This window comes from Aulostomus chinensis, chromosome 10, assembly GCF_037954235.1.
Source record: "Aulostomus chinensis isolate RoL2024-O1b breed Wild chromosome 10, RoL_Achi_v1.0, whole genome shotgun sequence".
Lineage (NCBI taxonomy): Eukaryota > Metazoa > Chordata > Actinopteri > Syngnathiformes > Aulostomidae > Aulostomus > Aulostomus chinensis.
In genome coordinates, this window is record NC_141329.1 from 11,355,934 (window position 1) to 11,490,637 (window position 134,704).

Here is a 134,704-nt window from a genome sequence, read left to right on the forward strand (position 1 = left end):
GAGTGCAAAATGAGGGGATAGATTTCCAAGAGAAAACCTCAATTGATCCGACCTTGAAAAATAAATACATTGCCATCAATGAAGCTGATTGTTAATGCTTTTGTTGGCGAGGTGGAGGCGTGATTCCTTTCCAAACTGTTGGCATCAATCGCCGCGCTATTAAGAGAAACTTCTGTCATTACCCAGAGAGGGTTATCAATTCCAGGTTTCTGACTCAACACAGCAGTCAATACAGTGAAAGAGTGTTTGTAAGTATTTCATTCGAAGTCGAAGGCAGATGAGCATATTCATGAAAAATAGCCAACGTCCACTGAGAAGGTTGATCTTTAAGGCTTTTTAACTGCACTTTGCAAACTAATATTGGGTTTCCTGTGCTCTGTTGTTGGGCGGCCCCTCCTTCTTTATTGGGAAAAGGCCATGATGATTATTCAAACGTCTTATTGAGCTGCCAGAACAAGCAGCAGAGCAGACTGTTTAAAAGTTATAGCGGCTTTCATGCTGTGAAAAAAAAAGGAAGGAGGGGCCCAGCTGTCTCCTGGGGACCCCGTCACCGATAATTAGCAATCAATCACCTATTAGTTGAAGAGCTCCAAAAGAACAGGGAGAGCACTATTAGACTGCAAAGATTCACTGCTGTCCAATAATTGCTTCCTTCTGTTTGTTTATCTCACTGCCATAAACTAGAGCTGAGGAGGATCCTGAGGAAAAGATACTCTTAAATGTTTGCTCTGAACATTTAACAAGCGAGATCGAAAAGTAGAGCTTGAACGTTCATTTGTTTGATCAGCCAGCTTAGCTAAATACAAAATTACAACTCTCCTGTACACTGTCAAATTTCTTGAAGCCAATTTTACTTAAAATACAACAAACTCGTAATGAAACAGGTATAAAAGATCAAAATGCACAATAAAAACCAAGTTCATAACTGGGAAAATTTGACCCAACGATAAGAGTCATAGTCTTTGGAAGGAAAAAAAAATTATTAGAAAGTAAAATAATTTGTATTTGTAATAATTAGTATTACCTGTATTTTATATGTTGATTGTGCCTGGGCTTGTCTCAGAGCTTTTATTACACCAGTGATGGGAACGTTTACATTTGGAGACGGCTGTCCAACCTACCTCAGCCCCCTCAGTGTTGGTCCTCAACACAGTAGAGAGAGAATGAATAGGGAATGTTCTCTTTTCTTTTTGTTGGAAAGCACCAGAGAGGAAGAAATTGAACAAACCCTCTGGCCTCGATGGGGGGGGGGAGGAAGATGTTAGACAAGTTGTCCACCATCGTGTAGCCCAGGGGTGGGCAACCATGTGCCATGGAGGGCTGTGTGTATGCAGGTTTTCCTTCCAACCAAACACTTTCACAGCTGATTCCACTGATTAACACTCTTCTGTGGCTGAAGGTGTGTTAATCAGTGGAATCACCTGTGAAAGTGTTTGGTTGGAAGCAAAACCTGCATACACACGGCCCTCCATGGCACATGGTTGCCCACCCCTGGTGTAGCCTGTCTCCTAACCCAAGCAGGACACTGTAGGTGTGTCCCAAATCGCATACTTCCATACTGCATACTTCAAATTTTCATATTGAGTATACTAAGCATACTATGTACTCAATCGTGCAGTGTGTGAGTTTCGAGGGTGCACTGCTGTCCCAAATCACATACTGCCGCGCGGTGCACTCACCGGAAATGACGACGCGATGTCTTCTTCTTCTAGCCGATTTGTGACCGGCTAGCAGCCCATCAGCATCAGCTAATTACCGCCACCTTTTGCCTGCGCTTGTTTGTCGATTTTTGAAGCAGTAAAATTAGATCAGTAAAAAGAAAAGTACTGTAAATCAGTAAAACAGCAAAATGAACGGTCATCGCGCATTGTTACGCCACAATCAGCGCTGACAATGCAATGTCCTCCTTCTATTGGCTGAAGATGCAACGGTATGTATCGTTTATTTGTGGGATCTATTTAGTAAAATTTTTGGTGACAAGTCATTTTATTTTTTCAAACCCGTGTCCACACAGAACTTCAAACTAGTCCCCATTATTTAATGTAAAGGAGACTCTGTACAAGTCAGTGTCGACCGACTCTCACCACAGCTGTCCGCCATTTTTATCGATGAAATGAGTGCAGCGAGTGTCCACAGTCGCATACTCAAAATCTTGACCGATTTGAGCACGTCATCCGGGTACTTTTGCATACTCAATTTTCACATACTATCCAGACTTTTTTCCCATTTTGAGTTGAGTATAGTCAAAATTTTAAGTATGTAGTAAGGAAGTATGCCATTTGGGAGACACCATGTGTCAATGCCTTCACCCCAAATGTGTAAAAAGATGTCCAGGAAGTCCTTCCTTCCTGCTGCTGTCAAATTGTACAACCACTACTGCTCTCAATAGATATCCCCATCCCACCTCCCCACACACACACACACACACACACACACACACACACACCTTTGTGTACATATTGAACAATATAAACAACTTGTGCAGTATTTACATACCATACCTCCATGGACGTTAATTTCAATGCTTTCCCTGGTGTCCTACGGGTTCCACACTATAAAGTGTTATTTTAACACTTAGTAAGAGTTGGCATTTTAGCACTGTGTTTGGGTTTAAGTATTGACTCTGTGGGGAGTTGGGATTTGACACCTATGGATGCTTACTTTGCACCTGCCAGGGTGTCATATTTTCTCAACACCAATGCAGTGTCACTTTATAACTCTCAAGCAGTGGTTAGCTGATGACTTCTTGATGACCAACTAGGTGTTGGCTCCTAGCAGAATAAAATTGAAATCAGTTTATGAGTTTAGTAATTTTTATTTACAAAAAAAAAAGCATTAACAAAATAAAGCGCACCACAACACATTGAGATAAGAATAAGACAAGACTCAATTAGGCTGTATCACACCACCGTCACCGTTATTGTCCTTGCATTCAAGATCCAACGGAATTGGAGAGACTCCTCCAGCGGTGGACATAAAACAGATACTATAGCTAACCCCCCAACACATTTTGAAGCCAATGGAACAAACTGCAAGAGCAGTCTAGCTAACGTTCATTTTTTAATGTTCTTTTATTAATGTAAATAAGCAGAGAGGCAATTACAATAACATCATCAATACAAAACCCTGAGTTTAGCAAAGTTTACCTGAACAGTTTAATCCCAAATTTAGGTCTATGTCAGCCTGCAGTGCTGACGTCAGAAAATAATATTAGCTAGCTAGCTAACGTTAACTAGTTAATGAAAGCAAGCTGGCAATTCTTAGCACCATCAAATAGTTAAAACAAGATCATTAGCTATTATTAAGATTGTCACATGATTTAAAAGAGTAAAATACAACTATCTGTATCAGTGTGAGATAGTGTTACAGTGTAAATGTATATAACATTACTCACCTACTGAAAATTGAAAAAGCACCATGTCTTTGGTCACGAGCTAGACTCTAATGTTACTTGACCGTTCTTGCGTGACCCATTATGTCTGCCAGCAGTACTTTTGTAAGCAACACTGTCAGAGTTGATTTGCAGGAAATAACACTCACACATTCGACACCCAATTTTAAAAACCCTGTTGACAAGAGTGACATTAAAAATATTAGACTCTATATACAGTTAAATTAACTCCAATGAGTAACACTTTATACTCCCAACACTTGAACACAGAGAAATGAACTCTGCTGATTTTCAGTTAAGTGTTGGATTTAAGCCAATTAACACAACAAAATACACCAATGTTTGTTCTAGATTAAGTGAGGAAGATCGTAAACAACCAAAGTAATGGATTGTGTGCAAAAGTGTAACAATTTATTCAAAGGGAATAGACAAAAGTGAAATGGATCGGATGTATAGAATATCTTTTTTGTAAGAGAAAAAAGTAATTTGTTTCAGAGTTCCAAATTCCCAGGGAGTTTATGTAAACCAAAACAGCGTCCTCAGGTTCACCTCTTCAAGTGTGCTTTGATTTGTACTCATAGAAAAAGGTTTAATTGAGTCATGGAAAGTTGTTTTGGTTTTTTTTTCAACAACAAAGTTCATTTTCATCAAGTCAGAAAAAGAATAGTCAAAGCCAGTTCATCAGTTAGAGACACATTCAAATAGCTAAGGGGCCATTTTCTTGTTTGTCTCATCTGCAGAGGCGATTCTAGAGTCTGTGGGGGCCCCAAGAAAAAATAGCCCAGCAGCAGTTTTTTTTCAGGGGGTGTTTTACACACACATTTGGGTTTTTTTGTTTTGTTTTGTTTTTTGTGCCTGTAACAGTGTTTTCTCTATGTCGTGTGTCCAACCCCCTACCTGGAAGACCAGTGGGTTGCACTTTGTCAGGCCTCAGCCCTTCGACCTGTTCGACTGGTGTCTTACTCGGAGACTACGCTCCTGCCTCTATAGCTCCTGGGGTCACTGAGGCACACAAACCCCCCTGACCTCAACAAGGTGGCAATCCCTCAAGGGGAAAACTGAAAAACAATCAGTTCCATAAGACATATCTCAATTGGATGAGTCTAAAGCTCAAGTAAAATTTTTAACTAAGAGTAAGACTTTTCACCATATCCAATATTTACAAGTCTTCTGTGAGTTTCTATTACAACAGTATCCTGTTTCCCTTGGCAAAAAAGGTCTGCATCTAAAGCCCCTTTCACACTGCACCAAAAATGTGGGTCAACACGGGTTTTTGGGGACTCTGAAACGGTTGACTCGGCATTTTGACCTGCGTCGACTGACTCGCCAAGCGACCCAGGTTTTTAGCGGCTCGGCTCGGCTCGGCTCGCCTGCAGTGTGAAAATGGCAACCCGCGTCGTCTCAGGTTTCAGGCGACCTTCCTGTTGCATCCTGATTTTGTCTCTTAGCCGCCTGTCAGGCTTTGCCTGTACCTTCTTCGGCTCCCTTCCAGACGAGCCAAAAACTCCATCCTCCTTCACTGCATTAGCGCTCGGACATTTTCTAATCTACGCCAAGTTTGTATGCTTTGCAAAAGAGACAACATTGCAATGCACACAACGACAACGCTAACATTTGACTCTGAGATGTCCACGTTGTCGTTTGTTTTCCTCTCAGTGTTCCGGCGCACGTTTATGTGAAATTATGATGTTGTCAGTGCGATTGACGTACGACGGAGAAAAATACTGGCACGCAGCCCTCACAGCAAGAGTCCAGACCCGGGTCTTCTGGAAGCTCGAATGCGCCCTAATGCTGAGCAAATGCGAGTCCAAAAACCCGCGTTGACACACATTTTTCAGTGTGAAAAGGGTATAACAGACAAGTCATTGTTCCTCGGTCTGCCCTCTGCACCTACTTTGCTCGGCCTCATTTCTGTGCTTGTGTGACTGACAGACGCTCTTGTCCCACAGGCACACAGTGGGAGAAGAGCAGAACCCTAATTGGCTTAACAAAAATATATTTAAATGTATTTTATATGTAATTTTGATTTTATTGTTGATCTTATTTCGACTGATTTGTAAGAAGATTTTGTTTCACTGTCTCCTCAAAGTCTTCCCATTAAACTCCATTTAGTTGTGTTCTCTCCTGGGGTCTGTGAAATCTGACTCCAGTGTTAGGCTACAACGACATTGGGTCTTTTGCATACTAACAGTGATTGGATATTTACAGACAGGGTGAGGGGAGGGGGTTTCAGAGGAGCACATCATGTGAAACTACATGGATACACATGGACACGGAGGGAGAGAGATGAGGGAGAGAGATGAGGAAATGCCGAACTTGTGTCTTTTTTGGCAGCCGTCGCAACAACTGCGGTTAAATGCATTACTTTTTAATGCATTCATTTTGTGGGTAATCTATTTAAAAAACATCCTAAATTCTTAAATTTTCATCTGAGGGGGCACTACGCTCTTTTGGGGGGGGCAGTAATCCATCATTCAATCTCTATGGACGAAATTCTTGCTTGGTTTGTTCCACCGGCAAGCGATTTGAGACCAGCTATCAGGGGTCCCCTAGCAGCTCGGGGCCCCAAGCAGTTGCCTGCCTTGCCGGTTGTCAAGCTGCCCCCCTGCTCATCTGTAATCCAAAGGAAAAAATCCAGATGGAGGATCGAACACATCCAGTTCCTTGGTGTGGGTCGATGGCCTCCAATGGAATGGCAGCAGAGGAAGTCGAACACCTTCCTACTCTTGGAACACAGTCACCAACTCTCCCTTGCAGAGATCTGCCATAAAAAATAATTAAAAAGAACTGCATATGCACTGCACAATGTTCAATAAATGTCCATTACTTTACGGCATGTATGCAATGACCAGTATCTTGCAGTTATGTTATTTTCTTTACAACACAATGCTTAGCTAATTGTATTTACAGGTGAAACACAAAGCATAAAAGACACAGCAACAGCCTGGAACAGCTTTATTACATTGAAAGTGTGATCTTCAAGTTTTTAATCTACACCACATTTTGTTTTGTTTTATTTTTGTTCCAGACATTTACGGTCACTAAGCCCCCTCTTGTGGATTTAAGGAAAAGATGTTAGTATTATGAGGTGGCACAGTGGTGCAGTGGTTAGCACTGTTGCCTCACAGCAAGAAGGTTCCAGGTCTGGGGCACAGAATCTTTCTGTGTGGAGTCTGCATGTTCTCCCTGTTCCTGTGTGGGTTCTCTCTGGTACTCCAGCTTCCTCCCACAGTCCAAAGACATCAAGAGAGGACGAGGCTGATTGATACTCTAAATTGACTGTAGGTGTGGCTGTGAGTGTGAATGGTTGTCTCTCTCTATGTTTTGGCCCTATGATGGACTGGTGACCTGTCCAGGGTGAACCCCGCCTCTCGCCCGAAGGCAGCTGGGATAGGCTCCAGCCCCTCCACAACCCTTAACATGATAGGTGGTAGAAAATGGATGGATGGATGGATGGATGGAGAAGTTGGATTGAATATCCATGAAAATGGAGCCCATCTCTTATACCAGTAGTCCATATGTGTTGGCCCTGCGATGGACTGGCGACCTGTCCGAAAGCCACTGGGATTGGCTCCAACCCCCCGCGACCCTCAACAGGACAGCGAAAGAAAATGGATGGATGGATATTAGTATTATACCTTTGACATTTCCATCAGTAAACTATAATGTTATGTTGGTTATATGTGAAATACTGAACACTTCATATATTCAAAGCAGTGAAAATGTACAAATTTATACGTCTATATACGACAATATTTTTGCATCTTTCTTCTTGTATCGTAACATCATTACTAGAAATGCTGACATCCCATGACGGTTTGAAAATATGGTCAGCCTGTCACAATTTGTTTCTTGTGCTGCTCTTTTGAAACCAATCAATGGTGAGTGCTGACTGTTTTGTTTTACTTGCTCTGACCACAGCAGCAAACCATCTGTATTGCATGTCATGAAAGCAGTCACATTGGGCAACCATCCATGTCAAAGTCCACAAAATCTGTTTTCAGTGTTTGTGCCACTGACAGCTGCATGTTGCTATTTTCAGTGACAACCTCTTTCCTCAGACCTTTATTCTGCTTAAAAAAAAATACCCAATATTTATCAAAAAAGTTGTCCCATGGCAAATCTTAAAACAATGTTTTTCTTCGTTTCCACCAGACAGAAGTGAGACATCCGGGTGTGAAGGGAAAGGAGACTGGGTACAGTAGGAGTGTTCTTTCTTGCATCCCCAGCAGTTGACTGACATGTGATGATAACAGATGTCCTAGATGTGTGACTTAGACATGCCTACACCTGGTTTGATCTAATATGATGGAAACATGTTCAAAAATCTTATCTTGCCTGTGGTCACACCTGATATTTTTAGTACATCCTTGTTCTCCTCGTTGGGTTTCAGCTCTGCCCAACAAAGCAATGTCGGTGATGTAGACGTCACACACGTACCACGGCATAGTGGTGTGCAATAATGACAGTAATAGATCCTGAAGGATTAGAAAGTGTCCACCGTCTGCTGCCACTGCAAGAGAGATGCTTCAATCACGCCGGAGTTCTCTTTCTTGCATCTGTAGTTCTATGCTCATGCACAATTACGCTTGCTCATACACTCACCTCTGGGTTGAAGCTGCTGAAGTTAGAAAAGACACGCTTAAAGATGTTTTGGTCATAGAAGTAGCAAAATGCCAGTCATAAAAAAGAACTTTGAACTTAAAAGTCAGGTTTTTTTTTCTCCCCTTTCTTCATTTAAGGCTGTATCTTTGAAATAAGGAAACTTGTTTGGTAATGGCCCTTTGATGGACTGGCGACCCGACCAGGGTGAACCCCACCGCTTGCCTGGAGGCAGCTGGGATAGGCTCCAGCTGCCCCATGACCCTTAACAGGATAAAGGGTAGGAAAAGGATGGTTGGACTGGCGACCCATCCAGTGGGTGTTTTCATGTCACCTTGTGTGGTTATCTAAAGTACTAAAGCCTATGGCCTTCTTCACCATGAAAGGTGTCAGATGTCTTCTTTTCTCATCACCTCTGCCTGTAACAAAATGTTTTTTTATTCATCTGTTTGCTTGTCTTGTTTCCTGTGAAGATAAGAATTGTGAAACGGCCAATTTTGATGATAGGATACATGCAGATAGGAACACATTCATTGACAGTCTTGATCAATATCCCATCATCTTTTCCAGCTAACAAGGCCTGATATGGAGGTACAAACAGGGTCTTAGTATTTTGAAAATGTCAACATAGGTGAATGATATATTCCCTTTGATTTAGCAATTCATTTGTAGAGTAATGGCACACGTATTATGGTCAACTAGTCAGTCACTTGTCCAAACAGTTGCATAGGTAAGTTGTGACATTGGTTTATTCTACCTAGCAGTGTTAGACTAGGACGGACAGGGGGATTGAACCTGGATGAAAAACAATTTTAGCTCCAGTGCCATTCGGCTAGTTTTTACATGTAACTTATAAGAGCGATTAATTATTTTAAATGAACAGATACATTCAAAGTTACACATTGACTCAGTTACAATTTTCTCCCATATCAAGTCTTTCTTGATTCCTTGCCTGCGCATTACTTTTTCCGCTATAATTCTGTTCATACCGGCCATATGTACGCACGATAACTTCTAACTCCAGAGAGGTCAAGAATGTGCCCTTCTTTTTGGTAGTTGTTGCCACGGTACTATCGGGGCTTTGTTAGGTCATGGTGGACACATTCGGAGTTGATTAATTTAACTCAAATCAGTTGTTCGAAAACCAAACACTGTGTTTCCTATCACATTTCAGGGTTACACTCAGTTTGTTGAACTGCCTTTCTGATAAAGGCCCCTGACCTCGAAGATAAATGACCAGCATTCTCTCTATAATGAGTTTATAATACTCCGTTGTCCCACGTTTTAATTGGTCTCTTCAAACTGTGCATCTGACTCTGAAGCGCCTCTGTGACAGATTACTTTGATTTCTTTTACCTCAGGTTCGAAAGCTGCTGTGCGCTTTCAGTTGTTGCGTACAGTTCCTGTTTTGTAATAATTTACTAACAGTAAATTCGCCTCAGTTTGAGATCTTTATCAGCTCACAAAGGTTTACTCAGTGGTGGAAGAAAAAAAAAACCTTTACTTTGGCCCTTAAAGTAAGGTAAAGAACTGTTTGCATGACAAAACCAAACATCCCACACTGGTTAAAGTACAATGTTGCAGAACTCCCCAAACTGTAACAAAGATATTGCCAGCTGATCTTCAATACATCCCAGCATTGTTTGCACAGAGAGCAAACTGACAACAAAGATCAAAGAAGAAGAAAAAAAATCACAGCTATCACAACAGCGTTACTGGCAATGAAATATAACAATGTGAGCACATTCAGATTATTATTAATCAGCTGTGCAGCACATTGAACAATATAAAGCTTAGCATGTCGTTGAGAATTGCTATCATGCGCAACCATCATGGTAGCTAGTCTAGTGATACTCCAGAAGCTCAATCAAGTAGGAGTTGGACCAATTATCCATCAGCAAACCATTGTTTCATGGTATCAGAGGTTTTGCAGAGTTTTCATGCCTTGCCTTTGAAGTTGCTAAAAATTCATTTCTTCACTTTGCAGCTGGAGAGGCATAGACACTTTGATGATTAAAGGCTTATGATTGTAGTCTATGATGTCCATGAAGTCTACAAATGATTGACACATTGGATCCTTGAAAATGATTCGTCATCAAACAGTGAGGTTACCTTGAGAGGTCAGCATGTGTGGGTGAGATGGGGGCGGGTTTCTGTACCAGAGGCTATTTAACAGATGCTGAATTCCCGGATCATCCCAGTTGGTCATGGGTCGCCTCGGGATTCAGTCATGGACGTTGGCGCTGTGTGTCATCTTGAGCTGGACATCTGTGGCTCAGACAGAGACGGGACCGTGAGTGTACCTCTATACAAACTGACATAACGCCATCAAATTTTAATCTTAATTTTCACACAGATTCAGTGAGTGTTTTTGTATGTTTCTTTGAATGTAGACAGTACATGGTAGCCATTCCTGCAGCTATGGAAGCTGGAAGTGAGGCCAAATTCTGTGCGAGTCTCCTGAAGCCCAACGAGACTCTGGTTATGACCGTCACTTTGATGTCTAATGAGAAGAACACAACCCTGTTACAAGAGACCTCCAGCAAAGAGTTTCACTCCTGTGTTCAGTTTAAGGTCAGCTCTCAAAATAGGCTTTGGTGCATTTGTTAATTTCAACGTCAATTTTTGCAAATGTGTGAATATGTAACGTCACATTTCCTAACACAGACTCCATCAGTGGTGAAGGAAGAGGTGCAGAAACTAGAGGTTGTGGTGCAAGGTGAAACGTTTTACTCAAGAGAAGTCAGAAGAGTCATGTTCAAAGCCTATCAATCACTGACCTTCGTCCAAACAGATAAACCAATCTACCTCCCTGGACAAACAGGTAAGTTTGAGTTAAAACATTAGCATACAGTATATCAAAAAAATATGTTCATGCAAGGCGGCAAAGAGGTACAGTGGTTAGCACTGTCGCCTCATAGCAAGAAGGTTCCGGGTACGGGATCTTTCTGTGTGGAGTCTCCATGTTCTCCCTGTGCCTGCGTGGGTTCTCTCTGGTACTCCAGCTTCCTCCCACAGTCCAAAGACATGCAAAATGGAGACTAGGCTGATGGATACTCTAAATTGACCGTAGGTGTGACTGTGAGTGTGAATGGTTGTCTGTCTCTATGTGCTGGCCCAGCGATGGACTGGCAACCTGACCCCGCCTCATGCCTGAAAGCGACCCATAACAGGATAAGCAGAAGACAATGGATGGATGGATGCTCATGGAATGTTTAAATATCTGTATACGCATACTGCATGAATTTGTCAAAAATCAGCATCAAACACTCTCTAGGAATATGTATTACTATCTTTTTTCATCACATCACACATTGATGAACTAAAATGGCTTTTAGCTACAGCGTGGTAGCATGAGACACTCATTTCAAAGAGTAAACATCAGATATTTGTAGTAATAACACTAACTCAGAACTCACCACACTTAGGGTTAAAAGCACTGAAGCAACGTGGGCCAAAATATCCCTTTATGTGAAACACGTTACACTGTCAGAAGTCTCTGGCTGCAGCTGCAATAGTACAGCTGTCTGTAGTTAGCCTGATGAGGAGCGGCGGCAAGTTGTGATTGGACGGTGGCAGGACCAATCAGCTCCTGGACATGGCGCACTCTGATTTAAATGGGCACACATAGAGTGAAGGGCAAGCATTGCAGAGGCTCAGGCCTATAATAAAGAACAATAATGTTGATCAGCATCACAGTTTAAGAAAATATATCAATCCGATAGTTTTTGCACTGTTAGTCAGGCTGAAATACAGTTAGAATTATTATGTAATAATGAAAATGTGGAAACCAGTAATAATATAGCTAGCTGTTGTACTACATTAATTTCCGAGCTGTGACTCGAAGCTCAAACAGCTGTAGTGTGAAATAGGGCTTTCCAAAAATTGGACATTTCATCTGCTTATTATTAAAAATCCAGCAATATTTAAGGATTATATTTATTTCCATCCCCTTTTGGTGGGGATGCACCATATTTGTTTTAATGTTGTGTGGTTTAGTTCTGTAGAAAATGCATTGAAGAAGTTAGCAAATTTTAAAAAAATACACTTGTAAATAACCTGATACCCGCAGTACAATTGTAGTGAAATAATAATGTTACTTAAGGCACATTTGGTGCTGAACCATTTTATATATTTATGTAATCTCTTCTTTCAGTGCATTTCAGAGTTGTTTCAATGGACAGCAAGTTCAGACCTGCTAATGTGATGGTGAGTGTTTCAGCAGTTTAAACTGCACCCCAATGGACTGGAATACACACACAGTGTAAACACACATGAGAGCAACCTTTTACTGGAGCTCTGGATCAATCGGCCCCTGATGAAGGTTCAATAGTACAAGCAGGGCCCCTCTAAGTAAACCTGCCTGTGCTGAGTTGTACGTTTTTGTTGATGCTTTGACCCTTAAAAACAAGGTTCCCATTTTTTTAACAGTGGCCATAAAAGAAAATGAACTATTTGAGGTTAGATAATGTTTATTTTGGATCAAAATGTTATGAAAGCTATCCAAACAAATAAAATACATATCCTTTAACAATTCTCTTTTTTTTTTCGCAGTACAGCGTCGTTGAGCTCGAGGTAAGCCCAAGTTAATGTATGTTAATATGGATCAACAATTTGAAACACTCAGGATATCTCGTTAAATTTTGCTTCAACATTAACGCATGTGGGTAAAACTTTTAAATAATGGGACGCACATCTTGTGTCTACCTCTGTGTCACTGACATCTCTTTTTTGTAAAGAACCAAAATTTTAAACGAAGGAATTCTTAAAACAAACTTATTTTCAAGAGATTTAATTTCAAAGCCACACCGAATGCGTGCGCCTCGCGGAAGAACATCAGCCCGCCACCTGAGCGCATATTGGGTTGCAGCAGATTTCCATCTGACATGCATTTCCGGCATGGAGTGTGGCTGCACTAATCTGTTTGAATGGGCACAGAAAAAAATAAGTGGACGCCCGTCCAATGCAAAGGCCAGATGTGTGTCCTGGTGTCTTTATCTCAAGTTGTAGTTTGGGCTTTTATATGTATTTTGTCATGCTTTTTTTTTTCGGTGTTCATAAAAGGCCAGTCGCACTTAACTCTGATCTGTTGTGCAAAAAACTTCAGCGTTAACCTCTTAACTGATTCAACTCTACATTCTCCAAATGGTTAACTGGTTAAATGGTCACTTAAACTCAGGTATTCCTTTTGTGTTTCTTTGCTTTTTTTCAGCAAAATTTCAAATCCAGAGTGTCTACAGAAGGGAATCACTATGTCTTTGTATTTTTACCTATATTTCCTCCAAATCTATCAAAATCCCTCTGTTCAGTTTTGCGATCTCCTGCTAATAAACAAACGGGTTTTGGTAGTCAGTGTATCTCCTTGACAGAGGTAACATTCATTCAGTCTTTATTCCAGACTCTCAGAAGGTCCATAGCAAAGAATAACTAGAATGAGAACAAAACTAAGAGACAAAACAAGACAGTTTATAGAACCACAGCAATACTTCTTTTTAAGCAGTTCATTTGTAGGCTATCATGCCAATGTTTCCTGAGCCTGGCTGAGTAACAAGTGCAGCTCTTCATAGGGTTGGTTAAAGCTATGATGCTGGTATCTGACGCATCTAAGTGGCACATAAAATTGTACATCAGATGTCTTACTCGTACCTCACATGCAGGAACGCCACACAACGCATACATTTGACTGGTGAGGTGCCATCTTTGAACCTGAAGCAGCGGCCTCATTGCATCGTTGTAGGTCACAGTCAGCCTCCGACTGATGCTTTTCGTGTAACTACACCGAAGATGAGCTGTGTACATAAGTGTTCAAAAAGCTCTGAGTAATGGACATTTTACATCAACAGAAAACACACTGAACTTGTGAGGCAAACTGTTGGCCTGTGCGTTGAATTTAGAACTCTGTCTGTTGGTATTTTTGTCATCATTCAGGTCATCAGTGATATAATATTTAACTTCTCTACATGTTGGGACAGGAGCATCACACAAGTGGAACACAGGAAAAACACACTTTTTGTCCCCTGCTTCTAACAATCATGACATTGCTCTTTTTGGTATTAAATTTAATGTCATAGTCTTTACCATAGTGTGATCACAGCTTTAATAACTGCTGCAGCCCAGCACAATGTGGACTAAAAATGGTAACATCATGTCAAAAACTACAGTTTTAGATGAAAACAGAAAAAAATAGTCAAATGTTTATTGAAACATGGTTTGCACTGTATTTCAGTGCTGAGCATACAAGGGGCTAATTTATGTTAATCATCTGCTTGCTTTCTTTGATTTGACAGGATGCTAACCGGAACCGTATAGGACAGTGGCTGAACAAGACCTCGGATGGTAAAATATTGCAGCTTTCTCACGCCTTGAACTCTGAGGCACGTGTGGGATTCTACAACATCAGAGTGTCAATCGATGAACACAAAATATCTCACAGATTCAAGGTGGAGAAGTATGGTAAGTTGTAATATTTACCCTTTTTTATTTAGATCCTATTTTTAATGGAATTCTAACAATCGTATTTTGTCCCCAGTTTTGCCTAAGTTTGACGCAAAATTAACTGCACCAGAAGAAGTGTGTGTTGTGCAAGAAGACTTCTCGGTTGAAGTGTGTGCAAAGTAAGTATGAGTCCTATATATTGATTTTTAAAGAAAAAAACAGTTTGGTGTGCAAATGTGTCCTTAAGCGCAACACACTGATGACGTGCTTTTTAAATTCTTTGACATCTAATTAGGTATACATATGGACAGCCTGTGCCAGGCAGTGCTAAAATTAAGGTGTGCCGACCTTTTCAGCAATACGGTTACTCAGTCACCCATGAATTCCTTGAGGGGTTAGCTGCCCCATGCTACGAGGAAACAAAACAGGTACTAATTCTAAGGAAACTGCTTCTTCTCTGCTCCAACAAGATCGTTTTCCCACTGCACACACCTGCGAATAAAGGCCAACTGATCCTGTTCCCATTGCGAGTTGTTTTCAAAATGGCACTTGAGTATCTTTGACTTGTGGTCTTGTTGAATTGAAGGCTTATACAACATAAAGTCAAAAGGTCACCAATGTATATCAACATCTACTCACTGTTTTATCTTTAGCATTGTAGCCGCTAGGTTCGTGTATGTGTTGGCAGTTACATCCTGTTTTCATGGCAACTGTTTAGCTGAAATAAAATATGCATCGTTTTTTACATGTCAAAGAAAAAGAGCATAATGTTAGTAATTCTTAAGAATGTTAGGGTGGCCCAAATGGGACGACGAGATCTGTTGAAAACACAGGAAAGGCAAAGGCACCGAAGAAAACAAGGAGTACACAAGCAAAAAAAAACCAAACAAACACAAAAGTCAAAACAAAGGCATTCATAATACAACCTTGAAAGTTCAAAACTGAAAATACTCAACTAAAATCCAACAGAACAAAAGGGACAGTCACAGCTGCCGAAGTTTACTTTAAAGTGACTACATGAATGAATACAGGAGCAGAAATTAAGTGTGAATAACTTCCATTTAATGAAATTTCATTATCTATTTATCATACTTTTTAGACTGATAAAACGGGCTGCAGCACTTTTACCATCAAGATGTCAGATTTCAAGAAATTTGACATAAAGGTGGTGCAAGACCATCTCCAAATCAGCGCTGAAGTGGAAGAGGAGGGGACAGGCAAGTCTTTTTTTCATTACGTTGTGTTCGTTTTTCTGAAAGGGACTATAATATTGTGTAATCATCCAGTATGGCATGTTTTTCTAACATGGATGCTGCTTCCACAGGTGTTTCATACCAACAAGAGGCCAGAGTACAGATTACATATGTAATTGGAAAGTTCTCATTTGAGGACACACCCAAGATTTATCAGCAAGGATCGAATATCGAAGGAAAAGTAAATAATCCCTCCCATCTTCCACATGCGTGTGCAACTGACATGATCATTCTCAGTAATCCAAATTTGTGCTTCCAACAGGTTAAAGCTGTTCACCACAATGATACGCCCATTGCCGACATTCCGTTGTACTTGTTTGAGGGCGACAGGTGGTCATCTTCACGTCTACTGCAGAACCTCACAACTGACAGTGATGGTACGGCTACTTTCTCCATAAGCACCACAGGTAGCTCAAAGGACTATAACCTCTACGTAAGTAAGCCACAGCATTAAAATCATTATTTTTCCTTAACACTAGAACCCTCCTGAACCAATTTTAATCAGAATACAGTGAGAACATGTTGAAAAATGGGGGAGAGGATCTAATATACTGAAAGAAGTGACAATAACCATGAGGGTTCATGTAAAGTGATTGTTTTGTCCCCTCTAGATCTCTGAACAAACAAGACTGGAAAACCATTATTACAGAACTCCACACTATGAAATTGGAGAACACACAGTGTCTCTGGCCCAAACCTCTACTCCTGATGTAAAGTCAGTCAGCTCCCTGAATGTGGAGGAAATAAAGGAACCTCTCCCCTGTGACAAAGAGGTGGACATCTCCATCCAGTATGCTGTAGTTGGTGAGGCTGCAGGCACTGCCGATGTGATGTATCTGGTGAGTGGGGTGAACGCTTTCTCAGCTTATCATGGCTTCTTCTGGCAAAGATAACGTAGGAAAGATGATTGTAAAATGGCCTTCACAGCATATTACTGCCATCTCATGCAAAGAACTACGTGTTTAAATGGTATATGATGTGTGTTTTGTGCCCGCTTTTTACATTTGGTTGTTTTCCTAATTGGCCCGTTTATCTTTTCGTCACCATCATGAGGAAATAAGAAATACATCGTCGGCAAAATGTTAATTATTTGCATCGTTCGCCAAGTTTGGACGTACAACTGTTTGTGCATATTCGCCCTTCGTGACAGTCTGACATAATAAGAGTCTGCAGGTACATTCTGCCGCACAGGGAAAGGGAATACTGCTGCTGTTAAACTGTCCCTGTTTATGTACAGTTTAAGCATAATTTAAGTGGGAAAGTAAGAGTCTAGACATTTAACATTGTTTTTTATCTATATGATCCTTACGATTTGCATAATATAGATAAAGAAATAAAAATATGCTTATCTGTATGATATAATTTGCAGACTTTACATGGGCAGTGAAAAGTGCACTCTATGTTGAAGCATGCCATATAGCTTAGCTGTCCCCTCTCAGAGGAGCTTAAATCTCTGATAACAAATCAGGTTTATTCATGTCCACATGGACGAGACAGCAGCAGCTCTCAGTGTGATTTCCCCCATGTGATTCTCTTCCGCCCACCATCAGCAATGACCCTCCCACTGCACACAGCAAAATGTTTCACCTGATGGAAACAGATGCAAATTTGCCCCATCGGATTGTCTACTTTGCTTCGGTGAGAAACGCCATTAGACCCGTGTCACTGCTGTCGACAAAATGTGCTGTTGTAGTTACTTTCAACCAAAGTTTCCGCTCAATGATATCATCATTATCATCCTTATGTCACAATGAGGTGAGATGATGCCTCTCCATACCTTGTGGTGAAGTAAAGATATGGGTTTTTTTCCTGAGAGAGCCAACAATATCAGTGGGCATTTCATTCTACTTTTGTATCATACAACGCCCTGGCACTTCATTGATTACACTGTTTTGTCCAGGTCTTAGGCAAAGGAGTCATCATCATGCAGGGAGTTAAACAGGTTGAAGTTAAAGATCAATCAGGTGGGTAATTGTAATTTAAAGAGGCATGGAAATGATTTCTTTTAACACAAAGTTGATTGTTCCTGACAGTTGTTTTGCTGTTTCAGTGACCGAGGGTGAGCTGTCCTTCAAGCTGACGGTTTCTCCAGAGATGGCACCAGATATCCAGGTTGTGGCGTATGCTGTCCTCCCCAGTGAGACTGTGGTAGCCCACAGCAGAGACTTCCCCACTGAGAAGTGCTTCAGTAACAAGGTCAGCAGTAGGGGGAGCTTGGTGACAATAATCTAGCTCTTACTGACTGACAAGACTCAGTGGAGAGCAAATGTGATTTCCACTCAGTGACTTTCAGGATGGCGTTGGCATTTGCCAATACTATTATGTTCACCTTGTAAAAACTTGAATGAAAACCACTCTAAAAAAATGTTTGTTTTTTTTTAAATCTCCAGTGGGAAGACTTTTAGCATTTGTTAGAAAGAAGTTAAGATGGAATATAAACATGCAGTCTCTATTTTTTGTATTCATCAGGTCTCGCTGGAGTTTTCTCCATCTTCAGCTGTCCCAGGAGAGCTTAGCTCACTGCAGATGACGGCTGAGCCTAACTCTCTGTGTGGAGTGAGTGCTGTTGACCAGAGTGTCCTTATCAAAGAGCCAGGGAAGACCTTGGAGGCAGAAAAGGTATCTGCTGCTATCACGATAGAAAGATGACTAGTGAAGAGTATCTTAATAGGGTCTCCATCAGTCATATTTTGATAGAGTATCCCATTAGAAAATTGATGGAAACATAAGACATGTAAAAAAAAAAAAATCTTTTTTATCGTTTTTTTTTCCATTTTTTCAGAAAAGAGTATGGGTAGAAAAGTGGATAGCAATGTGATGGTGCAAAACTGTTTCAGTGTCTTACACAAGAAGCTTCGAGCAAGTAGATTCACAAAGTCAGTTCTCCCTCCTGGGCTGTGAGTAGTCAAACTAAAGCAGAGAAACACTGTAACGTTGGATGATAGAATTAACTAGATTGTTTGATTGGGAGATCCCCGCCGAGCAGAGTCAGGGGTTCAACACTAATACAGAGTTGCTGGCCACTGTGTAAAGTCTCTCCTACGGTCACTTTTTTTTTTGCATTAAAAAAAAATGAAAATTGAAAAAGAGAACTCTGCCTACGACTTCACCTGGACTCATTGCCCAGTTTATCAATTCAGAATAAAATAAAGGATGCAGAAATGGCCTTGGGACAGTCATTTGCGCACATTAACATACACAAAAGACTGGATAAGGCCTACAGTGAAATTTGTTCCTATAGTATTCTTTTTTTATTTCTAATTGGTGAGACCTCCGAACCGGTGTCATTCTTTGCAGGTATTCCAGTTGTTGTCTTTCACAAAAGGAACCCATATTCCATATGAGGTTCAAGACCCTGTCGAGTGCTTGTATGTGAGGCCCAGAAGATATGTCCTGCCATACCCTGGACGCGGCGATAAAGATGATGCTTTTACAGTTTTCCAGGTAATTTTCACAACGTAATTACATGCAGCAAATCACTGCTATTGTACAATTGCGCTCTGTAAAATCTTTTATTTTGGTGTTTGGTTTATACAGAATGTAGGGTTGAAGATGGCAACAAATATAGTCATCCGAGTTCCTACATGCCTCAAATTTAAAGGAAGAGAATACCACCAAGGTTATGGTGAGTCTCTTTTGTCCTTTATGACATGATATGTACAAGACTTTTTTTTTTTTCCCCCCAGCATTACAGCAGCTCATTGTGTTATGGTAGTGTTATCCTTCTGCAAGAAAACTTTACTATGTATCAACATTAGCACTTGCTAAAAGCGCAGTCCAGCACACAAACAGCACAATCATACACAGACACAACAGCCAAACGTATTAGCGCATCAACATTTAGGACAATACAGTAAGAAAATGAAAAAATATTGATATTCTGCATCGAGTCGGGCTTATAAGAGTGCTTTCATCCAAACTAGACACCTAATGATGGAGAGACTGATAGAAATAGATGGAGAGTTACTTACCACCTTACTTGATTTTCCTTGTAGTCCACAAGTAATTCCATCACAGTTCTTGAGGTATTTGTAGGTACAACACAAGTATAACAAGTATACAAAACTTGGAAACGATCTTAAGAATTAGCTGGAGCAACAGGAATTGGCATTGAATTATTCGAGCTCAAGTTTGTTACTTGTCACCCATTTTACCACTAACTTTAACTCCTTATTTAACACATTATTAAGCTAGTTTATTGATGATTCTCCTGCCTATAGTGTTGAGTCCTCAGTGGAAACGGAATTGGAGCTTTTTTTAACGCACTTACATTTTCTTTTCAGGCATTAGTTTAAGATACCACAGTACTCCTGGTATCGCCAGAATGGACACACACATGGTGGGAATGGCCGGTCCTGGAGGGAGTTATCCACCTCCACCTCCACCAATGGAAACAGTCCGCACTTTCTTCCCGGAGACTTGGATTTGGGATCTGGTGGAAGTTGGGTGAGCCTTTGTTACAAGGAATTTTGATGAATAGGACACAGAAAATTTTGTTTTGAAAACTGATTCACGATCACCCACCATTGCTATAAAATACAAGTTGGTCACTGGGCATGTAAAACATTTTAAGGCTTCGTCATGTGTCCGGGTATTAATGCAGACTATTGTCAGAAATCAGCCAGAGATTCAAATGGTGGACTTGGCCATCTTGAGATCCAGAGGTTTAAGGTTATACACATGAGCAGATAAACCGCATCATATTAAAATAATAGCAACACAATCACACAGTTAGGAAAAAAAAAAAAAAAGAATGGTGTGTTTGCTGACATTGAAGTGGATGAGGCAGGTTACAATTCTAGTTTTGAAAATCTATTTTCAATGGCTCATTTTTAATATAACTATTCTCAATAATGCAAGTAGAAAGGTCCCCAAAGACCAAGATCCAGGCCTTTTTTGTTCTCTTTTTTTTTTGTGCTGTGTCCGCCCCAAAGTTATGCTGTGATTGCATTTATAGTAATTATTAATATATGTAATTTCTTATACATTTTATTTCACTAATTTTGAAATTCAAACTCTGCCTGTGTATCTGTTGATCCAGAGCGTCTGGAACAAAGGACATGTCCCTCACTGTCCCAGACACCATCACCACCTGGGAGACGGAGGCTTTCTGTATGTCTCCTCAGGGTTTCGGCTTGGCACCTCGTAAAAAGCTCACCGTCTTCCAGCCTTTCTTCCTGGAGCTAACCCTGCCTTACTCAATCATTCGAGGCGAGCACTTTGAGCTGAAGGCAACTGTCTTCAACTACCAGTCCAGCTGCTTCATGGTAACTTACACACACACATGAAAGCCTGATCATATTCTATCACACGCCGTGCAGTTATCAACGTGTTTGTTCTCTTTGTTAACTAGATGAATAGGGGCTCTGGGAGGTTGAGCATTGAAACAGGAGAGCTTTACATGCTAAAATGCTGAAATTGGGACACAGGCCAGGAATCATAGACAGGTTGTGAATGACTAATACACGGGAACATGGATTTCCCTGTCAGAGAGAAATAAAGAAAGAAATATGACCAAGAAAGACAGGACCAGCAGCCCCTAACAATCAGTAGGATTCTCTAGAGGACCCGCAAGTACCCCTGAGCTAATGTACCAGCTACAGTTAGCAAACATCTCCAGGTTTAAAATGAATGTTTGTCTCTGTTGAACAGGTTTCTGTGACCCCAACACCCAGCTTAGATTATACCCTCGTGCCCCTCAATGGACAACAGTACACGTCTTGTCTCTGCGGAAATGAGCGAAAGACCCACCGATGGACAATGAAACCCTCAATGTTGGGTGAGTAACAACCTTTTATCCAGAGGGATAAGGGCTCACTAGCACAACCAGTTTATTCTCTCATTCAAAGCACTATCTACCAATTTAAGGATTAAATGTTTGGAAATTCAAGGAGCTCTGGATTTGCCTCCATTCAAATGCCGTTTTCAATGTTTTCTAGGGGTTGTGAATGTGACGGTGAGCGCTGAGGCTGTGGCTTCCCATGCTTCATGTGACAATGAGATTGTGAATGTGCCTGCCAGAGGTCGCATCGACGTGGTCACACGATCTCTCATTGTAAAGGTTAGTACTTTAAGATAATAAAGTCTTATTTTGGTAATAGAACTGGAGGTCATATTATTCCCTGTTTCCATTCTCCTCAGCCTGAAGGAACAGAGAAAACAAAGACCTACAACTGGCTGCTCTGCCCTAAAGGTCAGTATGGTTCACATCAAGCATTTCGGGAAAGTTTAGAGGGATTGCACAGAAACCATGGAAGTAATGTACTAAAGACATTCATCCGGTGAAACAAAGTCGCTGTTTTCATCATGTTGATGATTTGCCAGTACTGTTTGAACTCATATATGAATCAGAATATTTTTACAAAGTCAGTCATTTTTTAATCTTATATAAAACATTTACCATGATCCATTATTACCAATGACACACCAATGTTACTAAGTATCTCTAATCATAAAGCATCCTCAAGTGTTGGCGTTGGTCAAATATATGATGACTTTGGCCTTTTGTTGTGTTGATGCAAGCATTTGATGTTTTATCTTTCTAATGGGAGAGAAGATCTCAACTCAGTCACCCCCAGTCTTGTGATGGTGTTGTTGTTGTTGTTGTTGTTGTTAAAAAAAAATGCTGCATCGATTGCCTTTGAGATCGAAATGATAACTTTTATTTTTAGGATTGGCTTCTCTCTCAGCTTGACTTTTGTCTGTGCACAGGGGAGACACTGACAGAGGAGACAGAAATCCAACTCCCTGCAGACATGATTGCCGGATCTGCTGTAGCTTCGCTATCTGTTCTGGGTAAAGTCATTTAAATTTGTGCAGATTGATCTCCCTCAATCTCTCGTGAAGGACATGGTTAGTAAAACTTGCTATTGCCAGTAGATTGTCATCATATCAAACTGAAAGCAGATTTATAATGTCTAAAATGTGCACAAATGTATGAAAGCACAGAATTTATTGCAGTACATATATAATCTGCATGTAAGAATCCAATAAGGCTGAAGGAAAAAAATACCAAAAAAATCATTTTGTGCTCTTTGTGAAGCTTGTATGACACCATCCCATACCTGCACTGCCTTGAAAATGAAGCACAGTATTAGATTGATAAAAGTAGTGTTTTTTCTTCCAAAGAGAGCGAACTTTTCTGACATTCATTTCTTTTGAAATTTACATAACATTTGTTGATCATAAGAGCTATGTGGGCTGCACGGTGGTGCAGTGGTTAGCACTGTCACCTCACAGCAAGAAGGTTCCAGGTTCGAGTCACAGCTCGGGCGTGGGATCTTTCTGTGTGGAGTCTGCATGTTCTCCCTGTTCCTGTGTGGGTTCTCTCTGGTACTCCAGCTTCCTCCCACAGTCCAAGGACGAGGCTGATTGATACTCTAAATTGACTGTAGGTGTGGCTGTGAGTGTGAATGGTTGTCTGTCTCTATGTGTTGGTCCTGTGATGGACTGGTGACCTGTCCAGGGTGCTGGGATAGGCTCCAGCCCCCCGTGACCCTTAACAGGATAAGCGGAAGAAAATACAGTACAACAGCTGCTACAGAGAACATGTCACTACACATGGATAATGGGAGTTTATCAGTTTATCTGTTTGTTTGACCAGTGTGTGAAGAGTATGACTATCAATAGCAGCTAGATTTGGTGATCAGACAGCAAAGTTTTGGTTTTGGAACCTCAGAATAAAATTCATCCGAGCATATAATCAGGAAGCATGGCTCAGAGTTTGTGTAAACCAAGAATTGCTGGTTCAATCCTTGCTTCCTCCCTTATCCTGACCCCTTAATTCCTCCTGATGAGTGGGTCGGCATGCTGCATGAAGAGTGGGTGAATGAAACAACATTGCAAAGCACTTTGAGTGCCCCCTAAAGTAAAAGGGTGCAATATAGATAAAGTCCATTAAACATTTAAAGGTCAGGTTAGTTATAAGTTTGGGGTTAATAAGCCAATGCTTTTGTGCAGGTGACATCCTGGGCCGGGCCTTGAAGAACCTGAATGGATTACTACAGATGCCGTATGGATGTGGAGAACAGAACATGGCTCTCCTGGCCCCCAATATTTACATTCTACAGTACCTGAAAAACACAGAACAGCTGACACCAGCCATCATGGAGAAGGCTACCAGATTCCTGACCAGTGGTGAGTTTTTCATAAAGACTTTCAGACACTTTCATCATGGCACCCTTTGCTGACATTATTTCATGAATTGACTTGAGTTTATCTGGGTTGTGTCTGAAATTACATGAGCCAAGAAAATAGAAATGCGTTGCTGATTTTGTTACTGTAACACAAGATGATGCTGTACACAAAGATACCAGAAAGCTTCATCTAAGAAAAATGTAGGTGTCAACACACTTAAACTGTTCATAACTGATTGGTCTAGAAACCCTGTCCAGATTAGATTTTCTTTATCTTGGTTTTGTTATTGTAACTATCCCTAAACACACGCTATCAAATTTATAGAAGCATCATGAACAAATACACCTCAGATGAATACAAAATCTGTCAAATCTTTGTCCTTAAAACCTTTAAAAAGTGTTGAATAATTTTATTATTACAGGCTATCAGAGACAGTTGAATTACAAACATTCTGATGGAGCATACAGCACATTTGGAACAGGAACGGGAAACACTTGGTGAGAACATGAAGGAGTCAGATCCTCACAAAGAAAAACTAATGTGATTTGTGGGCAAAATAACAAATAAATCAATTCTTCAGAGTCGTGTAACCTTTAAGCTTTACTATTCAGCTGAACCATATGTTTCGATGTCTGTGGTGACCATCGTGACACCATAAATTTTCTCACCTCAATTCTTCAGGTTGACTGCTTTTGTGTTGAGATCCTTTGCCAAGGCTCAGGCTTTCATCTACATTGATCCTGCAAAGATTGATGAGTCAAAGGCTTTTCTGATACAGAAACAGAGAAACAGCGGCTGTTTTGAAAAGTTGGGAAAACTCTTTAATAACAGAATGAAGGTAATGGAAATTTCCATTCATGTTAGAACAGATGAGCTTCATTTTCAACCAGTGGCAGTATAATAGCATTTGGTGTATCCTCTTCACAGGGTGGTGTGTCCGATGAAGTGACTCTCAGCGCTTACATCACTGCTGCTTTCTTGGAGATGGGTACGCCCGTAGATGTGAGTCCACTCCATATTTGCCTCGCTAGGGGCAAAATGTACCACTGTGGCTAAAATTTTTTTTTTTTTAAATCCTGTTTAATTGTGCTATTATGATAATTATAATTTGTGACACATTCTACCTTCAAACTCTGACAGGATCCTACAGTGATGAAGAGCCTGTCTTGCCTAAAGGAGTCCATCAGTGACCGCAGCAACACCTACACTACAGCTCTGTTGGCCTACGTCTTCACGCTGGCAGGAGACATGGACGCCCGTGATCAGCTTCTCCAGCATTTAGACAAGGTTTCAATACAACAGGGTGAGTCATCCTCTCAAATGAAACCTCTCCTGCTCCCAGTTATTTGACCAAGTCTGCAGATTCATGTGTTGACTCATATCTTAAAAGTCTACTTTTAGGTGGAAAAAAAATCACAATATATCAAATTTTCCAAAGAATATGTAAACGTGCTGATTCCTCCCACTGCGGCTGCCTCAGTTTTGCATGTTCTCTGAAATTAAAACCAGTGAGATTTTGTTGGTGGCTGTTTCCAGGGGGTTTCCGTTACTGGTCTCAAGAGGCAAAAGACAGTGCAGCCTCTCTCTCAGTGGAGATCACCTCCTACGTGCTGCTGGCCAAACTCAGTTCTTCTCCTACCACTGAAGACCTGGGATATGCTGCACGCATCATCAGATGGCTTACGGGACAGCAAAACTACTACGGAGGGTTCTCCTCTACTCAGGTACACGGCTGTTCAACATACAGGGATAGATTTACTAAGAACATGGCCTTTCCAAAATGAATCACATCTGAAAAGTAGGAGCTAAATCTGGAGCACACCACTGACACAAATATGAGAAAACAGCAAGGTCTTTTGTCCTTTAACTCAAACATGTTGCTCTTGGATAAGTCAGTGTTATAGGCCATTAATTATAAATTGTATCTTGAGTGTTAACATGAGCTTTCATTTAGCCTTTAATACCAATACAAGTAAAACAAATTCTGTCTCCCTTTATTTTAATTTTCAAAATTGCAATGTGATTGGAATTACTCTTTAAGAGGCGATGCATTTGAAAGGTTTGCCACAATAACATGTACATTTCTAACACACTTGCGTGTGGGCTGTAGGACACGGTGGTGGCTCTCCAGGCCCTGGCTCTATATTCTACTCTGGTGTTCAGTCCAGAAGGTTCCAGCACAGTAACAGTCCAGTCTCCCAGTGGCCCAGTGGTATTTGATGTGAACCAGGACAACAAATTGCTCTATCAGGAGAAGCTGCTGCAGGACATTACAGGAAAGTACAAGCTGGAGGTGAAGGGCACTGCATGTGCTTCCATGCAGGTCAGTGAATCCTGAAGCTCTCACTATTAAACCTAACATGTATGACTAAGCTGCCACAAATAGAACAGAGGACCTGTATTAGCCACTAATAGTGCTTTTTTCTTAAGAATTAATTTCATTTACTTCAAAAATAGAAAAAAAACACAATTTCGAGTATATATTTAGAAAACATTTCTTTATTCAGAGTAGCAGAAAATGCTAAGTAGTGGTTGTTAACAGAACACAGGCTATTGAGACTTAATGTGATGCACTTCCCTTGGTATTACTTTTTTTTATCATTTTATCTGAATATTTTAGTCATTTACCGGGGATGATTTTAATGAGCATTGAAACAGCTGCACTTTATTTCTAGCACAAATTCACTTCTTTAAGAATTGGCAGGTATTTTTATATGCAGTTTGCGAAACTTTTATGGGTCAAATCAAATTATTATAAATAAGATGTCAACATAAAGTGAAAGTTTAAGCAATAAAACTACATACTGCATATATTTTTCTTTGTTACGCATTCTCATTTTTCTGGAAAAAAAAAATGAATTCAACGTGCAGATTTTTTTTTTCAAACATTGGTTGGCTATAAACAACTAATAGAGTCTGCCTTGGAGTAAGTCGTTTGCCTGGAAAAAAAAAAGAAAGTACCATGTATCTGAAAATGTGATGCTTCCTCTCGATGAGAAACTTGCCCAAAAAATATCATTGACGTGCTTTCTTTACTGAATGTTAACACCTGTGTGTCTCTCAGATTTCCCTTCGCTATAACATCCCGACTCCCACTGAAGTCACCACTCTCAGAATCAGTGCAAAATCAGAAACATCCTGCAGCAGCACATCTCAGAGACCTAAAGTCCTCCTGAAGATGGAAGCGCTGTGAGTTATCAACAAATACATCTGTGTTTACAACAATGACAGTTGCGTGTTGCCATGTTTGATGAAGCATCCAAAAAAAATACAAAATCGATGGATGGACGGTTGAAATGTATGGATTATATTAAAAAATACGATGTAAAATGTATGCCTGTTAACTAAAAGGAACATGCCAGCTGTCTAGGAAATATGCCTCACCCAAGCAGCAGATGGAGCTGAGGGGACACTGGTCTCCCTTGAAGGAATTTCTTCAAATATCATACAAATGTTCAGTTGGACTTAAAGGAGGGCTCTTGGGAAGTTGGCGCGTTCCTTTTTAAAATGTGTCCACTCCAGTATCTTAGATTAAAACATTAAATATTTATGGTTCCGTTACAGATACAGTGGGAAGGAGAACATTACAAACATGATGATTCTGGATATCAAAGTGCTCTCTGGGTTTGCCCCATCACCAAGGTCTTTGGAAATTGTGAGTCATTAGAACAGCCCAAGGGCAACATTTATGTCCATCGTTGTTGTCGTTATGATGACCGAGATGTATTGCATCTCATCACAGCTCAAAGACGCTGGCATGATGGTGGATCGAGTTGAGAAAAAGGACGATCACATTCTAGTTTACTTGGAACAGGTGAGACACGGTGGATTAAATGCTACTTCATGGTCGCCAGATTTCTAAATATTCATCTCTCTCTTCAATTTCTTCAATTAGTTGGTAAAGGACTTGCCAGTTTCCTACAGCTTAGAGTTTGTACAGGAGGTCCCGGTGCAGGACCTGAAGCCAGCTGTGGTCAGGCTCTACGACTACTACGATCCAAGTAAAAACAAATACTCAAATATTTATGAACGCTGTTAAGTGTCTGAAGTGCATCGGACGTGTGAAATCTGTTGTTTTTCAACCTGTCTTTTTCTACTCGTTCCTTTCAGGTGACCAGGCTGAGACAGAGTACTCCTTCCCTTGCGTCTCAGGTAACAATACATTATAAGTAAAATAAAGGAACACTACATTTTTACAATAATTCCTTCAGTAACCAAAAAAAAACGACGTTAATCAGTTTTTCAATTTGCGTAGAATACTGACAATCGCATACAGTATTTCAAAATAAATAATTCAAGCAATAAAGATGTGTAGATTTTTTTTTTAAATTGTAAATGTTGTAAGCAGAAATAAAATAAAGTCACTAACTAATGAGGACAATATTATTCTTTTTTTTTTTGCAGCTTGAGGAGAAAGTTTTGGCCAGTTTCTGGCTCATGACTGATTCTATAATTTAAAAGGGACCTGCATTTTATTGAGGATACATTTTATGTACTTCGTGTAACTCCAGCATGTGGCTGCTGATATGCCACCACTTTGTGTCTGATGTTGACAATAAAATAAGGTTATCCCCTTGTCCCATTCACCACGAGTCCTGTCCTTAATTCTTTCACTTTGTAAACTATTCATGATGTTACATGGGCAGACCTGGTGTTTTTCTGCCGCTATAATGTGATGGGGTGAAAGTGAAGTTTACAAGGACACATTTAGGACATTGGTAAAGTACTGGATATCAAATCAAACCTATCAAATTCTGATGGTGGAACAACTCATGTAACGACGGAGCAGACTACAGCGAAGCCTATGACAAAAGCAAGTATCAAGAATGTGTTCAACACTATTACTTTAATGTACATAATCACAAAGTGTTGGTTGATATACAACAATTGAGATGACAATGAGGGGCGGTGCAGTGGTCAGCACTGTGGCCTCACAGCAAGCAGGTTCCTGGTTCGAGTCCCGGCTCCATCACAGGATCCTTCTGTGTGGAGTCTCCATGTTCTCCCTGTTCCTGTGTGGGTTCTCTCTGGTACTCCAGCTTCCTCCCACAGTCCAAAGACATGCAAAAGGGGTTAGGTTAATCTGAGACTTTAAACTCTACAGTATACGTATTGGCCCTGTCCAGGGTGAACCCCGCTTCTCGCCAAATGTCAGCTGGGATAGGCTCCAGCCCCCCCCCCACCAACGTGACCCTCAACAGGGTAAGTGGTACAAAATGGTTGGATGGATAAATATGAGTATTAAGAACAGTATGCAGTCTTTCAAGGAATAACACTGGGATCGGTAGTTAATAGAAAAAACAGACACAGTAGCAGAGCTCAATTGCATTGCTAAATTCAGAGTTGAAAAAATTAGCTCATTGGCTACTGTTCGTCATTCAATCTGTGTAAAGCTAGCCATTAGTAACACGCGTTTCAACACATACAACTGCTGTGGAACATGGATTGTGGATGTCAATACATAGATATGAGGTGCATGTTGGGTGTGTGAAAGGTCGTCAAGTCAATACAAATGTATACAAATCACAACAAAAGTTCTCCCATGACCCTTCACAATTAGAGCAGGTCCAGTACCACACTCCTTCAATCAATCTACACCCAACAGTTCTCCATCAGCAGCACATCCTGCAACAGCAGCGATGAAAACCTTCCTCTTAACAGGCAGGAACGTCGAGCAGATCCAGGCTCAATGGGGACGGCCTTCTGCTTTGACCGGTTGGGGGGAAAGAGAGCAGGAGAGCAGGGCAGAGACAAAGACAGATCATGGAGGAAGACATTCATGCAGAAGGAAAGAGAGGGACAGAGATAAAGACAGATCATGGAGGAAGACAGATATACAGAAGGAGAGAGAGGGACAGAGATAAAGAGAGAGAGAAAGGGAAGAGACTGATGGACAGACAAGGATGTGAGCAGGTGGAGCTACGGGTGGCAGCTTGTGCCTCGTCAGGTCTGTAGCCTCCTCCAGCAGCACCTGGGATCTGGGATGAGGGGAGCCTGAAGGCTCTGGAGAAGAAGATGAGTTAGTAACATGTATGAGTATGATTTATGGATGACAAATATAGGAGGACAGAGAGGAGGAGAGAGAAGCCCAGTGCACCATGGGAGATCCCCCAGCAGTCTAAGCCTATAGCAGCATATCTAAGGGCCAGCCTAAGCAGCCCAACTATAAGCCTGATCAAAAGGGAAGGTCTAAAGTCTGCTTTTAAATGTAAAGAGGGGGTCTGCATCCTGGACCGGAGCTTGATAGTTGAAGGCTCTGACTCCCATTCTACTTTTAGAGAACTGAGGAACCACAATGAACCCTGCATCCTGGGAGTGAAGGGTTCTAGCTGGGTAGTAAGGGACTATGAGCTCAGTCAAATATGAAGGATTGTTGAGGACTTTGTCTGTTGGAAGGAGAATTTTAAATTCTATTCTGAATTTGACAGGCAGCAAATACAGAGAAGCCAGTGCAGGAGAGATATCAGAATCTCTACTTCAGTAATATCTACAGACCAACACTTAATCTCATTCTTTGTTTAAGTTATCTTGTTAAATTGAAATTTTAAAAGCAAAATAAGTGGTTCTAATTTGGAATGACAAACGATCACCAGCAGATGGCGATGGTACAAAAAGTGATAAGGATTGGGGGTCCATAAAGTTACATGCAAGTAGGGGTGTCTGTAAAAACTGAGCCACAGCCCCTCTAAATGCCTATATCTGGAGGTGTGTGTTAGTGGGGAGCAGGGGTGAAAGTGAGCCGGAACAGGCCGGAACGCAGTTCCGGTAAAATATTCATGGCCGGAACGGAGTTGCGTTAAAAAAAAAAAAAAAAGGAGGAGAAGGGAGCTGTCAAAATCCCATATTAAATAAAGAAAACGACGTCTGAAGGCGGTTTCACTCTGAACACAGCAGACGCGGCATGCTGCGCAGAGTGGGGCGTAAGCACGCGCAGCGCTACCAAGTTGCTGGCCTTGCTCTGCGCTCATGTGACGTCACAGCGCGCCCACATACACAATGAATGGACTTCCCCCGCGCAGCCTGCGTCTTGCGCGTTCAGTGTGAAACCGCCTTGACACGGAGTCGTGCCCATGAGCACATCTCCGCATTGTGGTTGGCTGACAGACGGACACGTGGGTCACGTTACCAGCATTGTTAGTTTTGATTGGTTAAAACCACACGTTCTGCTTTCACGGAACGAAAAAAAAAGAAAACAAAACAGAGGGCAAGACCTATATGTAAAGAGAGAGAGAGAGAGAAAGACAGAGAAAGAGATTTTTTAGCAATTTTGAGTTAATTATTCTATTCAAGATTATTTATTTCTTACTGCACTGCTTTTTATAGAATAACCAAGCACCGTAAATGGATGAATGAGAGCCATCGCAGAAGCAAAGAGTTTAGAATTAATAAATTCAATATTTTGAATTCATTTAAAAAAAAAACATGTATTTCAAAGTCCTTTTAATACCTCTGTAAGTGACGAAGGGTTCATTCTCCAAAACATTTGTTTACACATACGAATGACTCAAAAGTGAACATAAAATTTTAGTTAAATTTTATACTTTTATTGGAAGCTTATTGGGAGGAATATTTCCAAAACTTTTCCAGGACTGGAGATTCTCATTCTCAACTTTCCAGTTGAGGAAAGATCATTAAGAAAACATAAAACCATCCAAATCCCAAGCCTACGGTATGAAATAAAATGTGGCTTCGAGAAAAATTCTTTTGGTTTATTAATAATTTACTGTAATATCCATTTATCGACTACTGACCAACAAGGCTTCAGATAAATTTAAGTAAAAATTAATGTTCACTTTAATGTGAAACAGATGTTGCAGTGAATGACCCAGTCATTGGCAAAGGTATAAAAAAGACTTTTTCATAAATCATTTTCTGTTACATGGATTTTTAATATAAATTTTAATTTTTAATTTATTAATGCTATTTATTAATTAATGGTCCTCATTCATTATTTTACTTTACTAAGTTATTCTATGACATGCAGTTAGATAAGGAATAGAAAATATTGAGTAATTAACACTAAATCACAAAAAAAATATACCTAAAAATTGACCTACAAATCTTATACATTTTAACTTTGATTTAATGTTCACGTATCAGTTATTTTTATGTGTGAACAGATGTTTTGGAGTATGAAACCTTAGTCACTGACAGAGGTATCAAAAGGATTTTGAAATACATGTCCTAGCATCTAAAATTTAAAATTAATGCAGAATATTTAATTTATTAATTCTACAGTCTTTGCTTCTGCAATGGTTCTCATTCATCGATTTACTCTGCTGTGTTATTCTATAAAAAGCAGTGCAATGAGGAATAAATGATGTTGAATAATTAACTTGAAATTCCTTAAAAAAAACTCTATATAAAATATTTATTTATATTTTTTTTGTTTGTGTAAACTTCTGACTTGGGGAAAAACAGAATTTTCATTTAATTTCCACATTCATATTTGTTTAAACCAGGGGTGCTCAACACGTTGATCGCAATCTACCAGTCGATCGCAAAGGTCGTATGGGTAAATCAAATGACATTAAAAAAAAATGTCAGCCTGTCATCCATCCCGTCACTTGATTGATATACAGGGCTGTGTGATTGATAGCCTGGAGTATGAACTCCCCGTCGTCAGTGTGTCTCTTGGGACTGGACTTCCCCTTTACCGTTTTTACCGCTGTTACTTCGGCAACGCCCCCTGACTACGGTAGCCATAATTAACCAATATCGATCCATATATAAGGCTCATCGGATTATAAGGCGCACTGTCGGTATTTGAGAAAATTCGAGGCTTTTAGGTGTGCCTTGTAGCGCGGAAAATACGGTAGGTCACCACGCATGCGCATTTTTGTAGTGGGTAGTTCAAATTGACTTGGCCATTTTATAAGTAGCTCGCATGCTGAAAAAGTGTGAGCACCCCTGGTTTAAACGTATACTTCCTGCCATGTTTCTGGCCACGCCCCCAGGAGGTAAGCCCCGCCCAAACCACCGGATGCTGCGGGGATTCTTGATACCTATTGGCTATGACATTAGTTGTTTGTTTATGAACTCAGCTGCTATATATAAGCTCGGGAAGTGTCCTACTTCTTTGCTTCAACCTTGGTTGAACACTATTGAGAGAGACAGAGACATTCTTTGCTATTTTTTCCTCTCTTCAGCACCAAACCCTTTCTGAATAAGGTAAGTGGCTAACAAATTAAGAAGCTTGTGCGAATCTTGTATCTCATCCAATGTGTAGAGCTCCCGAAATTTTTGTGTGACGAATTATTAGCATAATAAAGCCATTAAAAGTATTTTTGGAGAGAAATATGTATTTATTCTCTCTCCTACCAGCAAACAAGGAGACATTACCCAGAGACACCTGCTAAAGTCTATTAGCTGTCGGTTAGCTTAGCACTGTGAATGCCAGTAGTGAGTGTTGTCGCGCCTTCAACAACAGTCGAAAAACAGCTTCTTCTTAAACGATTTTTTTCTTGCATTTATTAGGATTCAATTTTAGCGTAGTGTTCATGCAATTTTACAATCAGACACAATGAGAGCTATTTTACTGTGTGATTGACCTAGCACCTTCAAACTAAAACAGTGCCCAGTAAAGCAAAACCTTTATCCATTTCAAGAGGCTGAAAAGATTTAAGAATTGTAAATATTCGATCTCTCATACAACAACAGAGGCACCGACTGGCTTTGGAACAACTTTACATCAACCTTTGTGCTAACGCTAACCTGCGCTAAGCTAACTAGCTCGTCTCTGCAGTTGCAGCTTCCTCAAGCGCACATGGAGGGCGAAGCGCTTCTCCCTTGCTGGCAGGCAGCGGGAGGACAGACGTTAACTTCTGTAGAGTTAAATAATGAACAACACTGCTTGACTTCGTCTATCAACGGAGTCAGTAACAGAGAAAAATGTATCTCGAACGCAAATATTAATGCAAGTTAATGCTGGTTGGGGTTCGTTCTGACTTTGGTGAGTGTGTTTGTTCTTCAATGTACCCCGGCGTTTGAAGTTGTTAATATTATGTAATGAATACAAAGTTAATTCACCAAAATGTACGAGCATGTTGTGCCAGCAGGATGTTGTTTTTAAACCCCTCTAAATGCTATCAAATCCTACTTGGTCTCAGTAGATTACCAGGCCTACATTGCGTTGCCTTTTCGACGATGTGCTGATGTGTGGCTCCTGGTGAAACTCTGTGCAGGTTTCTTTAAAACAACCATCTGTAATCACGGATATTTTTTGCACAGACATGCAGGAGTGTGACTTGTTGATGGCATGTAGTAATTTGTGAATTAAGCAGCACCACAAGCGTGATCATGAAAAATTTCAGAAGGCATGATATTAAAATGCAGGTTAATGAATATTGATTTGATTGAGGTGATTGTAACTTAGCTTCTTGTGGCTACTTGGTTTGGACCAAGTATGTAAACGCATCAACAAGTTTTTTATGATGGCTTGAGTTATTTCACGTCTGGGCTTCTTCTTCCAGATGCCTCGTGGCCGTGGCCATCGCTCTCGGGCTACAACCTGGTCAACTGTGACCTGGGAGCCACAGGAGCACCGCTTCCACCATGATGCACGTATGTACCAGCGACTCCATGTAACATTGCTTTTATTTAAGGTGCCTGTTATACTCCCTGTTTGTAGAAGCCCTGGTTTACCAAGAATGTCTCCTAGTTAAATTTGTGTGTTTCCACTCGTTCATGATAGGCCACGGTACTGGCTACCGGCACGCTGTCCAGAAATGGCCAGTTTCAGAGCTGACTGGAAAGAGCCACAAGCTGATCCTTCCAGTGGAGTCTCCACACCAGAAGGTAGAAGTGATGTGGAACTGAAATGAAATCAGTCCAAGTCAACATGATTTAGTGTTTATTTCTCCAAGCAACTGGTTGTTTTTGTTTCAGTTTGGACTGATCGTTGGAGACTCCCACCTGCGAGGAGTCGTGGATGGTTACGTTAGGATGCCTGAGGGAAGACTGGCCTTCGGTGTGATGTCAACACCAGGGGCCAGCGCCGCTGAGCTGAGGACTGAGGTCCTCCACGCTGTGGTGCCCCGTTCACCCGAGGTCGTCTGCCTCCTGGCTCCTAGCAACAACTTGACGAGGAGCAGGACCATCAGCCAGGCAGGAGCAGACTTCGGCTTGCTCCTGACCTCCGTCTGCAGGCGCTGGAGGAATGTACGTAGATGGTTTTAATGTGTGTTTGTTTTTAGTCATTTATTATAGGGTTAAATGTGGTTGGTTGTACGCACTTTTAGACATAGATAATATTTAAATGCGTGCGATGAGCAGTTTGATTTCATCTGTTGTTGTTTTTTTAGGTCTTTGTTCTTGACTTCCCTCCACGTCTCAACATTGACGTGGCTCACCAGGAAGCTCTGCGCCGGGAGTTTCAGCACGTGGCTGCACGCATGGGTGAGTGCGTTTTGTAAATTGTGCTACTTTTTTTATTTGTGATTTTTCTTGCTTGAGGGATTTGAGTGTGTTTGTGTCTGATTAGTGGAACTGAATACTGTGTTTCTGTTCTGTTACTTTTCTGTATCAATAGGAAGTCTTTGTTAATAGTTGCATGTGACAGTTGATGTGTCTATCCAAAAACACCTGCACGTATCTAGAAAATCAAATTTACTGGTAGTTGATAATTTATTGCCTTTTGCTGGTTACAGTTTGTGAAAGTTACATGTCCATAGTTACATTGTTTTTGAACCATCTATCAAAAACACATTATCAGCTTTAGCAGAACCAAAAGTCTCTACGATCTGTCCAGGCATTTTAATAATTAGCGATTTGTGATGTTTATTTAAGGTGTGAGGTACGTGCCTGTTGCTGAGCACTTCCCCCCGCAACGCCGTGAGCTGTGGTGCAGAGATGGCGTAAGTAAACCTGATGTGGTGATGGCAGCAGGAAATGTGTGACATGCATCTCTTTGTAGTTGGCAGTAAAAGTTCATGTATTCAAAGTCAAGAGTTGATTTAGTTCAATAACGTTGAATGTGTTGTTTGTGAAGGTTCACCTGAGTGACAGCGATGGGATGAAGATCCTGATGAAGCTGCTGGTCTCAGCTGCTCACCGGCAGCTGTAGACATCAAGCCAGCAGGATCCAGTCCCTCACAGACCCAGAGGTGACGGGTACAGCCCACCTCTGGGTGGAGAGAGGAGCACAGGAGGAGGCAGACTGGGACGGGACATGGAGAGTCCACGATCTCTGAGACCCAGAGGTCACTGGTGTTGGTGTGACTGATGACGGAGACAGAGGAAGTCGGGACAGAGGACCTCCAGGTAGGAACTCCTAACTAAAGTGTGGATTTGATAGATGGACGGAATGATTTTTTTTAATGACATGACGATGCTGGATGATGAGGGAATAAACTCAACCCTGTATTGCTCTTTCTCCTCCCTAGTCAAACGTGAGAGCCCCCCCACCTCCTCATCCCTCTCTTCTCCTCGGGTGGCAGCAAGATCTTGCGCGGGGGTGTGGTCAGGCAACGTCAGGGTCCTTCTGCCGATCCTTGACCCTGTTCACTCATGAGACCGATGCAAAGAGACCAAGGTAGACCAGCCTTTAAATCTGGGTTTAGCCTTGGTGGAGCAGGTCTCTTCAGGTAAATAATGTTTAGCATGTTACTATGGCAACAAGCTAAATACACACATACATATAACATGGCAACATTTTAGAAAATACACTTTATGGCCCTTCATCAAAAGAGCAGGACAAGTAGACAGACACATTTGTGTCCTGCATTAGAGACCAGCTCACTGCTAGTTAGCTTAGCACAACCAGTAGCAGATGGTGATAACTAGAACTTTTGACTTTAATTTCATCTTTTTATATTAAACCAGAAATGTTTTAAACACATTAAACCGACAATAACTTAGTCCTCTAAAATCTTCTCCTTTAGCACTCCAGGGGTTCTTTTTTCCTTCATTGCAACAGCATGTTTACATCCATTTTAATGACATTCAACAACAAAACACACACCATTCTATGTAGCTTTAACACACTCGTGAGTTCCTCCTACACCAGAATAGACATTTGCATATTAACATCAAATGCTGTTGCTAATGAAGGTTTTCTTTCCCCAAATGTCATAAAAAAGCAAAAGACACTGGTAGAGGTACTTCCATACGACTGGAATGGGGTTCAACTCCCTGCGGTGTCCATGCTTCCAAATATGACATTATTTACTCCATGCAGGCGTAGGATTTTTAATAAGCATTCATGTATTTTCATGTAACTTTAGAAATATGCCCATCTTGTATAATTTTATGCTGCAAATACCTCCTGAAGCTTGGATTGCTTGGGTCTATTGGGTTCATACGTTTTATTTCTAGATATCAACAAATGCTTTGTTTGGGATTTTTCTGGTACCAAATCACCGCCCAGTCAAGGAAGTAGTTTCAGCAAAGTGCCTGATTGTGAAGTTGAAATATTTCATGGTTAGGACCCGAACACTGGGCAGTGTGGGGGCCCGACTGAAATCCAGGAAAGTGTTCATTTTTTCTTCAAAACAAATCAGATTTTTGCGGGCTTCAACATAATAAAAAAAACTCATGAAATGTTGCGCCTCCAGGTGGTCTGGCAGTTACTTTACTTACTTTATACTTCAACAATCTTTCCCAGGGGCTTCATCCGATTCTCCTTCACTTTTGTCACTGCATACAAGCGACCCCAGCGATGTAAAATTGCAAAGCTTTATGAGGGGGCTGCTACATGCTGATGTTTCATCAAGATTCACGAAACTTTAACGTCTCACTTTATTGTTTTAGTTACTGTAGATAGGAGAAGACTGGACCACGGAAACAACCTGTGTATTGGATTTTAATTTCCTCTTCTATATATTAATGCGATATTCACAGATTTGAAGAGGTTTTATGTCATGAGACCTTGAGACTGCAATTCAATTCTAGATAACATCAGTAAATAAGTCGACGACAAACCTCTTCTTTCACAATTTCATTATCCCTTTATTTTAAAGGAAATTTGAATGCCAAGTAGCTACCATGTGACCTACTGACTCTGAATCAACACATCCATATATATATATATATATATATATATATATATATATATATATATACAGGGGTGAAAGTGAGCTGGAACGGAAATTTATAATCAACTTCAAAATTTGTTGATGATGTTTCAGTTGCTGTGGGACTATTTGGATCTTTTGTTATCACAATGTACCAAAGATATTTAAGTTCTTGACCAACTAAGCACAATGGTAAACTGGTGGCAGCTGAATTAAAAAGTTTATGGTGAAATCTTTCTGAAGCTGTATCAAAGAAAATAACCCACTCAATAAACAAAAAAGTTGTGCAGCGGTCAGAACTGTCACCTCACAGCAAGAAGGTTCCAGGTTCAAGTCCCGGCTCCATCACAGGATCTTTCTGTGTGGAGTCTGCATGTTCTCCCTGTTCCTGTGTGGGTTCTCTCTGGTACTCCAGCTTCCTCCCACAGTCCAAAGACATCAAGAGGGGACGAGGCTGATTGATACTCTAAATTGACTGTAGGTGTGACTGTGAGTGTGAATGGTTGTCTGTCTCTATGTGTTGGCCCTGTGATGGACTGGTGACCTGTCCAGGGTGAACCCCACCTCTCCCCTGAAAGCTGCTGGGATAGGCTCCAGGCCCCGTGGAAGAAGATGGATGGATGGATGGAATACATCTTATTGTCTTGTGGTCTCAAAATAACTAAATTGACTGAACAAGTTACATCTTGTAGCCAAAAATGAATTCAAATGAGGGAGAACTTTATGTCTTTTAGCTTCCAGATAATTAAACGATGGAACAAGTTATGTCTTGTGGCCTCAAAATGAATAGTTTGAAGGAATTAATGATGATGGGAATATAGGATTGGTGAGTATTACTTCTGTAAAGCACTATGAATTGCCCTGTGTATGAATGGTGCTATGCAAATAATTTGCATTGCCTTGCCTATTACTAACAACTCATAACCTTGAAATAAAAATCCCTTGCTAAAATATGTTTGATCCAATTGAAAATGGAAACAAACCAGCAGTTTTGTTATCGAATATATAGTCGATTCATGGGGGACAATAAGCAAGTGCATAATGTATTTGACCAACAGGAACAGACTTTGTCAATTTGTGAGAATCAACAATTGTGAGATTCTGATGAAGGCATCCTTTATGGTCAGTGATGGATGTGTATGGGAGCTGCAGCATGATAAACATAATATCTCAGCATTAATGCATTAATTACAGTATTATTCTCGTGTGGGGAGATGGGAATATTGTACTTCTTTAAATGAAGTTCAAGTGACCATCATGTGAGAAAAATCGATCCTAAGTTCCAGTAGCGACAGTAAAAAGAAAAAGAAAAACGGCGTCATAGAATTTTGTTGCATCTTACACTTATTGGTACAAAAGTGACAATAAATTGCGACTTACTTCAACTTTAAAATTAAGTTGTCGAATTAGGGGGAAGAGTCATCTTTCGCTAACAACACACGTCACTTCCGGGATGCAGGGGAGAGCAAAATGACAGCTTGTTTTCATCAACAAGGGAAATCCAAAGTAGATATTCAAGGTATGTAGAACGACGACATATGACACTGAGAGTTTCTGACACGTTGTCCTAGCATACCGTCATTAACTAGAGGTGACTGGAAGTATATTTGTATCGTAGGCATCTGTAATCCATCTCGGGCTCCATCGAGCTGCTGCTGGGGGTCAGAGTCTGCTGCTGAGTCTGGACACTGTCTGCTATTCGGCTTGATACGACATGTATCTTCCACTTATTATTGCCCTGTTAAATTTTGCTTTATTTCAGATGTAATGATGAACATGTTTTTTGCAGGTTAGGTGATCATTTCTGTGTAAAAAGCAACACTCAATTCAAAATTCTGTTAATTTTGAGATTCGCGTATCTTATCCTCCAAGATACGAAGTAAAACGACGTAAATGTCACCTTGTAGGTATCAGCAAGAGTTCCACATCTTTTCGGCGTAAATTAAACAGGAGACACAAACGTAAATTTAAAGAAATTACAACTTTCTTTCTCGCTTTGTCCGTTGTTTCCGCCGCCATAATTTTCCTCCGAAATGACTCTTTCCATGTGCTATGGTGTTGTAGCTTCACTGCATATGAAAACAAATATTTTGCTTAAATAGTTTTTCCATGTAAAATTCCACATAAGCCGATTTTATATGCATTATTCTAAATTCCTTGCCTTCGTGTTTGACAGAAATTAAGTTGTACATTTTTCGAGAAAGGAAGAAATGTCAAAGCAGGATATTTTGTAATTGTGTTTGGTACAGTAATTAGGACCCGAGAGGGAACTATCTGGGCCCTCAGGATGATAGTGAATTAAATAGAAAAATACCAATTTTTGTTTTGTTTGAATAAATCTCTAATGAACGGATTTTTATGGGATTTACATCGGTTAAAAAAAACAAAAAAAACAAGACTACGTACTAGTTTGTTTGTCAGGACCTTCAGTAGAAGTAACCTAACCAATGTCAAGACAATTAAGGTATCCATTTGATGATTTTAACCAGTCATATTTTGATTGATTTGCGGTGAAAATACTGCAAAAATCATTGACGATGTATTTTTGTGGGTTAAGACAGAAGTTACTTTCACCATGGATTACCTGCTCCAACAAAAACATGTTAGAGTGGATTTCGATTTTTGCAAAAAATGAACTCGGTGTCGAAAATTGTATGAGACGTCCCCCTTTTTTCAGTTTGCTTATTTCTTTTAATGTCACAAAAGAATAGGTGGTAACATTCATTCACATGTTGTATATAATTCAAGTCATCTCGTGAGCCGAGGGATGGCAAAGCTCAGAGGTAGAGTGGCTGTCTTGCAACTGAAGGGTCGCTGGTTCGATCCTCACTTCCCCCGGTGACCGTGTCCAAGTATCCTTGAGTAAGATTCTGAACCCCTAATTGCTCCTGATGGCCCTGTGACAAATTGGCGACTCATCCAGGGTGAACCCCGCCTCTCACCCAATGCCAGCTGGGATATGCTCCAGCCCCCCGCCCCCCGACCCCTGAACGGATAAGCAGTATAGAAAATGGATGGATGGATCTCTTGAGCTAAGTGGGAACAATTTTCTAGAGCCACCCCTGTGAGTTGTGATGCCAGTTAGGACAGAGAACCTTTTGATATGCTGAACGTCCATATGACAGGGCCTTGGCTACAATTTTTCATTACGATGTTTGAATTTTTATTACCACATTATGTGGTAGTACTGAAGGATCAGGGTCCAGGGACATGGTCACCACCGCCTCCTCTGAATCATGAGCCTCAGTGTCAGTCTCAGAAAGGCTATGTTCAAAGCTATATGCACTGGAATTTTGTCCTCAGCCAGAGGTGGTCATATTTTACAGTTGTTAAATGTATCTTTTTATCCCTCCACACTGCCAATCATTTGTTTCATATCAGCTGAATGGAAAAAAATAGTAAAGTATTACTTAGAAGTACTCACATTTTGAGCTGGCTCTTTTGGTATAATAGGTATTATCTAATATCGCTACAGAAGAGCCTCAACTCTTACTTGGAGCACAGAATGCAGATCACGGCGCCCTCTAGCACCAAAGACTGTGAATCACGTGAACGAAGGAGGCTACGTAGCTGAAACAGCGGATGTTGTTGCTGATTTCATGCTTGATCTATATTTCTCAAAATTCTGGGGCTTGCTTAGCAGTATGCTTACAAGATAAGAAACTATGTTTTCCCTGGCGCATCCCCATTCACTCTTTATCTAACCTGTGCGATGTGGCCGAGCGGTCTCACGTGATCAGGTCTATGTTTACAACACAACAAAAAAGTAACTCTGTGCTCTCAAGTAAGACGTGTTGACACTGTAGAATTTTAATAACTTTGTGACAATGGCTGCAAGTTTCCTGTTTTCTATGTGGTCCTTTCTGGGGCTGTAAATCAGTTTAAGCAGCTTATCAAGAGAATACAAGACATTTCAAATACATTTCAGGACTTGTCTGTATAGCTATCGTTGCTATCACTGCATTTCTAAGCTCCGGGGATTTATAATTGTGCCTTACGTTGTTAAACATGGTGGAAAAAGTCTTCTGTGTGATTTATAAACGCAAATAACTGTAACACTTCACTCATAGTGATACTAGCAACTGACAAGACAGAAACTGACCTTTGTCCTGGTCTTTGCTCCAGTGTCATGCGTTGAGCTCCCGGCAAGCCCTTTCTTTACTGGCCTATCCAGAGCAAATCCTGATAGCTGACCAAAGAGGGACCAACCTGTCTTTGGGAGACACCTCAGCAGCCTGTCTGGAGTAAGGCAAGACTAACACAATTTTTGTACGTACTCCCACATAGACAAATTTATCTGGTGTAAAAGAGGCTCAGGCAGCACGAGAAAAGATATGTGTCAGCGAGAAGAAAATGTAACAGGGTACTCTTGATGTACTTGACAGGAGTCCATCGGCCCTGAAGTAGAAAAAGACACTGAGCGGTGACCGTGGTCAAGTCAAGGGAGAAGGCTCTTCAGGTAAGACGCCTTCAGCCAGATCTTTTGAACTGTAAACTCATCTTCTTTATTTTTCAGTAATAATTTAGACCTACCCTCTGCTAAATGGGTCACTGCGTGAAAACTGCAAAGCCTTCTGTGTTTTATTTGTTTTTGTGTGTTAAACTAACCCTGACAGAGGCCTTTATTTATTTCCTGAGCAGAAACATGCTTTCATGCATTAGCACCATTTACAGGCATCCCACTTTGTCAAATAAGATACTGTAACAGGATCCTTTTATTTTTTTATTTCTTCAAACCCACTTCATAATTTATGCTTCTCTGCAGCAGATTCCACAATGAGACACAGAGCATTGGAAGACCCACGCTCATTTTAATTATAGAGGCAGAAGTGAGAAGTTTTGTCAAAAAGGACTTCTGTGGTTATGTTTTAAAAAGTTGAACAGAAGCTGTCAGCTGTCTTATCTCTCCGTGTCCTCTGAGCTAATTCAGGGACACGTCAATGGGATGGCATCTCTGTGGTTTGCTGATAAAGAGCTGAGGACACCTCCTCTGTCCATCCCTTATACATTATCATTTTTTTACACTTTGTGAAAAATTCATACATTTAGCAGCTGGTACATTCATGAGGAGGAGAGTCGTTTCTTTATGTAAATGTACGATTATTTAATTGGGTGGGTCATTAGTCGCTATGAGTGGTGGATTTAAACCAAATACAAGTCAGGGATGTGGAACTGTTTACTAGTAAAATATAGCAGGTAAGAAGAAAAGTAAATCTTCAAATGACACATTGAAATGAAAAAAATGTTAACTGGGGTTTGTCCCGTTGATGTGTGAATCTATATCCGCATCGGGACCTTGAATTTAGTATTGGCACACAAAATGTCCTTTAATGCATCCACAAAAGCAATTGTTTATGTTTTTGGGTTGTCTGTCCCACACTGGTCAAAATGACATCTCAGGAACACCTTGAGGGAACTTCTAATTTGGCACAAATGCGCACTGGGACTCAAGGATGAATTAAAAATATTTGGTGGTCAAGGTCACTGTGTCCTCAGGTGTATGGGATATTTGTCTTGTTCTCTTTGTATCGAAGGGATGCCTTGAAGGAATTTCTTCAAACATGGCACAAATGTCCTCTTAATTGAAAAGGTTTTGGTGGTTAAAGGTCACTGTGACAGGAATACAAAACAGAGGCGGGAAATCACATAGCAGTATTTCTAGTCCCAGCCTTTGATCTTGTCATTTATGTTGTGGTGGACCAGGTGTGTCCTCAGCTTGGATGTGTTGCCATGGCAAACTCTGCATTTTACATTACAAATTAGGACTGGGTATTGCTGCTCATTTCCCAATTGGATTTGATTCAGTAACAATTCGTACAGAGATATTTCAGTTTTAGTCATAATTCTGCTTGATGATGAAAGAGTTTTGACACACATGCATACAGATGTACAAACAGTCAAACTGACACACAAACATCCAGCTTTGCATACAGATGTGTAGCATTCTGCGCTGTTTGTTGCCGTTCCACAATTAAAACCTTGAACAATGTATGAAGTGACAGCTACTAACCGTTAACCCTTACCTTCATTGATGAGCAGCTGAGGGAGAGGCAGTTCAGCGGGACAGAGAGATGGAGTCACCAGAGCACCAGGAGGGTCGTACCTTTGTGGAGGTGATCAGTGAAAAGTACAGCCCCGAGAACTTCCCATACCGCAGAGGGCCTGGCATGGGTGTGGTAGTGGTGCCTACCGCAGCTCCCCAAGGGTCCCCCATGAAAGGTACGACAAAAAAGAAAGACAGGGCAGGACAGATGGGCGCATATGTATACATGCTATATGTAATGTAGTTTGTTTATCAGGATTAGTGGTAGCCACAATGTTGTTTACCAGGGAATTACGGAAACATGCATTAAAATAATCAATAAGACATGTGCAATATAAAATACTTTATATGCTCTGCTGTGTCTTATCAGCCATGGCTTTTACTTTTCCATATTGTTAGAGAGTGCAGAGGAAGGAGATAGCATGGTGGGAGAAAGACAAGGGGAGTTTTTCCATCCATCATCATGCACTACCGAAAAAAAACCCCATCATGCCGGCATTGCACTCTGGTCTTTTTAGGCTTTCACTGGTAGGAAATTGGATCAACAGATGTATGATATCATCTTATCTTGGTAGGCATGGTTGATGCTTCAGGATACTGCAGGATTGTAAACTGAAAAAGTGACCCTTCACCCAAATATCATAATTCATTTGCAAATACTCAATGTTAGTTGTCTTGAATTCATAGAGATTTTTTTTTCTATTGCGTGACTTCTTAGTTAATCCAAAATTGTTGGTGGAAGCAACTGGAAATTGATGATTAACAACAGCGAAACTGTACAAAATTTCCGTTAGCGAACTCTCAAACACGTCGTCCAGTATAATCCAAGTCTTCTTTGCTCAGTCTTATGGTCAAAAGTCCGTATTGAGCCACATAGCATAAACAGTTCCGCGTGTACACTGTACAGTGTGAACATGAGAGGCTAATGCATTTGATCAAAATCCTGCCTGCCTTCTTTTTCATTGCCTGCTGCCAGATGTTTACGTGGCGTGCGGCATACCTTGCGTATAGCAGAGTCTTGGCCAATTAACTCAGGAAAACAAAGTTTTCCATGAAACTTAATCATTTAGAATAATAGGAATTTATTTCTCAGGTGAATACAATGCAATGGTAAATGGTAAATGGTACAGCCTTCTTGTTTGACCGGTTGGGGGGAAAGAGAGCAGGAGAGCAGGACAGAGACAAAGACAGATAATGGAGGAAGACAGATATACAGAAGGACAGAGAGAGAGAGAGAGAGAGAGAAGGGAAGAGACTGATGGACAGACATGGACGTGAACAGGCTGGAAGGAGAAAGACAAGCAGAGACAAAGACAGAGGGATGGGGGCCGTGGCAAACAATAACAACAACTAGCTGCCAATAATATCTATTGGTTACTCAAGTAATTAATTTCAGCATAATATGAGCAATTATGTGCTAGCAAATACAAAAGAAGCCCAATGCTGATGTTAATGTGCGTACAGTTTTGAGAATACTAATATGAATTCTACTTGAACTAATACCCATGCAAGGCTAGAACCACCACAGAAAACTGCAGATGAGTATTGAATATTGACAATAAATTGACATAATAGACACACTCCTGACATTTGGCCTGTATTTTGGTCACTAACAGTTTGTCTTAGAGTCAGTTTGTCCTTCTATGTCTGAATTAATTTCCTCCTCTTTTATAGAATAGAATAGAATAGAATAGAATAGAATAGAATAGAATAGAATAGAACAAACTTTGTTTATCCCAGAGGGAACTTTTGTCTCTACAGTTCACTCACATAAAACACTCAATAAATATGAATTTTAAGAATAAACTAAAGATAAAATACAAATATGGTAAAAAGATACAAAATAAAAATAAAATATTGAATATGGCTCAAGTAAACATATCTACATATGGACATCTATATACACATATTTTTGACTCATCTTTGACAATTCTTCGTCCTCCATCCATTCTCCATCCTTTTGTGCTTCCCTCACAGACCGTCTGAATTTGCCCAGTGTGCTGGTGTTGAATAACTGTGGAATCAGCAGGGCTGGAGACCAGAGTGAAATTGCTGCCTTCTGTTCCCATGTCATGGAGCTTGACCTGTCACATAACAAGCTGCAAGACTGGCATGAGGTGCTGTCTCTGGGTTTGTTTGGTTATTCCCTGTAAATGTTAATAGCGCTGTCAGAGATTATGTTTGAGCTGTCATATAAAATTCACCCGCCAACTTACTTTTTACAAGCCAAAAAAAGTATAGTACATCCTGTCTAAATCATTTTTCCCCCCGCGTTTTGTCTTGTTTTCAGATCAGTAAAATTGTGTCCAATATCCCCAACCTGGAATTCCTTAATCTGAGCTCCAACCCGCTAGCAGGAATGACCCTTGAGCCACGGTGTGCTGAAGCCTTTTCTCGGGTCCGACGTCTCGTGCTTAACAATACCCAAGTGTCCTGGGACACTGTGCTGCTACTCACCCGGGAGATACCAGAGTATGACAAATTCTTTGTAATACATGGTGGCTTTTTGGAAATTAAAGCTCACAATCGCATTTTTCAAATCAGTATCGAAATTTTCCCCTGGCTTACACACTTTAAGTTTTGAAAATAGCCCGCCAAATACTACTAACATTCCTTAATGAGTCCCTTTTTCTTCCTGCAGGCTGGAGGAGTTGTTCCTTTGCCTTAATGAGTACAGTGGCGTGAGTGCCTCCAGCGTGGCGTGCCCAAGCCTGCGCTTGCTTCACATCACCGACAACAGCCTCCAGGACTGGGCCGAAGTCCGCAAGTTTGGTTCCATGTTCCCTAGCCTGGACACTCTGGTCATGGCTAACAATAGCTTGGCCTCCATTCAGGACAGCAAAGATATTCTGCAGCGGCTCTTCCCCAACCTGCGCAGCATCAACCTGCACAACTCAGGTCAGTGGCTGTTGGTATATGGCAATACTACACAACTACACTGAAGAACATATCTAACAATACTGCATTGCTCGAGTCTGTCCAAAGGTAGACTATCAGTTTCTGTACGCAATTATTTCATAATAGCTGATGCAATTAGCGCCAGAGAACATGCCATTGTAACCTCAATTCTTTGTGTTATTTCTAGAGTTGTACAATAGATCCTCCTCCATGCCAGTTTTAATCTCAGGAATTGTTTCTATTTTGGGCAGAATCAGTGCTGAATCTATTTTTAGTGATCTCTTGTGAGAAAAGTAGACAAAATCCGATATTTGAAGCCCTGGTGTTTAAAGTGACTTCATTGCTTCACTTCTTCCTATCAAAGCTTTTGCAGACTTCATGGACTTTACCTTACCACAAAGCTGTCAACATATTAAGACGTAAAGCTAAATAAGTTATCATTATTAGCCATGCTATCGGCTCCGGGGATGCTTGGTTAGCACTTCAGCATTTGCTTCAGATTGAACCAGTTGTACTGTATGTAGTGCTAATTTTCAAATGTGATTAGGTATGCAATCGGTCAAACTAATATGTTGAATAATGTCAGTATTATTCTTGATAGACATTACTGTACCAGCATAGGGTGATGGCATACTGACATTAGCATTCGAAATGCTAGTGTGTAAAATTAAGGCCTATTAGCATGGCTGTTGACTCTTGTGTCTCATCTAAGGAAGCTATCTAGTTGGGCACCAGGTCTTGAAATAAATCATGAATGTGTTTTGGACACAAGATTAATCAGAATGTCACCTCCCATTCCCTTTAAAAGCCACAAACTTGTCCAGTGGCAAATTGCTATTTGAATAACGAATTCAGCAATTTGGAGAATCAAATCATTTTCTACTGTGAATGAACTAATGTTTCACTTATTTTTTAAAAACATTTCAAAGCCTATAACATGTAATTGTGTGGGTTTTTTTCCCCTGGAGAGATAAGTCATAAACCTTCAAATGAAAGCTGGCTACGCTGTACAGCATCATCACATTGTCAAGAAAGAGCAATCTACAAAAGACACTATATACCTCTCTGAAAGACATTTCTACTGTCCCTCTGTCCTTGTCATTACTCGTCTCTGTTCATGTCAAAAGGTCTGAACCGATGGGATGATATTGAGAAGCTGAACTTCTTTCCTAAGCTGGAGGAGGTGCGACTGCAGGGCATCCCCTTACTGCAGACGTACACCAATGCAGAGCGACGCAGCCTCATGATAGCACAGTAGGTTCCATTCCAGACACATTACCCCCTCCACAGCTTCTCACGCTGGAATAGATGCACATTTTTGTCTGTAAAAGTCAATACTCTCCTATAGCTCAGCTTCACATAGTGTCACACATTATAACTGCATTTATGTGCTTCTCCTCAGGCTTCCCTCCATATCTCTGTTAAACGGCAGCGTTGTAACTGATAGCGAGAGAGAAGATGCAGAGAGGTTTTTCATCCGTTACTATCTAGACTATCCTGAGGAGGAGCTGCCTTATAGGTATGTGCTCTGCCTTCCTGAACTCAACACCACAAACGTACACACGAAACAAACCCCATGGACTGAAAACATGTACCTGTCTTTTCTTTTGTAGGTACCATTGCCTGGTGAACAAGTACGGAAAGCTGGAACCGCTTGCTGAAATTGATCTCCGACCGCGCTGCCATGCCCAGGTGGAGGTTCACTGTGAAGAAAAAGTTGAACAGGTCAGTTTAGGATTTTTTTTTCTTTTCCCAATCGGCTGTGGGGTGCCGTCACCAAATACCACTAAAGTCTGCTGTGCACTGTTTTTCCTGTTGTTCAAAGGTTGCACTGTTCAAACAATCAGCAATATTATGATGTGCAACATTATTATGAAAAGCATCGCATCTGCTTCACTTCAGCAAGGTCTGGAAGATTCCTGCTCCTCCCGGTCTTCATGCCTTCAGGGCCACAGCGATTCGCCGCAGCACAAATGATTAATGTGTCTCCGCATTAAGAGAAATGATGTATATATTTATCCATAATTGTTCATCGATAATTTAAATTTCAGAGGTGGATCGGCATGTCAGAAGTTTTATAAGTGATTTTTGTATGTTTTTGTGTCTTTATAATGATGTACTTCAAAGAGGCATCTAAGTTTTGGGGAAATACACGTATTATTCCTCATTTTTAGTCTCAGTTAAGATAAATACTCTTCTTTTCGTGCATGACAGAGCTTCAGAGGTCCACATCTGACTGCTAGTTTTGAGTGTTAGCGGTGGGTCATCAAGTCATAAAATATACCTTCATCCAAAACTGTTTTTGCCTTCATCAATAGTGCTGGCATTGTGTTTAACATTCACCCTGAAAAATTGCTGAAAATTAGGACATGTTGTCATTTTAGAGTCTGATACTGTACCCAGGTCTAGTTTCCTGACCAGCCACAGAGGCTTGGCTCAGAACTTGCCAGAGATGCCCATTGACTTAGATCATAGCTTGCTCTAGAGCTGCAGCTGCCTTTGCTCCGTACTGGAGTGGTTTCAAAAATGCCATCATTCACTTAAAAGTTAATGAAATAGGAGAAAAACCAAACAAAAAATGTCTAGTTGATTCTTGGAGTCTCTTAGCTGGTGAACAGCATTATTACCCTCAGAATGTAAAAGCTCTTCCTTTTTTGTTTCTTTGTGTCAGCTAAATATCCGTTTGGACCAGACTGTAGCAGAGCTGAGGAAGCAGCTGACAACAGTGGTCCAATTGTCCACCAACAGCATGAGGCTCTATTACATTGACAAGAGCAGCGCCTTTGGTCCGGAGGAAATGAAATACAACACTCGAGCTCTGCATTCCTACAGCATCCAAGACGGCGATGAGATACTTGTTGTGCCCAAGACCAAGTGAACAGCCAGCTTCCAACTGACTTGAGTAGGATGAGTTATTGATTAATTGGATTATATATTGATATAGCTGAACGACATTGAAAAATATATGGATACATGGATAAATGTGGATAAATATATGGAACTGCAGCAGCCTTCTTGTTGGAATGGAGGGGGTAAATGAAAACACCATCGTGGAGACTGCATAGGGGATGACATTTCACTACTGGGAGTTTGTGGCTGGACATGCAGCCAGTCTGGACAGAATTATGTCTTTATTCATCTAGCTTTATTTGAGGGCATCCACTGGAGTCAGTGGACAAATCCGTCACACTGGAAAACTTACCAAGAGAGCAACTCACAGTCAGCTAGCAGCTTAAGCTGAAAAGATGGCGTTGCTGCTGCACCAGCAAAGCTTTGCTGCACCTCTATTTCTTAGTGCCCAGCATGTACTATAGCACCTGAGTTCAACACAACTGGCTTGCCCATTTGTCGCAAAAGTGACCTTGATTAGTCACACGGCTTCCGGCTGGAGGGGGAGTGTTGGTCTCATCTGCACTTTTACTGTAGAGATACAATATCAGGAAGAGCATTTGTTCAAGGAAAACCCTGCCTAATACACCCTTAGGTGCAGGTGTCTGTAAGAACATTTGCATCTTTTGGGTCCATTTAAGTTTTCAGCTGTGTGTTTCTTTCTTTCTTTCTTTTCTTGTTTTTGAATCCCTGGGTATGAAACACAAGATGTGTTAATCATACGCAGAGAAAATCAGTCCCAGAACTTCTCTCCAGAGCCATCATGTCATTGAACAATGTGTATAAGAAGAATCATAATCCTGAAGACACATGAAATTAAGAAAATCTTCATTGTGTCTTCTCCCCTGCTGGAAATTCAGAATCTAAAAATATGCAAATATTGTTTGTTTCAATAGTTTGGCTTCTACAGGCAAGATGTTTCAGTTTTCAGTGTTCATATCACTTGTTTAAGCTGCATAATGGACAATAACTTGCTTTAAATAACTTGTTGGGCCACAAATATTCATGTTTTAAACTCAGAAGAGTTCTCCCTTCAGGACATGAATGTGAAAACAGCCTTCCGGTGTTAAACTCATGCACAAACATCACTCTGTGCCATGGCACTCAAATATCCAGCTGACGTTACAGTATTCACAGCACATTTTTTTGACTGGAGGAGGTCTGAAGTGTCTAAAGATTATGCTGACATTGTATGCATAGCAAAATAACACAACTTTATGGCACAATTTTGCTTTGGGAGGAGTTTTTATTTAATTTAAATCACAATACACCCAGGCTACCAGAGCACAAGTGGCTTGTGTCTGCAGAACCAGAGATCCAGCAGTTTCAAGCACCCACAGATTTATGACTGCAAGTATAAGACTTCTCTGGCACTTAGTAATACACTAAATACACTAAATACCTGACCTTAAGCAAATTTGCCTATCATTATCTGGACCTACTCATTCCCACAACCTTTGAAAAAAACAAAAACAAAACGTGTTCCAAACTTGGGATCCTAAACCTGGAGTCTGCAGGTGGTCTGGCTCTGCAGACACAATTGCAGAAAGCAACCATTACCGTATTGTGTGCTGCCCTCTCCAGACTTCATCTATGACTCTAAAAGTAAATACTGACTGCAAACGTTGTCAGGAGAAGTGTTGCACAAACGCTAAGGTATCGAAAAACACATCACGAACTTACCCCTTCTTTTTATACATTGATGTGTGTACAGGATTTATGCTGTTATTTCAGATGATGATGTTTTTAACAGCGTTATCCTATGTATGTTTTCATAATGTCTTTTGGTTATGATCTTTTTTTATTGATATACTTTACATGTTACAGTGACACTTTGAACAGTCACTGGTCATGCATCTTTTAAGGGACTCTGTCACATCGAGTTAAGTATGTTTATCTTTAGAAATGGAAAAAACTACGAACAGACTCTAGTAGAAACTCTGATATAAAAAGGGCTGGAGCCCAGTGAGTATTTTGGAGGCATTTACGTATAAAGGCTTTCAGCATTGTCTGAAATATAGTGTTTTTGGATGGTGATTCATACCAGAAACTACGTGGCGTACATTACAGGTACAATTTCGTCACAGGGTGTGTCAAAAAATGCGGGATTGACAACAGATTACAGAATAGCAGATTGCCTTTTTCCAGTTAATGTGCATGTGTTCACGTGAGATTTAAGGGACAATTGTGAGTTTGGTTTAACGACATGGGACATAGAGAGCAGAACTAGGAGTGACATCACACCTGAGCTGGCCTGTTGAAGAGTAGGAAATTAACGGAGGAAAAAAATAGTTCCCAATACCAGTAGATGATAACTCTCCATGCCGAATTTTGCGCTTACAGCTGTTGTAGCAATGTCTACAAATTGAAAATGAACTCTGCCATGTGTATGACTGATTATATGTGACACAATTAAGTGCTAGAAAAGGTATATTAGCAACGCATGATGACCATGCGCGAAAAAGCCATTTTGAATTGGGATCCAGGGTGGGGTAACTCCTTGTTCCCAATATGAAATCTCACCTCAGCGTTGGGGTTCCCATTTAAATATCCAACTGAGAATGGGGACATTCTGGATTCCAAGTTCAACTAGAATGCACGACCCGAGGCATGGACAAGAGAAACTCCGGGGAAGCAATGGCAGAATTATTCCGAGGACCAGTTTCGCTCCATTTGTACCATATCAATGTCTGACTTTGTTTGCTTTATGATGACGTCAACACTATCACCTCATCCACCTCCCTACATGGAGATGAGTGCTACACGAATTAGTTTGTTTGTTGTAGTTGCGCAAAAATATACTTATATACATTTTGTGATTAACAGCAGCAAAAATAAATGACGTTTCAATGACAAAACAAACAGGGGGAAATGGAGGACAGTGACAACAGATGTATGTATGTGTGCATGTGGTATATGTTGTAAGAAAGAAAAGAAGTGCAAGGAGAAGGAGTAAGAAAAGAGAAGAAGACCCTACTCTTTCAGTAGGGGTCTGTTCGTTGGGATTTGAGGATGAGCATCTTTCTACTTGAGGAATGCATTGAATAGGAAGTAGTTATGCCAGGCTGTGTGAGCCGGTCACGACCAGCCGCCTAGGTCAAGTCAGAGATGACCTCATGCTAAGAGAATAAGACATGGCAAAAGATCCATTAAGTCAGGAAATCACAGAACTCAAACTAACTGCACAAATAGTTGCTGTGTGGAATTCATGTCCTATACTATCTCCCCGTTTCTCTTATCTCTTTCTCTTATTTATTGCTTAATTGCTAAACTTTAGTTTCTTATCAGTGTTGGTTGGTTGGTTGTTTTTTTATGGCACAAATTCAAGTTTCTGGAAGTGCTGATCACACATCAGTATATTTCTTAATATGTCAGCGTTTTGAGTTAGTCGTAAGACGCTTCTGACAGAAAACAACTTTCACCAAAGATAGTTTATGAGGTTGTTATTATTCATGTGGAATATATTCTCTTCGTATTGATTTTAATAGGCACCATCCAGCTTTTGTAAGAGGAGCATTAGTATTTGGTGTCATCGATTTTTTTTTTCTTTCGCAGCATGGTGCACAGTGTTCTGCCCATGGAAACAACTTATCCATCAAAGCTGCTTAATGAAATATTCACATTAAGTGGCTTTTTGGAAACATATCTGTTTGAACTGTGACTTGATAGCAAAACCTTTTCAGTATGCTTCTGCTTACAAAACAAATCATTTTCACCCTCTGCAAGTGTCTATATCTCAAGTGTGAACAGCATATCCCAAAATATCTTCCCTCTACTTCACAAACTCTACCATTATACTTGAATATCACAGGATAGAAAAAAGAGTGAGTACAAGGTTGTAGCACTGGCACACAGCAGGTCAAATGAGAAAAAGAGTAATAATATTGGTGCACAATAATGTAGTTGACCAGTGTAGCGTGAACCACAGCCATAGAAGCCAGGACACGGAGGCAGCAGTGCATTGCTGGCATCAGCGTCTGGGTCTGGAGGGAAGTATTGACCTCAAGAGTCTGAACTAATCAGTATGAGATCTGTATGAAGTGAGCAAATGTAGTGTGTAAGTCTTTGAAAGGTGAGTGATATTTTTATGCATGCTTTTGATTTATTTTACGTGTTTGCAAGGGAAAGTGGTAGCTGTGCCTGCTGAATACACTTGGTTTTACATTAATCCCATGAAAGGTACCTGAGACATGATGTAAATGTATCGTTTACCTGATTAATAAGTTTACTTTCTGATTGTTGTTGTTTTTTTTCAGAACAGTGTTATGATGTTATTTATTTTGTCTCTTGCTTACTATCCAACTGGTTAGAAGCCAAAAATAGCGCATTTCAAAACCCTCAAAGTCCTTGGAAACTGTGGTTTCCCCGTAACATTAAAGAGCATTTATTACGAGCAAAGATTTTATGGGCATGCCTTGATCAGAGGCCTGGCAGCAATGAATTCCACAAAAAACTCAAATTGTAGCAAAAAAGATGTGGTGGAACCCACTGAAGCTCCTTGTGAAAATAGGTTTATTTCTCCTCATGTTCACAACCCCTCAACTCTTGATTTGTTTTGTGGTGGTTTCATTCCTGTGTACAGCAGATTGAACTTTAAGTTATAAGAAAATTATAAAACTGGAAGATTGGTACCACTCTGTGTGTTCAGTATGACACAACAGCTAGCAGCTAATTAGCATAAGGACTGGAAACAGAAAACAGCTAACTAGCAGCAGCACAACTAAAACTCACTAGTTAATGGCAAATTCAGAGCACAAGTTCACAACCTGTTGTTGTTTTCACATGTTCACTCTTGTGTGAATTTTAACATGTAACATATTATTTAATAAGCTTCAGAGGTGTTGGGAGGTGATTTTGCCTATAGCCAGAGTCAGGCTAGCTGCTTTAGCACAGCAAATCCAATTCAAAAGGGAACCTGTGTTATTGAAGTTACTTTCTTCTGTGGATGATCAATAAACACCGCTTGAGTCATCATCTGGGTCTATAAGTAGTGTACCACAGCCCATGTTGGTTTATCTTTGACTATGATGTTATAGTTTTGGTCGGATTAAACGGGATACCCAGGTTTCATTCCTGCTCAGTCTCATACACCAGGATTTAAGCTAGCCGAGTCACTCAGTGTATGTCACACAGGACTGTTTATAATCTGTGCCATTTACTCAAGTGTGAAAGCGTAATCATTTTGTAGGAGCCTATAAAGTTTGAAATGGAACACAGTTAGTCATCTTTCTTGTGTTAGGCTATGTAAAAAAAGAGAAATAAATTGCAGTCTCCCACACAGTGTGTGTGTGTGTGTGTGACATTTTTAATTCATAAAGTTTGAATGTGTTTAATATTCTAATGAAAAAAATTATGACTCATTTTGATTTTACACTTCAAATTAAATCACTACCTGAGTGCTGGAACTTGCAAGACCTAACTGAAGCAGTCACTGATATAAAAGCTTCTCCTGCTGCACTAATTTAAAAAATTGCCCACCAGAAAAGAAAAAAAAAATTCCCTAGAAAGTTAGACACTGTAGAGGTTTAACTGAATACAGTGTAACCAAGGAGAATGCACACAAACACATGAAATACAAAAAGAAAGCTAATTGCAGATCAAAAGCTGATTGAAATCGTATTATTTTAAAAGCATTTGATAATTGTTGCATTCAGTTTTGGATATTGATTGAGAAAATCACAAATAGAGAAAGACTAAGCATTCTAGAAGAATACTTTAGGATTATAATTGTACAACTGACACTCCCTGAGATTTAAAGTCTATAAAACATCAGAAAATTAAAAGATAATTTATGAATATACAGACAGAATTATATGAATATTAGGGCAAAATCACCAATGAATACATGTTAATACATAAATTGCTTTGTTCACAAATTAGTTTTCACAAAAAAATAAAAACCCACCACTTTAAGGTGGCCTTTATGTGGTTTTTACCTCCCTTACCTTGTGTGGATTGATTTGTTTGTATTTTATTCTTATTCTTACTGCCTTTTTTTTAAACCTTTTGTTTTTTGTCAGGTAGTTTGTGATTTTTCTTCTGTGAAATTTAATGTACTAAATAAACTAAATAATGTATCATTTATTTAATTAAATCATTTTTAATTCATTATAAGTACTACTACTAGTAGTAGTAGGAATAGTAGTAGTAGTAATAGTTGTAATAGTCGTAATAGTGGTCGTAGTAGTAGCAGTTTTCGTATATGATTCCATAACTTAAAAAAAAATCCCGAGATACTGCTTTTAAAATAGAAATGTCATCAATATTTTTAAAAAATAAATATAATTTCCTCAACATTTCAAGTAGGCTTTCCCCATAGGCCTTGAACGCAGCATTTTTTCCATTTTTTTTTTTTCCATGAAAGAAATCTCTGATGTTTACGTTCGTCGTCGTGGCGACGGTGTAGGAGGCGGACTCTGGCTGGTGACGCTCACGGAGAATTACGGACCAATCGGAACTGAGCAATGTTACCCGACTGACGTCAGTGTTAAAGCGAAAAGGCCCGTTACTTGGTTGCTGAAACTCTACTACTGCAAGGGGATAGAAGATATGGCTGAATACCAGCGTTGTCTCCATTAGAGCCCGCGGAGGTGTGCGTGTTCCATCGGACATCAGCGGTCACTCTTCATAGCAACTTAAGGGATGGTCAAGAAAGCAGCACCAGCCAGCTAGAAAGCGACATTTGGGGGGCGTTTCGCTACCCGCTTGTATCGGGATGGTCTCGAACTGTGTGGTGAGTAAATGCAGCAACCTTACTCGACCGTCACGGACAGAACCACTGACCTGGCACCGATCAAACTCTGGGAGTGTGACATATCTTCACTGGTCGCAAGTAAATACATATTGGACACCACATAACCCATTCTATAGATACAATGTTTGTTGTAACCATAACCCTGAGGTGCGTTCAAGGGGGGGAGGAGATTAACAGCTGAACCGAGTCCAAAAGTTATAGATGGGCAATACTGAACCAATTCTCATCTTTTCTTCTGTATTCTGCCATGAAAAGTTACATTTAGCAAGTTTGCACATGGCAGCTATGTTATTACTGGCGACATCGACAATAAGCAGTGGCGCAGTTTGCATACAGTCTATTGTCAGTGGGTAGTGGCGTAACTAGCGCCCCAGAATATGTAGCATGCCTGAGTTAACGCTAGCTAACGATGTATCTTGTTGATTAGCGTTGGATGTTCATGCTTATGTCTAATAACGCATTTGAGTTAGTTAGTGCATTATCTCTGTATGTGGTGCTGTCAAACTCGCCCCCCTTCAGAATTAGTCAAACCTCTGGTTATCACGTTATTCCCATACTTAGAACATACTTTGAACTACATGCGGTATTGCCTCAGACTATCAAGCAGAAAACCTAACTGAAGGCATAACACTGCAATTTACTGTGCCAGTGTAACGTTATGCTCCTCCGAGAGCCCGTCCACCTCTCTACCACCACTCTCTTTTTCCATGGCCCGACTGTCCACAGCAAACATCAACTGTCTTTTCATTGTGACAGAAATTTATATAGTATTGAGTAAAATACTTGCAGTTATGTAATGACATAGAAAATAAATGGAAGCAACTGGAATAATTGCAGGTGGCTTTTTCCACAAGTTTGCTCACACACACTACATCTACTGTATCATATGTCATATTGTATCTCAATCTTATTTTTAACTGAAAGGAAGCTAATATTCCAATAATTGCGGGGGGGGGGGGGGGTGGGGGGGGGTACACCTATTTGCTATTCCCTCCAGACTGACTGCTAGTCAGTTTAGCGCAATGAAAGTTAGGGTATCACTTAGCTTCCAGATCCTTTAGTTCGCCCTCTGTGTATTCTGGTTCAAATAGATCAGGCCCAGGATCTTGGGTTTTCTAGGAGTAATTCTCCTCTTCCTCTCTTACAAAGTCAACCATGATTAGTAGTAGTCGCTCTTCGTCAACAAATGTTTTGTTTGCTGAATTTTTGAGGCGTTTCATCAAATTAACAGGGAATGTCAAAAAGAAAATCCAGGAAATCACATTAAACAAATTATTGAAATTTTGTAATTCATAGTGTAAAATAAGTATTTGATCCCCTGTCAGAACATAGCAGTGGTTGGTGGAGAAACACTTCTTGCCAAGTAAAGAAGTCAGACGTTACTTGCAGTTGATAACCAGCTTTGTACACATCTCAGGAGGAGTTTTGGACTGCTCCTTTTTGCAGATCCTTTCCAGATCCTTAAGGTTTCAATATTGTTACTTGGCAACTCAAAGCTTCAGCTCCCTTCACAGATTTTGTATAGGATTTAGGTCCAGAGACTGGCTTGGCCACTCCATGACCTTAATGTGCTTCTTCTTGAGCCACTCCTTTGTCATCATGGCTTTGTGTTTTGGGTCATTTTCATGCTGGAAGACCCATCCACAACCCATTTTCAGTTTCCGGGCTGAGAAAAGGGGGTTGTCACCCAGGATTCCACAGTACAAGGCCCCATCCATCTTTCTCTGCGGTGAAGTTGACCTGTCCCCTTCGCAGAGGAACACCCACAAAGCATCATGCTTCCACCTCCATGCTTGACGATGGGGATGGTGTTCTTGGGGTCATAGTCTGAATTCCTCTTCTTCCAAACACAGTGAGTCGAATTGATTCCAAAGAGCTTGATTTTGGTCTCATCTGACCACATCACCTTCCAATCAGTCTCTGAATCATTCATGTGTTCACTGGCAGTCTTCAGACGGGCCTGGACATGTGCCTTCTTGAGCAGGGGGGTCTTACGAGCGCTGTTAGCGTGTGACCAATGATTTTCTTGGTGACCCTGGTCCCAGCTACCTTGAGATCATTAACAAGCTCTTCCCGCGTAGTTCTGGGCTGATCCCTCACTTTTCTCATCATCATTGATACCCTAGGAGGTGAAATCTTGTGTCGAGCCCCAGACCGAGGGAGACTGACAGTCATTTTGTGTTTCTTCCATTTTCTAATTATTATTATTTTTGAATTTTATTTTACCAGGAAGTCACATTGAGGTTTGAAACTCTTTACAAGAGAGACCTAGGATGGCGGGGTCAAAAATAGCAGCTTAAAAAACAAATTCCATATAAAAACAAGACATTTCAAGTCATTTTACAAGACATTAAACAATAGCACAAAACATGATAAAATACCACAAAAAACAGGGCATTATTCAATAACTCAGACATGAATAAAGTGCCACAAAAGACAGACAAACGTGGTCAGCTAGTTACAAAAGGGGAAGACAAAGGGACTTAAGACAAGAAGGAATGGGCAGAGCGTAAAAGAAAGCTAGGTAAAGCAAGGGCAGCATGTAAAGACCACCTCCTATATGCGTTTGAAGCAGTTCAGAGAGACAAGAGACTCCAATTTCAAGGAAGTTTGAAGGTCATTCCAAGACCAATAGTTGTCTCCTTCTCACCCAGCTTCACGCCAATGGTCATTCTGGCCTTGGGCAGGTCTACAATGTTGTCCCTGATGTCCTTAAACAGTTCGTTGGTCCTGCCCATGATGGGGAGGCTGGTGTCTGATTGATTGATTTTGTGGACAGGTGTCTTCACGTCTATAGGTAACAAGTTGAGACAGGTTTCTTTCATACAGGTAACGAGTTGAGATTAGGAGTACTTTATTAAAGCGTGAGGATTAGTCTGTGGTAATCAGAATTCTTTATGGTTGGTCGGGGATCAAATACTTATTTCATTCAGTGAAATGCAAATACATATTTATCAGTTTGTTATATGATTTTCTGGAATTTCTTTTAGATATTCTGTCTCTCACTGTTAAAGTAAACTTACCATTATATATATATATGTATATATATATATATATATATATATATATATATATATATATATATATATATATATATATATATATATATACACACACACACACATATATACATATATATACACTGTATATATTAGCATTGTGCTGGACTTTCTGTTTACGTACTTTAGCTTATAAAAAGACAGGATGCTAGTCCTTTTAGAGCAAATTGGAATGCCACTGAGTGTTAAGTGACCTGTAGAGGTCATAGGTGTCTGCTATATTTACCAGCTCTGTAACTTGATCTGTGGCATTCTGGATGGCTGTGCTCATACTATCCACTCACACTCTGGGGCAACAGCCTCCCGAGCAGCACCCCATCGCTTTCTGTCCACTGGCCTGAACGTTCAGAACAAGGGTGAGCTTCTGATATAGCACCTTAACCACCACTCCTCTTCTTGTAGGTATCCGCTGATCGGGTGATGGTTTTGACCAGTTGCTCAGCTAGACTCCATCAACCCGACAAGATGACGATTGACGATAGCGAATGATATTTCAAAAAGTTCTGGATCTTTCTTGCATACGTCGTAGAGCTGAATATTATTATTAGTATTGCTAATTGATGTGTGGGGACTTTGCATTGGATAGTGAAAGTTAAATTGCGTGTATAAGCTTGTTGTGATGGTGACATGTGACATGATGTACTCAAAGATGGAGTCAGCCTCTCAGCTTTCCTTTCACCCAAGCTCAATAGTTGCCATTCTGGATTTGATCATACAAGCTTAGAGTAGACATCATCAGTCTTTCGCAGCTGTAGAATGTGTGGCTTGTACATTCATTCCTGTTGAGGTCGCCTGCTTAGAAATGAAACCTGTGAGGGACTGAACTGAAAGCTGTGAGCTGACAATCCTACCATCTGGAAGTTTTCTCCATGTTGTTATTACAAATGAATGACATGTAGCATTCTTGTGTTTCCTTAGGAGTGATCAGGTCGCACAAAGCTGATGTGAGTGTGTGAACACCGACGGCTAGCGAGAGTAGGATGAGTTGTATCACATTCTATGGAGACTGACACACCACTGCAAATACAGCAGGTAACAACATCACACACATGCTTTTAGACTCACGCGCACAGTGCCAGCTGATCGCGAGAGAACTCCCAGAGTACATGTTGTTTCTGATGCATTCCTGTTGCTGCGTGTCATGTTAGACTTTTATACCACAGATAGCATGGCTGAGAACCTCTAAGTGGTCCTTCCATGTAGAGATTTAGACTGTGACACTGATTACATGTTCTAAAAGCAGCTTACAGCACGAAAAGTTTTCATGATTCAAATATCACAGAATTGAAGAAAACAGCAAACAAAAGGGGGATGTGAAGCAGTTTTCTCAGAGAAAATAAAACATATACCCATATGGTTTAAATCAGAAATGTCCTTGTTCCGATAGCTCATTATTGCCAACTCTCTATGAGGAGCAAAGCCATCAACCGGCTAACACCAGGTCTCAAGTCAATGAGGCAAATACACCTCCTTACAACCTACATCTCAGTTTGCTCAGGATCCATCGATCAAATGTTCATTTCCATGACCTTTCCATGCATTTAAGTGACATTTCAATGAATCTATTCAGTGCTGAGACATCTGTTTACAAATTAGACTAAGCTGAGAAGACCCAGGGATGCACGATATTGTTGTATTTCTTTAGGTTTGCTAATAGTTTAAAACGGATATAATCAGCGGTTACTGTGGATATTATCTGTGTTAAACAAGTTTATATAACACATGTAAACATGGAGAATTTAAAGTTGTCGTGTTTTTCTTTATTTCCAAATCATTTGGAAATGTCTGTGAATCGTAATTTCTCCATTGTTTTGTTTTCATTGTTTGTTCAGAAAAAGAACCTTGAGAAAAACTAGGCCAGTGTAAATTGGTCGTTGGACCAACACTGATTCAGGATATTAAATAATGACCAATTTCCTACACGCTATAGAGTATTATATAACATAAACAAATGTTAAAGTACTGACTGATACTCTAAATTGACTGTAGGTGTGACTGTGAGTGTGAATGGTTGTTTGTCTCTATGTGTTGGTCCTGTGATGGACTGGTGACCTGTCCAGGGTGAACCCCACCTCACGCCTGAAGGCTGCTGGTATAGGCTCCAGCCTCCCAAGACCCTTAATCAGGATAAGCGGAAAAAAAATGGATGGATGGATGGATGGATGGATGGATTCAAGTAAATCAATATTAACCAAAGTGGAATTTTCCAAGTCAATTTTAATTATTTTTTGAACAAATTTCAGTGACTTCCCTTTTTTCATGACTACATAAATCATTGAATAAGTGTTTTAAATGGAATTTTTATTTTGTACTTCTTTTTTTTGCAGGCTGCACAAGTGTCATACACAACACAAATTTATATCACCTTGTTAAGTTATGCAGAATTTATTTCAAACAGTTCCTGATTTACACATTCAGCAGATACAAAATAGCATCAGTATGTGGCGTTTTATCTGTGGTCACCTGGATACTGACTAGAATTCAAAATGTAGATGAGAGAGGTGGCAGTGAACAAACCCGCTGAGCAAAAATGATGCTGAAACACTGAGGAAGCTGTCTGATCAATTTCTGATGGTTTTTTTTTTCAGTGTGAGCGACAGCTTTGACATCGGATGTATTAATTTTACCCATTTAAACCACAAGGTGCTTCAAGCTTCATCTGGGCATCCAAGTCAGACATCTCTCAGCATCACTGGTGCAATGGCAGAGATTGATATGATAACAGTGTCAAATTGTCCAAATGATTAGCTCAGTGAATGAAGCGTTATACCAGTCAGCTGCAGAGGGGGCAGCATCAATCATTACAGCCTGCAGCATCAGTCCTCCATCAGGTCATGGCTGGGGTTATGGAACCTACAGATGGTGGTAAGGATAATTGATAATTAGCTTTTTATATCTTGGAAACCTAGTTGTGTTGAGAAGATGTTTTGGAGAGGACATTTCATAAAATGAGAGTGTATATGAATGGAAAATACGCTTTTCTCTTTAGTGGGATTCTTTAATTTATTGTGTAGAGTACATTAAGAATATGGTTATCTTCAACTTAACATCTTGATTTGAATTTTGAATTTTTGAATTATTCCTCTGCATTCTTCTTATTTAATTTACTCTTTGTATCAATCTGTAAAGACAGAAAAGTCGAAGCTGTTGCTAGGAGAGGCTTGATTAGATCCAAATTATTGTCATGTCTGGTTTAATATGAAGCAGTGTTGCAGCTGGTTGTAATGGGCTGAAAGGGGAGGGCAGAGAGAGGCGTCAGTGTGGCCTTCACAGACATCAGCAGTGTCTTATCTGCTCACATTTCAGGGTATATATATAGCTGCCTGTAGCAACGAGCCAAACCCAGGACAGCTCAGACTTCTGGCAATAGGTGCCATGTGGATTGCTAACATTATTCCCTGAAAGAACCACCATGACTTTTTTTAACTGGGTAGCAAGTGGTCGTTTGTTCTGCTACAGTTGTGATGGTTCATATTGAAGTGAAGGATTTATTTGTTAGAAAGACATAAATCACAGGAAGTTCACGTTAATTTCCTGCACCGCTGTATAAATGTACCAACATGTCTTTGTATTGTCTGCAACATATTAATGGAATTAATGGAATGGAATTTTGAAGACTGGAAATCCGATTCAAATGCTTAAAAGGAATTATTTTATGGTAATTTGACTGAAAAGGTTTCGTAATGATCAATGGATGGATATAAGTGTATTTTTAAGGTGACCATGGACATGATTTTATGCACCCTGGTCAGTTTAGACCAAAATATCAGGAAAAGAAGAAGCCACTGAAGCAGACTAACGTTTTGATCTAAACTGGTTTTAATTGTAATATCACTGTTCGACATTAAAGATCCCTCTCCACACATTTGTTAAGATAAAACTGCTCTTAACAAATACTTGTCTAATACTCTTTGATTAAAGTCTTTCACAGCGCACAAGTAACTTGCATAAAATTTGACATTACATTTCCTTGTGCAGAGGATTCAGACTTGAATATTGAATTAACATTATTCTAATTTGGTGTATGATCTCACTCAGCTTCATCCTTGTCAATGAACTACCACCAGGACAACTGTGAAAACAACTTTTCGCCTTTGCTCTGAAGCTACATCAATCTCCTAAAATGATATCTGACGCCGTGGTCTTCAACATCCTCATACTTGCACAGGTTGCGGCAAACTGTGAGAGTTGTACCCTCCCGCCCTTTAATGCCAACCAATGGTTCCAGGATAATTGACATGCCCCTCAACTCAGAAACATTGTCTTGAACCACCGTCAATCTTTTCGAAGTGACTAATTCAAATTATGCACAAGCAGCCTACAGTGGTGACGAGGGAGCGCGATTGCCAGCTCCTCAGCTACATTCATCATGTAAAAAAGAACAAACAAAAAAAACGTCATTTCTTTTTGGCCAACCTGAGTCGCTAGATTTACTCACCGAATGTTGAATTTTACTTCCCTTGGGCAATCACACAGTCCTTATCATTGAACCCTGATTCTACTGACTAAGTTAAAATAGTAGCAGTTAATACATCACAGACACTTATTGTTAGTTTATGCTGGGGAGTAAATTTTGAAGCTACTTGTTGCATGTTAACCGCATGTGTCTTCTGTGCTTGTTTCTATGATCACATGTCAATAAAATGCCACAAAACAGCGCTGACGTAGCGGAGAATAAGACCAGCAGAGATTAACCATTTGCTATCATAGAGAGCTTTGACACACATGCACAGTCTCAGGCCATATCACCCTTAGAGCCTCCATACTGATGTTACATTCAGGAAATGTCGCGGCAGGAGTGGCATTCCGCATTGTCTCATGCACGCACAGGCCCACACACACACACTCTCACTCACACTTGAGATGCAGCTCTCTATTAAGCCAGCAGGAGACCTGGGAACACAATATGTACTGTAAGAGCTGTGACTCATTACAATGATGGATTCTCAACAGATGCTGCACATTTCAGTAAGCAAATGGACTCAGTTCTCATCGACAAGAGGATTTATTGTTGAGTCTTTGGCAAGCCTTGAAATATACAGCATACAGGCTTTCAGAAGCTGACATTTCTCATCATTAGCATGTTAACTTTCAAGATTTTCCATGTAAGAGCTGTGGATGAATTTTGCTGATATTTGGAACAGGGTGATAGATCTTAGGATGAGGAACAAAGAATCCAATTTTTGAATCGATCTGGATGTGGATCCCAGTTTGAAGCCATGTTGCCTTGGCAGAGGTATGCGCTCTCTGAATGTGTTCTTGAATTCAGTTCTCGGAAGTGAAAGCGATGTTCTCAAAAGTTTTAACTTGGTTTTCTGACACATGCCCAGTAAGTGAAACCTCATCTGTGCAGCTCTTTGCCAATGACTCCCAACAGTCACTGGCTAAAAACTGCTGTCCACTCAACTCCAATCACTTCTGCCACTCTGTTGACAGCTTTCTGGGTGTTAAATTAGTAGACCAACCAACTCATTCATTGTAGTAGCCATACTTTAAAATTCTGTTTTCATCAGCCTAATTAAATTTAGATTCAGCTTATGATTCCCCAGCAGTGCAGAGGCTCATTAGATGTTTTTCATTTCTTGGCTGGTTTTGTAAGGAAGGAGAGGAATACAGTGTTTGTGCAGCCTCCAGCACACAAGTGTAAATTAGCAATGGAATATACCTTGCTGCTGCTTTGAAGTCCTGTGTTGGGAGCAAGCACACAAAATGCAACTTGTTGCTATGGTAGCTATGGTAACTACTGGTTAGCGCAACCTCAGGGGAGGCTGAAAATGCAGAGTAGCCAGAGTGTGTATGTGTGTGTGTCATTGTGAGCACGGCGCATGCCTGCGTGCATGTTTTGTTGTTTCCGTGGAGACATCTCCTCTCAGAAGTGAAATCCATAGTTCGCGATCATCTTATCCACCCTGTGTGTCCATGCTGTGTACTGTTACTCCCACGAGTATGACTTGTTATTTGCACTTAACTCTCAGCAGCTCGCCTACCAGACTCGCTTGCACTTGTTTCACTCAGCTGCCCTGGAATACAGAGAGATGCATAGGTCAGGCAGTTAAGATTCAACCAAGGCCAAGGTAGTGCAGTCTCTGGAGGGTTTCTTTTTTCAAAAATGGTACAGACCCCAAACTAGATTACACAAAAGCCACAGATTTGATAAGAAATGATCTGTTGTTCATGAATTGTGATTGTACAGTACATCAATGAAAAAGGTGTGTTTATACATTTTTCCCACAGTCTATTCACAAAACACACACCTTGTGGCTCCACAGTTACGTCCGCAACTTCAAGATACTCTTGTGTCAGGACTGTAACCAATGAACCGTTGCAAAGATTCCACTTGTATTCTGGATGGTCTAAGCCAGATAATGTAGTTTTGCCTTGATTGATTTTCAAATTATATCAGTCAAAAATTCAACAAGACAGGGTGCTTCATTCATAGAATGTAGTTTTGATTTATTTCCATGTCATTGAATCAGCAAATCTGAATTCTGAAGCCTTTAGGTACATAATACAATTTCATACTTGATATTTACGGCCTCTTTGGAAGATGTATTTGAAGAAATCTGATCATAAAATCTCAGCCAGTCACTGACTAATATCGTCTAAAGTTACAAAATCACATCATCAGTCATTTGCAATGTAATGACACTGTTTCTGACAGTTATAGTTATAGTTAAGTCTGATGACTGATGCTTAAGCAACTATTGTTTTTTTTTTTGTGTCGATTCTGCAGTCTATTCAAGTATTCAAGTTAGTTGCTATCTACATTATCAAAAGTAATAAATCTATGTACATGCAGTATGCATGTACAAATGTGTCGTATCTCAACCACCTCCCACGATTGACATCAGATGTGGCGGCCATGTTGCCGGTGCCCAGAGGAAATTTAGTGCCAAATTTTAAGTCTGATGAATGATATGCAAGTCTTCACACATAAGTAGGTCACCTAGACCAATGTTAGCATTTGAAGATAGAACAAGCAGCCAGACTCTCTGTTTACTTGCGGTTCATAATGATAGTGAGTGATAAAGACAAGAGAGGTGTGCTGTGTTTATGGCACTCACTGGTGATAATGGCCTATTGTTACTTACTGTCAGTGTTTCTCCATGGTGTACGGTAAAACCAGCATACCAGCATGTCTCTGACAACATAGCTCTGATTATGGCTCTGTTGTTCACCAGTGAGTGGCGCTACAGTGCAGAAAGTTATTGATTAAGGCTTCATACCATGTAATAGAGTATGTAACTACAAACAAGTGTTTTTAGTGACTGTTTCTTTTGTTCCACTTAATTTCTGGCCTGGTTTCCCACCATGATTTCCCTTATCCCTGATAAGTGACAAGACTAGGGGATGGAGAGTGAATCCAGATCCAGGATTCATCCCATCCGAAAACTGTGGAGTGTCAGTAACACAGTGTCAGCATTTCACAGTTGCCTGTCAGCCTTCTTGGTTAGTGTGCACTCCCCAGCCCAGTGGCCAACAAACACTGCCTGGCCTGCTTATGCGTGTGTGTGTGTGTGTGTGTGTGTGTGTGTGTGTGTGTGTGTGTGTGTGTGTGTGTGTGTGTGAGTGTGTGTGTGTGTTCTGGCCAGCAGTATGTGTTGGCTTGTCTCCAGTACACTGCCTGTCTGCCTACTTCAGATCTATATATTGAATTATTGATAAACCCGTGGTCACACAGAGAGAGAGAGAGAGGAAGAGGCAGAGGGAGAAACCGCTAGAGACCCAGAGGGAGGGGAGGTAACTCTGGAAAAAGTAGGTGCACTCAGAGAGTAGGCAGGCTGCCAAGAGAGAGGGAGAGAGAGAGAGAGGGAGAATGGGGTAAGGCCAGTAAGACACATGGATGCAGATGAAGAAATAGGAGCCTCCCACACTGAACTCAACACGGATCAGCAACACCAGATACGTTTATTTATTCAGATGCTGCTGTGCATGTGAACAAGAGCCTCTCTCTTTCTCTCTGAGTCGACCACAACAGGAACACGCTGTGCTGCCTGGTTTGTCTTACCTCCAACGACCGGCTGGACTGTCCCATTATAGCCGTGAGAAACATATACTATACCGAGAGATGGAGGAGGAGTGATCTGGCTCCCCGCAACAGAGCGAATTTGCAGTTTGAGAAGATTCTATTTCTTGTGGTTGTTTATTACCTTGATTTTAGGACATGGAGTTGAAGATACTTTGCCTTTCTCGAGCATTAGATCATGTCTAAGTGGAGCACCAGTGAGCATGCTACTGTAGCTAGTGCTAATGTGTCACTACAGATCTGTCTCGGCTGTGTCATGCTACTCACGGCTGTGTGATGTGGGTTCATCATACAGCAGCCTGCTTTGCTTGATGAACCACAGACGGGGGTAACCAGCAGTGCTAAGGCAGGCATGAGGCTTTCATCTTATTGGTTACGATTAGGCCCTGCAGTACATAGGCACAGTCATGACACAATATTATCAGAGGCATGAAACTTTTTGAGTCATCCTGCTAACAGAGAAACCAACACTGGTAATCAAATGATGTTCTTGGCAGAGGTAATAAAGATGCATCATACTTTAATCCTCTGAATTTAGCCAATTCACCATCCCTGTGACTGTTCAGACAGGTTTAGGCAAAATAACCCAAACTGACAGAGATGTGAAGTAAAAAAGTAAAAAATAGGTTAAATAAAATGAGTCAAAGCACAATGACCTGAAAATAGTGAATGAATATTATTGATAACCAAATTGATCATAGAATATATCATTAGTTCAAGCATACCAATGTGTTGATATGTATTTCATATAGCTTTTCATGGTACTGATTGGTACTGGTAAGAAGTTTTGTATCACAGTGGCCTTGTCCTCTGAACTCAGGCACCAAATTTGATGAAAGAACTCATTAAACAAGGGGTGGGTAGGTGTGTGTGTGTGTGTGTGTGTGTGTGTGTGTGTGTGGGTGGGTGGGGGGGAATGGAGCCTATCCCAGCAGCCTTTGGGTGAAAGGCAGGGTTCACCCTGGACAGGTTGCCAGTCCATCTCAGGGTCAACACATAGAGACAGACAACCATTCACACTCACAGTCACATCTACAGTCAATTTAGAGTATCAATCAGCCTCATCCCCTCTTGATGTCTTTGGACTGTGGGAGGAAGCTGGAGTACCAGAGAGAACCCACGCAGGAACAGAGAGAACATGGAGACTCACACAGAAAGACCCCGTGCCTGAGCCGGGACTCGAACCCAGAACCTTCTTGCTGTGCTTACCACTGCACCACTGTCATCGCCTACAGAACAATATACAAAATAAATATACACAGAAAGATCCCATGCTCAAGCTCAGGCTCAAACCCAGAGTGAGAATATTATTGAAAAAGAGAGTTTGTATTTTTTAATGTGTTACACCGGAAATCTGGTATATTTCCATGACAATATTACAGTCATGTACATTCATGCATCAGTGTGTATCTCTGAAACAGATAAATGGTTAGTGATGCAAAGAGAGATGTACTGCTGCCTAGGTTTTTGCTGTAGTCTACTATTTCATTTGAGCTGATGTATTAATCCGAAGTTTGTGTCTTTTTTCTCTGGCTGCAGTCGATGCAGTCTTCCAGAGGCTGTCCTTTCCTGTGGCTGAGAAACCAGCAGCAGCAGCAGCAACATGTCCCACGTCTCCTCCACCGCCAAGCGTTACGCTGGCTCCTCCTACACCAGCCACTACAGCTCCTACAGCTCCTCCCTAACCCCCAGCCTTAGCTCCTACAGTGACCGGGACAGGCTTTCCTCCTACAAGTCCCCCACATCCTCCTCTGGCTCCACCTCAGGTTACTCCTCCTCCAGCTATCTGAGCGGCTCACGCAGCCGTAACTACAGCACCTCCTCAGACCCTGACCGCGACCGGGGCCGAACAATCCCACGCACTGATATCCTTGGAAGCAGCAGCAGTCGCCGCAGTGAAAGCCTCAGCCGAACTCCCATCAAGAGCTACACAGGGTCGGGGCTTAGTGGGGGGTCCACCTACACTGGCTACAGTTCCTACTCTTCGGCCCAATCCAGCTACCTCCCCTCTTCACCGGTGGCCTCCAGTATCTCGCTGAGTCGGCGAAAATCCGTATCCCAGAGTGACTTAAGCAGGGACCTGGCTTCACTGGGTCTCAATGATGTCTCCTCCTCTTCCTCTACCCCACCTTCTTCATCCAGCACCCTACGGAGCTACCGCAGTCGGACCAGTGATATTGCCGACTCGTATGGCACTAACTCCCGCCAGGGCTACTCAGGCCTTTCACGGAGCTCTACTCAGGAGGCCCTCTCACGGAGCTCTGCCAAGGAGGCCTTCAACAGCAGCAGCAGCAGAGCATTAAACTCTTCAATGTGGGAGCCAAGCAGTAATGGGCTATCTAACTCTCCCACCAGGGAATCCACGGTAAGAGAGTGTCTGCTGTTATTGCACATACTGGCTTGATCTGTGCAGCTGTAATTAGAAATGCACAGTCACAAGATGATCAATAACCAGAGGCTGAGTGCAATTACTGTATAGCTGCAGTCACCCCTGTAAAAGCTAACTTATTTCATTCATTTCACACATGGTAAGACCCCACGATGCTCTGGAGCTACTAGTAATACCATTTTTAACCAAATGGGGGCACTATTGTTTAAATAATTTTCACACGAAGTCCTGTGCAGAAATAAAACAATCACATTACACTTCAACATACCTTCAACATGTCCCTTCTTTGTAATAAGAGCACACAGATCAGTAGTATGCAAACTGGAGGTCATTATTTCAGTGTATGTAAGTAGATCCATCATTATTTTTCAAATGAGCTCTTAACTGTGGACACATAATGTCCCTCAACCCAGCAATTAGCTACCTTACACGTCTTAAGGAGCTGCTGGGCAAAGATGAGCTTGGTTCATCTCAGATCTCAGTATTAATGACCTGAACTTCCCCGATGCAGGGCACAAAGCACAACTGACCCACTTCCCTTCTGGATTAGTCCTGATAACCACTTACATGAATGAGAGAGGGAGAGGGGCAGGAGGGCAGGAGGGCCGAGGGAGTTTTGTAATAACGTCTGATCTGACTGGGCTTTCAGTGAATTTAAAACAGAATTACATGAATTTTTTTGTTTTAAATTATCAAGGTGCAGCTCAGTGATTATTACAGTACAACTGTCAGTATTTGCGTAAAGTGATACTTCACCCACATTTCTGTCCATCATCAACCATTGCTGACATTACAGCCTGTTACAGTTACAGAAGGTGTATTTTCCATCCATCCATCATTTTCTTCCGCTTATCCTGTCAAGGGTCGCGGGGGGGCTGGAGCCTATCCCAGCATCTATGGGTGAGAGGCAGGGTTCACCCTGGACAGGTCACCAGTCCATCGCAGGGCCAACACATAGAGACAGACAACCATTCACACTCACAGTCACACCTACGGTCAATTTAGAGTATCAATCAGCCTCGTCCTCTCTTGATGTCTTTAGACGGTGGGAAGAAGCCGGAGTACCCGGCTCACAAAGATGTTTTTTTCACTGTTGCATCACTTATTTGTGATTCCAGATTGCAGGAAGAACCAGCTATGTATATTTGGCTCGAAGCTAATGGCAAGTGATGGCTAACAAAAATGTCCGTTTACAAACTCGGACTTGTATCATCCCGTTTAACTACATCTCTTTTATCCAGCTGTATCCTCAGTAATTCACAAACTCTTGATTGGGATTTGCCCAACTTATAGGATAAATAAGGATAAATTGCATTACAACAGTTGAAGACAGCATTCCTACTTTTGAAGCCATCTACTCCATGTTTCACAGAGCTAGAATTTGTAGTGTTATAGTTTAGACACTGGGGGTGCTAACGCCATCTGTGGAGATAGAGTGGGTACACATTTGGTGATGAGTGAACTTTTCAGGGGAACAGGATTTAAAAAAGTCTGGCAACCACCATTCAAATATAACTCAAGAGTTCAGCACGCTCGTAGGGTTTTCAGCTACTTGCAGTAGATGAAAGCAAATTCAACAGTTAAATCTTCCAAATGCCACTGTAAAATTCCTGATCTCCACCAAACAGCAATAAACAACTTTCTTTTATTTCTTCTGACAAACACATACACAAAGTTAGGGCATATTGGGTCTTTGACTCTTAGGAGTTTGGTTTCAGTACCTCCAGCAAAGCAACCGTACTGTTTGTCCACAAAAAAAAACTACATTCAATTCAAAAACCCATCATTATCTTAAAGGCCTTGCTTATGTTATTCTGTATGTGTGCATGTTGGTCATTTTAAAAGTTTGCTCAAAATTGTTAAATGCAAGCTAGAATACAAAAACTATGCATGTTTGACAGTACAGTATCTCAAACTGTAGTATATGACAAGGTTTGTTTCACAACAACAGCTGTCTGGCCTTGTGACCAAGAAAGGGCTTGTAAAGAAATAGAATTAAATATCATGCTAAAAAAGACTAATTTGTCGTTTGCAGACACTAATGAAATGATGTACCATTTTATAAGCTGCAACGTATAACAATGAGACATTATGTGCCGTCTCAATGGTACAGATTTTAGGCGTCAATCATCTCCAGGCAAATTTAATCACCCCATTCCCCCAAGATGGGGCACTGACATAGCGGCAAGTTCCTATATGCCTAAACGTGCGTCCAGAAATAGTGGGAAAATGGTTGATGGTGAATGAAATCCATAAAAATGTCAAAGAATGTTCCATCTTGCAATGTCAAAAAATATTCCTCTATCTTGTAATCAGAATCTAAACCAACAGGGGTCTTCCCTGGGCCACCCCTGGTAAAACAGTCGGGGATTCCATTTTTCTATCATCTTAATGGCAGGCAAACACAAATTAGAAGGCACTCAGAGAGCGCATTCCTGCTAAAGCAGGATGGTGTGATTAGAACTGGACCAAACTCTAATCAGTTGTTCGTCAACCTAAGTTCTACCATCCTGCAAAAAGACAGCTAATATTTGGATGGATTTTATTTGTTTCGTTGCTCTAATGATCCTGATATTTGACTTACATGTGATGGTGTGGAAGTAGACTTGTCCCATTATGTTCTGAGTAGTATCCCTCACCTGAAAATATCTCTCTCAGCACATTTGTACTTGCAGTATTACCAAACACAATGGGGTGTGGCGCCCTGCATGTGTACTGTATGCATCATAAAGTCTCATCGAGAAGTCATATGATGGTGATGCTACAGTGTCATGTTTATTGCTTGGCTAGTTTAGTTTAGTGTGTTAGTGTGTGTGTGTGTGTGTGTGGGGGGGGGGGGGGGTGCTGTGATGTGTGCTGACCAACGCATTTGGCCGAAAATGTCAGGAATGATGTCATGAGTGATGCGCATCACTACGACAGCCGTGACCTCTCATCGTGCCGTATTAGGTTTAGCTGTGTTGTATTTTACTGGCATTCAGTATGATGACCAGGGAGGAGAAAACATTTGTTATGACGACATTCATAGAATAACAAGACATTAAAGCATATAAGACAGTCAGAGAAGATTTCTTTCAGGTTTTTTTTGCCTGCAGTACATAATTAGCACAAATAAATCGATTACACATACAGTAGTTTTCATCATTTTTTTTCATGCCAAATCTTGAATCTCACAGATATTTAGATTTTATTCTCTCCCTCATACAACAGAGGAAAAGAAATGCTAACATTTTGAGACCAGTTCCCCAAATCCTTCAAGCTTTGCCAAATACTGATCAATACTAATCAACCAACCACTAATAAGTTAATCAACCAATCAATTCCTCGCTCATCATTTGTATTGCCTTACTCTGTAAGCTAAAATTGTTCACATGCCGTGTATGTATTTTCTTTCCCACTTCTTTACCTCTAATTCCACAAATATTTTTATGTATGAACATGAAAATAATTAATATGTTTTTATTTTGACCTTAAGGATTCCACACCCTCACATGTGCTTATATAATTCATATATATATATATATATATATATATATATATATATATATATATATATATTTTTTTTTTTATATATTTGTAAAAACTAGACTGAAAACTAAAGTAAAATAAACTAAACACATGTACAGTGTTGTGTGTTAATTGGAATTTAGAAAATTGGATCAATACTGATGCCATTACCAACTCTTCTCTCCTTATTGGTTCCTGACCAGTATTCAGTGTGAGAAAAGAGCAGTGCACAGTGTGGAAACACAAAAAAAGGACATTGCTCCCTCAGCCTTTCCCTTGGCATAATGTAGACTCATGATATCAATGTCCTGCAAGGAGTAAAAGTCCAAATAACATGCTGGAATTGGAATTAGAATAAGCTTGGGGCCATTTGATATTCATTCGCAGAGTAAATGATACCATTTCTTTAAAGATTCTGGTTCTTGACTCTCTGAGAACAGCGGTGACTGGAGATAGTGGAATATATTAGGACTGTAGCTTTTTGTGAACATCAGACTTTGTTTTCAGCTTCCTCATTTTTCAAAATTTGCAGAACGATCAGTTTCTGGTTTTATGCATGTGTAAAATATTTAAATTCGTGGTAGAGCTCGAATCAGAAATTCCCATTGATATCAGCAGTTTTGGATTTTATTTGGTTATCCTAAAGTATTGTCTTATTCTTCTTATGCCTTACTAGATAGAAGCAAAAGACACACCTGATATAACATGATCAAGAGTTTCTTTGTGAATGGGAAAACGGACTGTCGTGAGTTTTACCAATAATATAAACACAAGAATTCAAAATAGCTTTGGCATAGCAAGCTGAACACATTCTTGATAATACCTCAGAACTCAAAAAACAGCAGCTGTTGATGCCTCGTGGTCCTCTTCAAGTTATGTCTTGTGTCATTATCGTGCTTGTTGTCAAGTACATTGAATGTTCAAATTTCTAAATCACGTTTCAAAAAGGGAAAAACATCAGCACACTGTCTCCACTTATGGCCAAAGACCTTCTCCAGGTACTTATCTGAATGAAAAGTGGTATTTGTGTTTATTAAATATCTCTAATATGCCGGTGGAGACAGTGGGTGGTTTTCCTTTTTAATGTCTTCACCACCCACAGACCTGTCAAAAGGCATATTCAGGTGTGCAGAAGTTGTTTTGGTGACCTGTAAATCAGATTTCAGGGAAAAATTCTCATGATGTAACCACTAAATGGCTTTATTTCTGTGTTGACACTGTCATCCAGAATTTAAATCTTTTTTTCAAAGCCATATCGGGGAACTTTACTTCGAAGGCTCAGCTGAAGGCTACTCTGTAATTGCTTTTTTGGCTGTAAATATGGTAAATAAATTATTATGAGCATCACACAACATGAGAACAATTTAAATATTTATCTACAAGTTAGCGGAAGTTTAACCGGAAATAGTTGTCTCTGCTGTTACTGTTTTGGTTGTAAATAAGAAGATAAATTGTTCTGGACATGTGATCTTTTTGATTCTCATTACATTTGGGAAGTCACCTCACAATTAGATTGATTATCCATGTTCAAGTTAGAAGAGGGCACACCATATCTGCCCGTAGGACATGAGCAGTATGGCTCATACACCCACGCCATGTAGTGTGAAATTCAGAGAGATTTATCTGGCTCCAATGAGCTTAATGAATAGTTTGTGAACTCTTTTGGCACAGGAATGGAGATGTAATGCACTAAAGCTTTTAAGTAATGCAAGACTGAAACATGTAGCAAAACCGAATTAAATTTGTGATTAAGGAACTACGAATGAAACCAAAATAAAGATTCAGTGGTGTTTCACCTAGAATGTAGAGCAAGGTGTTTGTTGGCACAAACCTTTTATTCACACTTTCCACCCTTGGCACCAGCGCCCACTATAAGTCTCTACACTGTAAGTCAGGGTGACATGCCTGTGAAAGCTGTCTTGATTTTTCCCCAAGTAGACCCGTCTTCGCTTTGTGTCTAGAATTTCTATTGAGTCAGTTATATTTTTAGGCTGCCTTACTCTGTTTACCACTTTGGCGTGGCAGATTTAGCCGGAAGAAAACACACAGGCCGGTGCAAGTTGGCATGGCTGCTTTGTTTTTGCAAATAGGGCCAGTACTTTAGTTGCTCTGTTTTATAAGCAGTTATTATGGGTCTGCTTAATTGGTGCGGTTTGTGGGTCAGTGTGTGGCGTGACTATCAGGACGGCTATTTTAAGTTTTCACTAAAACAGCCAAGTACTGTTGCAATCCCATGGATCCTGCTCAGTCAATACATTGACCTTATTTCAAACCGTGGCGTAATATTTTGACAGAGCTAATAGTCTCATGGTATCCTGTTGTCCTTCTATCCATCCATTTCCTAGATGTTTATCCAGGTCAGGACCATAGTGGCAATCAGGCAATCAGAAGAACTATCGTCACTCCTCCACACACTCCACCACAGAAATGACTATTTACCGTCATCTTTGTACTTTTTGAACAGGTGTCATACCACCTATGTGCCTGAGCACTGAGACACTCTCAAACTACAGATTCTGTCACACACTTTTGTGCAGTGAATCGAACCAACAGTTGTTGTTGTTTTTTTTTCTTGTTTTTTTTTTTTTTTTCTAAATCTCAGCCTCTCTGGTCAGTATCCAAAGATCATAACTATAATTGAGGATTGATGAAGTCTGAGGAATAAATCAAGAGCTTTGCAATGTGGGTCAGCTTCCTTCCACAACACAGTTGTATAATGGTTCCAATAGCACCAGCAGTCTTACTTGTTTTTATTGGGGGTTTTTTTCTTGCCACAGTGGAAATACTGAACGTGGAAGTTTAGTCTTGGTGCTTGTTCAGTCATTTGACAACATAAGTAATCCTTCTGTTTGGATGGAATTTTTTTCATTTTAGTTGTAATGGAGATGGTTCAGTTGTCGTCATATGGAATAAGTAATGAAATGAGTCATGTCATAGATGGGATATAGGCTCAGGAAGATCGGAATATAGTGCCAGTACTTACTGGATGGTTAAATTCACTGAACGGATGTAGGAATGATGTTACTGATCCATTCCTTGACTTGTGCTGGACCATGACTGTAACTTGAGTCATCACCAATCCATACATTTGCATAAATTGCTCTGGAATGCACTTCAATAGCCTTTCCAATAGCCTCATGATGTATCCTTAAATGTAATGCTGAAAAGAAAAAAGTAGGATTCAAGAAAAAAGCTCTAATAGTATCAACATCAGATTTTTTGGTGTAACTGAAAAAAAGTATTGGAATCCAGTAAGAATTTAAAAGCTGTTGATCTGTGCACTCCAATTATCGGTATTTTGGGTATAAATGTGTGAAGATGAAAACTAGACAAAAGCTGGATGAGTTCAAATGATTTTGTAAAATCAAAATGTATACGTATCATGGGCTGAATGACTGAAAAAGACAAAGATATAGGATGTCCAGTTCTGAAATATCAGAAGACTTCATTCTGTTCTTGAAACCTCCCACATGTCCTCCTGAACTCCAGCATATTTGGACTGAGATGATGACAGAATGTAGCATCAGTGCTAGTGAGAATACTATGTTCCTTGTAGGAATGTAGACTAAGGGTGGTACGCAGTGATTAGACATGAATATTGTGTGTCAAAGAAGAGCCTGTCAGCCTATTTAGCCTAATTTAGCTTAGGGAATAGAGAAGCTGTCCCCTGGTACTTGTCCTCTGACTTCTCCTAGATAACACCGCTGCTCAGAGACTGCTTTTGACCCATTTGAGCGGGATCCTCAACTCTTTAGCATCAGCATACAAACAGTTACACTCCTCTCCCTTGCAACATTGTAGTTTTCCAACTGAGGGATTTAGACACTCTCTCTCTCTCTCTCTCTCTCTCTCTCTCTCTCTCTTTCTCTCTCTTTCTCTCACGCACGCACACACACACACACACACACACACACACACACACACACACACACACACACATTTGGCCTGGTGATGGAATGTGTTCCTTAGCTATTTGTTGTGTACACACGCCTGAGCCTGGGTCATGAAACTGTTGCTGGGGACATGTTGCACTTCTTTCGCCCTACGTATCAGTTCAGTTGCAGTAAACCCATTCAGTCACATTGTACTGACTTGGTCAGTAACTGATAATTTCAAGGAAATGAAAGAAAAGGCTTTCATAAAATGGTATACAGCAGTCTCCTGAGCAATCGTGAGATCAGATCAGAAGACAATGCTGCATCCTCTTGAACTTATTTCTTAGAAAAAGCTAAAAGTCCTCACATTTGGTCAAGTCTATAGCCTTGTGTGTTTGCTCTTTTCTGCTTGCGGACCCTCAAGGACTGGACAGGAGTTGAAATGGAAAGTGCTTTGGGCCAATTTATTTATAATTACCCCGGACACACACGACTGCAGTTTCAGTTTGTATGGCACGTTTAGTTTAATTTCTGCTATGGTGTTACGATAGTGGACAGCAAGGAATTGAGCTAAAAATACAAGGTTATATTGACACTGCACAACTAGAGTTATAATACAGTGTTGAAGGAATGAACCCTACAAACCTGGAAACAAGAAAGCATTTTAACATTTTTGCTGCCCCGTCTCAAAGTCAATGTTTTGTTTTTTTTAATGTTTTTTGGTTAAATGCCTGAAATAAATCTGTAGTTCACACTTGCATGAGATATTCTGTCCTAAGGTATCCATCAGTAATGACCTCACTCGTGAATTTAAAAAACAGTTGCTAACACGTGGCTTAAGAAACAGCAAATGTCATCACAGAACATAGCATGATATGTTGCCGAAGTCAGTGTGTGCAGCATAGTTTGCGCATTGTCTAAAATTTGCATTTTTGCTTTAAAAAGGATAAAAGTGGTGTTCATTTGTCACAACATTGTTGCCATACAACTTATTTTCAACGATAGTCCAGAAGCCAATGTGAAATCCCTTTGGCTTTTGGTGGGGGGAACCCCATGGTGACGCTAACTGTCATTCCTAAACTGAACGTTCCTCTCCATGAACAGCAGCGGCATGATTTGGACTGTCAAAATATACCTCACCTTCCCCGAAAGAGATGCAACAACATCTCCCCAACGTGTCATGGCGCTGTCAGTTTCATTCAGTCTTGTTTGTCATTTGACCATGGTGGTGAACACTGATCCAGCTCGTGTGTTCTAAATGTTACATTCCAAGAGGTTAAAGAAGCAATCAACAAGTTATGCAGTGCCAAATGACCGTGACATGTCATCAGGAGGGCAGAAAAAATACAATAACACGATATTTATGAGGTAAATGCTGAAAAAAGCTGAAATGTAAAAAAAAAAAAAATCTTTAAAGCTGGAGCTGAAATAAACTGAAAGGAGAAGAAAGCTGAATACCTTTTTTTAAAAGGCAGAACATTTAGAAAAGAGTGTCAGGGGAGTGTAGTGTCTTTAAAAAGGTGTTAAGAGTGAGCTGAAAATTTAAATAAAGTATTAGTTTATGGAGCTGAAAGAATGAAAATGTACCGAAGCAAAATAAAGATTAGTGATTTATCCTTTTTTAGGTGATTGTTATGGGATTTTAGCTTTTATCAACCCCATTTCCAGCAACCCGTACTAAGCTTTTCTCAACAAAGAAATCATATCAGTTCACCACTATTTGATGAAGATAAACAAGCATTTCACGTCAATTCACAAGAGTTATTCTTGGAGAAGAAACAAAGATTCGAAAAGATTCTCAGACACAAAAACAATTACATTTTGAAAAACGAGCAGGTTTATTGAACTGAACTTCAGCATGGACAATCAGCCAGTGATGTTGATCAGTACAGAAGGAATTCCAATCAAATCGCTCCCCATTAATTACTCAGGTATTTACAGATAGTGTGTGACAACAGGTTTGAAAATAATAGAATTCATGATGGCCCCATATATGCCCAATAACTGGACCTTGAAATTGGCATAAACGGATTGCAGGATTTTATTTGTTTTTTTTTTATTTACACCAGTTACGTGGAAAAGCTTGAAATTGCAGTATTCTTTCATTTGCTGTGTTTTTTTGTGTAACAAACCGCCTACTGCCTTGTATAAATCTTAACCAGTAGCATATATTATGTGTAGTTTTCCGTCATGATGCTGACGGCAGAGATGACTAGTGTCTGCTCGGACCTCAAGTGCCTCAGATTGTTGCAGCAGCAGCAGCAGCAGCGTGGAGGAGAGGGGTGGTCTCTGACGTAGGCAGCGCGGCTGGAGGCGGCCAGTGACGTTTGTTGTAGGCAGACCTTTAGCCCAGCCTCAAGGGGCGGACCTCCAGTGCTGTAAAACGGAATGCGAGCACAATTACGTGAGACATTTATCCATCTTTACTGACTATTTCGTGCACCTCCGAGGGATGACACACGTCGCTCTGGTGTCATATCTTTTTTCGAAATTTTACTTCGTGTAACCTGTCGGATTCATATGATAATTACAGGTTAGTGTAAGCAGAGTTATTTAGAGGTGGATTCGGCGTGATTTATGTTCATCCTGAATGAATGATAGCAGACTGAGAGGCTGTCAGAGTGAAGCATCCAGTTTGCCTCCCAGTCGTAGACTCCAGACCAGCACCAGCACCAGCACCAGCAGCCGGGAGCAGCGCGCTCGGCTCTGAACGACTCGCACAGCTCGTCGGCTTCATTCCTCCGCCGGTATGCCAAGCATGCGGCAGTCCTACACTGTAACCGTACCAGAGGAGCCACCGGCAGCCGCTTTCCCCTTTCTGAAGCAAGACATGCGGAGAAAAAGCAGCGTGTCCGGCTCGGTGCTGGTATCAACTTTCGTGGGGCTGCTGATTAACCAAGCCAAGGTAAGAGTGAGTCTGACGCCCCGTTACATCTGTTCTATCTGACACAGTCCGTAAAAATATCACTATTAAATCGTTATAAGAATAGCGGTAACACTCAGTAGTGGTTGTTTTGAATAACCGCATTTCACCACGAAAGTAGCAGTTTATTGTGTGGCACCTGAATACTAGCACGGTTGGTTCTAAGCAACCAAAGGTTGTGAAGCGGGTGCTGACTGTGTGACAGAGGCTGGTTTCGCGATTGGTTTGGAAGAAAACGAGCGAGAATTGGAGGCAGCGTTTAAAATAGTGATGGAAAATGATGTCAGGAGTGAGTCATTTAGAGGCAGAGGTAAGCCGCTCTCTTAAGCCGCTGTCCTCCACCGTGCCAGGATCAGTAGGCCCGCACTAGCAGGTCACCGGTTACATAACCGCCGTTTAATCCTTGTCTTAGGCTACACTACTACTGCTCTTATGTGTCCCATTGTGAGCTTAAATGGAACTAGGTAAAGAAGTACCCATCACGGACCGGCACTTTCCATGTAGGCACAACCAAGTGTACAGACAAATGTACACAATGTACAGAATTACCATCTGTTTTTGCTCACAGACAGTAGGAAAAAAAAAAACTAAAGCGGTTAATATTTTGATTTTCATCAGCAATTAAAATATGATTTTTAATATTAGAACGCTAATATTTTTTTATCTCCTCAATTTTAGTGAAAACCCCATTTAAATGATTATGGTGGGGTATTTGCAAATGAATACAAACTGTTTTCTTAGGTCTGTCAAATATATGCTAGCAGGACATCTCTGCAGCGTGCAGTTAGCCTTTGGAAATAATATAACTCCCTGTCATTAGAATATTGAAATTGGAATCAGAAGTGAGAGATTAACTAAATTGTATGGAAATCAGCCTAGTCTGTTATTTCTGTTGTTGTTTTCAGTCTTATTGTCTTGGTGCTTTGTGCTGTTGGTAAAAGAGATGTTAAAGTGACATGTCAAATTGTCAGCCGCATTTGTCATCATATGAGAAAAAGAGGATTGACTTTTAGAGCCTTCCTGCTGCCATTGTGTGTGAGTGTGTGTGTGAGTGTGTGTTCCCAAGCTTCAGAGCATGTGCCATCTTGTGTTATGTAATGAAAAATCACATTAGAATACACTTTAGTGCTTGCCAGGCTGGGCAGCTTGGCACGCTTGATGCTTTGTTGTTGCCATCCACCTGCTCCTCCTGTCCTGTCCTGTCCTGTCATTGCTCATCATCTGTCCTTTACCCCCCCCCCCCCCAACCCCCCACTGTAGCCAGCATGGGAAGGGAACGTGTTCTGTTTTCCTCCTGGTGTGTGTTTGTGTGCATCTGAGCAATGTGTGCATGCACCTACGGGAGGGTGTGTGTTTGTGGTTATCTCTCAATATGCACAGCAGGCTCATAGCACACCAGCGCTGACAGCTGTAGGATTAAGGGGTGCTTTCTGCAGCAGCTCTAATGCTACAAATTGTTCACTATTACCAAGAATTAATGTTGAAATTAATCATTAATTTACCAGGGAGCAGAAAAACAGCACAAGAGTGAGCCCCAGTTCAAGCCTGAGATCTTTCTGTGTGGAGTCTGCATGTTCTCCCTGTACCTGTGTGGGTTCTCTCCGGGTACTCTGGCTTTCTCCCACTAGGTTAATTGGTGACTCTAAACTGACCGTAGGTGTGGCTGTGAGTGTTAATGGTTGTTTGTCTATGTGTTGTCCCTACGATGGACTGGTGACCTGTCCAGGGTGAACCCCGCCTCTCGCTTGAAGTCAGCTGTGATAGGCTCCAGCCCCCCCGCAACCTTTAATGGATAAGCAGTATAGAAAATGGATGGACCTCCTCCATGGGGGTCAGTGTTGCTGACATTTCTCTGTATGTCAGCAGTTACCACACTTGGTGGAGGGATGAAGTATGGGCTAAGGAGGTGTCCTTAACATTTTGCAGCAGATTAGTCATAGCACCATCCATAGGCAACAGGAAGTGTTTTTTTCAGTTTGATGTACTCCTACCTATCCTCCAACCATCTTTCATCAACAATACCTTAGCACCTGGGTGATGGGTTGCTGTGGAGACTGTTAGTTTTCATTTCTGTGGGTTACCATGGCGAGGTGGCCAATTTTGATATCTCACCATAGAACATGTAACAGTTGTAACTGGACTCCACATGGTGAGATCTTTTCCAAACTTCATATATTTAATAAGAGTTGCAACCTTCAGACATCTTCAAGGTGCATTAAAGTCATAGTCATAGCAACCGCATGTGGTTACAGGACATAAGGCTTATGTAACAAGCTTCATTTGATTTAAATCAAAATTGCAGTGTATTGTCTTCATGTGATATAAAGCAACCTCATACAGAGTGTGGTCTCTAATGTCACCCAGTGGATGTAGGAGTGCTATTTGCATGCATTAGTGTCCTCCCTCATGCAAAATACAATATTATCAGGTTTCACTATCATCTCTCTCTACACAAGGGAAGGGGTGGCGGGGCTTATCACCACTTGCAGTTTTAATTAGGGCCTCAGCACTAAAGTACCTGGGGATGAAAGTTGGCCTCGGGAGAGGTATGTGCTCTCTGAGTGCGTTCTTAGTTTATTGTTGCTTTCAGTCTTTTATGAAGCAGATATTCTGTGTAAAGCTTCACACATGTGAAGCCTTTATTTATTTGTATGTATTATAGCGTATATAATGCTATCAATATCAAAACAGAACGTCTGATTTTGATATATACTTGATATTTGTTGTAAAAATGTCAAGTAACGGTTGTCATTACATGGGGTCAGCATGTGTGTTGAGTGTTGGGATTAGACCTAGGTGTAGAGGCATCCAGCCTGGAGTACGATGTAAACACAGTTGTTAGCTAGTAGTTAACCTTTGATGGAGAATTTTTTTCCAAGCTTACAAATGCATACCAGTGGAGATGGGTGAAGATGAGCCGTGCTGTTACATAAGAAGCCTGTTGCTTTGTGGTCTTTCCCTCTGTGAGTCTACACAGTGCTGAATCTTAGCACGATCATCCAGGTGAGTGGGGAGTGCATCTTCCAAGGCTTTGACAGATGAAATGCAGCTAAAGGGCCGGTTGGCAAGTTCATAGGATCAGAGGATCTAGTTATTTCTCAGAAACACAACCTTTTTTTCTCAGGAAGAGGATCTTAATCTGCGTGTGTGTGTGTGTGTGTGTAAGAGAGAGAGAGCGAGACAGAGAGAGAGAGAGCTGATCCTTGGCGCCAGTTCACTAGACACTGGCTCAACAAGCTCTGATGAAGGATTTCATCCCTCTGTTTTTAGTAATAAATAGTAATAATGTTTCTCTTCCTGTTTTGGGTTGCTCGCTCACATACACACAGATGCAATAAGTGTATGTGAGCAAATGTCCCTTCTACTCACGTGGGAGAGAGGACTCAACAGTAGCGTAATGGGTAAGTCATAGAGAGAGAGTGAGATTGTTTATGATGTCCTGCCAAACACAGAGACAGGTCAGAACAGACTGTTCTGTTGCTCGCTGCTCTCATGCTGCTTTGCCAGCCAATCAGCAGTTTGGCATCCTGTGCTGCCAGGTGGACCCAGGCAGTCTGTTGCTGCAAGTGTGAAGTTTAGTTTACAGCTCAAGAGACACAAGCTGGGTGGGGGCTGGGGGGGACTGTTGTTATTGCTTTGGTGTTGGGTGACAAGTTATTATAGCATTGCCAATCAGGCAATATAAGGGATTATTCATCCACAATGATTAGATTACTGTTCCTGAATACAATGTTATCCCCTCAATAATCTTTAGGGTTCAGTTCTATGACAACATGAGAAAAAAATGGATTTCAGAGGATTTTTAAAATGAAAGTTGCCAACCTGTCTATATAGCATCTATATTTCTACACAGTGTTGAGGTAAATAATTGACAATATACTCATGGCATTCTCCCTATGTTTTTTAAAAGAACCTGAGTGGAATTGTTTGGGTAATTGAAGAAGTTCTAAGCCAAATATCTTCATGTTGAAGGTTCTCAACTAATCCACTAAATCCGTTGTCTACCGAAATAATTTTTCTGTTGAATTGCAGAATTACTTTCATTCCGATTCAGAATAATTTATATACATATATATATATATATATATATATATATATATATATATATATATATATATATATATACACACACTGTATATACTGTATATATATATATATACTGTATATATATATATATTAGATATATATCTCATCCATGTGAATGCATAAATAAGTACACTAACAACAGACATCAACATTCACATCAACAAACCAGTGACTGTGCACAGATTAACATGTTAGCAAAACATCAAAAACCATACCATGAAGAAAAAAATGAAAACAAAAAAACACATGGTAGTGCAGACTTTTGGTTAGGTAAGTAAGTATCTACCTGTTGGCTACCGTCAGCATTTCGTACCTCGATAGCAGAAGGAATGAATGAATTTGTGTGGCGATTGATTTTTATACTGGCACATAATAGTGCTGACCTGAGTGCATGAGTTAAAATTCACCAAAAAGTGCAGGATCAATTATTCCCTTTGCTTTCTGGACCACTGGCTTCTTTCAGAGAGAGCGCTGGGTTTTTTTTGTCGGGTTCCTGCGATCTTGGAACAGACCTTAACAGTGTTACTCAGACAATTTTTGTCTTTCTCAGACAACTTTCTGAACCAGCACACAAATAGCATACATAGCAGATGGATTTCAGAAGGCTCATGTGCACTCATTTATAGTTTGTTATAAGCTTCCTTCTGGGATTTCATTAGGCTGTATCACTTGTGCTGTGAGCTTGTTATTTTCCCACACCATCTCCAGAAGGTGTAGATTACTAAGGAACTGCTGGAACAGCAAGTGCACTGAGGTAGTCCATATCCAATGTTAAGCTCTTATTTGTTCTCACAGGAAGAAAAGCTTTTAGCCGCTAAACCGAGAACCTAGCATTTCCTAACATTTACAGCTTTAGACACTTTGTTAAGGACAGGACAGAAACTTCCAGGTAACAGGATGTGTTGAATTCCTGTTCAAATGGCAAGTAGACTTCAGTACATTTAACCGATCCTTTGTCTGGTCACCTTGTGATCAAAGTCAGCTGATGTCTGTTCGTGTGTCAGGCCTTCGTCATGCTGGATTCCTTAGATTATCACTGATGTAAACACTGAATGCGTGCTAGAGAGTTTAATCTGCTTGCTGTCGGCCAAAGTTCACCGTGTAGCAAAGTGAACTTTTGTCCAAGCAGAGGGGGCTTGTAGAATATATGGCTAGGAGCATGCATATGTGAGAAATGATCTTTCCCTGCCTTTCCAGAAAGCAAAGCCACAGTAGTTATTTTGAATTCCCCCAGCTTCTTCACCTGTGTCCCCTGCCCCTGCACCCCTCCATCCCTCAGACCAGCAGTCTTACTCACTCCTCGCTGGTTGCATGCCAAAGGGGCATTTCTGCAGTCTCTCATTTCCAGCTTTCAGAGGCAGTTAAACCTGGCCCCTGGAATGCTTTTTAATGTGACCCCTTCTGTTCCTGGAGCTCTTTCGCCTCAAAGGAGGAAGCTTTTTATAGTAACTTACCAGTTGCCCGAGGTGCTCGTGATGTTTATGAATGGAGAATTTATACAGTGTCACTTGCCTGTGCTGCCTCTTTTGTGTACAGTATGTATCAGCTCACATAGATACTGTAGAACCTCTGGGATCCTGAAGAGTGGGTGGATGTTCCCTCTTCAGGCATCACTTCTCCTTTCTCCCATTCTTTCCTCTCAGCCACTACACTGATTTCTGGGTAAAACCTTTTGACTGTATTAAATTAGACTGCGAAACACTTGAGAGATGCAATTGCTGGCTGACGAAGGGATGATGAATGATCAACAACTGGCTCCTGATCAACCACTAATTAACAATCTAGTCATTCACTGAACATTGCAGTCAAATTTTTAACATTTTCAAGGGCTGTTTTGTAATGACAAAGTCTTAATCTCTTGAATTGTATTTTTCAATAATTGTAATTGTGGGAAGGTCAACAGTTGGACAAATGGTGAGGATTTGAGATTATATGATGCATCTATTACACTTATTCTTGAGTAATTAAATAACTGTCAGTTATAATTTGTATTTCTGTATCTGCTTCTGGCTTGTGATGTACATATTAATTGTATTTGTATTGTTTCACTGCTATTTTTGGTTAGAATTAAAGTTATGAATATTTAGGTACTAATGATAGATTCTGTAAAGTAACTCTTCAGCCTAAAGCCCTTTTTAAATCATAGAATATTAAGATTGACTGTTGTATTACTTTGAAATAATGGTCTTTTATTTGAAATTCTATATGAGTACATGGGCAATTATTTATTGACTATAAAGGCTAAGCTAATTTATATCAGGAGAATGTAAGTGGGTTTACATGCTCAGTTAATGTCGATTAGGTAATTTAATTGGACTGCTGTCATTGTCCCAGTAGACATGGATGAGGACATATTGAATAATCACCAAACATGTTCACCTCCGATACGCTAGGTGCTGGTTGCAATAAAACTTTCTTTTAGATCAGCTTTTGCTTCATGCACCTAACAAGGCGGCAGCCCCTGTCAAACAGTGGAAGCAAAAGTCAAAGATGATTCGAGAGAAACCGAAGACTTCTTCATCTGTGGCAGCATAAAGTTTGCCTGCTCATGTGTCCAGAAATGGGCTGTTTCCACCATGATACCCTCTAAGCCCCTTTAGTGCTGACCACCTGGTTAAACACTGCAGCAGGAAACTTGAGGAACGCTGGGTGGATGTGAATACAGTTTGACTTCCAAGTCCGACCTTGAGAATTACAATTTGATGGCTTTTGGCTAATTCGTTGAGTGGTCCAGGATTTTTTTTAATTTATGTGACTGATCAGCTTTTCATGTCATCTTCATAGGACATTTCCCAACTTTGTCTTTGTTTCTGGACAGCAGCAACATGACCGCAATCAGCTGACATATCAGGGCAATTACATCAAAACGTCTTTCCATTTGGCCGATGACTATAGATGGCTGAGATGACTCTGCTCCTCTTTCACTGTTAGTCATAAAGTATGTAGCATTTGTTGTACCACCATCTTCTCACATAAATATGTATTGCTCACACCCTAGTTTATTTTCTCCACACCACTTGATGGAAATGTGCCTAATTCGCATTTCCTATTTTGAAACTTTTTCTAAGTTCCCCTAAAATTCACCTGACAGTCAAAAAGAAACATGACTACTGGAGAAGTGCACAAGAAGGCTACGGCACTATCAATGAATACGGAAGGAACAGTCGTGTTTTTCAGTTTCTCCTATGGCTAAAATGTCGGGTTTTTTCATCCCTCAAACACTCAGCTGTGGTTGCGATTTGATCGTATTTGATTGACAGGCCTAACAACCCATAAGCTGTTAGAGGATTCTTTCAGGATTTATAGAAGCAAGTGTTTTCAAGTAAGCTATGAGAGGGAGGTTATTAAAATAAAACAGGAACTAGAAGAGGTTTTGATCGAGCATGATATGTACGGCAAATTCAAAAACGTAACCGAAAATGCCCTTTGGCTTTCATGTCTTCTTTTTTTTTGTCTGTCTGTTCCTCACCCAATGTAGCCTTACTCTTATCACATGACTTTGATTTGATATACACTCTCATTAGTGGTTTAAACTGCTTACATCAGAAAACCACTGCAGAATTTACATAACGTGATGACTCGGCTGTGGCCTCAGTCACGCTAAGCTGGGATCATGTCATTCACACACTCACATTCATTCAAGAATCCTGTTTGACACACTGCTTAACAAACGCACATGGGATTGTAATCACATTGGATTTTGTGTCTATCAAATGAAGTGACAGTATGAAATTATATAATTCATAAATTTTGAGAGTAGCAGAGCTATTTCATTATATTTTGTATTTTTTGTGTAGGTTCAAGAATTTGGTTTGAGTAAATTTTCATTTTTAAACACAATGATTCATCTCTTGATTCTGAATAAGATGATGGATGATTTTTGCTGTTTTCCAATGGGGTTTAAAAGTAATCCTGGTCTAAATTCACAACTGCTACAAGTCAATCACCGCAAGATCTTCACCGCCTTAACACAGACACACACACACACACACACACACTCTGCTTTCCGCTGTGATGTCACAGTGTCCTCTAGCTTTCTATCCTGCAAAAATAACAATAGCGTTGCCACAGAGACAGAGCCAGGATGCTGTTTGGTTGACGTGACGTCAGCCAGGCTGGCCGTAGCATCAGCCAATGGAGAGTGGATAAGCAGGCGTTATTAAAAGCAAAGCGGCTATTTTTGGGATCGGCTGTGGCATTACTCAGCAGAGTGCAGCAAAGTCAGATGTACATATTCCAACACTGTGCGCGCTTGTGTGTGTGTGAGTGACCGTGTGTGTGTGTGTGTGTGTGTGTGTGTGTGTGTGTGTGTGTGTGAGGAGGGTATAAGTTATGAAATACAGTTTGAGGTAGCCATAGAGGATTTGTCCAGTATCCTGTCAAGCAGCTCCTGTTTGTGTGTTTATGTTATGTGACTACAGCTAGTGAAGTGTTCCTTTCACCACTGTGGAATTTACTGAAAGGAGGATTTAAATAAGCCATTGTTAATTAAACAAGTTTTTTTCCCCCCTTCCCCTCCCCTCATGTTTAACATGAGTCTTGCACTCTCTCCTTAATAAGTGACAGATGGCAGAGGTCATTTATATAATAGTAAAAGCACTTCCTACTCATCATTAAATAAACTGCAGGCTCACATTACTGATGAACACACTGTCAATCTGGTGATACTCTCTGTTGCCATGTTTCTCTTGGGATGCACCAACATAATGATGTCATCACTCGATAATAACATTGTTTTTGTTAACTGATGCAGACATAATCCAAACAGAAAGTCTCTATGATATGTATTATGATCCTATACTAAACACATGCTAACAGTAATGTTTTAAGCAAGCAAATCATGTGTTTACAGTATTGTTTCCTCGTTTAAAGTTGCAGCACTGCCATAGTGGTGTTAGTGGTGTTAGTTTTAGGCTGCACTTGAATTGTTTCTAGCTGGAATGAATGACTACTTGTTATGGGAGCTTTCATATGTGGTTTGGACTGTTAAGATGAATGACTTTGAATCAGCATTCATCCATAATTTCATATAAGCAATCAAATATGTTGCATGGGAGGGTACTGACAGATTAACTGATTATTAATCTTGCACTTTTTTAAATATTTCAACTTGTCTTGGTGCACATTTCTTATTTTCTTTTCAGCTGAAGCTGTAGCATGCTTGTGTTTTTAGCCCAAATAAGACAGGATTCTAAGATGCTTTAAAATTTCCAAGCACTTGAAAGTGCTCGAGTCTTGACCACATTGTACAGTTTATTAAGCAAAAATATAACTACTTCTTTTACATGTCAGACACAATATGCTCTGCTTTAGTTCACAGTATTAATTAAGGGCACGCATAATGTTGATTTAAACACCCAAGTTTTCACCTGCAAAATTTTCAACAAAAAAATGCCAAACAAATGAAAGATGATGAAAACCATGATGTAAATTCAGGCAGTGGGTTTATGAATTCTAAATTAAAAGTATGGGCCTGCAAAACAGTTTACAAAACAGAAATAAAGTCTGCTCCTTATACAGTAAACAGAAATTGTAACTTTAGTCTTTAACACCATTTTTAATAAATCAGGTGTCTACTTATTGGACTTTCAAAATAAGAAGAAATACATGAGAGATAATGAAAACCACAAAGTAAATACAGTCAGTATGCGAATGAAATACAAATTAAAGTATGAGCCTACAGAACATCCATCCATCCATCCATTTTCTTCCGCTTATCCTGTTAAGGGTTGCAGGGGGGCGCAGCCTATCCAAGTGCTTTTGGGCGAGAGGTGGGGTTCACCCTGGACAGGTCACCAGTCCAACGCAGGGACCAAAGGCAAAGTAGTACTGTGCTTCATGAAGAGCAGCTTAACCACAGGAAATGCATGTAGGGAATCCATGCTCTTCACAGAATCATCGAGGAACTGCCGAACCTCTTCCTCTGCTTTGCTTTTGTCAGTCCTGTTTGTCTTCCCAAACACAAAAAAAATCCTCATCTGAGCCATCAGTCTCAGAGATGGTGGTCATTGCAGCTGCTGGAGGTTCCTTGGATTCCAAAGACTGACAGTCACACTGAGTCTCGAGCAGATGTCCCCCAGCTGGTCTTCTGTAAGTCTTGTCAGTTTGGCAATGGTCATATATTCAAAACTCCATCTTGTGACACATGGAACAGCAACACTCATACTGGCAATATCCTGCATTACTTCTGCAGCTGCTGATGATCGATGTACTTTGTTCCATAAAAGCACACTTTCCCACTGCACTTTGGTACACTTTCCTGGATGGCCCTTTTGATGCTACTTTATCCCCCTCATTGGTGACAACCAGGTTGAGTGTGTGTGTGAGTGTGCACACCCTTGATGGGGAGGGTGCAGCTCCTCATCCCTCTCCATCTTCAGAACTGCGTCCATATCCGAAAATCTCATCCCATCTTCGAAGTCATCTGGTGCTGCCTCCTCAGTTGTTTCAGATTCACGGAAAGCCTTCACAAAGTTACTCCCGTTGTCTGTAACCGTGGCCTTTGCTTTGTGCTGAAACTTGTAGTCTGCATGTGTTTCACAGATTTTTGCTGCGAGGACATCAAAAGTATGCCGTCCCTTCACTCAAGTACAGGCCAGTGCTGCTGACTTGCCCTCATGAGTATCATCCTCAATCCAGTGGCATGTCGTACTAAAAAAACTTGTGTTATGTGCAGTACACAAGTCTGCTGTTGTACACAAGTGTCACTTTAAGTGTTGCAGTCAAGTTTTCTTTCATGGCAGCAAATCCCCACTCAGTACGCTGTGCTAGTGTCTTTCTGCACATGACTGTTTTGCCACCACTGATTCCCTCCATGAGCTTTTTGAATGAAGGCTGCTCAGCCAAGGAGAAAGGCAGAATATCATCAGTCACACAGTAAAATATCAGTCTACTAGCAGCATGTGCTGTGCTGTGTCCAAGTTCAAGTTTTACTTGAGGATGTGAGACCTCTTTTTTTGTTCATGTTCAGATTTACTAGGCTCGTTCATTCATCTCAGATGGACTGGTGTCTTCCTTGGTAAGATGCAAGTGTCTTGGATACTCCCTCTGCAAAAACACAAAGCACAAATTAAAAATTATACAGCTGTAGAGTACGCTTAATTTATTCAGTAACTCACTGACTAATGTAATAGTAGCAAGCCTACAAGTCTTGCTTTGTCTTATCTTATAAGATATTTTATTTTATCTATCATACATACATACACACAGACACACACACACATATATATATGTATATATATATACATATATATATAAAACAATAATAGGAATATCGACCACGGCAAGCCTAACAGGCACCAACTTTTATCACCAGCAAACCATAGCTACTGTTTAACAAAGCATGTCCCTCCCCAACCCTACACACCATATCAGCATCACCACACACAGTCTCAAAATATCTTTCAGAGGTAGTAGTTGTAGCAGTATTAACAACTAAAGTTGTATTAGTGGTCTTACCTTTAAATTAGAAGCCGAGTCTTTAGATGATGACAGCATTTTCACTGCTATAAGGCATAACTTGCACTGCACATTGGTGGTGTTTCCCTTTTCTGCTTGATATACGAAATAATGGTGAACTTTCCACCCAGTTAAAGCATTTTTTTTTCACTGGAGGCCATGCTGGCAACTGCAAGGTTTCACAGATCACTGTGCTGTGAGTCTCCTGAAGTGTCATAGTGGTGTGAGATGCAAGTCGTGTGTGACATGCATGCGCCACCTCTCTCCATCTCTCCCATTTTAAATTTAAATGAAAATATCTATATCTATAAATATCTATACATAATGACATAAAATGCATTAAAATTGTAGTTCTGCAAAATAATTCCAATTTGTGGTAAATGTACCTCTAATCTAATCTTTTTTTCTATAACTGTAGTGAATACAGTTACCTTATTTTGTATCATAATTACATAACCCTGTTACATGTATTTGTTACTCCCCAAGCCTATCTACCAACCACAGTGACAATGAGGTATGAGCCTGCAATCTCACTCTAAGCTCTGCTATTGCATCCAGAAAAGCTAAAAATGTAGGAATTTTCAGACTTTTAAGGGTGAGTTTTTGCTGCAGATGTCTTTTTTTAATAGTCGGTTGCTGCTTTACTCAGCCCGCAAGCCTTTACCAGCACTGTTATATAAGACGGTATGCTCTTTTACCTAATTTAGGGCCTTAAATCTAATTTATTCATATTTATCTGTTCCTATGAGTGTTTAGCTTTAGATTTGGCTCAGGTGAACGTACCAGGGTGGAGGTGGGTAAGATTGATTTCAGCAGCCACTGAGATCAGGTGACTGGTGTTGAGCTGGAAAACACAAGCTCATGTTCTGTTATGTTCTCTACCTATCTCAGCTGAGTGACGTTCAGATGGCTGAAAAGAGACGTGAGTGTTCGGGTCGACCCTCTAATTATCAAACTAATTTAGCAGTACGTGGAGCGTTGTGATGCTTCCAGATGGAATATTGCAATGAAGGAATTATCACAGCCCTAGTTGTTTATAGCCTAATTATCAGCTGCGTCCGCTTCTTAGTGGAGGGCAAAAGTGCATTCCTTATCCACCCCCGTGTTCTTTCTTACTTCTTCTGCTAGCCATTCAATTATATAACCACTGCACTTATGTAATGAAATTTAACAGCAGCATGTGATGACATAAGTTCTGCAAAGCGTTTAGTACCATTTTTTTTCCCCCTTTAATCAAGATTTCAAATCATGATAATGTGCTTCGCCAAGTGCTGTGTGAGCAAAAACGTATGTTTCATTCTTTCCTACACAGAGCATTAAAATGAGTCGAAACGACCGAACAGAAAAAAAAGTTTTGTGATTTATTTTGTCCTTCACTGTAATCCAGTTGTGATTGACAAGAAAAGAACTGCCGTTTTAAGGATAATGCTGGCTGGTAGATTATTCCTAGAAAGACAAACACACACATTAATTTGCATGTGTGGAGAAATCACATGGCTTGTTTGCTGATCTCAAACTCAGTGGGATTTTCTTAATTGTTTTTTGCCGAAATGCCGAAAATAAAACCTGTGGTTCATGCTAGCTTAATGTATTAATGTGGTAATGGTCAGTAAAATACTGCTGTCATGACTTTAGACCCCTTTATACGTCGTAAGAACAGATTGTTTCATGAGATTTTGTGGGAGGGGAAACATCCTGACGAGTAGAATCGTCTGCTTTGAGAGTCCCCTGATGTTCATCTGCCCATGTTCATGTAGGCTGTAGTTGGTGTTTGTGGCATTCGTCCCACCCCTCGTCGACTGTGATTTACTCAAAGTTGCAAAAAACATCAACCTTCAGCAACCAGCAAAAAAATGCTGAATGATCAGCATTCGGTGGAGAAGCTCGGTGTCACGCAGCTGGTATTTGTACTTAAATATCAAATCGCTTTGTTTTGTTAATTTATATTTTTCTTGAAATTGGCATTATGAATTATATTGATACAATGCTTAACTGTTTTTGTGGGTCTTTTGTTAGTTTGTTTTTAAACATGAGGACAAAATTAAGGGAATTGAAAAATCGGGACTACAAAGAGTAAATGACATTGCAGAGCTGAAACTTACCCGTCACAGCCAAGTGAAAGTTTTCATTTGGTTGGTGATTTCTGTTGGTTTTCTGGGGTTTGTCTAGCTGTATTTTGGGAAATGTGGGATGTTATTTTATACAAATAAGAATATGGAAACAGGGACAAACTCAAACTATTTGGTCACTGATCATCAGACATCCAGTTCAAAGTACCTTTCGTGCAGCAGACAAACAATTTGTTGATCACATGTGTAAAGCTCCTGTCATACAAACAAACCTCTGGCCATTTAGACTTCTTTGCAGATTGTTGGGAGACTTTGGAGATGAATTTAAATTTGCATCAGTATGATTATTATGTCTTTTGTCTTCCAGAACTCCAAGAGCGCCCAAGGCCTAGTAGGACTGAAGAACCTAGGAAACACTGTGAGTACAGCTGCCACATCACAATCTTATTACATCTTTCTCGGGCTGTAGAAATGTCTTATTGTAAGCCGATTTATAGTGGCGGCCATAGAGAAATCCAGTTAGTGTTTAGAGTGCTATCAGTTTGTTGATATCTGTCCATGCACGAGTGGTGATCCTGCAGACTGTCTGCCAGGCAACAGATAGGAGGGCTGATCTTAAAATACATGAATTACGTATGTGTGTGTGTGTGTTTGTGTCTATGTGTGTGTCTGTTTTGCGGTCAGTGTGTGCGCACTGAAACATAATCAGAGAGCTCTGAACTATGGACCAGCAAGGACCTCCCTCTCGCTCTCGCTCTCTCTCAAACTGGTCTGATCTCACCATGTAGCACGTGTCTCATGTGGACTCAACAGCAGCAGCCATATACTATCAACATATTGCTGCCTTTGACAATACATGTGCATGCGTGTGTCACTCATACACCATTAGAAGTTGCATCATCATGGATCGATGATGATTTATAGTTAACAGACCATCACAAAAAGAGAAGCTGGCATGACTAACCTTCAGTTATAAAAGTGTAAGTGAAAGTTTAATGGTGTGGTCTGATGTAATCCAGAGTAACATGCCTCGAGCAATCAAACAGACCAAAAATCGTAATCAAACTTGCATATTCAAGACCCTACTCCTTGTGTATCATAGACATAACATACATTACCAACCCCACTCATATGAAATGGGTCCCTAGTTGATAGAGCAACAAGTTTATAAACATAAAAATGTGCCTTTTGGCCAGCATGCTAAGAAGCTTCCTTGACAAGCATGCTAATAAAAAGGCACAAATTAATTCCGATAGCAACATACTTTTAAGTGGACTGAGGGATGCTGCAGAATTTCTTGTCTCCAGCGACTCAGGAGCAGCAGTATGATAATTCATCTGTCAAAAGAATCCAGTTTTTCAGATTGTATCATTTCTTTGCAGTGCTTCATGAACAGTATCCTGCAGTGTCTCAGCAACACACACAGCCTGCGAGACTACTGCCTGCACAACTCGCACCGCAGAGACCTTAACAACAACAGTCGCACCAACACAGCCCTCATGGAAGGTGAGAGATGTGCCGTTCAGGCCCCCTAGAGTCCAAAACAGGCACTTTACTCATTCCCTCTTTACTTTTGGATTACATTTAATTTTGTTGGCCTCTCACAAAAGCCTCTGACTGTTTGGAATCATCCGAAACTGCCTGTGAATACTTTTACCTTTGTTTCATCATCCATCTTACTGTGAAATACATATGTGCGCGTATCCTTCTAACTTGAGTTTCTTTGTGTCGTTAGAATTTGCCAAGCTGATACAGACCATGTGGACATCATCCAGCAGCGAGGCAGTCAGCCCGTCTGAATTTAAAACTCAGATCCAGAGATATGCTCCCAGATTTGTGGGATACAAGTAAGATTTAGTCCTCTTTCTCTGTTTTATGTAAATATATGTTATTGCTGCTGATTGGAGATGGCCATTTTAGTTGGTTATCCAGCACTACAAAAAGCTGTGGACAAGCACATGACAGACTACATATGTGATCTTTTTTTTACATGAAAGGATTTATTTCTTTTCATGTGCGAATAACAGCACAAGCTAAGTTGAAATAAACTTCCTTTCTCCCCCCAAACAGTCAACAGGTTGCAGCCGGACGGACCTGAGTCCTCACTCATAATAGCTGACAGCTGGTTTCCTGGTTTTTATTCAGGAACAGTGTCACATCAACAATGTCCATTAATTCTGTGAAGAGAGGGAGTGAGAAAAAATGCTCCACAATGGTCCCATTGCCCAGTGATAGCACCTTGCTAGTGTGTCTGATTCGTTTTTTACCGGTCAAGAGCATTAGTGTCTGTGGTGGGAGATTGTTTCTCATTATTAGAACTATTGTTGTCATTCATTTATTTTCTGACTCAGTGAAATTAATTCGTCAGTTGAACGAGTTGATTGATTTGCGGTTTCCATGCATCCAGCCAACCATTAACTGGTTAAAGTCTTAATGGTTCTTTATCTGGTTAATCTGGACATCCCTACCTCTGATTGACGGTTCTCTGCTTGTCTTCCAGCCAACAGGACGCTCAGGAGTTCCTGCGCTTCCTCCTGGACGGCCTGCACAATGAGGTCAACAGAGTCACCGTTAGGCCACGAGGCACCGTAGAGGATTTTGACCATCTGCCGTAAGTAACCAGCAGAAAAGAGAACACTTGCGCCGGCACCTTTCTGCACAGATGACCGAGACTCAATACAGGGTCTCATTTCTGGATTTTTTTTTAAGCACTCAGTTTAGTCTTTCAGACAGGAAGCAATGCCTGATGGTGCTTTGTAACTCCTTGCTCTGTGCACCTCATGTAACTATCACATCGACTCGCAAAGACTTTAATGTTAAAGGAGCTAGCATGACCTGTAAAGCCTTCGTTTTTGGCTGCATGCTACCATTTCCCCTCCTGTGTGAAACAGGAGGCTCAGATCAGATTAGTGCTCCAATTCTTTTTGGATATCAGTTATCTAACTGTTTGTTTAAGGGTCACAGTTAATCTCTATAACTTTAAAAATCCCTCAATTGCTCTCACACCAGGTTTAGATATGAAAAAACAATGCAGATAAAGTTATTTTCAGCTGCAGAAAATGTGTCTGTGTTTTTTTTTTTAATCCTTTAATCCTGATGACACATTTACTGTTTTTTCTGCCACCTAGATATTTAGAATAAAGTAGGTCAGATCATTAAATAGCATCTTATTACTGCTTTACCTGTTAAAATATCAACCTCTTTACTTAATCAGAGCAGCTGCACATTGGCTGGAGATGTCAAACTAGTCTACAGCATTAGTCCTGATATTTAGCAGTTGGTGGTTCTTCTCTTGGTCAAGTTGACTGTACTTTATATCAAAACTTCTTTTCCATGTTCAGGGATGAAGAGAAAGGGAAGAAGATGTGGAGTAAATACCTGGAGAGGGAAGACAGTAAGGTAGTCGGTGAGTAGACCTCTAATTTAGACATTTGTGTGAGTGTGTTTGTGTGTGTGTGTGTTACATATTGAGGACACTAGAATATATATTTAACCAACAGATTGAGGACATTTTTGGAAAGTGAGGACATTTTAGCCGGTCTCCACATCTTCAAAGGGCCGTTTGAAGGTCAAGACTTGGTTGTAGGGTCGAGGTTAGAATTAGGTTCTGGTTAGGTTTAGGGTCAAAGTTAGGGTCAGGCAGTCAGTTGAGATGGTTAGTTTTAGGGTGAGGAGCTAGGGAATGTATTATGTCCATGAAAGTCCTTACAGAGATATAAGTACAAGGATGTGTGTGTGTGTGTGTGTGTGTGTGTGTGTGTGTGTGTGTGTGTGTGTGTGTGTGAGAGAGAGAGAGAGAGAGAGAGAGAAAGGGAGAAGAGATGTAACTGAAAAACATTATCTTGCACTTCCAGACTTGTTCGTAGGGCAGCTCAAGAGCTCGCTGACCTGCAGCCACTGCGGTTTCTGCTCCACTGTCTTTGACCCCTTCTGGGATTTGTCACTGCCTATTGCCAAGGTTAGGACACAAATGCATCATAACACAAATGTCAGCTCATCAGTGAACAGGGGTGACGTGTGCATTTTCACAGAGTTGTTTTGAGTATTCCATGAATATTTGTCCTCTCTTAACACAAGCTCTCTGGTTTCCTCCCTGACTCCGTTTGTGCTTTGCTCTGTGTTTGTGTGATTGTGTGTGTGTTGTGTGCACGCTAATGTGACTGCATCTATGTTTGTGCTCAGAAGGGCTACGGTGAAGTGAGCCTCATGGACTGTATGCGGCTCTTCACCAAAGAAGATGTCCTGGATGGAGATGAAAAGCCTGTAAGTGTCCACTAGTAAACATCTTAGTGTCCAGTCCTGAATAAGATAGTTCCAAATCTTGTACTAGACAAGGTAACTTAGCTTCATTTCACGAGCTGTTTGTCTTTCTCCCCACAGACGTGCTACAGGTGTAAAGCCAGGAGGAGATGCACCAAGAAGTTCACAGTCCAGAAGTTCCCCAAGATCTTAGTGCTACGTATCTTTTCCTCTGAACTTGTCAAAACATAGATCCAGCTCAGATCATATTGAAATTACATGTGAAGTAGAATTTAGCAAAATGTTTTTTTACACAGTGAGCAGCAGCATACAGTGAGAAAAATGTGACATTGGTATGTAGCCGAGTCACTGATCACTGTCTGTGGTTTACAATTTGGAGTCATGTCATCTTATATCTTTATAAAACAAATGGTGCAGTCAGTGTTTGCCTGCTGGCCTGTTGCTCGCCTGTTTATGAGAGCTGCCAATTGGTCACACCACTCAGAAGGTGAAAGTGTCATCTTGCTTGTCAAAGCCCATACGTGAGCTTCTACATTGAAAACTGTTGACGGGGAAGTTTCTCCTTGACTCCTCCTCCTTGCTGTTCAGACCTGAAACGCTTCTCAGAGGCGAGAAGAACCAGCAAGCTGTCCACCTTTGTTAATTTTCCTATGAAGGATCTTGACCTGCGAGAGTTCGCCTCTGAAAACAGCAGTAAGTCCTAATTAGTGTTTTTCTTGTTTATTTGTTTTTGAGTTTGTTTTTTTTTGGGGGGGGGGGGCTACAGTGGAAAAAGTACTATCTGTATTTTAATAGAGATGCTTGAATGTATACTAGTATTTGAAGTAGTTTCTGTTTCTGTCCCCTTGCAGTAAATGCAGTGTACAACCTGTATGCAGTGTCCAACCACTCAGGCACCACGATGGGCGGTCATTACACAGCCTACTGTCGCAATCCCAACTCGGGGGAATGGTACACCTTTAATGACTCCAGGTACGTTGACATGGCCAAACTAAGATCAAAGATGATTCGTGCACCTCTAGGAATTGAACAATGCTTTATTCATGTAATTAAACAAAAAAAGTTTGCAATGCAGAATAAGATGAATTGACAGCAAAACTATGTAATCATAAACATTGCAAACTACGTCAGTTTGATATCAAAAGTATCATTGCAAAAGCTCTCTTTGCAAATCAGAAATCCTTTTTTCTTTTTCCTTTTTTTTGCACATTTGCAAAGTTTTGTTTGCGCTTGATGAGTTTTGTAGGCGGGACCTGTGCTGAAATGTGTAAAACAGGTGTCACCCCCCCCCCCACACACACACACACACACACACACATACACTCACCCACCGATTAAAATAGATTTTTAATCGCGAGTGTATTTCATTTTCAATCAGTCATCTTTTTGATCACAGTGTTGATCGTAACAATAACAAGAAGCATCGTGTGTGCAATTAAAAAGGTTGACATAGTAAATAGATATATCATCAGTGTAGTCTATTGCAGTGTTATGTTTACCTTCAGATGTTCATTCATAATAAATGAGAATATCTGTCAGTCTTTCAGTCTGCTATAAATGACATATTAGTGACATAAAATTACAGCAGATAAATCGATAGTCCACATCCTAACAGCCTATTTTCAGTCATTTGACCACATCAGTTGTTACCATGGCCACACAGTACTTCCAAGATAAGACAGGAAGACAGGAGAGCCAATCAGGATACAGCGAGTGAAACTGAACCGCGGTATTAATGGGAACTATAATGGTAGAACCTGCAGATAATCCACCTTCATCTTCCCGGCCGCCTCGGTGGTCTCCTCTGGGGGTTTTGCTGCTGCACACAGTCATTCATAACACACAGGCACGCACACACACACACACACACACACACACACACACACACACACACACACTCCTCCGTCCTGAGTCATACAGCATTTATTACAGGTCTCGTGTGTGCTCACAGTGTCTATCTCACCACTGTTGTAACACTGCAGCAGTTCTGCTGAACGCGTTAGATCCTTTTAAAACCAGGTACAACATGACTTCAGAAATAAGAGTGACAGGACACAGTCATGCGCTCATTGTTCCCCAGTAAATGCAAACTTGATCATATTTTCAATATTTTCTCTCATCTCATCATTCACCTATGATTGATAAGCAACATTTAATTTAAGTTTCTTTTAATGTGGGACATCTCTGTTTTGAATAAATACATTCACTGATTACTTGTAGTCTTTCCATGTCACAGATGTTCCCTGATAGTCTGTTGTGCAAGAGAAGTCAGCAGTTTGCTTCCAATTCTTAAAATCTCAATCATAATTCTTATTTGTCATAGAGATACGGGTTGTGAAAATTTGCCTCAAGACATGGAGTCAGGATTAAGTTCTTGCTGCTAGCGTGGGGACCTCTCGTGGCCCAGGAAATATCAAATTGGAGTTTGAGCCAAAACGGTGCCTCAGCGGTGTTGAAATGAAAAGTTGCAACTTTCAACAGAATTTTAAATCTAGTTGAGTTGTTCTCTATTATACACTCTCAAAATTATGTGTATCGAGTTTTCATTTTGTCTTGTGTTTCTGGGACATACTAACCTACGCCTCTCGTTGTCCTCCATTTCTCTCCATTTCCAGAGTAACGCCAATGTCCTCCAGCCAAGTGCGCAGCAGCGACGCCTACGTCTTGTTCTACGAGCTGGCTTCCTCCTCGCGCATGTGAGGCCTCCTGGAAGAGGGCGGGCCGCAGCACCACTCATGATGGTTGGACAGCTGGAGAAGGAGAGTTGGTGGAGCTGTAACCTATTTTGGACATATATATCAAACACACATACTCACACACATGAAGTGACACACCCCCACTTGATCAGGCTGTGTCTCTCAGCAGAGAGTGAAGAAATGGAAACCACAGGAGCCTGAACCACCAGCCCTGACTCCTTCGTCTCTCTGTCTTCAGTCCTGTTGCTCATTCTGAGTGGAGGTGTGTGTGTTTAATGTGTGAGTGTGCGAGGCTGAAACAGGGCAATAATCCAGTCGGACTGACCAACCGATGAATCCGTCTCCATCTCAGAAGCCCCTCTCTATGCACCGCAAACCGAACTCTGATCCTGACTGCGCCTTTGCTTCTTCTTGAATTCTCGACCTCCTTGTTTGCCTCAAACCATTACACTGACTTGTTGCATTTTTTTTCTGCGTTGAATTTTTGTTGTTTTTATGTTTTGGGGGGGCAGAGGGTTTTTTTTCCTAGCACCATGATCATCATCACCTCTCGGGACTTTGGATAAACTGTATGAGGACTGCTCGTGGTTAGAAGGAGCTTGCAGCCCACCGGCCTGCGTAGTTTTTCACACCTTTCACTTCTTCACTTCCACTGCACCAGAACACTCCCACTTATTTGTTAGCTTCCTCTCTCTCTCTCTCTCTCTCTCTCTCTCTTTCTAAAAGGAGTGGGGAGGCCGGTGGCACTGTGAGCGTTGCACGTCTCAGAGGACAAACGTCTAACTTCAGTTTAATTTAATTTTTTCTTTCCCACGTGTGGCTGCTACTGATGTTTTCAAAGTGCTGTGAATGAATGAATGGACAGTTTGGATCTGCTATGGATTAGTAATTTAGACAAAAAGAACGGTAACAATCCTCATTGGTCAGTATGAGGTCTTTTCTTCCTCTCTTGTTTCATGCCATTGAAAAACACGGAAAGAATGTTTTAAAGAAGAAGAAGAAGAAAAAAAATCACTATATCTGTATATTTTTATATCATCATGCAATATAGAGAATGTACTATTCAATGGTGCTGAAAATGACCCATAACTGTTTTCAGTTGGTTTATTTACCAGGTTTCAAGAGAGAAAAAAAAGTTATTATTTATGCTTACAGGTGACAATGTGATGAGTCACACTTTTTAACAGTGGCAGTCAAACACGAGTAAATATATATAAATATATATATGAATAAAAGTCAACAAGTTTAACTTTCGGTCTTCTTCTTCCTTTTTTTGGAAAGCATTCCCATGAATTGAGTCTGCCATGTTGACGGTGTTGTTGAGCTGAGATGCCGGTAAAAACATGTCGTACTTGGCAAGAAAGAAAGAAACGGTGAACTTGATCTTTGACCACCAAAGTCTTTTCAGTCTATCACTGATTCCCAGTCAAAGCCCACAGTCAGCAACTAGTGGAATCAGTTCTTTCATAGGAATGGACAGCTTATGTCATGTATAGAATTTTTAAACATATAAATTCCCAGCTACACCCAAAGAGTATGCTATGCTTTTTGACGCAATACCTGCAGGTATCAGAATGCTCCTCAAAGGTATGCAGCCAAGTTCACAACTTGTTCCTCCCCCCAATCTTGTAGACACAGAAAAAGAGAAAATTTGTCTGACAAACTGCAAAAACAATAATAGGAATATTTGTGCTTTATTTCAGAGAGAATTTGTATCTATTCCGTATGTAGTTTCTTACTGGAATTCTTTTGTAAGTGATATTAATTGGAAAAGAGTATGGACAATTCCCAACAAATTTCTTGTAACAAACAAGATGAAAGAAGTCTCATTCAAAATAATTCATCAATATCATCCTGCTCACCGTTGCATGGCAAAGTTTAAAAGGGGCGTTGACTGCTCTTTCTGTGGAAGCCACCCGGAGACTATTCAGCACCTCTTCTGGATCTGCTCACGCTCCACGTTTTGGAAGGACTTCAGCAGGTTTATTGTTGGACAACTCTACAAACACTTCACTTAAAAGTGGGAAAATATTCTGTTTTGTTTTTCTCAGAAGACAAAGAAAAGTAGACGTATATTTCCTTGTAAATTTGTCAATTATATCAGCAAAATACTGTCTCCACAAATGCAAGTACAGCAACCAAAAACCTGCTTTCAAGCATTTTTATAATGATACCCTCTTTTTTATAAAAATGATTAGTGGCTCACTTAACAAAAAGGCAGCAAAAACAATGACTATCTGTACTACCTATAAATTGTTTGATTGTATGTAATGTGTTCATTTTTACCCCCTGGCAGGTATTTTCGTACTTCTTTTCAGTATACAAACTATTATTTGTGTACTCAAGTTGTTTGTTTGATTAAATTTTAATTTAAAAAAAAGGTTAGCTTCTCTGCTAGCTACCCTAGCTTAGCTTTTGTATGTGACAGCTAGCTGAGGGTGACATTACGATTACAAGTAGTGACCCATGTTAGCTTGAAGTTGACATTTTGTTGTTTCCCCACATTTCTTTTAAAATTTTAGGAGGAACTGGTGCGAAACTATATTCTGTAAAAAAAAAAAAAATTAAAAATAAAAAATGTTCTGACCTTGTAAAAAAAAAAAAGTTAGCAACTAGTGGTTACAAGCTAAGGAGCTAGCTTATAGAGAAAAAACAAAGAGTAAAAATAGATCTTAAAGAGAGAGAAAACTATTTTTACTAGCATGCTTCTGTGTTAAGCCAGAAACTAAATAAAGTATATATACTTAAAGTTGTGTAATTCAGCAATTGTGCAACGATTCAAGTTGACAACTTGATGTGTCATTGTCTTCACAACATTAGATATAAAGATGAGGATCAGCATCAGCATGTTATGCCCAGTCGTTTTAGTTTTTTTTTTAACCTTCAGGAAATCGTACAGGTCTACCAGCTGGATGTTAGGAATCTGACCTACGGCACAGCATATTGTAAGAAGAATCACACATCCATGATCATCTTGAGTAGAGACAGCTCAACCAGCTCTCTTATCAGCTTATCACTGCAGGGACACTGTTTTTCTTTGACAGATCGCTAAATAATCATTATGGAAGTGCCACGGCCTGGCCTACTTCCTGACGCCCCATTATCTGCACTTGGCCTACTTATGCGGTCTGAGCCTCGCAGCCCCATATTGAGATCTGATGCTATGACAGGTCCAGCAGTCAGGAATAGTTCTGTAGGTCGGCACCTGTTGGAATCTGACATGACAGTGACATCAGAAATTGATGTAATAAATAAGGGCTGTAAAATGGATTCTATCAGGGGCTGAAAGCACAGAGCGATTATCATTCAAGCAATGACTGTCAAGCCCTACAAATAAATGTCTTGAGGTAAAGAGGTTGGGTTTTGTTTTTTAACCTTTTTTTTTTTTTCTTAACTTCTTTGTCACTTTGCGGCTCCAGGAAGAACCAGCCATGTATATTTGGCCAAAAGCTAACAGCACCCCATACTCACTAACCACCAACAACAGCAAAACCGTCCAAAAACATTGTTACCAAACACTTAAATATATCACGTGGTGTAATCCACAAACACAGACTTGCCTTGTCTTGTTTGTCTGAGAAACATTCCCTGGTGAACAAAATAAACTAAATATATGCTCTACATCTTAACATACTTATAACATACTTAGAAATGAACAACTTCAAAAGACCTGAGCAATGCACACGCCAAGTCAGACATCAGTTGGAAGAGTAGTTGCTGAGTCAGACATACACACAGAGATCCTGTGCTGCTCTGGGGCTTTTATTGACTCACATCCCTGAACTCAACAGGCTTAATATTTGAGACAGGCATCTATAGGGGACAGGCCCTTGAAGTCCTTTGAGCTGTCTCGCTCAGCAAAGGTGGAATAATATCAAATAAGTGTCCCACATCAAAATACTAGTAAGCCTACTTTACTTTCATATTAATTCACTGTTCAAAATAAGAAAAAAGTTTATCAAAGGGTATGTAGAACATGTCATATATATACATTTTTTTGGACCATTTTTAAACAACACTTGTCCTAAAACGGACTGAGGATAACAACCAGGGTCATTTTCTCCTATTTAGCCAATTATAGCACAAACACATCCTCTGTCTACAGGGATCTTGTCAAAGTATGTGACATGTCCAAGTATAAGTACAGTTTAGCAACAGTATTTATAGCAAACTGAGATTTACAGAGGGAACATCTTGTTTTGAGTTTCTCAGTTTTGCTGTAAACAACTGCTTGGAACCCAGGTAACGCTGAAGCCAGATCAGTGAAATCCCTCTGACTGGGGCATCTTGCGCTTCCTTTTGGAGTCTGTAAGTCCGTTTATTCCTGATGAAAACCTCTGGGATCTCTGTTGTGTTTGTGAAGCTTGATCTCCTCCTCACTACTCCAAGTGTCCCCTTCATCGCCCAGTGGAGTCTCATGCTGGAGCCCTGTGCAGGACTCCATTGGGTAACTCCAGAACAAAAAATAGTCTAATATCTGTCCAGGAATTTGGTTGCAGAGGTGAGACTATGAGAGGAGTTGAGCCCTACCGGATCCAGATAGCAGCAGTTGGGCTGGGCCCAGATGGGCAGCCTGACTGGAGGATGACAGGGGATTGATGTCAGTATCCCTGAAGGAAGTCACTACAATTGTCAAACAATTCCACAAAACCCTGAGAACTGATGAGTTACATTCAGCAATGCTGAAGGTCGTGGGGGTAGGAGCTCTGTCTTGGATGACGCATCGCTTCACTGTTGTGTGAAAGTCTGGGGCAGAACCGAGGGAGTGACAGTAACTGGGCTGGGGGTTCTCTTCAAAAAGAATGAACAGAGGTTGTGAGCCAATTACAGAGGCATCACATTCTTCATCCTTTCTGGAAAAGTCCACTCTGAGAATGGACTGTTGAATCTCAGACTGAAGAGCAACACTGTGGATTCCGTCTTGGTCATGGAACAACCTACCAACTCCTAGGGAGGGCCTGGCCCTCCCTGATGCACAGTGACTGCTGGAACACCTGAATGCCAAATCCCACAAGACTAAACTTTTATCACAGGTTAAATGAAAGGGTTTTGTATGTCTTGTGTTTGTTTCAGGTAAAAAAAAGTAAAGAAATTAATAAAGACTGTGGTTGCTAACAGAAGACTTAACGAGAATTTAAATTCGTGTTGGGTTCTCTCCTTCCACACGCCAAAAACATGCCAGTGAGGTTATTTTGAGACTCTACGTCGCCTGTAGGTGTGAATATGAATGAGACTGATTGTCAGTCACAATATGTGAGCGTGGGTGTGTATCTCTGGCCGTAGAAGGAATCGTCCAAACCCTTCACACTGATGGCAAAAGCTCGTATCAAAGCAAATCAGCAGATGTCCCATGAATATCAGCTGTTTTGCTGAGTGAAAACTATTTGGGCTGTTATTTAATTGCCAAAATAATTAACAGACACCACAGGGAAACAAACCCCGTGCCAGTGGACCAGGAGTACGATCACCAGTGCCTTTTGCTCCTTTAACAGGGGATGGAGGCAAAAATTGCATCGGTAACATCGTCTGAGTGACACATGTTCGGCCCTCATTATCCTACGTTTTTGAGCAAATGCAGATCACGATGGAAGCAGATGGAATAAGAGCAATATATGAACGCTTTACGTCTGTTGTTCTGAATGCTTTTGATATCACAGAGGAAGATTTCATTTGGTGTCCACTATCAGAGTTGTCAGAAGGGGTTCATTTGATCAAGGTAACACATTTGATTTATACTCCACGAGGCTACGTGTTCGGAAATGGGTTTTAATTCACGTTTTATTCTTTACTCTAGAAGAAGAAAAAGCTTTAGTACAGTATAACCTTCCCTAACACTTTAATGTTCCATACTAATTAGCTGTTGTTCATCCTGAAAAGTCATGACTCAAAACGTGGCATTTACCAAAAATGTTGCATTTTTGATTCACTTATTAAAAGCTAGAAAACGAATGTGAAGGTTGTTCAACTGCTGTCACCCTCAAGGATTCAGGAAATCTAAAAAAAAAAAAAAAAGAAAAGAAATAAATTCAAGCTGAAACAATTCACCCCATCGACTGAAACTAAATAACGACTGTGTTCTTCTGACCCCTAGTGGCCGAAACCAGCGTAAAATCTCAATACAGTACATACCCTCTTATACGTGATACTCATCAATAAATATATGAACTTATTCCATTTAAATTCCACCTGTAAAAAGGTCTGTTGAATCGTTTTACTGACATATGACCTGCGGAACATCAGTGTTAATGGAATGATGACAGTAAAAACCCTCCTGAAGCGTCAGCTCAAGATGAAGAGGTCTGCAGGTGAGAATAACAGGGAGGGCGCCATTGCTGGTCTATCTGTCCACCCTCAAACACTTCCTGTTTCAGGGTCGCAAGGGGGCTGGAACCTATCCAGCTGTCATCAGTCAAGAGGTGGGGTATTCCAGGACACCAAAAAACACTCAACCATAAGAAATGCATGGTGTAAAATTACAGAAGTGAGACCATAAAAACAACAATTCTCAAGTACTTTTTTTCGACATACTAAAGCCAAAGCATGAATTCGCGTAGTTGTACTCGTTTTTTCGAAGGCCAAGCTGTGAGATCGTTTGTCGTGATTCTACGCGCCTACAGGTGGCGATATGAATCCATCAAGTTGTTTTGTAGAAGAACGCACGAAGAAGAATAGTTGGGCAATAAAGTGCGAATTCGACTGGGTAGAGAGGAAGGTCTCGGTTAAAACAATGCTTTCTGCCTTGGTTTGTGGCTCTATTGTGTTTCCAGGACTCTTCTACAGTTCCATTAAAATACTAAGATCAGTTTTCGCGCACTGGAGCGATGCCGACGTGGTTTGCATCAGCGAGAGGTCAGCATTTTCTCCTGTCGGTGTCCTCGCTGAATTCATAGACATATAAACGCTCATGTATCTCCATATATAGCTCTATGTATGTAGCGTTCACTCGTCTGTGGTTAAACTCCGTGAAAACAGTGCGCATTTTCAAGTTGTCTTGCATGAGATTAATTCGTACAGGTCATCCTTATAAATCCGTGAACACGAATTTATTTAAGAGGACTTAAGTTTTACGCAATAATATCGTTGCGTGGTGTTTTTTCTGTTTGCCGAAGACACCGCGTTGGACCAGTGAATATGATGCGTGCTTATGTTGTTCACGTTGATGCGTTGGTACCAGGTATAAATGTCTAAATTAAATGTCTCAATCTTTCAATGGAGTTTCGTATGTGCTCTGATTTCTGGGGTTCTTGCCGTCTTTTTAGACTGGTTTCCGCCATCCATGCGTCCTTAGCTACCGCCTCTGGAGTCACGGTCGTGACGTCGTGCAGTGATGTCATGACTGACAGGTTTGAGTTTCACGTATACCCCAATATCTAATGGCAACCGTTCAAATAAGTCAAGTGCATGATTTACCTTAGATGTTCATTGTCACCCTGCACACAGTCACTGGCTTGTACAAAGTTTTGTTCTGTTTGGAGCTCCCTACATGGCTACTGATATCTACGCCATGTACCTGAGCCACTACCATCTGCAGAGGGTCAGAGGTCAGGCCAGTTCATACAGCTGCCACTCTCTTCAGACACTTAAGACGTTCCTCACCAAGGACTGGATACTGGTTCTCCATCACCTGGCGCTGATCCTTATTTTCATGCCCATCACTCTGGTAACAAATCAGTTTCTACACATTATTGGTCTGGTTATTATGAAACTATCTGTTTACTGTATCTGATATTCAGTTCTTCAGAAGAGGACTGGGCGATTTCTTCATCGGTTGCTTTTTAACCTCAGAGCTCAGCACTCCCTTTGTTGCTATAGGGAAGATCCTCATCCAGGTAAACCTTGAGAGCATCATTAGTGTCTCTCCCAAGACTGTGACCTTTCCTAAAACAGTGTGTTTTTAAGTATTTTCTTTATGCGCGTCCCTGCTTCAGCTGGGCCTCGATGACACCCGGCTGCACAGAATCAACGGCGTCATGGTCCTCTTGACTTTCTTCACCTGTAGGATCTTGGTCTTCCCCTTCATGTATTGGATGTACGGCCGACAGTTTGGGATCCCCTTGCACAGAGTGGCCTTCCATCTTCCTCTGCACTGTAATGTCGGCAACCTGGTGATCCTTGCGCCACAGATCTACTGGTTCATCCTCCTGCTGAAGAAAGCTAAGAGACTCTACCTGAGACAGAGGACAGGGAAGGCAGATGGACCAAAGACGGACTGAAGATTCCACCAAGATAACCAAATTGTTCACTGAGAGGACAGACAGGAAGGAAATAGATGTCAGTTCCCTACAGAGACTGAATGTAAACAAAGTTGTCATGTTTTATATCCAACACCCAAAAAAATGAGCAGCGGCAGTCATGACTCGGTATCACCTCTTGAGGAGCAAAATGGTACTAGAAGAAATCCCGGCGCTTATATAGGTGCTTACAAACGATGCCTTTAATTCCTCGATGACTTTCTTTTATAACTCAGATCTTTTTTCCTCTGATTTAGTTCCTTGTTCATTGTCTCTCTCTGTTGCCCTTGTACATCGTTGTTCCAGGATGTCTCCTTGGATCAATGTTTCTTTACACTACATAATTAGGCAGCTGATCCTATTTATTTTAAAATGGAGGTGTACATGTTTGCTCTCAGGAATGATGTGTCCTAGCTTTACTGTGTGACAGATTGTACATTACAGTTGTGTATATTGATTAAGAACATACTATTCTGCAGAAAATGTCTATAGGTATAATAAATGAATGCTGAGTGGATAAAGTTATTGAGTTCTGTATTAATTGTAATTCTGTGCTCCTGAAGAGTTTGAGGATGAACATCAAGGTGCCTCAGTTACCAAGTTGATAAATTAGTAACTTCATTGCAAATAAACCATTTTAATTAACTTTCTATCTCAGTTCACATTTTGAATTTAGAAAAGAATATTAATCAGGCAGCTCAAAGACATCCGATGTGATATGACTTCACACAGTTTCCCAAACCATCACTTAATCTTTAGTGACGCATGACATTGAAAAGTTTTCCCAGCAAACGAGGTCAAAATCTACGTTTTAATTGCTACACTGAAGAAAAATCGCATGAATGAGGTCGTCAAGCTGCAGATGACACGAGCTGAGCGATCTTCTGCTTGAGAACTCTCTTCATCTCCTGGTTTTCCAGGTTGTCTGTGATGGTGGAGAAGAAGTGCCTGGTGTTGTCGCTTTCCAGTGGGCTGCTGCTATCTGGAAAGGCAGCCATGATGGCCTCATAGTGACTGAGGACCTCCAGACTAGAGAGGAACAGGGGCTCACACTGGCCCTCTGGCATCATCACCTGAGGACGAAACCGAGCGGAGTTTCAGTTAGAGGAGAAAAATACACAAAACACCTGACATCTTGAGGGTGAGGTGGCAGAACTGTAGTTCTTTGTTAATAATTTCTACCTGGATGTGCTGAATGTGACAGAAGAGCTGGCTCAGAACAAAAAGTACTTCCTGGCTCAGAACTCTCTCCGCCTTTTCTTCCATTTGAGGCTCTTTACATTTCAGACGAGGACCTTCTTCAAGCTGAACATCTTTTGAAGAGTCCTCAGGTGTTTCACAAACTTTGACTGAAGTGCAGGACAGACCAGAGTCTCTGGACATTTTTGTCTGAGCACCAGATGATGGCAGTGGCAGTTTGGCTCTAAGTGAATTCATCATCTCCCTCACAGCATGGGCGTATAACCTGCCAACATGTGCCCAGCTGTTGCCCAACATCCAGTGGGAGCAGCTGGACCCACACAGCAGCTGCAGGACCCGGAGCAGGAGGACTGACAGGCAGAGCTCAGAAGCAAAGCTCCTCAGATCCAGAAGGGGCAGGAAATCCACATACTCCAGCGAGAAAGGAACATGGAGGCGGCCAGAAGCGATCAGCTCCTTCAGCGTTCGCAGTAGTCTGCTCCACTGGGAGACAGAGCACCAGGGGAGTATCTGAGTCAGCGCCACCAGCAGGCCTTTGCTGAACATGCTGACATGGTCGGCCTGTCGCTGGTCCAGAGAGAGACAGGACAGCATAAAGGACTGCAGGGAGTCCGATAAAGAGCTGCACTCCATCCAGGCCAGGAGACCTGTGCCCTGACCATACTGGGGCAGATCCAGACTGGACCAGTCCTGCAGGAGACACACAGTAAACATGCTAGCAGAAACACCTGGTTCAGAGAGAAAATGGTCCTCCCCCTGGATGGTACATCACTACAGATTCATTATCTGTTTAGATTTGATTGAGTTGCATTTTTGTATCGGACACAAGGACATAATTTCTATCTTAAAAACATTCAAATCATTACAACAGGAGTCCTACCTGCTCAGGTAGATCACAAACCATCAGCAGGGATGAGGGCACCTCATTTTTGAAGTGCTCACCCCATACTGGCTTCAGATGGAAGTAAACTGTCCAGTCCAGTCCCTCCATCTTGTTGTAGAGCCAGAACAGAGCTCTGGACCAGCGGCTGGGGTCTGCATTCACCTCTGCAGCAACCACATCTGCCAGTTTGGTCAGCACTGTCACCAGCAGCTCCTTCATGTCCATGGACACAGGGTGGACAACACCCTCTAGTGGCTGGTCCCAGCACCTGGCAGAGGATGATCAGTTCAGGAATCGAACAATGAAATATCAATGGAAATCTGGACGTGGATTCGAGGACAGACAGAAGGGTAGTATTTCTTTGTGTCAACCTGAGGGTCTGGTTGTGAAGCTGAGCCAGGACATAGAGCAGAGGGAAGGGAGAACAGCCTAGCACCCAGTGAGGAGCAGAGCCTGGTTCCTGGACATCCACACACAAGGCGGTGTGGAGAAGCTTTAGGCTCAACTCAAGGTCAACAGAGCTCTGACCTAGAAGGAACATTGAGGGGTAAAGAGCTGTGACACATTTCCGCAGCAATCGTAGTGTTGATTTAAACCATGTTAATCACTGAGCATATTTTGTTATCGGTTTGTATTCCACATTTAAAGCTGCTTCACTGCACTTGGTAAATAGGAGATTCCTAAAAAAAAAACAAGTATGGAGGACAGTTTTAAATCATCGGCCAACACTTACTCGTGAAGGAGAGGTGAGGGAGGACAAAGCTGCTCACAACCTCCTGTGGTGACAGAAACTTCCTTTCTTCAGCCTCATCGGCCAGAACTGGAGTCATCAACAGACCCAGAAACTTGAGCAACTGCTCCTTTTCACTGCCTGACAATGATCTAGCCCCGATCATTTCCTGTAGACACCTGCAGATCAGACTGTGACCACTCGCTGGGTGTCTTTCTCCATCTTTATTTTCACTTGCCACTTTTCTTTCTCCCTGTCCTCCAAGTCCAGGCAGCTGCTGCAGGATCTGAGCCATGAGAGCAAAAGCCCCTTTATTGAAAATTGCAGAATGGCAGCAGGCTCTCAGCGTGGCCTCTGGGTCCTGAAAGGCCACTCTGGCTACTAAAGCGACTGCTGTGCTCAGGTTACCCTGCAACGCTCCACCGCCTCCCTGGATGATGCAGTTGAAGGCCATATTGAGCTCCTGCTCAAACCCGTCTGTAACAGCAGAGGGGACAGAGCATCCAAAGAATCCCCTGCTGGAAAATCTCAGTATGGCAGCCAACGCTTTATTCTTGTCCTCTAAAGAAAGCGCAGAAAAAACATCTGTGACAACTTTCATCAGCTTCCTGCACTGAATCACACTCAAGTCCTGGCTGTCCAGTCTGCTTGTGAGGGTCGAGGTGAGTTTGATCAGGGTGTCAAGATGCTGGAAGGCTGCTTGGTTCTTTTCCAGACAGTCCATCCACTGCTCACCACATCCTGCCCAGCTCTGCTCACCAGCAAATAATGAAGCAAGGTTCTGATAGTCCTCCAGACGGTGACTGATGATGGTCACAGTGATCCTCATGTTCACCTCGGGGGTGCTCTCTAAGGTGGGGAACGACAGGGACTCCAGCAGAACTCTCAGTGCATCTTTCTCTTCAGTGTCAGTTTCGGTCATACCTTTAGATGGTTCTTTTAGAGCCGTCAGGACTCTGTGGACACTTTGCTGTAGTTTGAAAGTTGTGTAGGTGGGAATAGAGTCATTTGATAATTTCAGCAAGCCACCGTTTTGCCAAAACTGTGCAAGTTCTGTTACAATCCTCAAGGCTTCAGTGACGTTCATCTTGCTATGCCGAAAAGGAGACGGTCTGTGAGAGGCACTGAGGTCTTGCTGAGCCTCCAGAATAAGTTCCGGACTCAGTTTCTCATTATTCTTCTCTCTGATGCTGACACTTTTGAACAAGAAGTGCATCTTCTCTTCAGTACTAAGTATGGCTCCTTGTTCTATCAGGTAGGATGTGTAAAGTACATCAAGAGCAATAGAGAGAGCAAGGAGACAGAGCTCGGTCATACATATGTGGTCCTTCATGTCTTTCAGTGCATGAAGGAGAATGTACAGAACATCAGTGTGTGGCAATGATGCAGACGTGTCCAGTTTCATCCTCTTGGCCTGAGGAGTCCCTATAGCGGACTCAAGATGAGCAAACTGGTTAGCGAACAGCATCTCTATGCTATCGCCTCCCCCCACTCTCTCCTTATCTCGGCCTTTCCACAGTTCCCACCACAACTCTAAAAGGAAGCGGACATCATCCTCACGCGTAGGGCTGATCATCACATGTTGCACGAGTCTTTCCAGCTCAGAGCAGATTTGAGATTGAGGAAGACACAGGAGGAAATTGGCAAATATATCTGCAGCTGAGATGGACTTTAGCAGCTCCAGCAGGACAACATGGTTGACCTCCGGGAGGGCGTTCTGGAGGGCAAACAATGGGTTCTCTCTCCATGCCGTCTCTATATCCTCTCCAGCCTCTCTGCACAACAACTTCAACCACACCACACAGACTAATTTCTTTTTCCAGCAGGCAGTCTTGCTATTGTTGAGATCCTCCTCGCCACTGATTTCTTTGAGTGCTGCAAGGACTGGATACCCCACCCTGTTCCAGTCAGCTTTTTCAAGGGAGCACAGGGAAGAGGGGTGACATAGCTTGTTCACCAGGAGGAAAGCGCCTTGAAGAATGGCTGATTCTGAAAGTAAAAGACAATTTTTCATGAGCTAATCTCATTTCAGGACTTTCAAAATATTCACAGTTTTACCACCAAATCAACAATGTGACGTTTGGTCGGTCAAGGGTAGGATCTAATGAAGAGGATTTGAGTTGGGATATCACATTGGGAATATCGGAGTCGGATACCAATACTGACTCTGTTGACTAGTTGGAAATTGTATTGATGGCGCCAATCCATGCACCAAACAAGATTCCATTTCATTTCATGACTTTTGCTGTACTGTGGACCTTCCTTAGCGTTTAAGGAGACATATCATGGACCAATACACGAGCTGTTTGAAAGAACTGCTCAGGAAATTAAGACATTTGTGCATATTTCCAGACTTTCTGCGAGTGACTATTGCCTCGTGATGTCACCTTAAACATAACGTGAACAAGTATAATGTACACCTACAGTATTGGTTTGACAATCGAAACTGAGTAAATCTGGACAAGTGCATCCCTCGCAAGGACGGGGATCTTCCTCGTCAGTTTTGTTAGTTTACAGAGCATTCCAAGAATTACTCGACATCACTATCACTTTCCCACTATTGAAAAATTAATTTCTTGCACTCGTATCCGCTCAGCTCCAAACCAATCTGCTTTCTATACCATCCAGCTTCACCTTAAAATATCTGGATACGTGATTTTCTTCTAATAAAATATACCTATATACACGATACAAAACAATAGCGTCTACATGCATTTAGACTCTTAAAATTACTCGAAATTTCAGGTACGTTCCGCGGCAATACACATGCTCAAGCGTAAATTCAATAAAAGAGCGAAACTTACCTTTATCCATGATAATGGAGGCTGCGAAGAGCAGTTCAACTAAACGGTCTAGCAAGTTCTTATCAGATTTGAATTCGCTTTTACCAGATTTAAAACAGTGAGCCAGGAGGTAAACAAAACCACAACCAGTACTTCAAACTATGCTATAATGAGGCTAATATAACACATAATTCAATGTTGGACCAGTTTTCGGCAGCTTTAGCACTGCATGCAACATCACGTCTACATTTTGTACCAAGCGCTTCCGTCGTCTTCCGTGCCTACTTATCGCGAGAGGAGGGACTCGCCGTTACCAAGCACTTCCGTGTCTCTACAGCGCCCCTCTTTGGTAACACAAACGACTGCATGTTTTGCCGACAGCGCCTGCTGAATCATCCTCAATCCAAGAGAAGTTAAGAACTAGAAATCTGGGAAAGTACTGCCAAATATTTTTTAAACACCACACCATAATCCCGAACATACACCTAACTGTTTGTTAGTGTAGGCCTCATTGTCACGTGACAAATGCAAGCGGTGTCGGTTAATTTTCCTCTAAAATGAAAGTGAAACCTGATAACGAACCATTTTTTGTGGTGCTCCTTCAACGAGGGCAGAGTTTTACTAATGTCTCACCATGGATTTTCTTATAAAGATATTTTTTTACTTGTATCTTTATTCAGGTAAGTACCTGTTTACAGCTTTAATCAAGAGCGAAGAGTACTTGCGTGAGTTCTGAGGACTACAACACGAATTGATTAATTCATACTCCTGTTACCTCTAAACTGTGCAGTGATGTTTCTATAGTCATTATATTGCACTAAACTGTAACCTAGTTCTGAAAGATGTAGTATAATGTGTTGTGTTACGTTATAATTCTGTAGTATGTTTTATTTTACAGTGTACTGATTGTGTATGTGTCTCTTTCAGGAGTACAAGGTGTCCATCAGATGTCATGGTTGCCCTGTCAATTCATTGATGAAAATGTGTCTATTAATAAAGACGGTGAAATCGGTGAAACTCAGCTCATACACCGAGACAGTATGCTGCAGTTCGGTCAGAAAGGAGATGCCCCTGTGAACCCTCATGCCATCACTTTCCTGGTCACAGGTAAGACCTGCAGCATGTGCCTGATGTGTAAGAGGGTGATTCTATTCTCCAGCATTCCTCTGTGGTGTTGTCTGTCCAAGGATCCAAACTGGACCTGCGGCGATATGTGGAGAGCTCAGACGCAGAACACCTGGAGTGTGAGATAAGGAAGTACAGGACAGAGGGCATCCATGTCCGCTGGCCTGTCCAGGAGGCCCAGGAGTACAACCGCTGGTTCATCTGCACCCTGAAACATACCAAGGGCCTCTTCACTGTCATGGGATCCCTCAGAAACCCATCTGACCAGCCCCCCTCTGGAGACAAGGACTACCGCAGTTGGTCTGTTATTGGGGACAGAGAGATACTCACCACAGCAGGTAACAAGCACAGCTGTTGGGACCGTTTATGATTTTACTGGTCATAAGTATTGTCAAGTTTGAATAGAAAATAGCAGTTGTGGAAGATGTATTCAGTCAAAGTACTACAAGTCCTGCTTTGAGAATATTGTTCAATCAAAAGTATGTAAGTGTAATCAGATACCTGCAGTTTAAGTTGAAAGCAAAAGTACTCAGTGTTTTAAGTGTCTACTGCTTAACTATTCTTTAAGTAGATCATTATTGCTCATGTATTTATATAAAAGTGTGAATTTATAGTGGTATTTTACTTAGATGTGTATTTTTGTGTTACTTCCCCCCAAAAGTGTATTATGACTTTAAAGAAGACACAGCTGTGTGTGTCTTGGATTTGAAAGGGTACTTGAGTGAGTACTTGAAAGTGGAATTAGATAATGCTTCAACATTGACGCAACAGCTACAGCGGCAATGTTGAACTCCAATTATTGTCCATGTCCATGGATTATTTTCTCCATCAATCGATTGACTGTTAGTGTGCTTGTCTTATTTATTTAAAATCTGAAAATAATGTGAAATGTCACCATTCAGTTAAGCTTGATCTGTGCAGCAAACTGTCAGCGCCTTGAAAATATTTTTAAAATACATTAAGATTATTTAAATAGTTCAAAGTCAAATCTTCACATTTGCGAAGCTGAAACCTAAAATGATGTTGCAAAACTGTTGACCACTTTCAGTCAGTCGACCAACTGATTGATGGACTAATTGTTTCAGCTGCATGTGTATAATGTGTTGAGTGGTTTAATTTGAATAATTATTCTTCATTTAACCTTCCTGTCGTGGAGTGGAAGTAGAAAGTGGCATGAAAATAATAACTCGAAAAAACCCCTCAAGGACAAGTACCTTAAATGTGTCCTGAAGTAAATGTACTTAATTATATCTTACCATCGACGAAGGGTTATCAGAAGAAAACTTGTGTGGAGAGGACATAGTAGGTTACTGAGTTCTTCCACACAATAATTGTACCATTACCCACCACTAAAATAACGCACTTACTTATCACATCTGTTTCTTTAGTCACCATGGTGGTACAAACACAGTCTCCGTTAGTGATCACAGGCCTGGGCTCCCAACATAAGCTCCACTGCCAGTTCGCTGTCGACCACAAGAAACCAAACATCAATGTGGACTGGCATCACCGTGGAGAGAGAAGGAAACTCTACAGCTACTCCAGCCACTCTGGTCAAATTGAAGGGACAGGAGTTGGACTGAAGAGTCTTGTTGGCGGGGACGCCTCTTATTCAATCCCTTCCACTAAGATGAGCCATGACGGGACATATGTTTGTTCGGTGTCCATCAATCCTTTGCTCATCAGTCTGGACATAAATCTGCATATCCAAGGTGAACAAGAGTCGAAGGGATGATAGAAATACCATGGATATTTATGCCTCCATGCTGGCAACAGTCATGGGTGGGAGACACTATGTTTTTGGGAATGTTCAATTCTACCATTCTAATTTAAGTGATAATTCCCCTAAAAAGTGTATTTGACCTTTCAAGTATGCACTTCTAGGTGCCTCAAGCTCAATACAATGTGTTTTGGTTTTTTTTCTCCAGTGCATCCTATTGTTGTGATGCTAGAATGCAGAAAAGGCCATCGTGTATAGTTAGTCTGAAGATAATGGCACCTGTTGCAGCTGCTAACAACAGCAAAACTGTCCAAAAATGTCTGTTCATAAACTCAAGCACATTGTCTGCTATAATCGGCATCTTCTTTTTCCAGCTGTATGCTCAGTAATCAACTCAGTAATCTGAGTCGTACGTATGGACAACCCAAATGTACGATCCCTCCAGCCTGTGGCTGCTGGTGTGGAGGACTAAAAAAATTTCTGCTGTCACCATGAAATTTAAGAAGTAAATCCCCCCTACAGAAATAATAAATGTTGTTTACAGTGTTGGGCACGGGGACCTCAACAGATTTTATCTTACCGAATGCCATTTTCCCTCCTCAGAGACTCCCCGCGTTTCTCTCAATGTTGGACCCATTCTGTCATTGCAAGAGGGTGATGAGCAGAAGGTGGTGTGTGAGGCAGAGGGCTACTACCCTCTGGATGTGGAGATAGATTGGTATGAGAAGGACCCAGCTGTGTCAGACCAGAGGGTTGGTGCACCTCTCCCCAAGAGGCTCCAGAACGTTCTTCTGTCCAGCCACAAACATAACACGGACAAGACCTTCTCACTGGCAGCTTTCTTCTACTTCCGGGCTTTGCCCAGGCACTCGGGAAAGCAGTTTATATGCAGCGTCTCTCACAAGTCGCTGCGAGTGCCCATTAAAAAGAGTTTCATTGTCGCGATTGAAGGTCAGCAGGATATATCACACAAAATACACTGCAGTTCACTCAGCTACCACACAGGGGCAGCAGAGGAACAAATGTCCCATCTCATGTCTTTGCGTGGTCTTTTGTGTTTCATCCAGAGCCGAGCAGCTGGCTGTTCATCCTCCTTGTTGGTGCCACTATTGTCATTCTACTGATCAGCCTGTATGTGATGCTGCGGTACCTGCTCTCAGGTGAGGCTGCATCAGTTATGTAGGTCAACGATAATCATTTTGACGTACAGCATGACCTGTTGATGAATGAGAGACTAAATGATCTTTTATCTTTTTCTGCAGTTCGGAGGCACTCAGAGGTACATTGACTTTTTTTTACTCAGACCAGCCCATCACAACTAGCCCACACACTCCTACACCCTCACACCCCATCAATGCTCCCCAAAGAACAGACACCTATCCATCATAACACAACTTTTAATCAAGACAGGGGTTCCCATACCTTGTCAGCTTGTGACCAGAAATTTAAAAAAAGTCTCCAAAGTAAAAAAAGAAAAACAAAAACTTGCCGTAGCATTTTGAAGCTACTGATAATTAACATTGTAAACCATGAGTTTAAACTGTGTGTAATTACATTTATTTTATTGTAAAAGTGCATCACAACAAGATCACAATTCAGATTTGCTGTGTGCAATTTGAAGTTTCACACCACCTCATAAAATAAGTAAATCACAACATGGTAACCCTGTGGTAATCAATATAATGCATTAGAATTCATTCATGATACATCAAAATTTCTGTGTAACTGAAGAAGTTATACTAACAAGGCAGGAATTTTGTCTTTATTTACTGCATTCTGCCTGTCAAATAATTTGTAAACTGAGGATATAATGGGCCTTAAGTAAGAACCACTCTATGCAGATTTCTTTCTTAAATCACATGCAAAAAGTATGACAGATTAAACCTGAAACTATGAAAATGTTCATGCGTAAGGCCCAATGTCCACAAAGTGCAGGTTCTTAGTGCTTCTTGCCTCTATGACATACCCTGCTGTATTAAAAATATTGATATTTGATGCCAGTGGATCAATACCATATCACAAATGCTGTGGTATATTGCAGTATTTATATTTTGTCCCACCACTACATTTTAATTTGTCAGTGTAGGTCTTCTAGTAGAAGAAAAGAGTCTAGAACCTGTTGTCTCTTCATCTTCCTGCTCTTTGAGAGAGAGCCGGTACAGGGAAGGGGATGTGGCCGGTGTGGGCTAGCGATTAATCTCTCTTGAGCTCTTGATGCGTTTTCTACATGGCATCCTGTTTTTATTAAAAATGTTAATCTCAAAAATAGGCTACTGAAGTTACTCAAAGACTTTATTTTCCATAAACAGTTGCTATATTTAATTGGGAGAGTTCTGATTCAATCCTTAACAGAAATCTCATTTTGTGTGTGTGTGTGTGTGTGTGTGTGTGTGTGTGTGTGTGTGTGTGTGTGTGTGTGTCCTTAAGCATGCAAAACCATACTGAACGACCCTCACATGGAGCGAACATCATGGAAGACCCCATCAGGCGGACTGTCTCCTTCACATGATCCACAATTTTGGTTTAATTTTAGAATGTCTCAGGCGTTTGGGTTTTGCTTTGTTTTTAAAATGCTCATTCATTCAGATTCAAGACACAACTGAAGAAGTAGAGGGTCTTGATTTCAGTGTCAACAGGTCTTTTTCACAGGGGAGATTTTCAAAAAAGAAAGAAAAAGTATTTATAATATATCGATGAATGACTTTCATTGTGCTGCTTCAGGTTTAGGGCCATTCAGACTTGTCACAGCAGACGTATAATTAATATTGATATTAACCAATATGGGCAGCACAGTGGCGCAGTGGTCAGCACTGTCACCTCACAGCAAGAAGGTCCCAAGTTCGAGTCCCAGCTCAAGCGTGGGATCTTTCTGTGTGGAGTCTCCATGTTCTCCCTGTTCCTGTGTGGGTTCTCTCTGGTACTCCAGCTTCCTCCCACAGTCCAAAGACATCAAGAGGGGACGAGGCTGATTGATACTCTAAATTGACTGTAGGTGTGACTGTGAGTGTGAATGGTTGTCTGTCTCTATGTGTTGGTCCTGAGATGGACTGGTGACCTGTCCAGGGTGAACCCCGCCTCTCGCCTGTAGCCGCTGGGATAGGCTGCACCCCCCCCCCCCCCCCGGCGACCCTTAACAGGAATAAGCGGAAGAAAATGGATGGATGGATTTACCAATATTAGCTGCTCCCCATTTTGATTCGCCAGTGTGGTATTTGATGTGTCCTCTCACTGACAGGGCTTTTTCAATGCTATAAATGTAATAGATCCATTGCTAATTTGATAATGGAAAAGGAAATACATACAGTACATGTATGCATGTCCATATTGATTGATTATGGTTGTGATCGGGTCTGTCAGTGGATATTAAAGTTTGTTTCACAACAAGAGATGTTTGTCTTATTTAAATGTGAATGTGTCTCAGAATCACACAGTGTACATAGAGCAAAACCGTCTGTTGACCTCTAGCTATCTTGTACTTGCTGTGTTGTTTTCCACTTCCTCATTAGAAACAAAAAGAGTCCTTTCAAAAACACAGAGCATTACTGATTGTATACGTCAGCTTTGAAGCTGACTGATGAAGAGGAACTTAAAGGAGGAGTCCATAGAAAGGACGGCGTAACGAGCCGGTAGGGTCTGAGTCCATTTACGGGGATAAACAGAGCTTTGCTTAGACTCAAACCAGATGTGTGTTTGGCTGTGTGTGTCAGTGTGTACGTGAGTATGTGTGTATGTCAGTCCTCTCTGCCCTAAAGGTTGAGAAACTGTGTGTGGCCAGAGTTCGATCACGATTGCCCTGAGATAAAACAAAGCACTGTATCCGTCAGAGAAAGAAAGGGAAATTAAATAAAACAACAGACTGGACGTTTGATATTCTTTCATTACAAAACAGAAAAGAACAGAAACTGATTAGAATTTAGGGGGGATTACTTAAACAAACCTGAAACTCAAAGATAGCCGTGACGGTTTTCACACTGAACCTTTCAGTCATTACCCAGAGCTCATGACCATAGGTGAGGATTGGAACGTAGATTGACTGGTAAATCAAGAGATTTGCCTTCTGGCTAAGCTCCCTCTTTACCACAATGGACTGGTTTAGTGTCCTCATCACTGCGGACACCACCCCAATCAGCCTGTCAATCTCCCGCTCCATCCTACCCTCACTCGTGAACAAGACCCTGAGATACTTAAACTGCTCCACCTGAGGGAGGATCTCACCCATGATCTGGAGTGGGCAGGCCACCCTTTTCTGGCTGAGGACCATGGCCTCAGACTTGGAGGTGCTGATTCTCATCCTAGCCGCTTCACATTTGGCTGTGAACTGCCCCAGCAAGAGCTGGAGGGTGTAGTTTGATGGAGCTAAGAAGATCACATTGTCTGCAAAGAGCAGAGACAACATCCTCCCGTCACCAAACTCCACCCCCTCCATCACATGGCTGCGCCTAGAAATTCTGTCCCTAAAAGTTATGAACAGAACCGGTGACAAAGAGCAGCCTTGGCGGAGTCCAACCCTCACTGGGAAAAAGTCAGACTTACTGCTGGCAATGGGCTTCCTTGCTGAAGCTGCTGCCCCCCGACCCGGGCACGGATGAGCGGAGGATGACGATGATGACTCCTGCTGTGAAAACAAGCTTTTTTAAGTCATCAAAAAAAAGTAATGAACTTTTCATGTAAAACACTTTTAACCGATTCAGCCATCAACAGCATCATTACTATTTCTACCATGGTTTAGCTCTGTTCCCACTGCATGAGGACATAAGCGCCTTCTGCGGCTGATTGGCTGGAATATTCTCGTACTGCTTTGTCTGAATCACTTTATTTTTAAAATTTCAATTTAGATAACCACACACAGAAAAGATAACTTGCGGACTGGGAGGAGCCACATCATTGAATTTGACAGAATCTGTACAAGATTACAACTGCTGTCTCCCTCTCTGAGGTGGTTTGTAAGTAATTACATTCTAGTTCAGTTGAGGATAAGAGTTGGGAGTTAGGGGCTCTGGAAGGCATCATCAGTGATTGTCCACAAAGGGAACTTTTCAAACGCGAACGTGTGTGTAAGTACTTCAGTAAACCATGTGACCAAACCGCTGGCCGCACACTTAACTACAGCATCCATCATAAAGGTCAGTGTAGAGTTAGTGGAAATTCTGTGTTTGTTTTGAGTGTGTGTGTGTGTGTGTGTGTGTGTGTGTGTGTGTGTGTGTGTGTGTGTGTGTGTGTGTGTGTGTGTTCTGCTTGAGTGCTCATCTCTCTGCGGCTTCAGTTCCTCTCAACCATCATCATCATCTTTTTTTCCCTTCTTGCTCCTTGCTGGCCTTTCTCCTGTTTCTGTCCGTTGAGTTCCGCTATGATTTTTGAATAACAAGCTGCTCTAATGAGGCTGGTTCACCTGTCTGGCTTTTCTCTCCTGAGCTGTTGTGACAAATCTGGAATAACACACGACTGATTACTAATACAAACAGTGTTTGGAAAAGCAAAACAGCTGATTGTTCTCACTGACAGACCTTGACTTGTGTTTCAACTCATCGCTGGTGAGGTCAGGTTGCAGGCATTAAAAAGGAAAAACATGTCGCACTTCAGAAGTAATGAGCTCACGTTATAACACGCACTCACACACACACAAACACACACATGGCCTGGCTGTCGACAAGAGCTCACCAGCCAGCATCTATGGACGCTCCAGGTTTAGTTTTACGTGTTGAAACATTGGGGTTGCATAAGAGAGTGTGAAAAGAATATGATTCATATCAAAGGCTGGAAACCAGCATTTAAGTCAGATCGTAAAACAGTCCTGTCCTGTCATTGCAAAACTATGCAGCAAGTGTACAGCTCACAGGGGAATTTTAGGGTTCTGTTCTGGTGCAGCACTATCAGAAGTCTTTTGGGAGCAAGAATAACCAACTTCTTTGGAGCACAAAACGATGTATATTTGTAACTTCTGTTTGAATTCAAGCTGAAAATGAAGGGAAATTATTGATGGTGGAGAGTGAAGGTTTTTATATGCCGTTTAGCGTTCATTGTGTGCCATACTCTACCACACACACACACACACACACACACACACACACACACACACACACACACACACACACACCACATACCCCCACAGCACCTGAGGACATAGTGTCCATACTCTCAGGGGTTCTCTGGATAGTCCTGAGGAGCTGGTATGCACTGAGGGAAAAATTTAAAAAGTCGTGTGAAGAGGATCTATAGCTACAAGGCACTGCCTTGTGAAGTGTTTGTTATGCAACACAGAAGCAGGTTGTGTGCTGGTCATCAACATTTGAAAACTGGACTCTGAGGCCAGCTGGCTCTAATTGTGGCTCTCTCACTCATCAGAGGAGACATGAGATCTGTGTGATGTAAACTGGAAATGAAGGACATTTGCTTGCGTGTGTGTGTGTGTGTGTGTGTGTGTGTTTCCTCCAAGAGAAAATACACGACTATTAAATTCGACACGTAAGATTTTATTTTGTTGCTTAGTGCAGTATTTTCTTACTCCAGTGGATGAAAATAAGTGACATCATGTTGGAACATGTCCAGCACAGCAACACCGTAGAAGTATGTTTTTATTAAAGATGAAAAACAAAATGACTCATTATCCTGTTTTATACCCAACTGAGGCCACCGGAGTGTAGTAACAGTATGCTGTAGTAGTTTGTATTGACTGGAGAGACCTTTTAATAGGTGGCAGTGTTCCTTTGTGGACAGTATGGGTTAGGGTTAGGATGAGGGTTAGGGTTGTCATCTCATGGAGATAAGAGGAGGTTGAAGGACATTAGTGATTGCCTATACCAAATATAATATGAAATCACGATTAAATATGTAGCAAATAAACTCTTCATTCATTATTTTTAGTCTACAGAACATTTAGTTATTCATTGTTCAACCCCTGTTGTGTTAAAAGTTAGAAAAATATTAAGGAAAGCATGACAATGTATTGTTGGTACGGTGGTGCAGTGGTCAGCACTGCCGCCTCACAGCAAGAAGGTTCCAGGTTTGAGCCCCGGCTCCATCACAGGATCTTTCTGTGTGGAGTCTCCATGTTCTCCCTGTGTCTGCGTGGGTTCTCTCTGGTACTCCAGCTTCCTCCCACAGTCCAAAGACATCAAGAGGGGACGAGGCTGATTGATACTCTAAATTGACTGTAGGTGTGACTGTGAGTGTGAATGGTTGTCTGTCTCTATGTGTTGGTCCTGTGATGGACTGGTGACCTGTCCAGGGTGAACCCCGCCTCTCGCCCGTAGCCGCTGGGATAGGCTCCAGCCCCCCCCCCCACGACCCTTAATAGGATAAGTGGAAGAAAATGGATCGATGATTATGCTTATAAGGGCTGGTCTATAAATACAGTGAATTTCTCCTGGAGCCAGGACTGACTCTGAGGTGAACTCTGAGACTTAGATTTTTCGACTAAACAAAACTATTTTCCATTTTTTCCTTTCTCTGCTGCTGCACGCTTCACTCAGCAAACGATACATCAGATTACACTGTTTGATGTTTGTTTGACTCATTCAATGGTTTTCTAGTTCTGTCTGCCCCTTAATATCAAATAAAGTCAGACTCCTGTCCAGCTGTTAAGCATTGATTTTATCTGTACAGTTTCCAAGGAAAATCCTCCTGCTCCAAACCACTAAATCTGTTTCTCTTATTATATTATAAAAGAGGTCTTTTCAGCAGAGGGACTGTCATCCATTCAGTGAAAGATGGTCTCCACTTTTCCAGACAGCACCTCGGTGTACACTGTAATTTAAAAGCAAATGTTAGACAACTAGCATAGTGGAGCCCTTTGTGGATGTTGAGGAGGTGAGATACAGAACAATACAGCTACCAGTAATATGTTCAGTTTTGAGTAGTAATAGTGAGGCAATATGTGTGTGTGCGTGTGTGCGTGTGTGTGTGTGTGTGTGTGTGTGTGCGTGTGTGTAGTTAGACGTTACAGTCGGAGCAGTTTCACCAGCATAACGTAACAGAGACATTCAGGGAAGCATGGTGGTTATGTCCATCTTTGTGTGTTTTTGATACACACACACACACAAAATCACAAACACACGCACACACACACACACAAACTTTGATTTATGGGCTTTCCAGAGCCATGCTAAAACTCATCCTGGATTACCTCATTTGTACTGTGAGAAGATGGGACCGCCACAGCCAGACACTGACTACTGTTGTGTGTGTGTGTGTGTGTGTGTGTGTGTGCGCGCGCGTGCGTGCGCGCAAGTATGAGTCTTACTTTACTCATGTCAAGACATACATCTGCGTACAATCAAAATGCGGGATTTGTCTTCTTTTTGGGACAAAAAGTCTAGATTTTGTCAGAAGACAAGGTTAAGGGTTACAATTAATTGCAGTTCAGACTTTTCAGAAGCTCCCACAACAGATACAGTTCTGTTTGATTAAATATATGAGTTCACACAGGCTCTCATTGGGAACAGGCTGTTCTGTAGCATCTATCAGCAGACTCAAAACAGACTTCAGCAAGTAGACTGCTGCCAAATGAATGTGTAGCCTTTCAAGTACTCATAAATAGGTGTCTTAAGCCCACAAGGATGTTTTTCACAATTCACACAGAATAAGATCTTTTTTTTTTTTAATTTAAACTTTAGGTGTTTGTGGACTGAGCATCAGGCTGGATGAGGAAGATACTGATTATACAAGATAATGAGCCTGAGAGTTTGTAAAGTGACATTTTTATAGGAGGGGGGAAAAAACTCTTTGCGAGCCCAAGATACCAATTTATGAGTACTTGAAAGGCAAAATAGATTTTTTGATGAATTATCACTTGAACAGTTAAGGAGAGTTACTAGACTTCGATGAAAATTCATGGATGTTCAGACAAAGTTCAGGAAATATTCCAGGAGAACATACAGTATATAAGCTCTTCCCTCTTGGTCTTCCTTAGAAAGTCCAAACAATGTTTCATGTTCATGTTTCTGCTCTTCAAACATTCTCAAAAGGTGATTCAAGAACCTAAATAGAACAATAATAGAACAAACTTAATAGGTTACTAATGACCCCCTACCTTGACCACCTGAAAACATTCGGAGAAAGTAAATAGACCCAGAGGGAACGTCATGATCCCTTGAACAGTTCCAGAACATTCTGAATGTTAGCCCATCAAATTCCTCCCTCTACCCATATGGGAACATGTTCTTTACATCTCAAAAGTCATCTCCATAATGTTGCAATGTGACAGTAAAATAACAACAGTGGAATGTTATCTGATAGTCACATGCAGAACTTTGCACTGCAGGGCCGAAAAGGGAAAGAACATCTACAGTGTTTTGTAACGGATAAAAAAAAAAAACATTTAGCACATTGAAAATTGCAGATGTTTCTTCCAACGTGTGTACTTGTTCAAAACAAAAACAAGTGCTTCTTATTGCTTCTGAATGTTTTCGCTAAAAACATGGGAAAATGTGATGCTTGATAAAGTTGATTTAATGCACCATAATTGTAAGTCACCAGTGTCAATTCTACATTTTTTTTTTTTTGGTTCTCCATTTAAGATGCCATCTTCTTTTACAGTCTGATGGAAGGCATCTGAAAACATCAACAGCTCTCACAGGCTTGCATATTAAATCCCAAATGCAGTTTCTCTTCTTTAAGGAACATTTTTTTACTTGAAGTTTGGAGAAATGTCTCTGCACCTTGAAGGTCATGACTTGTTCGCAGAGTCTGAAGAAGTGAGTTTTCCATCGCTGTTACTTTGATCTCAGTGCAAATCCACTCTTTATACTGTATGTACCACATGGATTTGTCCACTCAGATACAATGCGTCTGCTTTGAGGCATTAAATAATTCTAATTGTCCTTTACTTTGTTAGTAAATCATTACAGAGCTTCATATTTATTTGCATCAAGACAAAATCATTTGATTAGATTAGAGAAAAGGGGGGGCTGCACGGTGGTGCAGTGGTCAGCACTGTCGCCTCACAGCAAGAAGGTTCCAGGTTCAAGTCCTGGCTCCATCACTGGATCTTTCTGTGTGGAGTCTCCATGATCTCCCTGTTCCTGTGTGGGTTCTCTCTGGTACTCCTCCCACAGTCCAAAGACATCAAGAGGGGACAAGGCTGATTGATACTCTAAACTGACTGTAGGTGTGACTGTGAGTGTGAATGGTTGTCTGTCTCTATGTGTTGGTCCTGTGATGGACTGGTGACCTGTCCAGGGTGAACCCTGCCTCTCACCTGAAGGCTGCTGTGATAGGCTCCAGCCCCCTGTGACCCTTACTAGTAGGGAGTAAGCAGAAGACGACGATGGATGGATGGAAAACGTTTGACGGTTGTTATAACGTGACAGGCTGAAATCTGCTTTTCAATTAAAAATACATATAGTACAATATTGTCGCCCTAAAAAAAATAATCGCCTAAGTCCTTTTTTTCCCCCAATTTTTCAGACACAACAAACTGGAGACAAAACATCATCAGGAGTTGTTTTAGGCAAAAGAAAAAATGTTGTCAAAAAATGACAGCCAATTATTTTAAGAAGATGACAATATTTTTTTCCTATTCTGCGTCTTTCTTCGTATCTGCTTCCATTGTATTTGCTTTTTAATCATAATTTTGTCATAAATAAGATATATTGGTCTTACAGCGTTGATAATAAACAGTGTATTTGAAGTCTGCAGCTTTGACAAATTTTTGTTTTCATACGTGTTCACAGATGTTATCTGCTGGCCAGCGCCGATGACGTCGTCTTCCCAAAATGGAGCTTTGAGACAAAGTGGCCCTGCTTGATCGATGTTCTCTTGTAACCCTGACTAATTGGCTCTGTGTGCATGTGTGTGTGTGTGTATGTGTGTGTGTGTGTGTGTGTGTGTGTGTGTGTGCGCGCGCGTGCCTGCGTGTGTGTGTGTGTGAGTGAGTGAGTGAGTGAGTGTGTGAGACTCCAGGGCCTGGATGAGGAAAGGGTGATGTAATGCTGAATCAGGGTTGACTAGTAACACTGGGAGGTTTTGATACAACAGAGCAGTGTGTGTGTGTGTGTGTGTGTGTGTGTGTGTGTGTGTGTGTGTGTGTGTGTACATAAGCAGAGAAAGAACAATTGATGGATACAACTGAGATATATTTTGGCTCAGTTTGAGTGAATTACTTCATCCTACGTATACTCACGTACACAGTCTTGCTTTAGAATCAGTTATCAGCATGTGCTGCTCTCTGATTGAGCTTCTCCTGGGAAAAAAAAGACTCTTAACCTGAGTGTGTGTGTGTGTGTGTGTGTGTGTGTGTGTGTGTGTGTGTTTCAGATTTGCTACCTAATTACGCGACACAGGAAAGAATAAAAAATATTCAATTTCTTTTATGAGTGCTTAACAAAGCTAAAGCATCAAAGAAATGATTATGATGTCATAGAAAAACACTGTAAAACCCGAGCGTGTGACATACGTGTGTGTATGTGTGTGTGTGTGTTTAGTATCTCTTTTGTTTATCCAACTGCACAACTTCCTAAGGACCCATCCAGTTCTTGGGGTCACATCCTCTCTACTGTTGACATTAGACGTATGTCGGCCTCGTCCACACCTACCTAATCCTGACGCCGCTCCTCAGAGGCCACCCTGCCTCGGCCTGTCTGTGACATCGCTGCCCTCCTCGAATGCAACAGTATGAGCGGAAGAACCTGGCTTGTAAAGCCGACTTTTATAGATAAATGAGAAGTGAAAAGATGAAAGTTAATCTGTTGTGCTTTGTGAATCTGTACATGTTGGTCCAAAAATGTTTCACATTAAGTGCTGGGGATGGGGTTCGACATCATCTGTCACCATTCAAGATGATGTAATGATATTTTCATAGCGGACAGCATCGAGAAAAAAAACATCACACATGTAACTTCTTCATAGACGTACAACATGTTTTAATATCATCACATTAGATCCTCTGGAGAAAAAAATGGAATTATAGTAACACTGGTTTAATTGCTTAAATAGCATAATAGACTGTTGATTAAAGGAGTTATACTTACTGGTTGCACAATCTAATAAACTGTAGGTGCACAATTTGAGAGTGCCATCCGAAGGCAGGAGAAACACTAATTTAAACAAATACACTCCAAAAGTGTGGCAAACAAGGAAAGAAATTCAAACAATCTTTTTTTTAGTCCAGGCTACATCATCATTAAACAGTGATTAAGTAATCATGGTTAGACGGCTGAAGGACTTCAGGGCTTCCTACGAAGATGTGGTCTCACCAACATAACACATCTTACCTGTGGGAGCACGGACTACAAGACATTTGACCTCCTAGATTTATATAATGAGAAAAATGCAAGACAACCAAGTCATGATTATAAAATAAAAAGAAATAATCTTTATCCTTATTCATCCATTTTCTTCCACTTATCCTGTTCAGGGTCGGGGGGGGGGGGGGGCCTGAAGTCTTATGTTTTCAATGCCCTCAGTATGAATAGCATTGCAAGATTAATTCAAATACCTTGCAGTACTCTTCTTAGATACATCTCAAATTACTCATACTTTAGAGAATTGGACGAACAGGAAAACATTCTGTCGCCAATGCAGAGGAATGAAAAAAACCTTCCCAGTGGTCCTTGGACACATTTAGCAGCCTAATGTATTTTATTACACACTTTAGTTTCATACAAAGTATGATATTCACACAGTGTTGATGGAAAGACTTCATCGTACATGTTCAGTAATATCATCCACATTTCTTGAAAGTAATAAAGTTCTTGGCATCGGAACAGCTTGCAGATTAAACCTGGCTTCTTTCTCCTATGAAGGAATGAATGGACAATGATGTGAAAAGAAATGAAAAGAGTACCAGCATAGAGAACACGTGGTTGTTTGATATTCCACATGTATAAACTCTCTCTCTTCCCATGTTCTTGCTGTCTGTTACTCTCCAACATGGTACACGTCACCTTCTCGATCGTTATCCGTACAGACCAGGCCCCCCTCGCTGGTCTGGTACCCTCATCGGTTCTCATGCCTGAAGCTAACTACTAAACGGAGCCATATATTTTGTGTGCTTGATATCTAGATATCATCTTAGCTCACATCTTCGAGCAGTTCTCATATGTTGCCCCATTGCCGATAAGCAAGCACGGATTTGACTCTGATCTGGGGTGTTTGCTGGTGCAATAGATGTAATGCGGGGGGGCATTTGCCCCTCATTTTGGGCTGATTGGCGGTCAGTATCTCGCACACACCTGAGTTTCACTTTCTCATGATATGGTGAGTTAATTTAAGGTTGAGGATCAGTGTGGAGCAGTCATCCGTGCTGTGCTGGTATTTCTTCCCGCTAGGTTAGTGTGACACAAGCCTGCTTCCTCCTGTGCTTTGAGGTATGATCTATTTAAAGTGGCTCCCTTATTATAATAGGAAACAATTAAAACGTCATGCCTGGATGATGTGGTCCTGACACACAGTAAACTAAATGGAGACTGAGGTAACGTGGATTGTTTTGTTTTTTTAAAGAAAGACAATCACAGTCATCAAATTTACAAGAACATTTAGGCACTGCCCTTTTCCATTTTTTCCTGTAAAACTGTAAAATAAAATAAAAATGTAACAATTTATAAAGGGCACAAACGAGAGTCTGTAAATTGTCTTTGGGTTTTGGGCGATTGGCTCAATCCTCCTCAGTCTTCCTGGTCCATCATCCTCCTGCCATGGGGTGCGTTTCCCTGCTTACTCCTACTCTATTCCAGTCCGACGTTCATACAATTACGTCCTCGCTCTTTCCTTACCGTTTGCACGTAGCTCACAAGTCTGTGCCATTTCCCTCTATCTCTACTTCAACTCTCCTCTGTAAGATAACTACGTACAACCGAACACAGGGAGCTTACATTCTCATCATTTCAATCCATTTAGTCCAAGTTTCATAAAATTTGTGTTTTTGAATTCTCAGAAAGTCAATTTCTCCATTTATATCTCAAGGATTATTCCAAACCCATCTTCTAATGTAGGTGGTTTTGGGTTTAATCACTTTCTAGTAAAAGATTTTTTTACTTGCTGCTAGCAGGGCCTGCAGTAGCTTTGTATCCCTCGTTCGTTTCAGACATTGAACATGACACAGAAATAGAATTTCTAAATTTAAGGGTATTTGGATGGCAAATAATGAAATTATCACATTGTGATCATCCTTCCAGGGAAAGCGGTTTGCATCCCTTGAGTCGCACAGCGGCCAACATTTTGAATCTGCAAGTTTATACTTGCCCTGCCGTGGAGTCTTAAAATATCTCCCAGTTTTTTTTTCCCCAGGAGAACTCCCTCCAGTCTGGTGAATTAGTGAAAGGTGATTGAAATTTGAACATTTCCGCCACATCTCCTGTGTGAGCCTCACTCCTGCTTCGTTCTCCCACCTTTTTTTGATCTACATTGCGCTCTTGTTTTTTGTGTACAGCATGGTATTATATATTCTAGATATAGCTTTGCTTAGTGTGGAGTCTGAGGCCATTGTCAAGAGTTCGACCATCACCACCATCTAAAGAGATTTAAAACATTGTGGAGTTTGCATAACGTGACCAACTTTCTGTAATATTTTGTAATTTATCCAGATGTTTTTTTTATTTTTTTTTACCTCTTCTACTTTGGCTGCTAGTCCTCTATCTCTTCATTATTGTTTATATCCATATTTTCTTTCCCTAAAAGACACACCAACTGTACCAAATCCTTTTTAAGGCAGGTTCTGAGGAGTGTGGCACTGCCAGTGTGACTGCGGCGCTTTCTGGAATCACTCGCATGCTAAGAGTTAAAGAGATAAATTGCAATTAACACCTTTGCTCCCTTGTTTGCTGTGTGTGTGAGAGAGTGTGTCTGAGGCCTGGAAACAAACAGTAGAAAATCAGGGCTAAAATCATGTGGTATGAACTGGATATAACCAGCTCCAATCTGACATGCTCTGAAGAGCTGTGCAGCACCTCAAACTATATCTAACTATAATATGCTAAATAATGTTAGGTTGTTTTTTTTTCCCCAAGGTCAACTAGTTTGGTATGCTGGCAGATGTTGCCAATTTAATAATTTACATTACTTTTTTTTTTTTTTAATTCCCTGAAACACACTGGACCAGCCTGTGATGCGCAACGTGAGAGTAGCACTGGTGTGGGTAGTGGAAAATAATTATAAATGGACAGAACAGCAACACTGACCATATTTGTTACACAGGATATCAAAGTTGAGCATTAAGTAGAACAAAATCTCCATCAAAAACTGCTCTGTTCGTGCTGCGGTGTGGGCAGATTCAACAAAAACAGCGATGATGGTTAAAAATCCTCTTTCCATCACACACATCTCCAGTGTCTCCCAGGCGTTTGTGTTAACCAGCAACATCCAGTGTAGTTCATTATCTATATTTATTCCTTCTGTCCTGGTGAACTGGTGTCTCCAGTTTAGATCATCCATCAAATTCTATTGGCCACACCCAAAGATAATTGACTATATTCCTGTACACTTCATTTCAGCATGTGCAGAGAAGCTACCGTTGCTGACCTATGCAGTTATTTGACAACAAGAGTAGTGTTAGTGACTTGGCACTACAGTTATTTATGACCGTGTCATAAAAATGTTTTCACCGATAGAAAATTCATTGTGTGATATCATTTCTTCAATCTCCCTTCCATCAGTGAGTCTACATCAAAAGAGTTCCATTTGATTTGGAAAAAAAAAAGATTCAGTGTAAACATTGTGCAATAATTGCGCATTTACTTATTGGTAATTGCTATACAAAAACAATAACATTACTTTCCCTTCCTGCCTCCCCGTCTCAGCTCCATATGCTAGTAATTAAAGTTGTGTTTGAAGTGTCAGTGACATCATGGCTTGGCCAGCTTCCCCTTGGCACTGTTTACTAATAGCAGGTTCCCATGGAAGCTCTGATGTCATGGGGTGGGCGGGAGGTAGAGATGATGCTCTTGTTGTGTTTTCAGGTGAGATCTGATGCCTGTTAACGCACGAGCAGACAGGAAGAACAGTGTGTGTGTCAGCTGAAATCAAAGCCAGCAGGTAGCCCGTCTCCTGTGCATGATTCACTGGTGCAAGCTGTCAAGCTGCAGGTAGAGATGTCAGAGCCAAGCTGTCCTCAGTTTAAACTGAATGAGTTACAGACTGATGTTCGGATGAATGATCTGGCTGGATTCCTTTGGAAAGTGCTCCTACAGAGGCCATAAATACAGCAGCATGGTGTGCAAATACTTACAAATCCTACTGTCAAGGTGAATTTAAGGCACCCTACACTATAATGCAAAAAAACCCCAAACATTTGTGCTTTTCTTTTTGTGAAAACAAGTTTTGTTTTACACTGCGGCGTGTTGCTGGCGATACAACGGGTTTGCTATATAGATTTTATACTTTTGGACAGAGTTCAGTTTGTGTACTCTTACCATCCCTTGTAGCACATAGCTGCTGGCGGTGTTTGTAAAATCAAACAAAAGTCCCAAGTATGGACTCAAATGATGTGGTCATACGGAACCACAACATCCGTGTGAGAAATCTTTCAGTGAAACAGCTGGTTGATTAACTTCGAAAAACCTTGTCTATACCCTGGACCATGGTTCCATGGGTTTTCAGGACAGATCTGTCTTACCTCCTTCTCGCCATTAGTCTTCATAAATTCATAAATAGGATTAATTAGCTGTTAGTGAACTAATGAGTGATCATTTATGAAGGTGTGCATGTTATGGGTTAAAGCAAAGATAGAGGGAAAACTAGAGGAGTTTGAGGTTAGGAGACAGTTTAGGGAAACCCTATCACTCCTTCCAATAGGTGTCACGAAGAGCATCAGTAAATGTTTTGGCAATGCTTAACCAGCACTCATGTTTAAGGAAGCATAAACATACTATGAATAATATATGTTAATTGTAAAGAGTTCCAACATTTTCTGAAAATAATGTATCCTTACAAGAACATTTTAGGGTAATGTTTGCCGTTATTGCGTCGTGCAGCAGGTCACTGGTACTCATACTGGGCTGCTGGACTATGTTCTTCCAAAAGCAGCAGCCAGAACTCAAAAATAATTTCAAAATGACCTTAAAACTCTGCGTAAACTTAACATTTGATGTATACCATGTGTCCTTACAAGTCCCCTAATCCCCTCATGACCCAAGCCTGCAGCTTATTTGTTACCATGAGTCATAGTCAGACATTCTAAACTACTCTGCTTATGTAATGTAAAGTGATGTAATTCCTTTACCGAGGAACAACAGGACAAGAATGACTGCAGTACAAGCAAATGTTCACATTGGAAGTCAGACTGATTTCAGGGTTGTAATTGTAATAAATACTGTCTTCCAATTTTTGTTTTTGTGCTTC

General features: G+C 41.0%; 6 protein-coding genes and 1 long non-coding RNA gene across 10 annotated transcripts; 5 read left to right on the forward strand and 2 right to left on the reverse strand.

The window, feature by feature from the left end:
* The first annotated feature begins 10,143 nt into the window (after nt 1-10,143).
* On the forward strand, nt 10,144-28,396 carry LOC147254401 (alpha-2-macroglobulin-like protein 1). The gene is made up of 36 exons (XM_086216022.1): nt 10,144-10,286; nt 10,387-10,567; nt 10,661-10,817; nt 12,150-12,202; nt 12,548-12,568; nt 14,281-14,446; nt 14,523-14,607; nt 14,724-14,856; nt 15,528-15,645; nt 15,753-15,862; nt 15,944-16,114; nt 16,293-16,520; nt 17,582-17,645; nt 17,732-17,877; nt 18,151-18,300; nt 18,979-19,125; nt 19,219-19,306; nt 19,965-20,127; nt 20,723-20,948; nt 21,334-21,460; nt 21,621-21,742; nt 21,823-21,874; nt 22,393-22,476; nt 23,641-23,817; nt 24,239-24,314; nt 24,499-24,655; nt 24,745-24,819; nt 24,958-25,120; nt 25,354-25,541; nt 25,928-26,140; nt 26,882-27,006; nt 27,382-27,472; nt 27,560-27,631; nt 27,713-27,818; nt 27,928-27,969; nt 28,222-28,396. The coding sequence occupies exons 1-36, from the start codon at nt 10,201-10,203 to the stop codon at nt 28,224-28,226; spliced, it is 4,368 nt and encodes a 1,455-aa protein (XP_086072148.1). The 5' UTR covers nt 10,144-10,200; the 3' UTR covers nt 28,227-28,396.
* On the reverse strand, nt 11,525-15,111 carry LOC147254402 (uncharacterized). The gene is made up of 3 exons (XR_015118159.1): nt 15,068-15,111; nt 13,640-13,782; nt 11,525-11,655 (listed from the first exon to the last, which is right to left on the reverse strand). It is a non-coding gene; the product is annotated as an uncharacterized LOC147254402 (long non-coding RNA).
* Nucleotides 28,397-39,274: 10,878 nt separating the features above from the next.
* tbcela (tubulin folding cofactor E-like a) lies at nt 39,275-55,006 on the forward strand. Of its 3 annotated transcripts, none has more exons than XM_086216023.1 (11): nt 39,275-39,348; nt 41,955-42,098; nt 42,215-42,288; nt 43,869-44,048; nt 45,850-45,989; nt 46,163-46,344; nt 46,514-46,770; nt 47,898-48,024; nt 48,173-48,289; nt 48,384-48,495; nt 49,442-55,006. In XM_086216023.1, the coding sequence occupies exons 4-11, from the start codon at nt 43,901-43,903 to the stop codon at nt 49,646-49,648; spliced, it is 1,290 nt and encodes a 429-aa protein (XP_086072149.1). In that variant the 5' UTR covers nt 39,275-39,348; nt 41,955-42,098; nt 42,215-42,288; nt 43,869-43,900; the 3' UTR covers nt 49,649-55,006. The 3 variants fall into 3 exon arrangements, with proteins under 3 accessions (XP_086072149.1, XP_086072151.1, XP_086072150.1); XM_086216025.1 differs by having other exon boundaries at nt 41,955-42,078; XM_086216024.1 differs by having other exon boundaries at nt 41,955-42,073.
* Nucleotides 55,007-56,157: 1,151 nt separating this feature from the next.
* On the forward strand, nt 56,158-102,012 carry usp2a (ubiquitin specific peptidase 2a). 2 transcript variants are annotated; one of them, XM_086216027.1, is made up of 14 exons: nt 56,158-56,392; nt 60,391-60,504; nt 69,038-69,863; nt 94,173-94,223; nt 95,188-95,311; nt 95,541-95,652; nt 96,306-96,416; nt 97,147-97,211; nt 97,660-97,763; nt 97,991-98,068; nt 98,186-98,264; nt 98,654-98,758; nt 98,917-99,037; nt 100,681-102,012. In XM_086216027.1, the coding sequence occupies exons 3-14, from the start codon at nt 69,102-69,104 to the stop codon at nt 100,763-100,765; spliced, it is 1,797 nt and encodes a 598-aa protein (XP_086072153.1). In that variant the 5' UTR covers nt 56,158-56,392; nt 60,391-60,504; nt 69,038-69,101; the 3' UTR covers nt 100,766-102,012. The 2 variants fall into 2 exon arrangements, with proteins under 2 accessions (XP_086072153.1, XP_086072152.1); XM_086216026.1 differs by having other exon boundaries at nt 56,159-56,392; nt 97,988-98,068; nt 100,681-102,011.
* A 5,393-nt stretch (nt 102,013-107,405) lies between these two features.
* On the forward strand, nt 107,406-109,589 carry LOC147254405 (TLC domain-containing protein 3A-like). The gene is made up of 5 exons (XM_086216030.1): nt 107,406-107,610; nt 108,021-108,104; nt 108,202-108,421; nt 108,495-108,590; nt 108,690-109,589. The coding sequence occupies exons 1-5, from the start codon at nt 107,489-107,491 to the stop codon at nt 108,972-108,974; spliced, it is 807 nt and encodes a 268-aa protein (XP_086072156.1). The 5' UTR covers nt 107,406-107,488; the 3' UTR covers nt 108,975-109,589.
* Nucleotides 109,133-114,634, reverse strand: gemin4 (gem (nuclear organelle) associated protein 4). Its single transcript, XM_086216028.1, has 6 exons — nt 114,610-114,634; nt 111,809-113,794; nt 111,447-111,603; nt 111,073-111,343; nt 110,175-110,882; nt 109,133-110,065 (listed from the first exon to the last, which is right to left on the reverse strand). Exons 1-6 carry the CDS (start codon nt 114,617-114,619, stop codon nt 109,844-109,846), a joined length of 3,354 nt encoding a protein of 1,117 aa, XP_086072154.1. The 5' UTR covers nt 114,620-114,634; the 3' UTR covers nt 109,133-109,843.
* A 289-nt stretch (nt 114,635-114,923) lies between these two features.
* LOC147254407 (tapasin-related protein-like) lies at nt 114,924-120,807 on the forward strand. The gene is made up of 8 exons (XM_086216029.1): nt 114,924-115,268; nt 115,516-115,695; nt 115,776-116,051; nt 117,102-117,425; nt 118,037-118,384; nt 118,501-118,593; nt 118,696-118,712; nt 119,861-120,807. Exons 1-8 carry the CDS (start codon nt 115,223-115,225, stop codon nt 119,876-119,878), a joined length of 1,302 nt encoding a protein of 433 aa, XP_086072155.1. The 5' UTR covers nt 114,924-115,222; the 3' UTR covers nt 119,879-120,807.
* Nucleotides 120,808-134,704: the final 13,897 nt, after the last annotated feature.

Bases quoted from the DNA above. Each gene is read 5' to 3' on its own strand.
- LOC147254401 (XM_086216022.1), top strand. From the start codon at position 10,201: ATGGGTCGCCTCGGGATTCAGTCATGGACGTTGGCGCTGTGTGTCATC. The intron at 12,569-14,280 runs GTAAGCCCAAGT...TTGATTTGACAG, and splicing joins ACAGCGTCGTTGAGCTCGAG to GATGCTAACCGGAACCGTAT. The intron at 19,307-19,964 runs GTGAGTCTCTTT...TTTTCTTTTCAG, and splicing joins AGAATACCACCAAGGTTATG to GCATTAGTTTAAGATACCAC.
- tbcela (XM_086216023.1), top strand. From the start codon at position 43,901: ATGGAGTCACCAGAGCACCAGGAGGGTCGTACCTTTGTGGAGGTGATC. The intron at 45,990-46,162 runs GTGCTGTCTCTG...TCTTGTTTTCAG, and splicing joins AGCTGCAAGACTGGCATGAG to ATCAGTAAAATTGTGTCCAA. The intron at 46,771-47,897 runs GTCAGTGGCTGT...TCATGTCAAAAG, and splicing joins CATCAACCTGCACAACTCAG to GTCTGAACCGATGGGATGAT.
- usp2a (XM_086216026.1), top strand. From the start codon at position 69,102: ATGTCCCACGTCTCCTCCACCGCCAAGCGTTACGCTGGCTCCTCCTAC. The intron at 94,224-95,187 runs GTGAGTACAGCT...ATTTCTTTGCAG, and splicing joins TGAAGAACCTAGGAAACACT to TGCTTCATGAACAGTATCCT. The intron at 98,265-98,653 runs GTATCTTTTCCT...CTTGCTGTTCAG, and splicing joins CCCCAAGATCTTAGTGCTAC to ACCTGAAACGCTTCTCAGAG.
- LOC147254405 (XM_086216030.1), top strand. From the start codon at position 107,489: ATGCTTTCTGCCTTGGTTTGTGGCTCTATTGTGTTTCCAGGACTCTTC. The intron at 107,611-108,020 runs GTCAGCATTTTC...CCGTCTTTTTAG, and splicing joins GTGGTTTGCATCAGCGAGAG to ACTGGTTTCCGCCATCCATG. The intron at 108,591-108,689 runs GTAAACCTTGAG...TCCCTGCTTCAG, and splicing joins TAGGGAAGATCCTCATCCAG to CTGGGCCTCGATGACACCCG.
- gemin4 (XM_086216028.1), bottom strand. The intron at 111,604-111,808 runs GTAAGTGTTGGC...TGTTCCTTCTAG, and splicing joins CCCTCACCTCTCCTTCACGA to GTCAGAGCTCTGTTGACCTT. The intron at 110,883-111,072 runs GTAGGACTCCTG...TGTCTCCTGCAG, and splicing joins TTTGTGATCTACCTGAGCAG to GACTGGTCCAGTCTGGATCT.
- LOC147254407 (XM_086216029.1), top strand. From the start codon at position 115,223: ATGGATTTTCTTATAAAGATATTTTTTTACTTGTATCTTTATTCAG. The intron at 115,696-115,775 runs GTAAGACCTGCA...TGTCTGTCCAAG, and splicing joins CATCACTTTCCTGGTCACAG to GATCCAAACTGGACCTGCGG. The intron at 117,426-118,036 runs GTGAACAAGAGT...TTCCCTCCTCAG, and splicing joins CATAAATCTGCATATCCAAG to AGACTCCCCGCGTTTCTCTC.